At 40.7% G+C, this 121,509-nt stretch overlaps 1 protein-coding gene across 6 annotated transcripts; it reads right to left on the reverse strand.

The window, feature by feature from the left end:
• Nucleotides 1-2,109: 2,109 nt before the first annotated feature.
• afdna (afadin, adherens junction formation factor a) lies at nucleotides 2,110-108,094 on the reverse strand. 6 transcript variants are annotated; one of them, XM_083934171.1, is made up of 37 exons: nucleotides 107,833-108,094; nucleotides 74,413-74,608; nucleotides 74,184-74,293; nucleotides 73,790-73,947; nucleotides 73,439-73,599; nucleotides 71,019-71,176; nucleotides 69,334-69,418; nucleotides 68,866-69,015; nucleotides 64,844-64,938; nucleotides 64,481-64,731; nucleotides 61,662-61,731; nucleotides 60,091-60,161; nucleotides 59,849-59,916; nucleotides 57,597-57,802; nucleotides 53,693-53,713; nucleotides 50,107-50,252; nucleotides 49,180-49,274; nucleotides 48,664-48,929; nucleotides 47,783-47,926; nucleotides 47,469-47,667; nucleotides 46,247-46,353; nucleotides 40,837-40,917; nucleotides 25,486-25,551; nucleotides 25,312-25,385; nucleotides 23,451-23,569; nucleotides 21,381-21,581; nucleotides 20,505-20,596; nucleotides 20,123-20,320; nucleotides 19,684-19,834; nucleotides 18,519-18,927; nucleotides 18,082-18,326; nucleotides 17,779-17,993; nucleotides 17,515-17,694; nucleotides 13,138-13,266; nucleotides 9,708-10,254; nucleotides 4,925-5,009; nucleotides 2,110-4,055 (listed from the first exon to the last, which is right to left on the reverse strand). In XM_083934171.1, the coding sequence occupies exons 1-37, from the start codon at nucleotides 107,932-107,934 to the stop codon at nucleotides 3,902-3,904; spliced, it is 5,805 nt and encodes a 1,934-aa protein (XP_083790297.1). In that variant the 5' UTR covers nucleotides 107,935-108,094; the 3' UTR covers nucleotides 2,110-3,901. The 6 variants fall into 6 exon arrangements, with proteins under 6 accessions (XP_083790297.1, XP_083790296.1, XP_083790300.1 ...); XM_083934170.1 differs by having other exon boundaries at nucleotides 73,790-73,944; nucleotides 74,184-74,296; XM_083934174.1 differs by having other exon boundaries at nucleotides 10,155-10,254; nucleotides 74,184-74,296.
• Between the last annotated feature and the right edge of the window lie 13,415 nt (nucleotides 108,095-121,509).

Genomic DNA, 121,509 nt, shown 5'->3' on the forward strand with positions numbered 1-121,509 from the left:
GAAGCAAAGAAGAACTTGAAGGCACATAGGGTACTTTCCAGTTATTTTAAAATTTGTATTCTACAGAATATTACCATGGAAGGTGATTAAACAAGAACATAGTCACATTCATTCATTCATTTTCAACTGCTTGTCCCTGTCGGGGTCGCTGGGGGCCGGAGCCGATCCCAGCTGACATCGGGCGTGAGGCGGGGTACACCCTGGACAGGACGCCAGTCTATCACAGGGCACATAGAGACGGAGACAGACAACCATTCACACCTACAGGCAATTTAGAGTCATCAATGAACCTAAAAATAATGTAATTAAACTAAACATGTAAATTCGGTGGGCTACACTAAAAAGAAGTGTTCAAATAATTTTACTCACCAACTCACACGGGCCACAGTAGCAGGTTCAGTGTCTTGCCAATGTTGGGATTTAACACTCAAACCGTACAGTCACTTTTCAGGGAGCTCTTGCGTGTGAGTGTGTCAGAGAGGTTATATGTGAGTGCTGGACACAGTTTTTTGCAACATTTCATCTGATCGACACTGATTCACAGCAACCACTGTAATGAGTAGACATGTCGACAAATATGATTTAATTAAATACATATAAAACGCACTAATCTCTCTGTTCTGCTGGCATTAGTTGTGTTTGCAATCAATAAAAAGATGATGTCAGAAGTGGGATTCGAACCCACGCCTCCAGGGGAGACTGCGACCTGAACGCAGCGCCTTAGACCGCTCGGCCATCCTGACTTATTTTGACAAGGATGAATTTATCATTATAATTCCACTTTAGAGTACAGTACAGGGGGTGACGATTTACTTCATGAAAAATGAAAATCTTATGTAATTGTGGTGTGACATGAAATTTTACAATGGTAGATAATAATCAAATTGTTAAATATCTAGCGATCGCATTCGTTTGGGCTGAAAATCTTATCTCATTGTGGTGAACAAATAGGTGCACAGACTCTTGAAATAATTTGACTTACGTTCTTTGGGTAATTAGCAGAAAAAAAGAGCAGCCGTCCTTTGGAAACACAAGGTTGTGAATTCGATCCCCGGCTATGACTCTATCGTAGCCATGTGCATTTTGGCCGTCATTCACGTACAACACGGACTAAACAGGGATACATATAAAATAAAATGTTCTTAAAACTGAATCAGTCTATTGAAACGCTTTTATTGTGACGCAGCAAAATCAGGAAATGTTGGGTTTTCATCAGCAGTGACTTAAACACGACTCTGCTAGGGCTGAACGCGAACATGAAATAAATAAAACAGATATATTAAGAGTTCAAACGGGAAAAACTAAACTTCAAACTACGGAGAGTCAGTTTGACGCTACAAGAGCACTGAGAGCTGAACGGACTTAAAAACAGCAGAGACGACGACGTAGAGGAGGACGTAGGAGCGCGTTGACGTCACGTTACCGTTGCTCTACCGGTCCGCGTGTCCAGGCGGCTGAATTCAAGTTCAGTCCTTTTTTCTGTCCATGGTTAGACGAACGTTGACGTTACGACTTTGAAACATTATGTAACGTATTTAAAAATCACATCTTGCTGTTTACTTCCCGGTCAAGAGGTCTTTGTTTAAAATAAATAAATAAATACAAATATTGACATGTTAACATTACCAAAGACTTTGCCAAGAAAGTACAATAAATTGTCACAAAAGACACTAAATTAACTTTAAATAAAAGTTGACAGCAAACCAAGGGAACAGTTACAAATAATGTACAATGTAAACCTTTAAAACAAAGTAAACAGTTAACAAAAAACTGTTACTTTTACTTCAAGAGACAAAATTGCTCTATAAAAGTACTTAATTACAATTTAAAGTACTGCATTCAAGATATTATAAAAGTATTGGCTACAAAACCCGCAGTCTCAAAATGAGTCTCTAAAAATGGTCCGTATTGGTGTTTGATTATTGATGCATTTACATGTTAAGTGCTACTTTGTTGCAGTCACTTAAGTATTCGGTATATAAAAGTTTAATCTGAAAAGTTAACCAACAGAAGTATGGTTGCAGTGGTGTTACGTATAATAAAGTAGAAATATAACTAACATGTAAAGAAATCAGCTATCAGATGAGAAAGGACCACACTTTCAGCCTGCACTTTTGAAAAATCTGTATTTATTAATGATTTACAAAAGGCTAAACATGAAACCATTTAAATGATTCAGTTCATTTTGAAACCTAAAAGAAGGAGTAGTTGTTGTTGTTGTTGTAGTTGTTGTGGGGCAGAGGAGACGGTGTAGTCTGTAGTGTTTTTTATAGGTCAGTTGTTATAACAGCATCTTATCTCATCATTAGTGGAGGCTCCTGGAGAGAAGAATTAAATAAACCCACACACACAGAACTGCAGAACAGAGATACCTTTGAAACACAACTATTGTTTTTAATCTTTTTCCTTTAAAACTTGGGGGAGACAATGGGAGTTTGTAGTGCATTCAGCAGTGTTGGTGAAAGTGATTATGGTAACTGTGTGTGTGTGTGTGTATATGTATATACGTATATATATATATATATATATATATATATATATATATATATACATATACACACACAACAAAGACAACGTCTGGATCTCCCCGAAATACAGCTGGTGTAAAAACAGAACACTTTTCTGTCTCTATTGCAGAAAAACACAGATTATTACCACAGTACGAGAGGTCCAAAATGTAAATCCAATCCTCAGAACAGTTTGCAGATACATAGTTAATATTAAAAACACGTTTTTGTGCAAGTATGTTGTTTGTTTACCACAAAGTTTTGAAATAAATATCTGTAAAGCAAACACAGACTTAGAAGAGTAAGAGTGTGACATTAAATCACGTCGTGAGTGAAAGAAATCCTTTTTTCCGGCTTGAATTTTCTGGTACAATCAAATCAAATTAATCTCACACAACGCTGCAAAATAAAAGAATAATATTAGATTTAAAATAACCTCAGATTGGGGCCAAACATTTAAAAATTGAACTCCACCGACAGTGAGGAGCAACAGGGAGACCGTCCAGTTGTATCAGTACTTCCTGTTGGGTCTTCGGTCACCAAAAATGCTGTGTAATCACATTAGTGTTGCAGTTTTTTAGTAGCCTGGCAGGTTTCTACAGTAGTAAAAGAGTGAGACAGTTGTGGACCCAAATATTTACAGTAATGTTGTGCACTTAAAGATCCTTTCTCCGGACTGTACGGCCCTCCTCTGGAGAACCTTTCAGAGTTTATCTCATACAAAAAAAAATTCCCATGCTTTCTTGCTACGGAATGAAATAACAGTGTTTCCACTCACTGAGAATTGGTTATTTTTAAAAAAAAAAAACAAGGAAATAAAAGATTGGTCTGGAGCTCAACCGCGGGCATTTCTGCTGGCAATTTAAAAGTGTGAAAACAACATGATGCCAAAAAAAAGAGCATTCAAATAAACACCGTAAAATTGTTCATATTTCAGCAAGCTATTTAAAAAAAACAAAACTAAAATGAGAATAAACCTTTCTCTAACCCCCTCGCCCCGTGAACCATTTTATAAACAAAAATATATCCCCCTTTGTCGAGTGATTCTCAAATGCTCACTAGATACAATTAAAACTTTTTTACAGTGCTTTATCATTATATATCTTTGACGGACCTTAACGAAGGGAGGAAGAATTTTAAGCAAGAAATGTCTCTCCTATTGCAACGGTATCGCTACGTCAAAAAAAGTGAATTGTCCAGTTATTCAATGATTCAAATAAAAAATAAAGGGGACGGGGGACAACACAAAACAGGAGGAGACGGTCAGCGGTGGGGAAGCGAGCGCCGGCTCCGCTCCACACCTGGTTTTGGTCCCAGGAGCACCTTAACGTTGCCGTGGTGGTGACTGTAAAGGTGGCGCTGGGAGGTTAAAAAAAAGGGGTCGGGGGGGTCTACTACTTGGTGTTGAGCTCGTTCTCCAGCTCCATGAGTTTGCGTGAAGCCTTGACCTTGTTGGAAACCTCCTTCCCCTGAGAGAAGAGACGCTGGCGCTCCTTGAAGGTCAGACTCTCAGGATTGCCGCCGGGGATCGAGTTTTCCTGCTCCTGACTGCAACACACACACAAAGCAGGTTGTAGGCTCGTTACATCGTTGTTATCATCTCCGCCATGCGTCAGGCGTTAAGTATCTGGGCTACGACTCGTTAATGTAATTAACTGAAATAAAACGCAGCGAGTAAAAAGCCAATACTGTCTGTCTCTAGTCTGTTTCTTAGCTCGTCACGTGCCGAAAAATGTGGCAAATTCTTATCAGACAAACCAGCACACAGCTAATTAATATGCACGTCAATGACGTCATCCTCACTAGAGGAAGGAGGAAAAATATGATTTATTTTATTTACATTTTAGTTTCCAGTGAGATATTATTATTAAGTTTATAAAGTGACTTTGCTGTTGTAAACTACATTTAGTTATATTCTTTTACAATAAATATAATTTTAGTCCTTATTATAATATAAATATAATTTTAGCTACGACTTAGAATGTTTTCTTTAAGAATAAAAAAATATAAATAAAAATAAATGTATATATTCAAATTTATATATGTGCTTATTTTTTTAGTCATGTGAATAAAATAATTATTTTATTATGTATACATTTTTATTTATGTACATGAGTGAATATAGATATATATTTACATATATATTTTTTAAATTATTTTATTCTTTATATTAAAAATAAAAAATACTTTTCTTAGTCATGAGATGACTAAGTACTAAGAGTATCGATACCAAACCAAACACATAAGGAGCTTCAATAAGGATATGAAGCATTTCTGATGAAACCATCCCTACACATTCTTGGTCCCAGCTCAGATAAAAACAAACTGCTATGAAAGCTAGAGGCCCGTTACCATGGCAGCATTTCAAAGCAGAAATTACAAAGTTCCTTATCACAGTAACACATTACTTCTCTCACCTCTTCGCCCATTTGTCTCGCGGGTCGTTGTAGACTTCTCCCAATCCTACAACTCCTGCTGAGTTTCCAGTGTACGAGTTAAATCCTGTCCGGGGTTCAGGAGTCACACAGCAGACAGACAGACAGACAGAAGGACAGACAGAGCAGTGAGACAACAGTCAGCATCGTTCACGTTGCAATTTAAATCAGAAAACATCTGATACAGAAGCTGCTGGCTGACAGCTGTCAAAGTCTCTGTTACTCGTCTCCCCATACTCCGATACTTCAGTGGGAATTACGGGCGTTTGTGCGTTTTAATCAGAGAAAAATGACATGTTTTCCCATAATACAAATAATCGAGACCCTGGTGGCCAGTAACCAGCAGCTTCTCTAGTCGACATCATTTCATTTCCCACAGACCAGCCTGAGCAGGAGGAAGGAAGAGAGGGGAAGGGGTTCTGGAGAAGCGTTAAGGCAGAAACAGTCTCATTAAAAGTAGAGCAGCGAGCCGAGAAAAGAGAAAGAGAGCGTTAAAAAGCTGTTAAAGGGCCATTCCAAAGCAACGAAAATGGTCTGTGGAAGTGTCTGTGGGGTCCAAGGCCGAGGTCACCGTCAAACATGTCCGACCGCCAATGATCCGGAGCCCCGTTTGTCCAGAATCATCTACGTTTTTTGTCATTTAGCTCCAATATTGAGCCGTTACAGTAGGACTGACAGAATATTTGGATTACATTTGTAACATATGACATCCTGGGCTCGTTTAAAGCCCTGTGGATCTAACACGAGGAGGGTGACGCCGACCTTTGACCCCGAGGGAGACGTTAATCTGTTGGCTCATGTGTCCCTGTGTCTTTTTCCAAAAGCCCCTGGCGACGTCCGGCATAAAGCGAGACGCAGACAGGAGCGGCAGGTTCCTTTATACACAAATACTGCAGCAGGAAAGAAAAATGTACTCCTGCTGATTCAAGCTTATGTCAGTCTGGTGATAGTCTACGTTTCTCTTATTCTCAATAAATCCCATGAAAAGACCAGAACCTACAATGAAACAATCCTATAAATGATAATAACAGGCTGTAACAAGAAAGCTCGACACTGTGTTTCGAGATGGACACACTTTGGTTTCCTTGAGCATTTACAGAAAAACACATTCACTATTGTTTATGGAAGAAAGTATTTTAGGGGCCAATGTGCGTCACCTGATCCTGCAGTACCGAGTGTGGCCACTAGACCTAAAGCTACTAAGCTACCAGCTGTTGAAGGAAACACTAAACCTTTTTTTTTTAATCAAAGCATACATTTGTGAGCTGCTTTTACAGATTTACATCCTCACATTGAACCAATGCGACTGGGACTGCGTGCTACAGGACAGGATGAGGAAGTCGGACTGCACTGAGGGAGGAACTGACCATAGACTGTATCAAATATGGACGACCACATCCTTAATTATGCAGAACTTTAAGCCTTTAAATCATTTCAACGGGGGATTTATATAAAAATGCACCCGCATTTTTTGTAGCGGAATGTAAACATGATTATTTCTGTTGTAAAGTTGGACATTTCAACATGGAGGTCTATAGAGCCTTTGTTGCTTGATCTGACAACATTTTGGGTTTTGGTATTTCCATGGGATTTGTTGAGAGAATAAAACCCTGCAGACTCTGTTCAGGGCACAGTCTCTATTGTTGTGCTGATTATTAACAACAGTGGGCTGAACCCGGCCACCTGACTGCGGGTAGCGACTTTAGACATAAAACATCCCAACTCTACTCGGTTGTATTTTGAAAAAAAACACACCTAGAGCGTCCAAATGCATGTTTGGTGTTCTGGATGAAATGGAGGTTCAGATGCAGACACAGTGACAGGGTGTGAACCCAGATGGGATCATCCAGCTGGCAGCTCCAAAGCACTTTTCTTTTACTTTTATAGCGCAAAAAAACAGAGAGGTCTGAAGTGTAGTTTGGGACAGGGATCAAACCGGGTCCTGCTTCAGCCCCCAAAACCACATAAACACAAACTGGCAGAGAACAAAGTAACCACGGAGAAACAAACCCTCGTTCAAGGCCAGTAACATTCCTCTGTGGAGCCAAAGGAGATGGAAAATTATACTTCTGGCAATACGAGTGAAAAAAATCTCCAGATTCACAAAATAAGTCATCCGCTGGCTTTTTTCAAGGGTTCTCAAAAGGTTGTGAATGTTTTTCTATGACTCTGGGTGGGTTAGCCTGGAGAACAGTGGAGTCTAAAAAAACCTTTTTGTTTTTCTCTACCAACAGAGTTTTGGTTAAAACACCCGTCTCTGGGAAATGAGCTGAATTTGTTCTTCCTTTGTAGCGTTCTCCAGTTCGTGCACCTTCTGCCGTCAGTATTGTTTGTTCTTGTGGTTTTTATTCTGATCGCAGAAATATTTCCGAGAAGAGGCCGTTTTTCGTTAAAGTCAAAGCTTTTGGAGCTGCCAGCTTATCAAATCACACTCATATATTAATACTTTTTTGCAGATTCATATGTCAAGGGAAGCCAGAGACTCAGGTGCCGTTGGGTCACCTGAACCTGCTGCAATGCCCTGTGGGAGTTGTAGTCAGGTTTAGTAAAAGCTGCAGCGTTAGACAGCAGAGACACAGACTGAAAGGCGAAATGAAGGACAAGCTGGATCAGCTGACGGAGCCAAACAGGCAGACAACAAAAGCACAGAAGAGGGGTCAAATTGTTGGAGGAGGGATGATTAAGGCACAGGCCAGAGACAGGCAAAGTGGGGACTAAAAAGACATAAACAAAGACAGCAGCCTGGTGTAAGCTACGTACAGGCAGTAAAAAGCAATAGACACCAAGCCGGTTACTGGGGGTGAGCTGCTGCAGCCAGAGTGCAGTGTTGTGTGTTTATGATGTGTGTGTGTGTGTGTGTTGGGTGTGATGGAAGTGAGACATGCAGATTTATAATGGTGAGGGAGGTGGGAGTAGGGGAGTGGTTGGGGGAGTGGGTGGGGTAGGTAGTGGGACATTAGTGGGGATGTTTTCTTCTGATTTGAGTGAAAATGCAACACAAAGTTTTCCATGATGTGTTTTTAGTTCAGTTCAATAAGCAGCAGGAGGTGGAGGACGTTTTATTTTGAAGGTGCAGGCAGCCGTTTCCTGCTCGAGATGACACTGCTGCATCCGTAGCTCCGTTTGTCTGTGGATGTACGAACAGCTTCACGAAGCTCTGCTCAGAGTGAACGACCGCGGGTTCAACTCCGACCTGCAGCCCTCTGCTGCATGTCTCCCCCTCTCTCTCACCCCATTTCCTGTCTGTCCTATATAATAAAAGGCTTGTAAAACTGCAAAAAAAACCCAATTTTTTTTACTTCCTTTAATTATTTACACTACCCCTAAGAGCAATGTCATGGCCTCTTGGCAATATCTTGCAACCTCTTGTATCTGTCTACCAGTTGTGACAAGTGCAACCAAGAGACTTTTTTTTTCTCGTCTGATTAATTTGAAGACGTATAATGATTCAATCATTAAATAGTGAAGATAAGAGGAATAGCCTCATTTTCTTCTGTTAACCATCAACTCCTTAGATTGATCTTGGGACCCTTTGTTGGCGTCATTCTGCCAGGTTGATAGTTCGACTGAAATCAAACTTGAATCGAAAACGTATGTTTTGGCACATACCTTAAAAAAAAAAAAAGACGGCTGAAATTTTTTTTAAAAAAGGTTTAGCAGAGACAGTGTGTCTGAGGGAAAATCCTCAGAGCAAAAGGTTCAGACGGTGGCCAGCTGACTGCAGCGTGACCCCTCTGCTGTTAGATATCGCGTTCCACCGTTTAAAGAGAAGCAATGACACAGACCTTGACATAACATTTGACGAGGATAAACCAAGAAAATCAGCTGCTTCATATTTTATCTATGTGAAGAAAGACTGCTCGATAAATAGCTTTCTTTTGGAGGGAATTGTCGCCTGAGGACAACCTTTCAAATCTAGATTTGAAGCAGCCACTAGGGGGCGCTGTGGTTTGAGCAGACATGAACATTTAAACCTTTAAAAAAAACATCCACAGACAAAGAAGAGGCCTTTTACCCAACACACTGCTGCTGCTGCTGCGTGCATTTATGCATGTTTATGAAATGAGAGCTGGTTATTTGTTTTTAATCGAGTGATTGATGGGTTGTGTGAAGCCAATGGTTGTGTCTCCTTCCCTTTAAAGCCAACACCGCTAAGCAGAGCCACGGGGCCGGAAGAAAGGGGGCAGGCCGGTGCCGCGCACTGACGGCTGACCGCGCCCACCCCCCCTCCCAGGTCCCAAAGCAGCAACAAACCAGACACAAAGGAGGAGGCGGCGAGCGACAACACCAACAGTACTATGATTGGCTCTGATGGGTCTCAAATCTGCAGCAAAAAGTGGTGGCGTGATTATCGATTGCTTTTTCTGTTCACTAGTGCTGATCGAGGGAGAGGGGGAGTTTGATTGGAGGAAGATGTGGAGGGGAATAAAATTACCGTGGGGTGGGTGGGGACAGGAGGAAATAAAAAATACAAATACAATCTGATTCGGTGGAAGAGAGGGAGGGAAATTTCCACATATAAAAACATAAAGTGATGGACGGGGACTGATTGACGACAATAAAATTTGGACAAACATGTAAAAGGAGGAAAAAGTAGATGCTGGAAAACACCTTTATAACTGAAAGTCAAAAATAAAGACAAAAGTAGCACTAAACTATGAAGGAGTGGGTAGAAAATGAAGAGATGAGTGAATGAGAGGGAGGTACGGGAGCTGTGGAGGGCGCTGTGGCGAGCCTGACTCCTCTCTCCGCTCTCTGGGTCTACCTTTAAAGCCTCCCGGGGGGATGGAGCTGGGTTTGGCAGGAAGGGGGGGACCTGTACTGTTGGAGTTGTTGACTGGCGGCTGGAACGAGGCAGACAGGAAGATCCCGTCGGAAAGAGGGCGGGGTTTGCGCGCAGTGGGCGGCGGCTGAGGCCTGCTGTGATTTGGCGAGGCGGAGGCCGGGAGGTCGCCATACGACTTCCTGGTCGCCGACAGCTTCACCTGACCTGATTGAAAGCCGCCGCCGCCACTCCCTGCTCTGGTGGCTTCCTCCTCGTCTTCCTCATCGCCCGCGTAGGAGACAAACTTGGCGGTGTAGAGCGTGTCGGGGGAGGCGACCTGGGTTTTGAGGTAGGAGGTGTTTCTCTGTGGGGGGGGCGGGGGGGTGTTAGTTGGGTTGTGGGGGGCGGGGGGTTGGTATTCCCGGGGCAGCGGGGGCCGATACAGACCGGCCGGCTCGTCAGGCGTCAGCAGCTTTCTCTCGGCCTCCTCGTGCTGCCGGCGCCGCTCAGCCTCCAGGCGAGTGTAGTACTCCTCCTCCTGTCTCCTCTAAGGGAGGGACAACCTGTTAGTAAGCTCCACTCTCATTGGCTCTCACCTCAGCAATGGACACTCACTGGCTAATCAGCTACAGAGATATAAAACTAGACAGAAAGCTCCACTACCAACCTCCACCACCAAACCACACATGTCTGGGCAACACTACACCTGTCTGGGTAAAACCACACCTGTCTGGGCCAAACTCCACCTGTCTGGGCCAAACTCCACCTGTCTGGGCAAAACTCCTCCTGTCTGGGCAAAACTCCTCCTGTCTGGGCAAAACTCCACCAGTCTGGGTAAGACCACACCAGTCTGGGTAAGACCACACCAGTCTGGGTAAGACCACACCAGTCTGGGCCAAACTCCACTGCGGATCTGACAAAACTGAACATAACTGAAGATCAGGGGCCTCATTTATAAAGTCCATCGTAATGGAGATGACTTCCCTTGCTTTATTTCGATGTGTCTTCCAGTAATAACTGCATATTTATCTGTAGATTATTTATTCAGACAAACTTTTAATTAAATTAATCATTTATACATATATATATATATAAAAAAAGGTGCATTCCCTTAACCTGGAAATCAGAACTGGCAACTCGCCACACGTGAGGTTGACCACGAGTTGAATAACCGTTGTATTTAACAGGTCAGCAATGGCGGCCTATCACTTGACCCTGCTCTTGTCTAAACACACCGGGGACGACGGAGGACTTAAGGCCAAGACTTTATCGTTCCATCTCTGACAAAGTCTAACATGAATAAGTATGAGCAAGTATACAGTCACTCAATCAGACCAAAAAAACCTCTGAAAAAAAAACTACTCTGACTGGTTTAATCTGACCTGATGCTGGAACAAGAACCTGTTCTAACTGGTCCACACTACCTATAAACTGTAATCCTGCTTCTTGGACCACCCAGTCCACCACCATCTCCCCTCTCCCTCAACCCTGCAGGAGTGAATGCATGTGTGCACAAACTATGTGTCCATACGTGTAACCTCAGTTTACACTATATGGTTTGTGGGTAGGTGTTTTTAATTCAAGCCCACCCTGTCTGTCTGTCTGTCTCTCTCTCTCTCTCTCTCTCTCTCTCTCTCTCCACCGAGCTGAGCTCTCTACACTTCAGGGAAAAATGTCTGCACACGAATCTACGCTGCAGGAATGTGTTTAGATTTCTGTTTTGGTTTTGGAGCTCGACCAGCTGCTCCGGGTCACATGTGCCTAGTGTCGACGCTGCTTCTGATGTCAGATTATGTTTGGTCCGTTTAATGTAGTCGAGAAGAAAGAAAACAAAATCACGGAGGAACCAGCCCAGTTGGAATCTGAAGAAACTGGGAGGGATTAGTGGGTGTGTGGGTTTGAATGAGTGGGTTTCTGAGTATGTACAGTATGGATGGCTGAGGGCGGGAATGAAGCACATGGGTGGGTAAAGATTTCTGTGTGTGTGTATGTGTGTGTGTGTGTGTGTGTGTGTGTGTGTGAACTGAATATAAAACATATGGTTTCTTTGGGGGAGAAGTGGGAGGGTGGGCGGCATTCCCTAAACATAATTTCTGAAGCGATGCTGGATGGAAATGGTAACAAAAAAAAAATTAAATAAACTTACAAAATTAAAAACCACTTCCCCCCAAAAAACAACTGAAATAACTAAACTTCCTGACACACACCGACAACAACGACAACACGATGGGAGTCCCATGCTCGAGGTGGGTGGGAGCACATAACATGACACAGCAACACGTCACATCAGGGTGGGGAGGGGAGGGTGCACAAGATGAGGACATGCAACTGGACATTTTTTTCCCTTTTTTTTTTTTTAACAATAAAACAAACAGATTAACTGTCAAAAACAACATTTTTTCACAACTACTTTTTTAACCTCAAAAAGTCAGGAAAAAAGTCCTAATAGAGATACACAAAGGAGCAATATTAACATTTAAAACATGTTTTTGAGGTTTCTCAACAACCAGTGGTGTGATCAGTGGTGTAACAGTTCACAGGACAAATGCACCAGGATAATGGCATCATGGTGAAGTCAGTGGACACAATGATAAAAAAAAAAAACACTTTTTGATCGCACACAGAAGACAGAGATGAGCAGGTGGACACCAGATCAGACGACTGGTCATTTGAAACCTCCAAAGCACAAAATAAAGTCATTTCTACTCCCTAACACACATTATAGGAACACGTAGCCTTGTCAAATTCGCTGAGGACCCTTTGAGACACATTTACTTTAAGATGGATTCAATTATTCTGCACTCAATAAGAAGCGACGACAAAGCAAAATTTTCAATCCGTCTTGCGTAAATTAAGCTCCGGAGCGTAGGTTAATGTGTGCAAAATGAATCGCCAAACAAAAGTACATTTAACCAGTTTAAAATGAAACGTATAACGCCAGGTGTGCACCAAGTGAAAACTTTCTGAAGTCACTGTCCATCCTGTGGTCGGGCCGATAAGAGCAAGTAAACGTCATTTACCTCTGACATAATAAAGGTGAGGTTGTAATTTAGGATTTTATACAAATGTGCACTTTGTTTTCATTACAATTCCTCAGTATATTTAAACCTAAGTGGGAAAGTTGTGGGCTAATAAACAGATTCTCCCAGATTTAATCCTTTAAATGCATTTTCCTGCTTATTTTAACGTCGCACAGTTATCTAAACTGTTATCTAAAAGTGTTCAACTGCCTGACAAAAAGGAAACAAACGAAGAGAGACTATTATAAAGATAGTGACGGATATAAAGACTCTGTGACAGATTTCTGACCTGACCTGTCGTATGATATTGATCATCTCACCTACAGTATCATAACAAAACCATCCTGAACATCCTACAGTCTTTAACGGTCATTAACTCCTCACTATGGTTCACAGACAGACCGACCGACCTTCTCCCCGGCCTCTCGTTTGGCCTCCTCCCTCCACCTCCTCTCCTCCTCCTGCTTTGCTCGCTCCTCGGCTTCCCGCTTACGAATCTCCTCCAGTTGCTGCTTGCGCCGTCGCTCTTCGTCCTGCAACTGAACACACGCAAACAAACACACACACACACACACACACACACACACACACACACACACACACACACAGAACAACATGCCAAAAGACACGCATGCAAACAAGAAAACAATTAGTACAACATGAATCATGTATCATATAAATATTCGCACATCTAATGGGTCTGTTTAACTGTGTGGACACTAATGTACACCGACATGTTGTGTGTGTGTGTGTGTGTGTGTGTGTGTGTGTGTGTGTGTGTGTGTGTGTGTGTGTGTGTAATGTGAGGAATGGATTTGTCTGACAGGACTGCTCCAGAGGGGAGGTGCCGTATGCACTGCAAACACACACACACGCGCACACACACACACGCACGCAGCTCAACATGCAAACACCAACAACAACATGCAACAAAAACAGAGCAGAAACAAAAGACAGCCCCTCTTTCAGCTACTTGAGGTGTGTTTGATTTTGTTTACATTTAAATATTAACGCTGAGCAGATGCGGAAGAATAAATCAAGCGTACCTGAAGTAGCTGTAAGTCTTAGAGAGCTGCTGCAGAAATGTTGTGAGAACCATCCCAACACAAGCCCAGTGGGATACGCTGACACACAAATCAAACAGACCCTTTCTCTGGGCTGGATGGTGTTAAAGCGTCAGTTCAACCAAACTTAAAAACACATTTTGACACTTATCTATTTAGGATATATCATATATTTTTATAATATAGTACACTGGTGGTGTTGTTGTGTGTATTATTCCATGCTTAGATGTTGTTTGAATATTTGAATGGATTATATAATCTCATAATAAATTATGTATATCGTAATGTTTTGTTTTTATTCTTTTTTATTTATTTTTGACATGTAATTTTTTTTTATTATTTTCTATTCATTTCTGACTAGTATTTGGTATTGTATATTTATATTGTTTTATTTAGACTTAGTTTTTTATGAATATTTTCATTTTATTTAAATGTTTCCCCTTTTTGCTCGTTATTTTTTGTTTTAGTTCATTTTACTTCATTATCAAGTCATTTTATATTAATTATCATTATAATATTCCCAATTATTTTCATTATTATTCTTTTTTCATCATTATTATTATTATTATATAAAATATATAACTATTTTTCTTAATTGTTTTATAAAAAAGAAAACTAAGAAGGAAGCACCCAAAGGAGGTCAAGAGATTTAATATCAAGAGAACTATTATTCCTTCCTTTGTTTTGCTCAAACGGAGAACACAAGAACTAAGTGAGAAAATCAATGTTTTCGTTTTGGTTGAACAGACCCTTTAAAGAAAGAACGTAAAGAGGCTCAGCTGGTCACAGACAGACGGACAGACAGACAGATGGATGGACACCACAACATCATCACGGCCCTACACAGGCAGCGCCGGGGGCTCTCAGGACCATCATGCACTGACCTCCACCTGGACGCCCCGCTGTGATGCATTCAGCCATGCAGGCGCCACCTCCATATGCACTCAAAACCTCACTGCTGACAAGAACCACAACAGCCTCCGCTCTGCTACTCTAGAAGCCTGTCAAGCTTTGGGTTTATGATTTTGGAAGCACCCCCCACCACCACCCCCACCCCCAGCAGTTGTTTTGAGTGGACAAAGAGATGGACAGCTTCCCCCGCAGCCAGACAACATCAAGTGTCCCAGGACGGCCTTCTCCATGACCGACTGCTCTTTAGCTAATCATGGCACACGCCCTGCCTCCAACCCCTCCCCCCAATGACACAACGACAGTAAGTCCAGATGGGTGGGGAGAGACAGAAAGGAAACACGGGCAGGTGGGCAGCCCAGACAGAAAACAGGAAGTGATGTAAGGGGCAGGGGGAGAGGATACGCGTCATTAACAGGAAGAACATACCAAGTCTAGAACAGAGATAGCTGGGACAGCATTCTGCTGCTGAAGAAGAAGAAGACAATAAGAGTGTGAGAGAGGGGGCAGATAGGGAGGGAGGGAGGAAAAGGAAAATACCGAAATACTGAAAAAGGAAGGCGTGGAGGAGATATATCTAAAGTTAGAAGAGGAACTGAGGAGTAATAGAAATTAAAGAAGGGAAGGAAGGACATACAGTAAAGTGAAAACGTTGTTCCTGCACTAGTGGCTATTACAGAGCTCCTAAATCCACCACCATCCAAATCCACTTAACCAGTTTTTAAAATATAACTCATTACTTATTTTAATTGTTTTGGGTTAATTATATTTTAACTTTTGGATTATATACATAAACGTAAAAAAGTCATTTTAATACAAAAATTGTAACTTGGAGAAAATCACAGCTACATTACAAGATGTTCATACTTTTTCGATTTAATAGCCAATTTAAACGCCATTTTTTAAGCGGTGGAATAATCTTCACACGAGTCTGCATCCGAGAATTTAAAAAAAAAATGGTTATAAATTACTATGTAGCATATTACATTTTTAAACCTTTTTAGGACCAAGAAGAGAGCACATTGACAAAGGTCCTCCGCTGCCTGCTATTTATAGGATTATTGTGTGCACGCTTTATCATGTGGTGGATGTGTGTTTGTGTGAGAACCACAGTGGAAATAAGCTTTTTGGATTCATAAAATCAATTAATCAGACTTTTTTTTTTCATTATGTCAAGTTGGCAGCTTATTTTTATCCACAACGTCCCTATTTACTTTCTTTCTACAATATTATTTCAAAATTTAGTGTCATTCTGACTATGTGTACGTTTTCGCGCCTTACTGATAATCTTTATTGTTCATATTTTGCCTTTGTTGTACTTGTTTGTGCTACAAATGCTATAGATATCATATATCTGTATATAGATATATCTTCTCTTTTCATAATGATGGACCCTTTTTTTAACCCTCACTTCTATCAGTTTATAGGGACTTGATGAAACACAAATTTATTCAGAAAAAAGGCCACCTAAGCACAATATAAACTAAAGTTATTCAAGTTTGTATGAATCCAAGCACGTGAAACAACAAGGCCTCTGATATTTAAGCCCTCTGCAACAGAGCTGTGATTTGGGGCTAAATACTAAAAATGAACTTGACCTTCTCATCAGATCCGTCATTTTCATGTTTCATTTTCACGGCAAACTGTAAATCAAACGATATAAAATCACGCACTCAGCTGCAGCCTCGCAGTCTCGACCCTTTCCAGCCGTACAGACCGGCCCACATTCACCACAGAGAGACTCAGAAAATAATAATAATGCTACACAAGAATTAACCTCTCAGGAATCTCAGGAAGCAGAGGGAATTTACCTGAATCTATTTTTTGGACATTTGACAATAGGCTACCGTGAAGATACCCGTGAAAACCACAGCATCATCAGCATATGTAGAGAGATGCTCTGGCTTCAGCTCCTTCACATCAGTGTTAGTGTAATACAGTATAAATAAAGATGGGATGTAATTATACCTTTGGAATATCTATTAACAATCATATAATCAGGTCAACAAAAATCCATTAAGGATCTTGTTGAAATGGGACGGTCATGGTTCTTTCTTGCACGCTGCATTTGCATTATATGGGAAAGATGAAAAAGAAAAGTTAACTTTAAACTAGTTATGACACAAGTTGGTGTGTCTTTTTCACAGCAGATGTTTGCTATAAATCATGATGTCTTCACCCGAAAGTACGTGTTGCTTCACAGTTATATCCATATGATGTGAATGCAGCATTAACAACACCCTCGCCTGCCTGCCTGCACCCTCCCACCCCTTCCCACCCCTCCAGCCAATCAGATTTAAGCAGCTCAGCATGGCAAAGCGATGACAGAAGCATGTTGCAGATGCACATTGCAGGACATTCATAGTGGGAGCCACAGAGGAATCCATTTCCACCTCCTAGCGTTTGAAAGACGGCTCTGTTTCCCCCTCAAACACCCTGTTTTCCTGTGACTCGCCCTTCCTTGTGTGCTGAACTACAGATTTGTTTCTGAACTGTGAGTTGATGGACATTTTATAACGTGAAGTCAGAATTTCTACCAAAACAGCCTTTGCACATAATACGATTTTCTGTGCTTCTCCTTTTTTTTAAGATCTACTACTTCCTCCAGGAGTTCCTGTAAAGTTTACCCTTCTTCTTCTTCTTCTTTTATCCTCATCTCTCCTCGTCTTTCCTTTATTTTAAGTTGCTTCATACTCTGTCTTCTCTCTCTTTCTTTCTTTCTTTCTTTCAACCTTGCCAACTACTGTCTTCCAGTCTTTCTATCCTTTCTCATCCCGCCATCACCACCACCAACACCCCCACCCTGGGTCTCACCCTGGCTCTCTTCTCGGCCTCTAGCCTCTGCATGATCATCATGGTGTCCACATCCTCGTCATCCTCCTCCTCCTCGTCCTCGTCACTGTGCTTGGACTCCTGCAGTCGCTTCTGGAACTGCCACTCCAGCATCAGCTTCCTCAAGCGGTCGCTTTCCTCCGCCGTTCGCTCCGGCTTCGACTGGAACACAAAAGTACTCTCAGAAACTGGATATGGCTGCACGAGTAAATCCATCGCTAAGTGTTTGCCTAAATTGTGTCCTACCTGGAGCTCCTGGATCTCTTTGTCCAGCAGGTCGACGATGTGAAGCTGCTGCTGTTTCTCAGCTTTTTCACGGGCGTCCCGTTTCCAGGGGTCTGGAGACAGACTGTCGCTGGACGTCAGCTCCTCCTTACTGATGGTGATGTACTGCAGGTCTCGCCTCTCGATGGTCCGCGGCTGTTGCTGCGGTAACAGGTCCCTGATTACCGTGTCCATTCCTACAAGCACATTTTATTTATTATTTAAATATGTTTGCATGTAAAAACACAACACGTTAAATGTAAGAATGCGATTTAAGCGTGTTACCGGGGTTGGAGACACTGGCAGGGGGAGGAACAGCTGATCGAGGCAGGCTGGACAACTTCTCCGGTCTAGATGGGGGAGGTTGGGGCTGAGGGGGGAGGTAGGGCTGGGGCGGGGCCACAGAGGGCAGAGGGGGCTGGTGGTGAGGAGGAGGCATGGATCCTCCGTTGTTGTGAGGTTGGACGGGCATGACGGGGTTGGCCCGGATCTGACCCAGCTTCCTCTCTTGCTCTCTCCTCTTCCTCTCCCTGGAAATCGCCATTATTTTTAGCACTCATTTTTTTCAATACCATCAATTTTAGCGAGTGGAAAACCTTTATATCTTTGTTGTGCCTGTTTAGCCATCTTTCTTTCACTTTTTTTGTTCTTTTGTTAAAATCCTAGGGTTAAATTAAACGTTCCTTTTTCAACCTAGTAATAAAAAATGAAAGAAACCTCACCTCTCTTCCTCCAGCCGAGCTTTCTCCTTCTCATACCAGCGTTGCTGCTCCTCGCGTTTCTTGCGGTCCGCAGCCTGCTGGGCTGTTACGGGCGTGACGGCAGCGGGAGGCGGTGGGAGCGGGAGCTCAGGCTGGGGTTCATAGGGGTCGTAGGCGTCGGGGTAAGTGGCCGGTGGTGGGGGCGGAGGAGGGGGCAGATCAGAGCGGGAAGGCGTCTGGGCCGAATGTGGCGGCGCAGCATGAGGGGCGTTGGGCGTCTTCCATCGACCTGGCCCGGTCTTCTGGTTCTGGGTCTTGTTAGAGGAGGAGGAGGAGGCTGAGAAGTTGAGATGCTCCTGGCTGGACGTGGATGACTCCAAAGAAGAGGACACCTGCGGCTGTTGGGTCCAGTGGTCAGGACCTCCGACACCTGCAGACACACAAACACAGTCAGCGGTCAGAGAGAATGTCGAAGGTCAATTCTTCCAACATCTCTGTTCGTCGGGTCTGTTGCCTTATTTGTGACCTAAGCACTCATATCATCAACGTATCATATCATTAAAATGATTGTGATCCCGTCTAAAATAGTTAAAACACAACGTTTCCACAGATTGCGGCTCCTCTGCATCACTGTGTCTTAACATGCATTCGAGAAAAGACGGAGAGAGAACTTTGGATTCAAACGCTAGTTTGGTCTCAGGTATACATTTGACATTCTGTGCAGATAGAAGATTTATGTGGGATAACAAAAATGTACTGTGGTCACAAATGGGGCTGGGGTCCATGATGAAGGGAGACAGCAGGTTGAAAGTAATATTTTTAGCACTCAAAGTTTCCATGTAGCGTTTTAATTAGAGAGATGAGAGAGAAAAAATAGTCAAGAGATAAAAGCTTTACGTAGTCTGACTTGTGTTCGTCAATCTGAAAGGTCATCTGATCGAACAAAATGAATTACAAGTGACCCACATTTTGTCATTTTCATTCGTCATTCTTAGTAAAAAAATATTGTGATCAGTTTTTTTGTTATATAATTGTGAACATTAATATAAAATGTAATTACATTTATTGGGAACATTTGGATGCTGAAAACCCACTAAACTGTTATATAATCCGGCAGCTGATACATCATCAGGTGCTACAGTCCTCTTTTTGTCATCCGAGGTCTCTGTTTTCATTTTCTTCTCACCTCCTGGTGGACCTCTCTGGTAGTCCAGATCTCTGTGTTGGTAGTCCAGGTCCCGGTGCTGGTACTCCTGCTGGTAGTGCTGCTGCATCCGTTCATCTGGCCTCAGAGCTCCTGGTGGAGGGTACAACTCCTCCTGAGAGTGGTTAATCCGCTGGGAAGAGATGAAAAAACGAAAGTAAGAGACGAGAAAAGGGAGGCAGGAAATGAGATGAAAGAAAAGGCGGTGGGATTCAACCATTCCCTGACCTTCAAGACCATTTTGTTAGGTTTTTCTGTTCATTACATGTGATTTCCACAACTTTGCAGGGGGAAAACGAAACAAACAACAAACATCTACTGACGTACACAACATATGAAGCAAAAAAGTTGAAAAATAAAGTTTAATGAAGCTATTTTAGGTATTTTTTGATAATAGAGTTGGTGTCTGAAGCTGCTCTACCTGCATGCTGTTGTTGTGGATGTTCTCCACCACAGGGAGGCGTTCTCTGTCCTCCATGCCCTGCCAGTGCTGCGAGGGCCCCTGCCCAGGGCCAACCACCCGATCCTGACTCTTTGAGGCCGGGATGGTGAAGTACTCCCTGGGGTAGGTCTGGGTGGGGATGGGGTACGCCTCTGGACGCGGAGGGGAGGGCTCATCCTGAAAAAAACAGCGTGGAAAGAAAATATTTTAGACGCCTTCCCAATACTAAACAGACAACACAGTGTCAGGAAAATTATTTCCACATCTCTGGTCTAGATACTCTGTGTCCTTCAGTCTCATCCAGTCTGGTGGCACATTCCACATAAAGACGCCACCAGGCTTCAATCCTGCCGTTACTTACGTCTGCACACAGGTTGCCGGTGGAGACGGAGGTGATCTTGGTGCCAGGTCCTCCGGGGTACACGGCTTTTCCTGCAGGACTCTGACCCTGATCTGGTGACGGGGCAGGAGAGAAGGTCGTTTTACAAATACATAATGCAACTGAGAAATAAATTAGGGGTTCAAGGGAGTCCACAACGAATCCCAAACGATCCAAAATGATTACTGAACGTGGTTTCTGGGGTTGTTTTTTTAAGGATTTTGCAGACACAGTGTTGTTGCCCAAAAAGTATCGTGGCACTGTGTTTTCATATCAGGGTGGAGTACTTAAAGAATAACACTAGTGTTTAGTTTTTTTTGTTTTCATTACTGCCCATGCCAAGTCTAAACCCACTGACTTTTGTTTTTTTTTACCACAGAAACTTTCCATTTATCTATTTATTTATTCAGTCAAGGTCTACTGAAGCTTTTATGTTAATTTGCTGCTTAAACGAGGTGGACATGTTAGGGATGTGTGGTACAATTTTGCATTAAACAGATGAACTTACAACACTGTAGTTAAATATAAAACTGAAACATAGATCATTTTCTCAAACACTCATTTGAATTCATCATTTAAATTGGGACGAATGGACGTATAAAAAGGGGACATACCGGTCTTCTGCTCATTTTCAGGTTCATACTTGTATTTTGGGTTTCATGTTTACTTGCTTTAATTTTCAAAAACATACATCATAAGCTGGAAAAACTTTAACAGGTAACTTGACTAATAAAAGATGGATTTAAAGCTATTTCATGCTCAGGCTCAGTGCGCTTTATGTGGTGAAAAACATTTGTTTTGACTAAAGATACAAGCAGAAGAAATATTTAAAAAATCCAGTAAGAATGTGGTGCTTACTGGCTACGTTGGGGCTGGAGCGGTGGTCAGCTCGGTTCTTGAGAAGCCGATCTTCGCTGCTCATCTTCTTTGGTTCGGGGTAAGAATCCCACCCGGCCTGCGGACTCTCTGGAGAGCCGTTCTGCACAGAGTTGTTGTACAGCTCGAAGCCTTCGCTCTTTGGTCGCAGTTTCCCGTTCTTGTCACGCCCTCTGTCTGACGCTGGAAAGAAGACAGAGAAAATGAATGGTTGACGTCCCATCCTTTGAATTTGATGTTTGTTGAGCACATTTATTGCATTTGGGATAAAAGAACCGTTTTAGATGCTTTTCTTTCTTTTATTGAATTAATTTGACAACTTAAGATTCAGATTTGTGCAGCACAGCATTAAGGGTTGTGAATTTCTTGTGATGTTCTGAAAGTGTATGCATTAAAGTGCCCCCTTATAGTTGACAAATGACCCACCTCCGTAGTATTAAGGAAGTGCTTTTTCATGGGCCATTACATTCACCTATATCTGTTTCAAAATGGTTATTTAAGTTGCTGCAAACGTTCCTTTCCCGTCTCTGTATCTACGTTTGCTTGCTGAGTCTGTGGGAATCTACACTTTGGTGAAATTAATGTTGGGTAACTGGACAAATCAAAGAATGACCAGCGTCCTTCACAGCTTGGTGGTTCAATTTCACTGTCTGCTGGAAAACAAACTGTGGTCAAGGGAATTTGGGAGGAGAAAACCCCCGTTAAGCGTCATCCTGGACCACTGGCCGGCCAGAAGACTTCCTTAATGAATCTCAGGTCACATTCCAGCAGACAAAGAGCAGCACACAGCCAGACAGCCCACTGAACTCTACTCCATGTGTGTGTGAGTGGTGCAGGCACACATGCAGCTTGTCTCAGACACACACACACACACACACACACACGCACACACACACACACACGCGCACACACACACACACACACACACACACACACACACACACACACACACACACACACACACACACACACACACACACACACACACACACACACACACACACACACACACACACACACACACACACACACACACACACACACACACACACACACACACACACACACACACACACACACACACACACACACACACACACACACACACACACACACACACACACACACACACACACACACACATATATCTGGCTGTGGCCACAAACACTCATTATATTCGTCAGTCTGCAAGCTGTTTTTTTTTTTACTGCGCTGCAGAGAAGACAACAAGGCCACACTGTCTGGCCAAGTCTGCTTCTCTTCTTTCATCCACAACACCAAATTACTGCCATTAACTAATGCTGGAACTGACAATAGTCCTTTATTACAACTGTCAAACAAGAGAAATCTGCAGGTTTTAGGAGTCAATCTGAAGACTGTGATCTTTTTAAATGGCTTTTAATTTAAGGCTTTTATATTATTCTTGATTGATTGAAAACAGCTGAAACCCATTTTGTTTTTCCACTGTTTAAAAGTGGACCTCCAGCTTCATTATCGATGAATTACTTGGTATTTCTGGATGAATTGGTTGATTTTTAGGGCTACAAAAAAATCCAGAAACAGAAAATGTGCATCACAATTATTCATAGCACAAGCTTACGTATTTAAATCAACCCTTTTGTCCACCAACAACCCAAAACCAAATATATTCCATTTATCTGATATAAAAAAAGAAAGTAAATCAGCTAATCCTCACAGTAGATTGACATTTTTGCTTGAAAAACGATCACTCGATCATCAAAATCGGTGTTTGGGATTTTCTATCGATCAGATATTCGATTCATTAAAGTGTTCTGCAAATTATCATTGAGTCACAAAAAAGATACAAAGTTCTTCAAAAACATGAGGAAAAAGACAAATTAATAACAAAAAAGCAGATTTTGGTTGTTGGTTCCTGTAATGTAATGTTTAAGACTAGAGGGAACTTGTACAATAAGAAACATTTTGTGAGAAGTAAGTTTGAAGTATAAAATAAATTGTAAAATGAGCAGATACTTAAATAAACTCTTTTACAAGCCCCTGTAACAATTTTGCATGTGTCTGTGAACTCACCTCTTGGCATCATGGGACTGGGCTGGTTGAGGAGCGTAGCCAGGCCGTGGTAAATGGCTCCCTGTTTGGCGACCTCCAGAGTCACAACTGAGCCCGTCCTCGTCATCAACTCTGCTGCCCTGAACACAGAGAGAGAGGGAGGGAGGGAGAGAGAGAGAGAGAGAGAGAGAGAATATGAAATTTGCAACACAACTTCAAGAGATCTGACACACAGTTCTCTTCTACGCCTCAATATTTAAATTTCCAAATTTAAGATGAACTCAGATCTTGTACTTAAAGCAACGGTCCTAATAAGAGTATGGCACTTAAAATGTAAAAGAAATCCACCAGGTTTTGAAACTCAAAAATATTCAATTCTCATATATTTCTGATTAAAGTCTAACCAATCATTTTATTTGGTTATTTTGAGTCATTCGTTGCTCCGTTTCACTTGCGCTGCTCATGCTGCGTTCCAGTGCAATGGGAAGTCTGAAGTTTTGGACCTCCAACTAGGCAAAGTGCACTGGAATGCCTGTTAGAGTGGAACTTCCTACTAGTGAATTCAGGGTAGGTCGATCTCCCCCGCGTGCGCCAAATGGTAGGCTAGGTCCCCTACATTGGAAATAGCCGGTTCCAGCAAACAGCGGTATTTTTACGATTGACTGATTAAAGCCTTCAAATTACTTGTTATTTCATCCGACAAACAGTCCATAACCCAAATATATCACATTTATAATAATATAAAACGAAAGGCCCAGAAAAATGCTTCAATGCACATTTTTTCCAGAGGATTATATTTATCATTGCCAGAGACTCAATTTACTCTAATTTGGCTACAATCCTGCTAACACACACACGTTATTTTCTGTTACAGCCCCATGTGCACAGGACTTTAACCACAGCCTATAAATAGTCGAAGGGCAGATCACACACACACTGTTCCGTAATGAGCCATGTTTGTTTGATTGGCTGAAACTCTGATGCCGAGAATTCTTTCTGGAAATATCTCACATTTATTAGGCTGCAAATCATCTTAACCTGTTGGGAGTCACCTGTCAGAGAGGAGAGGAGATGACTGCAGGATGATACCGGGACTAAAACATTCATCAGATGAGTGCTGAGTTGACCTGACATGAACTGATCAAATAAACCCCTCCCACCTGCGACCTGCACGCTAAAAAGCAATCACGCAAATGATTTGAAAATCCAGTTTGACACGCAGAAAGCAACAACGCTGAGCATCAAGTCTGTACATGCAGAGAGAGAGAGAGAGAGAGAGAGAGAGAGAGAGAGAGAGAGAGAGAGAGAGAGAGAGAGAGAGAGAGAGAGAGAGAGAGAGAGGAGAGAGAGAGAGAGAGAGAGAGAGAGAGAGAGAGAGAGAGAGAGAGAGAGAGAGAGAGAGAGAGAGAGAGAGAGAGAGAGACAGAGACAGAGACAGAGACAGAGACAGAGAGAGAGAGACAGAGACAGAGAGAGAGAGAGAGAGAGAGACAGAGACAGAGACAGAGACAGAAAGAACTGGATTCACTTCTGTTTCCAAAACATGCACACCCTTTTTTTTCTGCTTGTGTTACAGAAATGTTGGAAAAGTCTGCACAAAGTGGAATGTTTTAATGCAAGAACCTCAGCATGTTCTCCGAGGTCTCCCGCCCAAGACGTGGTTATCAGACGTCACGGCAACATATTTGACTTTTCATATGTTTTTTAAGATTTGTCATCAGACCGTGAATACGTCAATGCTGTGCGGTAGATGGTTGAGCTTATAAAGAGGAAAACACCACATGCACCCACTTCTCCTCCCTGGTGTTTTTTTATATCTTCAGCTGGGATTTTCAGCATAAAAGCACAAAAATATCAGCACTAACTGGACCGCTGTCTTTACCTCTCTTGTGATAAGCCGACCAGACTGCGTCCGTCCACGCTCAACAACTGGTCACCTGCAGCCAGACGACCGTCCTGCATAAACACACACAAACACCACAGAATGAGTCACTGTGTGTGTTTTTGTCTCATATTCTGTGGTGGTTACAGTTTTTTTTCTGTGTGAAACACTAACCACATCTGCTGCTCCTCCTTTGACAACAGACTTGATGTAGATGCCCAGCTTCTCCTGACCAGCACCCTGCAGAGAGAGAGAAGAAAAAAGACACAGAGGGATTTATCTACTGGATGTGAACTAATGAAGCAACTCTCATTCATTCAACCTTTATTCACTCTCGAATTATTGAGGGCTTTCCTCTCATTTTCTTCATTTTCAAAAGACCCACTAATGACAGCACTTGTATTTGCTGCTTCGTTGAGAAATACGATCCAAGTGTCTGTGGAGACTTTCCCGTGCTAAAATCAAACGTGCCGCACAGTTAGTGACGCTTTATTTACGTTTTACAGTGTGGAGCATGTGAAGGCATCCCAGCGCATTGCTGCAGGCGAGAACTGCCGATCTACTGATGTCATACAGTCGACACTGTTCAGTCTCCAAAGAAAGTCCCAGAGACTCACCTGCAGTTACATCCTACTGCCAAAGAGGCCGCTAGAAACAACTCATCTCAATTCTTACAGATTATGACTTTAAAGGCTTTATAAATACATAGAAACCAATGCCTGTCACATTATACTGATGGAGATAAAAAAGAGATCTTGATAACACATATAAGAGAAAATAAAAACAAGAGTGAGCATTAGGACGCTTTCATGCTGACAGTTGAGCTGTGGGTTTCACCTGAGATCAGGTCGAAAGATAAATGTGCCGATGAAGTCATGAAAGTGGCATTCTTGTATTGTTAGCAAGAAAGCATGAAAAAAACAATTAAAAAGCCCACACACACTCCGTGTAGTGACGAAATCTGGAGCACTAGGAACGGAAATGAAGGCAATCGTTTCTGCATATACGACATTCAACGGTTAAAAAAAAAAAAAGACACTTTGTTTCCAGCATGCTTAATAAAGTTTTGGACCACAGGGATACGCTTGATTCAACTGGACAGGAATTTAAAGAACGGACTTGCACTTATCGACTCTCTCAAGACATAAATACAGAAACAAAAGTAACATTCAGCAGCTCTGACTGAATAATCTGGACGAGGAGGGAGTCGAGCACCACCAGGACATTTTTTACACAACTATTCAAGAGTGCTGACAGTGAACAGAACAGGGCTGGAGTGGAAAACTATGGTTTCCTGAATACAGAGCCTCTTTTATCTGAGATAACAAGTTCAGCAACATGTCAAACTGAAACATTTCAGACATTTATTACAGAGCCTCCGAAGCCGTCAAACACATCTTTCCCTGCTTATATTCTAGTCAGTCTTCTTTGCTGTGTTATAGCAAAATTTGCTGCTGAAACAATCAAATCTGTTTATTATATGTCATAATAGTTTATTCAAAACAAAATCTTATTTACCAGGAAACAACAGAGCAACAAGGAACGGAAATAGATATAAAAAGAAGCAGTAACACACACAAATGTCTGAAGTGGGTAGGTGGTTTACAGTGAGGCAGAGCTCTGGCATGTTATCAGATGTATCAAACGCTTTCTTTACCATCTTGACATGTTTATCCTCAGAGTTTGTGCAACAGCAGGAGCAGAAAACCAGACAAATATTTCTCAAGTCTTTCTACACAAGAAACACTCCTCTGTGCTAAATATGAAAAAATATTGTTTCACTTTGAACCAGGCGTGTGGCTCAAGTCGTTTGGTCCAAGTGTGAAGCAAGATTCAAGTCATTCTTCCAGGTTACGTGAAGTCAACTTGATCCAAGTCACACAAACTTGATCGCATTTGTTTCATAATTCTCAATCATTGTAGACTGGCGTCCTGTCCAGGGTGGACCCTGCCTCACGCCTGATGTCAGCTGGGATCGGCTCCAGCCCCCTGCGACCCCGACAGGGACAAGCGGTTGAAGATGAATGAATGAATAAATGTAACCTGAGGACTGGGTATGGTTTCAAGACGCAACAAGTTAAAACTTGCAACTACTTGCAATGTGCAGGTTTTTCAACGTTCTGAAACCTGCCAGTTCACAGCAGTGAGGCGAGACTGTGCATCATCTCCATGGCAACAACTCTCTGTAGTTCCGTTCTAGCCTCCAACTTTTCAGGCATTTTTGTTGTAGCTGGATATTATTTGTAGGTAGTGAGATACTCGCTACATCTGCATTTCTAGTCGTGACAAAACACACAAAACAACGTTTTATTTCCCCAATTCTCTCTCTGCGTCTCCGTCCATAACAGCCATTTCAACCTGACAGTTTGTAAATGACTTGACCAGCCGTCTTTGCTAAGCCTTTACTGGCTGTTGAAACAGGTGACCAGTGTTACGTTCTAAAACCAGCTGCTGGTGATTTGACAAGCAGAGTGGCGGGCGACAACATCAGCCGGTTTGAGTCCAGACTTGACGGGTCAGTTCACGCCGCTGCAACTTTTACCTGCAACGTTCTAAAACTGTCTCGTCGCAAATCTTTGGTCTGAACTGGGCTTCAGTCTCAAGTCTTTATCTTCTGTCAAATCCAGTTGCAAATCATCAGAACAGTGACTTGAGTCGACCCATGTCCAAGTCATCAAGTCCACATCTCTGCTTTGAAAACTTCAACCACAATATTTAATTAATCTCAACTCTCTTCTTTTGCTGTTGGGAAATCAACAAAGAGCACAGAAAAGCCAGAACCTGACAGGAAACAGAAAACTGACACACACCACCTCAACATTAAGACTCACAGCACGTCTATAAACTCTCTCATAAAACTGTAGAGTGGATTAAAAGACTCCTAATTGCTGCCATTTATCAGACCTGGCAACGTGGCACAGTGTGGTGTGTGTGTGTGTGTGTGTGTGTGTGTGTGTGTGTGTGTGTGTGTGTGTGTGTGTGTGTGTGTGTGTGTGTGTGTGTGTGTGTGTGTGTGTGTGTGTGTGTGTGTGCAGCCACAGCTTGCAGAGGTTACACTCAGGTTAATAGACTGTTTGCAGGTCTTGTGTATTTACTGTTTCATCAACTTTAACGCAGAAGATAAACTGCAGCACTCATTTAAATTGAATTTTAAAGACTTTTTTAACACCACATTTAATTACATGTACAGTAAATACATTGTTTTCCACCAGCAGGGACATAAAGGCCTATAATTATTATATTTTTATTTAGGTACATGAATTTCCTTTCCAACTGTATAGAACAATAACTCATAGTCATTTATAAAGTAATGGTTCATCAAGTAACGCCACATGGGCCCAGATAAGCAGCAGACGGATTAACTCATTACATAATAATTTAAAAAAAAAACGCTAAAAATGCAGTTTCTTATTATGAGTTAATGAGCTTCACAGCGACAACAACAATAATCTGTCATTCAAGATGTTCTGTAATTGTTTGTTTTTGATGAAACCGTAATTTACTCTTCTTTCGTTGCTGCACATGCCCGAGTTCTGCTTCTGTTGGTCTGGGATTTACTTTAACTGTGTCCCTTAAATCATGATTATTGATTATTTTGTTTTTAAACCTGTTTCTTGATTGATTTTAGGCTGATTTTAGGATGCCAACTTCACACCTGGCCAGCTATGAAAACTAGCCTCCTGGCTAATTCTGGCATATTTACAAAAACGTTTATTAATATTCATGCTAACTGAGAAATAAACTGAATAAAAAAAACATAATAAACATAACAATTAACATAATTACACCAGTATTAATAATAAAAAACATAATAAAAATGCATAATTCTAATAAGAAATATTTAACAGCTCTGTAAATTTTAATGTTAATACTTAAGACTTGCAAATACTCTGAGGTTACAACATAACATTTCTTTTTCTTTAAATAAAATGGAAATTTCATGAAGATCAATATGGAAAATCATGTGAACAGCTTTTAAATGGACCTTGTGGTGATTTTAGAGAAAGATGGACGTGAAAAATCCAATTTCTAGCTCAAAGGCCAAAAACTTTTTTTACCTTACAATTTCCTTGTTTTTAAAATACATCCATTACTCTGTACCGAAGAAACTTATTTCTCACTTTTCTCTCTAATTTTTAATAATCATGCACACTGCAAAGTACCGGCCCATTGCATGAGAACTTTGTTTTCTGCTTTCCTGCAGCAGGAAACAACTTCATCAAAAAATCTGTGTTCAAAAAGGTTCAAACTGATCAGTTGGTTCTAAAATAACAATGAGCTTTGTGTTTCCTTCATCTACATCAAACAAATGCATTCCTGAGCTTTCACATTCTGCCACATATTTCTAACAAATGTGTTTAGAGTGTGGACTTCAAGAAACATTTCTTACATCACCTGCATTGAATGTGTTTTCTCTTTATTAACTATGTGAAGTGAGTGAATATGGATACATTTTTCTCGCCCGCCATCATCCACAGATCTGTGTCCCAGTTTCAACAGAGACTTTTCAAACTATTTGACCCGCAATGTTTTCAACTCTGTGTGCAATAATGAGTCTGGATCTATGCAGGCACGAACTTCCTGTTGAGTGACAAAGATGAGAGAAGACCAGTGAATCATTCTGACTGCTTTATGTCTGTTGTACATTACAGAAGACATTAAAAGAGCCTCTTGTTTCGGATGGAGCCACATATTCATGCACTTATCCAGAAAGGGGGGACTGGGGCGCCAAATCAGGCTCCAGAGACCCTTGTGGGAATTCCCCAGAATCCCCTGAGGCTGTTCAGAGGGGCGTTCAGCGAGTTAAAGGGGTCCAGAGGAGCCACAGCTTCTAGTTATCCTGTGCATCAGTGCGACACTGAATTTTAAAAACATCATATGAGCATGTGTGCTAAAACCACTATTTCCTCGCTCAGGTCGTCCTTCATAGTCTGTCACTGCTCAACTTGATTTTCTGTCCGCCTTCTTATCGAGTATTTCAGCGAATCACGTGTCGCATTTCGGTCACTTGTCTTAAAAAACGACAAAAGCATCCAAAAACACGCAGTCTTTGCATCAGGTTGGAAAAAGGTAGAAGCACATGCACGTTGCATCTGACTTTAATGGGTAAAAAAAAAGGTTCTGGTCTTGTGGAGGATTTTGCAAATGGACGCTGTTGAAACGTGAATTCAGTGCAGGTCTTAACTGCTTCACCAGCTTTTGGCGTCAAACTGCATTATTCTTTGCTGCCTCCAGGTGTGATGCCACAAGCAGTTAGTCTCGTGGTAGATATCCTCTGTAGACATGTGCTGTGTCTCAATTCAAGTGGATCTGTACTTAGACTTGCTTTTTGAAGTGCATAAATATGTTCCTACTGACAATTACGACAAAATGTAATGCAGATACGAGTACCTGGATGCTGCATTTCTTGTAAGTGCATAACAGCTGTGTGCTATCTGAGACAACCCTGCACTGACAGAAGTATCCGAATTGAGAAAGTTGAAGCGAATGAAGGCAAAGTATGACAAGCGAGTGAATAATACCAGTAAGACTATCAGCCAATCACTGCCGCGGATCTGGAATATTGCTCATTATGTTAAAGCCCAAACAGCCTGTTTTGTATAAAAACGAGCAGGATCCTCAACGGTAATCAAACCAATGTGTCACAAAAGTAGGAAAGGAGTCTATAGATGTGTAATTGAGCTATACGGTGGAGTGTGCATGTCCATTTGTTTCTGGGGATCACCCTGAAAGCAGCTAAAATGTACATGCAAACACAGAAGGGAACATGTATGCATGTATGTGTAGACGCATGGGCGTGTTGAAACGTGTGCACGCAGGTTCGTTGCAGTAATGAAGCTACGGTTGAGGGAAACCAGATGTGTTGTCACAAACATCACCAACATAAATTTCTCAGGCCTCTCAGTACCACTTTGAGACACTATGAAACATCTGTGAGACTAAATGTCTCCTGTGAACGTGTCTACAGATACACTTTACATGTAGAAAATAACTGGCATACCAGAAGGGAGAGCTTTACTGTTGATTTACTGTGTTTTAATGGACAGCTCTGGTTCTTTAAAGTGTCCTGACACAACAAATCAAGTGCACCTAGCAGCTGCCAGGTCTGCATTTAAGGGAAGGAATGACCTGAAGGAGCAAATCCTTGATGAAAACTATGACTTTTAATAACAGATTCAGACGTTGCATGTCAGGAAACACATACTGTCAGACTTTTAAGCTTTCAGATCAAATCCTCACATGGTGAAGTGGTTGCCCTTGAATTATATTTAGATATAACTTTGGTGTGGACATACAGTGGGTACGGAAAGTATTCAGACCCCCTTAAATTTTTTACTCTTTGTTAAATTGCAGCCATGTGCTAAAATCATTTAAGTTCATTTTTTTCCTCATTAATGTACACACAGCACCCCATATTGACAGAAAAACACAGAATTGTAGACATTTTTACAGATTTATTAAAAAAGAAAAACTGAAATATCCCATGGACATAAGTATTCAGACCCTTTGCTCAGTATTGAGTGGAAGCACCCTTTTGAGCTAATACAGCCGTGAGTCTTCTTGGGAATGATGCAACTAGTTTTTCACACCTGGATTTGGGGATCCTCTGCCATTCCTCCTTGCAGATCCTCTCCAGTTCTGTCAGGTTGGATGGTGAACGTTGGTGGACAGCCATTTTGAGGTCTCTCCAGAGATGCTCAATTGGGTTCAAGTCAGGGCTCTGGCTGGGCCATTCAAGAACAGTCACAGAGTTGTTTTCGAAGCCACTCCTTCGTCATTTTAGCTGTGTGCTTAGGGTCATTGTCTTGTTGGAAGGTGAACCGTCGGCCCAGTCTGAGGTCCATAGCACTCTGGAAAAGGTTTTCGTCCAGGATATCTCTGTACTTGGCCGCATTCATCTTTCCTTCAATTGCAACCAGTCGTCCTGTCCCTGCAGCTGCAAAACACCCCCACAGCATGATGCTCCCACCACCACACTTGACTGTAGGGATGGTGTTGGGCAGGTGATGAGCGGTGCCTGGTTTTCTCCACACATACCGCTTAGAATTAAGGCCAAAAAGTTCTATCTTTGTCTCATCAGACCAGAGAATCTTATTTATCATAGTCTGGGAGTCCTTCATGTGTTTTTTGGCAAATTCTATGCGGGCTTTCATGTGTCTTACTCTGAGGAGAGGCTTCCGTCGGGCCACTCTGCCATAAAGCCCTGACTGGTGGAGGGCTGCAGTGATGGTTGACTTTCTTGAACTTTCTCCCATCTCCTCACTGCATCTCTGGAGTTCAGCCACTGTGATCTTTGGGTTCTTCTTTACCTCTCTCACCAAGGCTCTTCTCCCCCGATTGCTCAGTTTGGTTGGACGGCCAGCTCTTGGAAGAGTTCTTGTCATCCCATACGTCTTCCATTTAAGGATTATGGAGGCCACTGTGCTCTTGGGAACTTTAAGTGCAGCAGAAATTTTTTTGTATCCATGGCCAGATCTGTGCCTTGCCAAAATTCTGTCTCTGAGCTCTTCAGGCAGTTCCTTCGACCTCATGATTCTCATCTGCTCTGACATGCACTGTGAGCTGTAAGGTCTTATATAGACAGGTGTGTGGCTTCCTTAATCAAGTCCAATCATTAGAATTAAACACAGCTGGACTCCAATGAAGGTGTAGAACCATCTCATGGATGATCAGAAGAAATGGACAGTACCTGAGGTAAATATACAAGTGTCACAGCAAAGGGTCTGAATACTTATGTCCATGTGATATTTCAGTTTTTCTTTTTTAATAAATCTCTAAAAATGTCTACAATTCTGTGTTTTTCTGTCAATATGGGGTGCTGTGTGTACATTAATGAGGAAAAAAATGAACTTAAATGATTTTAGCACATGGCTGCAATTTAACAAAGAGTAAAAAATTTAAGGGGGTCTGAATACTTTCCGTACCCACTGTAATTCTATCAATTTCCTGAGGTAAGCCTTACTGGGCTGTACACTAAAAATCCCCCTCTGAGCTCAAGCCTGGAACTAAAGTGTTGTTCTCTCTCACTTCAACAAAGCTCACCGACCAAGTCGAATATCAGAAAGCTCTTCTTTTGCCCGAGTGGAAAAGGTTGTACCGAGAAAAAAAAACTCTGGCTCTGAATAATGGTATTCCTTCTTTGTTGATGTTTTTCAGTTCAGGGAGATAACTAATTTAACAGGACAAATTATTACAGTGACCCTGATATCGGGCCAGTTAAAATATGAATATAAGGGTCCTTTAAAGATGTACTCCATAAGATTTTAATCTAGTAAATTGTCTGTTAAGTTCCTATCTATCAAAGAGTGAGTTAAAACATTGGTGACTGATCATATGACCTACTAATGGAAAGCAACTCTTGCCTTTTTTGCTGAGTATTTCAATATGTGTGTCTGTGGCGACATTCCCTCCCCAGATGTAAATAGACCAACCGCTGTCGACAGCGTCACTTACACGGCGGCCTGCAAGTGGAGCACGTCACTAACGGTTATGCTGCGTTCATTTTTAATCAGAAATCTGGAATTTCCAACTTCTGAGTGTGTGTGTGTGTGTGTGTGTGTGTGTGTGTGTGTGTGTGTGTGTGTGTGTGTGTGTGTGTGTGTGTGTGTGTGTGTATTGAGGGGGGAACATATACGGACTGGAAGTTAAGAGGTAAATGTGTTTCAATAAAGTTTACAAAAGAGAGAGAAAAAAAAGTCAACACATAGTGAACGTGAACGTGACAAGTTTGAGGCTCTGAAAGCACGGGCTCGCCTGCAGTTACATCGTACTGCCAAAGAGGCCGCTAGAAACAACGTATCTCAAATCTTATGTAGTAGAAATTTAAAAGTTAATGTAAAGAAGATTTTATCGGTGCAACCACCAGTTATTCTCACTGCTGAATGTTCTTTATTTTCTAGATTAAATGATTAATTTGGTCTGTAAAATGTCAGAAAATTATGAAAAACTTCCATCACAGAGCCCGAGATGACATCTTCATATGTCTGTTCCATCCAACAGACCAAAGATATTCGCTGTGAGATGATAAAACGCAGACAAAGCCCATTTTTGATGAAGTGATTGACTTTACAGAGTAACTGACTTGACAGAGTGACTGTAGTCTCTATGTAAAGTCCCTGAGACACAGTAAATGTGCTGTGTGTGGACAGCAGAGTCAGAGTGATACAACATTTTTTACCCTGCGGCTGACTCAAGCTGAGAACCCGACCTCTGCAGCAGACCCACAAACAGAAACAAGTAACGACCACTAATGCAGACTGCACACACAACAAGAGTTAAATCATGTCAACCTGTTCCCTTGAGGTTATAAACCACTCATCTATAAAGAGAAACCAGAGGTATTCAAAAGCCTTGCAGGCCCGCACAGGTATTTTCTGTCTTTTTAAGGGATTAAACCTCTTCACAGGGCTCTTTGGAGACGTCTCCTTGATTCTTCTTTTTTAATTTTGTAGCACCTGTTTGGACAGGAGAGCTTTTAAAACACCTTAGGATTCTTTGGTAAATGCAATTTCCTGACTTCAGCAGATTTGCAGTGTAAAGCCGCACCCAACTTTAACCCGAGAAGATGTCTGATCAGCTAAATATAACTGACAACACACCTGTGTGGAGGGGCGGAGGCTTTCATGGCGTCCTTTTTCTGACAGCAACAAAGTGAAAAGAGCTGGGTTGAAGAAGAAAGGAAGACGAGGGAAAATATTCACTTGTTTATTTTACAACATCTGGTTATATATTGGTCGATATGGCTTCTTGATTTGTTTATTCAGCTGAAATTTAAGTCATTTTCTCGACCAGTCACAGATGCATTAGCATTATTTATTATTTATTTATTTTTCATATGTTTGAAATAAAGCATTCATTCATTCATTTAATTATGTTGCATTAAAAAGAAAACATAGCCGCTTTGTAAAGTGCATTTTCTGAAGGCTCCGTCAAATGTGTGCAGAAATAGAAAGAGGTTGATTTAACCTAGGGAAATGAAGTCTCTGCATCAAACTAACAGAGAACCACCGAAGTTTAAATTCAGGAAATGAAAGGGTCAAATAAAGATGCGCGCTGAGTGATTACAACGCAGCCACCTTTACAGTTCCACCACTAGAAGCTAGCAGGTCAGTTGATTAATCGGTCTAACACTAAAAAATGTCTCACTCAGCATCTGTATCACAATTCTCCAGAAGACAAAACAAAATCGACATGATTTATATCAAGATAAGCTTGGTTGATGTATCTTTAAACTGCCAAATATTGATATCAGTAACAGCCTCAAAAGTCCACTTGTGTTTGAACTCTGTGTGGGAAAACATTGGTTGAGGTTGAGGGAACGTTTCATCGTGTCCTCTGATAACCTCAGAAGCCCTTCAGACGGCAGAGCTGACCAGCAGAGATGAGCTCAAAAATAGAAACAAACAAACACGACGTGGAAGCTGATGCGTTAAGAGAAGAATAAGTGCAGCTTGTGAGAATGTGCATTATTATTATTATTGTATTATAATTACATTTTGCAAGTAATTAGCAGTTTAGTAGTTTTTCCATACAATCCTGCCACATTATGATTCTACCGAAATTTTCTCTTTCACACACCTTGTAAACACCTCTTGTGCGAAGCTTTACAGGAAAGCGAGTGCAAGAGCGCGTGTGTGTGTGTGTGTGTGTGTGTGTGTGTGTGTGTGTGTGTGTGGTACATCCTCCCATTGTTTCAGCCCTCACAGGGGGTAACCCTCTCATAGTATTGTTCCACTTCTAGTACAATTCGATCCGCTAACAACAAACACACACAACTAACACTTCAAACACACGATGGAAACAAACAGAACAATGTTTCCAAGTCATTCATGTCTCTGATTCCCATCTAGCTTTAACGATTGCATAAATCAAGCAAAACTCCATTCAGAGTTTCAGCTATTTCAGACTGTGGTGTCCATCTATAAATGTACACAAAAGGCAACAGAATGACTTCAGACAAGTATTCCAAGTACCACTCTGTCAGATACATCAGTGAGATAATGTGCCAATAACCACTGCAGAATTAAACTACAAGATTGTTGAGTGGAGTTTGGTGTAAGATTCCCTCTTGCAGGGAAACATTGGCGTGTCTCTGAGAAACATGGTTGCAACATTCTGCGAATTGAGTTGTTCTAAATCTGTACAGAGGGAATGTTCTGTTCTTTACTTCTACAGATAAATGAGTAAACACACCAATACAGAATGAGGAGGAAAGTTTTCTCAACTCACCACTTTCCTTTCGAAAAGCTGGGAATGCAAAACACACACGGGTTTGACTCATTTAGTATTTTTAAGGATACAAATGCGTTTTAACTCACAGCAAACTCCTGCACTCATTTGTTCCACAGAGGAAGAGAAAAGGGGCTTCAACATGAATATAATGCATGAAGTCGGAGTGATTGTCACGTTTAAAATTAAGCAATGGATCACTTGCTGCAACACCTGCATGAGAAACTAGACTGAGGTAAAACTGCTTTTTTTTAAACTGAAGAACTCGACAAACCAACCTGAGATTTTGGTTCTAACTTATGAAATCAGTAGTCAGAAGTTGCCTAAAATTTTTATTGCTATCAAAACAGGCAAGCCCAGAATAAGGAGACTAATAATAAAATACTATTTAAGCATATTTCTGTGTCTCATGAGACATAGACAAGTGTCTCATTAGATTAACCTCACATCAATGGCTCAATACAATCACTGCATTAACTTCTTAAAATATCAAGTATCTCACTGAGCACATTGCGGTTGCAATGTGTGTGCTTTTACCATCTATGTCTCATGTGTGTACTTAAGTTTAAACATTAGCAGAAAGTCCCTGAAAGCAAACAAGTGACAGACCAGAAGGCCATCACACACGTCGGTCTGCTGCTATAATTCACGTGTGTTCAATATTCAAGCAGCTCCTGGAAACTTCCCTGTGCAGCCTCGAACCAGAGCTCTGAATAAAGTCTGTGTATTAAAAGAACGAACAGAAGAAGAATCACAAAATGAAGAAGAAGACAAAAGTGTCAAGAAAATGTACAATAAAGCCGTGTTACCTGGTCTCTCTTGCCCACCACAGAAAACCACATGTTGCAGCCACTCGCCAGCGCTGTCCAGACCAGTTCACACTGGGACGTCCAGACCGGGACTTGCACTCACACAAATTCACACACACACACACACTTCCTTTTAACCAGGAGAGCACTTCAACCTGCTTCAACGTGCACCGACAAGTCCAAAACCTTTCAATTACACCGGCTGGGAGTAATCCATTCAGCCAAACGTCTACGTTTAAAATCACTATTTACAGCTGAGAATGAGTAAAGCGAATTCCTACGTGTGTGGCAAAAAGTAGTGCAGGTTATTTAAAAAAAAAGTTTAGTAAAAAAAATTTTTTGAAGAAGAAAACACTATAAAAACGTGGTGGAAATTTAAAAAGCTCCAGTCTATGTGTTTTTTTTCAAAAAAAAGAAAGAAAAGATGCAGTAAATTCCTGAAATGTTCCCCAAGCACATAAAAATTCCTAATTGTGGCGTGTTCATGAAGAGACCAGTGAATCCAGGCGGTGATCCAAGAAGGTAAAGTGTCGGCTGGGACGCCGGCTGGTCAGAGTGAGGTGGAGCGCTGCTGCAGCTCCACCAGGCAAATAACACACACACACGCGTTATATAACAGGACAGAGCTCAGCCCAGTTTACCGAGAATTCAAGCAGCTGTTTGACAAAATTCTCTCTACCTGCCTTTCCCATCCAATACACACACACTTCACCCCCCCATACGCCCACACAGCTTTTAAAATAAACAGAAGGTTTCCTCAGTACATCCCTACATACACACACACACAACACACACAGGAAAGCTCTCCCCTTTAGCGGGAAACACTACTCTAAAGAAAGAGAGAGAGACCTTATGGTTCACACAGGATACATACTTTCAGTCTGCCTCATGCACTTTATCTATTTAATTGTTTAAAAAACATTTTTCAGTAGTTTTTCTTGAAAATAGAGGACAGAAGTCATATCATTTACAGTAGATCCAGCACCAGTTGTGACACATTTAACCTGTTCGTGGCTTCTGAAAACATAGAGCTGACGCAGAACGCTGCAAGTTCGTAACGCAGATTGATTAACACAGGATCAAAAATAAAAAGGTCATGTTCTGCCTCGTGTCTTGATAAACCGGCTTTGAAGTGTGTGAAACATGCAGTTTATCCTGCCAACAAGTCAAGCTAAATATGCAGCTAGGTTCACATAGGCGACCTGATATTTGGTCATTTTCATTGGTTTCCAGTGTTTCCACTGGGAACCCTGAGGACGCAACAAAAGATCTCACCTATTATTAGTAGCATAGCAACCAAACTTAACACCCGAATTATGTGGTGAAGCCAAAGACAAATTTCCACATTGTGGACAATAAAGGAAATAATTATCCTTCATTGATAAAGATCAGGAAAAAAGCAGAAAAGACAGGATTTACATTTACTTGATGAGACTCTACAGAGAGGGATCCCCATCTGAGGCTTTAACACAGGATTACGTCACCACCTGACTTGTAAGTGCACCCCCCCCCCCCCCCCCCCACCCACAGGAAGTTTGGTAGTCTAAGTGGACGTCCAACTGTGCAGCATTTTTATTTGACATTTTAAATTTAAATCCAAGCAATATGGGACGTTGTGGACCTTTGTGACTCCACAACAGAACGCTAAACTGCTCCAAAATAAGTGACAATCCACAAATGAAACAAACCTCACACCAGGTGGTTTACATCAGCAAGTGGATCTTTAATGAATGTTACGGAAGGCCGAGGTTAATGATGACTAATTCATCTTTCATGAAGCTGTCAAACTGTTAAATACTCAGCTGATGAGAGATGATCAAATTGAAGGGTGATGATGGGGACGTTTGGAGGATGAAAACTGGATTTATTCGTTGTTTCATGTCAGTTTGAGTCGTGGGTTTCAGCATTTGTTTAACATGCTTTTATGAGAGGTTTAAAGTTTTATGGACCCAATGTCCGAGTAAGTGTGTGTGTTTCACCTGGCTGCAACACGAATGCCAGCTTTGTGGGAATAAATTTAAGAGTAGAGGGGAAACGATTAAAGAACTGTTTTGGTAAATGATTAATCGTTTGTGACTTTTTCATTTTAAAAAAAATATTCGCTGGTTCCAGCTTCTCAGTTGTGAGGATGTACTGTCGTTCTTTGACTTCTGTGACAACAATCTAAATATTTGTTGGTTTTAGCCCGTCAGTCTGACAAATGAAACAACTAAGGGAGGTAACCCTGGGGGTGTTTTTTTTTCACTTTTAAAGAAAACGATTAATTAAGAAAATAATTGGATTTATCTAGAAATAAAATAATCATTAGTTGCAGCTTTGATAAAAGCTGAACCGACTTTAGATATGAGCTACCTGTTAGCTCTTACTTGGCAATATTACATACATCAAACTTTTAGCTTGTTCGCTAATCCTGAATTATAATAAACATCAATTTGACTTTAAATGCCTGGAAAACCGTATTTTTTATAGAACCTTAATAGTCTAGATTTTTTTAATATCCTGTTCATTACATCTATAACAACTTGGGACATTAGCTGCATGTTATTCCTCTGTCCTACTCATGTTAACTCTGTATTTTTACTATTGACATAAGAAAATGACCAGGTTGCTGTCGACGGTCTACAGCAATATTATTTCTATCCAGTAGATGTCACCACTGTGCACATCTGTCATCTTTATAGACAATAATAATAATTTCTTATTATCATTCTTTTTTTCTTTCTTTCTTTCTTTCAAAATGTTGTTACTCTTCATTTTAACTGAACCTTCTTGAGTGAAACCTCTTAATCTAATCTCCTGTCCATGTTAATCCAATCTAATATCGCCTTTTAACTCAGCACAAAAACAGCTGGATATGTTTGCCAAGTTTGCAGCTAACGAGGGTGGATATGCATGAATCTCATTTTTCCTGATACAATAGCTGCCCTGTTGGTGAATCTGTGCACTTCCGTTTAATATGGGTGGTGTTTTGTATAATTTCCACAGGTTTGGTCAATACATAAAAAAGGTGCATGGGCAAATAAACAACATGGACAGACCGTGACACCCTCCAAACCCACAGCAACATAAATACACAGCGTTTTTATTTTCCAGAGTTTTCTTTGCAAAGTCACTGTTTAGTCTCTGAACTGCAGTCAGACTCAACAATGAAAGAAATCTATTTAAAAAAAAAACAAAAAAAAAGCAGCTTTTTCTGTAAGCACAGTGTCACTCAGCCTCACACACACACACACAAACTCAAAACCAACGCACTCCACCTCAACAGCCAAGATAAAAAAGTACCCAAGTTATTTTTAGATTTTCTGTCAAATTCGTGCCAATCCTCCAAACTTCTGCTTCAGAAACTGTTTGAAAAATATATGATTTCTGCCTTGAAAGGGAAGTTTTCTCTGCCTGCTCAAATAAAAAGTTTCTTGAAAAGCTCAGATCCCTTTGGATTTCACACACTTACACACACACACTCTTACTTCCAGGTGGAATTTCCTACCTTGGCAGCCACGATGCTGAGGCCCATGCCGTTGTGCTTCTTCAGGGTTACCGTGACAACCTCCGGGTCTTTCCTCATTGGCTAAAAAAAAAGAGAGATGGACAGGAAGAAACAAACTGTGAGTGAAAGGCTGAAACCTCTCAGATGTGTCTTTAAAAAAGACTTGTTGGGAAAATTCAGCGATTGGGTTTTGGTGTTGTGTTCCCTCAGTCTGACTCTGAGAACCAGACTGTGGAGTAAAAAAGAGGGAGGGATGAGAAAAAGGGAGGGAAGGAATGAAGGAGGGATAAAAAAAAGGGGAAAGGGGAAGACCACAGAGGAACCTGTGGTTGCTGGAATCAAGTCAAGAATGAAAACCACATCATGGCTACGCACACACAGTTTGTGTGTGTATATATATGTGTGTGTGTGTGTGTGTGTGTGTGTGTGTGTGTGTGTGTGTGTATATACAGTATATATACACACACACGCACGCATGCACGCACGCATGCACACACACACACACACACACACACACACGGGCTCATTTAAGCAGGGCTGGGTGGGGAGAAAGAGCGAAACAAAGAAAGAGAGAGAGAGAGCTACCGAGGTTTCATGAAACAATATTCTGAAAAAGGAGACTCCAAAATAAATAGACTTATACAGAAGCATGTCTGCATTGCAGTGTGTATTTTTAAATGTGTGTGTGTTTGTGGACAGTGTGTGTGGGGACAGCACTCTTGCATAAATGTGGAGGGAGTTGATTAGGAACACCCAGACCCAAACAACAACAACAACAACCACATAACAACTACTGCTACAAAAACACTACATCTACACTGAGAGGCAAAACAGAGTGCAATTAAAACAGGACCGCAATGGTAGCACAGTTACACTATAATGACATCTCAGCTGTGACAACCAGAGTACAAACTGTATATGTAGCATAATGTAAATAGTGACATTTCCATGTATTTCTGATTATGAAGCAGGTCAAAGTGCTATATAAATACTGTGAATTTTAAACTTTAAACATACAAAAAAACAATACTGGATACCTCTTCTAATATCATGGCAAAAAGGAAAAAGGCACACAAAACATGCATTAACAACTAAGCTTTATTGTTTATCGTTTGTTTACATAACTCACGTGAAAGACAAAGGATTTAACAGTTCTGTTGTTTCTCCATCATCTCCGCCTCCGGCAGCGTTCATGGAAAAGTGTAGCTGCAGGCTAATGGTAAGCTAGTGTTAGCGGGTAAGCTATTCTATGTCGTCTGTGGGTTTTTTTTTTTCCGTAGCTTCCGTCCTTACAATAGTGATCTAATGTATACTTAACGGGAATTGTATCGTTTTAAGCACGTTATCCAGAAAGTATCTGAAAACCATACTTAGCAACCTTATGTGAAAGTATCAAAACAATCAATCCGCAGAGAAATGCTCACAGCCCGTGTTCAGAAACGGTGCCTTTAAATGAGCCGTCAGGACTTCCAGTAAAGTTGTGATGTCACAATACTACTACGACACTATACTGTATAAAGGAGGAGTGCAGCTACAGTGCCGTTACAGTCATTGCCTGGATGCAGTGACGGTGCAGAAACGCAGAGAGGGCAGATGTGGAAGTCCCAAGAAATGCTGGCCAATCAGAGCAGACTGGGCTTTCTCAGGAGGGGCTCTGTGAAATTCTTACATAAGTCTGCTGGTAGATATCTGATATGAGCATATGAACATCAAAGGGGTTATTGCTGTCTGTATATATTATTCTCGTAGTCAATGCTGGTCTTTGGGGGCGAAATTCACAGTCCTCTCTCTGTGCAAATGTGACTTGTATGGTTCAGCTGCAGAAAATGCAGACATGAAGCTGAGTTGAAAAAATCAAGAGAATATTTTCCAAAGTTACAGTCCTTTAGTGGCATTTTTTGTAACTATCCCTTTGCTGCTTCTCACAATAATGGAAATGCATTCAAAAAAATATACAATTACAGCAAACCATAACTCTTTCAAAGTACATATGGGCATGTCAGTATCGTTTTAAAAATGTGAACCTAACCTTCTTTAAAAGCTTTCGAAAGGCTGACTTATGTAAGGCTTTTACTGTAAAGCAGGTACAGCTTTATACCTTCAGCAACAACTTCCTAAACTAAAAGTAGGTCTACATAAACAACTTTTTCTCTATCAATCTAGAAATGCTTTTCAGAAATGGTCTCAACAGCAGATCATTCTAAAATCTGCCATGTTCTCACTGAAGTCTGGGCGAGTTTGACTAAACCATTTACACCAGCAGGAAAGCAGTTGACTTCTATCTGCATTTGTTGTTTTCTCTGCTCATGTTTTAAGCAGTTAATAATCCAGTTATACTTTTTTCGAAACTAGCATATTCCTGCACAATCACAGTTTAGCTTGAAGGCGAACTTGCCTTCTGGATCAAAGCATCTGTTGAAGGTCATTTCAATAAATAATAATGTCCAATGTTCTTAATGTCCTGCATCTAAATTATGTAAACACACTACATCATATCCACCACATAAGCCCCGCCCCCTCCAGTCTGCCTGAACACACACACCATTAATCAAAGAGTGTGTGTGTTTGTGAGAGACGCCTGCATTATGTCGAGACTACAGTCAAGTAATAGTAGAGCAGGGATAAACAGCCCAATTACAGAGGAAGTGGCTTTGTGTGTGTGTGTGTGTGTGTGTGTGTGTGTGTGTGTGTGTGTGTGTGTGTGTGTGTGTGTGTGTGTGTGTGTGTGTGTGTGTGTGTGTGTGTGTGTGTGTGTGTGTGTGTGTGTGTGTGTGTGTGTGTGCGTGCGTGCGTGTGTGTGTATATAAAAAGAGCTCCATCATTTACTAACTAACTGCCGCAGTGTGACTGGTGTTGATTAAACTGTGTGTGTCTCTGTGAAGATTGTTATGAAAAGTAAATTGCCGCTTCTGAAGTCGCTGTAATCACTGCCTTCCAACTGGGAGACCACACACACACACCCCCACACACACACACCCCTGAGAGTCGAATCAAAGCAGCTTCCAGGTTTAAACTCTTCTATAAATAGTCAAACTATGTCAGCTGTGCCGTCATGTTGTCTGCAGCTCTGTTTCTGTTCAGGAATTTTACCTTTTTTAGTCTGAACAAATTCACCTGGAAGCTGATCCTGCTGGGTTTTTCATTTAGTCAAGAGCCGACTACTGGAACTCCCATTCAATCCCCCTTAAAACCCAGTAAATCCAGTATAATTTACACCTAATTATCCAGTACTGTGAAAAAGACGAGCTTTAACCAGAAAAGGGACTGAAGCGAACTTATATAATGTGGATACATACCATCAGCTTATGTAATCTACTTATGTAATCTACTTCTTAAAGACAGTATCATCCATCTTTAATCTCCTAATAGCATGCCTCATATTATTAATGATATTTCTTAGCATTAATTGTTGATTGTATATGCCAACAAGTAGTTGGTTAACATACGGACGGAGCCTTCTGTCTGTACTCTGCGTACATTTGGTCCATATTTCTGCACGTATCCTGTAAGCTTGCGGATACAGACCGATAGGGACCAAACCTTGCAATACCACCGGAAATCGTGGGGGCACTGTACACAATAAAGCACCATGAATAGCATACACAACGCGAGAAAGTGAATGGTGACCACAAGTTGGTTGCTCAGCCTCACTGACCGCCGCACTGTGCAAGTTCTCATGCTTAGTGTGAGGAGCCAACCGGTGAAGCAAGTTACCAAACGCCCCGACGAACATCCTGAAATACTTTCTCTGAAATAATTTCTCTCATCTGTAAAAACCAATGACTGGAATTCTCCATCCACAATCTGGGAGGTATTTAGTGTCCCACAGACCACTGCCGTCTACAACGCTGCCTGTCATTTTGCCGCCGTGTTTGTTGTTGTCGAACTTTATTGGAGTAGCTTTTGAATCTGAGCGACACCCTCAAGGATGTGTTGCTCAGCGTCCACTCGAACGTAAAGGACGCATGGAACTATGAGGGCAGTGACGATAAGAACATTGATAACATGCGTCTCTGTTTACTCACGAAATTGGAGCAGAACTGAGCATTACATTGACAAACGGACTCGGCAGTGAAAGGCACCAATGTGCTGACAGATTGTGTGTTTTTGTGTTTTTAGCTTAGTCAGAGAAGAGAATAGTCTGTTAAAAAAAGATCCATGGAAGTGTTTTGCCCTCATTGTTCTGTGTATATCTGGCTGGAAGTGATGTGGTGTGTTTTATATGGAAGTAAGTAAGACTGCTTATGACCACTTGTCAGCAACCGGTCATAAGATAACTTAAGAGCAACTTTGGCCTTGTGTGCGTTGCACACCTATCATAATTTAGTTATGACAGGTGTCCTGGCATTAGCTGCTGGAGTTTTTCACCACTGTTTTTGGAATAAAGAATTATCAGCAGAAAAAATTCCATTGAAAAAGTGTATAAAACTTTCAAGTTTCAAGTATAAAATGCAAGCTAGCACTTTAAAGTTAAGCAATTTATGCACTTTATTAAGGACAGTCAGCAACAAAATTTTGAACTTTACCGGCCGTTCTGCATTAATAACCAGAGTCTGTATGTGCAATTGCCACTTTATATTATATGTTATTTTTTGTTACTGTGAGCTCTGTCATTGTCAAGTTTTGCTGTTGGTATGTTATGCCTTATTTTCCTCTATCTTCTTCTGTTATATTTGTACTTGTTTTGAAGTCTTTCCCTTTCTCCTTCTAACTGCCAATGGGACAAGGGATGCAAATTAGCCACCTGGCTACAATCCCTCACAAATTTCAATGTAAATGTTCATTAATATGTTCTGTCCCTTTTTTAAGAAGTAAACAAATAAATACAATTACAAATAAAAGGGGAACCAGCTTTAAAAGAAGTGACTTGTGAATTTATACCATTTGTGAAGAGAGTTTTAAGTGGATTTGGAAAAGTAACTCAAAAGCTCCAGAACAGCTACTAAATGGACCCTGTGGTGAGACTGTTTTCTCAAACCACAGCTAATAAAGGATAGGATGAAAACCATGTGAACCCAAGTAAGGTTGCAATGGTTTTTCCATGTGTAGACTTCCAAGCATCCATCCCAAAACAGCCGACGGTGAATAGAAATTCCTCTTTGTTCCTCGGCTTGAAACAGAATTTTGTGGTCAAACGGTTGTGAGAGACACACGCCGATCAAAGAAGTCATCTAAGTGCAGCATGGAGACAAGAGCAGCGTCCTGAAGTGACTCTGCAGACACTGTTAGTGGCTGTCTGAGCTGCAGGACACTCTAATCTACACAGTTTCACTGAGTCAGCGTTACTAAATCTGCTCAAAAGTCCTTTACCTGGGCTGCCCCACTGCCTTGAGACACACCGGAACGCACACGCACGCATACACACAGGTTTAGAGAGTCAGTGTGTGTCCGTGTGTTAATAATGTCCTACCATCTCAGAACTGTCAGCAGCAGAGAAGTGGCTGTCACAGTCGGCTCCTTCAAAGTGGACGGTCCAGGTACCAGGCGAGCGGGGTTGAGGGACCAACCTACAGAAACCTGGTGAAAGAAACACGCGTTTTACATTTTCACTCAGTCGTTCACCCACACAAACATAAACTATAGGACAAAAATGATGTCAAAACACTGTTCAAGATCATTCTTTTCTGCAAATTTGGAAACAAACACATGAAAAAAGTCCAGGTTACACAAAAGCTTCAATCATGAAATCTGATTGATTCTGTGATCTTTTGTTTATTATATTTGTTCGTCAATTTTGAGTGAATTGTTGATTGTTTATCATCTAAATAATTAATTACTGATAATTATTGATTTATGCCGGTGGTTGAAGATAGGACGGCGTGTGAAAGCAGCTGCAGATGTACATCAGCTGTGCTCTTTCAAGGAACTGTGTTTTGCCCAGGTATGCAGTCGTGGTGTTTTAGACCGCAACAGATCATTGGTTTAACTGTCTGTTAAACCAAGGAATAAACAACCTTGTAAGCAAAGGAAAAGTTGTGATTATTGAGCGCGTCTAGCAGGAGATATCCGGGAAACCTTAAGGAAAAGTATTGCACTTTCAATACATTTAAAACCATTTTGTTACAGATCCAATCAAGACATGTGAAAATACTTCACAATGAGTAATTTGAGGTGTTTTTTTCAAATCAAATCACCAAACTAAAAATATTTAAAAGTTTATCTGCCTCTCCTCCCTTGTAGTGTCAAACAGCACAGTCACACAACAATAAGCAAAAATATTTAAGTATTGAAGTCACGACTAATAACACAATTATTCATCTACTTTGGAAACATCATGCAACTCATTTAACTAATTAAAACTGGTCTTTTTAGAAGTGTATTTTCTTGAAGTTTAAATATAATTCAACTGAAAAACTATTTTTTCCCTCAAAATGAGATGAATAATATATATATATATACACACCGTATATGTATGTATACATACACATTTGAATAATAATAATAATAAGAAGAAGAAGTATGTCGTAGTCCACTGCCAAACGATCAACTGTAAGATGCTGTACACTCTTGCACATAAGGCAGGGTGCAATAATTATTTGATAACTAAATTGCATTTCTATGTTTAAAAAAAAAACTGTAAAAAAGTGTATTGAATTTCTTTCTATTATTAAGCACTGATCCAGTGACTTTACCTCTCTGCAGCAGCGGCTCCAGGAAGTCCTGCAGGCCGTTGGGGAGGCTGCGCACCACATCGCAGGAGTAGCCGTCCTCAGGCAGGAGGAAGGGCAGCTGGAGGTCCGGGTCCTCCTCCAGCTGAACCTCTCTTCCGTCGCTCCTCGCCAGCTCATCTGCTGTGTTTTCTGCCACCGCCACCACGTGGTCTATCAGCTCCTGTAGAGAAACCGCACACAGATCAGACAAACCGGAAAAGAGTCACATGGTTAACATTACGGAAAGCTGACTTTATCCAGCAGAAAAACTACTGTTTCGTGTGTTTTTGTCTTACAGGTGGGATGTAAGGCTCGTCTGGAGCACAGTGGTAGTTGGTCATGAGGGCGTGGAGCTGCAGGGAGTTGAGCTTAAAGCAGGTGTTGTGGATGTTCTGCACATCCTGCATGGAGTATTTGTCCATGGTCAGCAGGGTGGTGGCCTGGAGGACACACAAAAGAAAAAAAGAAATCATATTTTACCCTTTTTCATGATACACACTGCTTGTGCATGCTACAAATACACCTTTGAAATCTTATATACCAACTTGAAAACTGGCTCCTCAATGTTCTCTTGCAGATTCAGTTTGATTAAATGCTCTTATTGTTAGAAATAGACTCCTTCATGATCACATTATTATCTGCCAAAGTTCCAATGAGAGATTTCCGTGTGTACTTTGTTGTTCTCACTGGTTTGAAAAGGCGAGGCTGAGTCACACTGCTTCCACGCATCACTTGAAATTTAACAATATAATAATCAGAACCTGATGACAGCTGTTGGGCTTGTTTGATTATTTTGCCAGGGAGACGCCCATGTCACTCAAATCTTATCAAACAAAACTCACTCAGCCCTGACGAAGCTGGTGATCTGAGATTTTAGAGTGTTTAACTCCTATACTTTAATATTTTATACGTATTTTCTAACTTAGACATCAACTGTTGATTATGTCACAAATATTGAATGTTATTTAAAAAAAAAGAGTGCATATAATTTCCAATTTTCAGGTGCTTTTAAATGTGATGGTGTACATGTTTCTGTCAAACAAACCCCTCTGTTTCTGTGTGGACACTTGTTTGAGGTTTACAAAAGAGTTTACTGCCAATGACTAAAATAAAATCCACATCCCTGTCAGTCTCAGCATCTGCACACACTTCCCTCATGGGGGAAGTATCCTCCTACCTGTACAATTCGACTGAGGTGGCAGTCGGCAGCAAGCTCCAGACCCTGTTTCTCCGCCCAGGCCTCGATGTGACTGAGCTGCTGCCGGAGGATGGCGCCCCAGTAGTGACAGCACAGCCCCGACTCCGTGTCTGTCACCAACTTGTTGAAGAGCCACATGTTGATGAAGTGGAAGAGCTGCGAGAAGAGCTGGATGGTAAGGGCGGCGTTGACGCGACACCGCCGCAGCAGCGACATCGCCCCCGTCAGGGTGTGCAGGACGTCCTCTGCAAAGAGAAGGAGACATCGAATACACGGTCAAGCAGATTGCTTCACAATAAATTTGAGTCAAAGAGAAATATGAGGAAACAAACAACTCTGTCTTGTTCAAGTGTCTTGATGCCTGCTTTATCGCCATTTCACAAGACAGACTTTTCTCAAATCTCAACGGATTTTCTTTGTGAAATATTTGATAGTTTTATCTCTTTAGACCCCTAAAACCACTGCATGCACGTGAGGTGTGTTTGTGTTTATTACCGATCTTGGGTCTTTGTGGATTATGTTCCTCAGGGTCGTCCAGGAAGGCAGGCATGTAGTTATTCAGATCTGCCTGGAGACAGTGGACCAGGTATCTGCAACAACACGTTACAGCTCTTTAAAAACAAACTGACTTCACCATCAAACCATAGAGCTCATATCCAATTGTCTGTCCTTCAGGGAAGTTATAACAAATGATCATCAGGAGGCACGTGCACATCCATCAATTCTTTACAGGTGCAGGGTAACAATCTGCACAAAAAGATGGAAAAAAACACCTGGACGACGCTTTATTGTCCCCAGTAGTACTTTCTCCTTGATTTAATTGTAAGCTCATAAGCCTAAATCTGCAAGAATAGCACACAACCTAAGAAAATATGTGTGTGTTTGCTGTAACTAAACTAAAGGATTGTAACAGGTTACGCTTTTCTGTCTCAAAAGATCATAAGATATAATTATTACCAAATCATAGAATAGTAACATGATCATATGAAAAAGGAAATATTTACATCATATTACACTTGTTATATGCGTGTATGTGTTTTCCTGTATTCGTGACATCATATGTGCATCGTTCATATGTGTGTTTTATGCAATATTGATGTAACTAGTGTGCGTAGTGCCCCCTTATGTATAATATCCATTTTCCAGATTCAGATGTTTACACAGGTCATTTCACATGCTCATCTTTACCTAATAGTCAAAATGTTGTCCATGTAGAATGAAGGAAGAACACGGAACAAGAGAGCTATGTGTATTTTTTTTCATTTCTTGTGAAGAACATTTAAAACTTATTCCAGCGGACGTAAAGTTACCTCACATCCCCTGACCTCCACAGAAAAATGACCAAATTCCCACATATCTAAAACTTCCATATTAATCCAGATTCCCCCTCGCCCACACAACCGTGCACACACACAGACTGACTTGAAAGCCATCTGGACCAGATGGGCGAGGATGTCCTGGGCGTCCAGCGTGACGCGATTCAGGTCTCGGTCCTGCTTGATGAAGTTGAGCAGCTCCGAGGCGTTGGCCATCCAGAAAGCCAGCGCTCCTGCGATGTTCTTCTGCTTCTGTAACGGAACAACCACAACCACAAAGACAAAGAAAAACATACAGAGGATGTTGTTAGAGCGGGAGGAAGACGGAGAGACTGGAGAGTTAAAAAAGAAGGTTGAGTTTGAGTGGCAGCCAGAAGGAGCAGTTTGTTACTTTCAGGGATAGACTCATGCCCCGCCCACCCCTCCCTCTAAGCCGACCCGCTGCTGAGAGAAAGAGTGGTCATCGCTGTCACCTAGAAGCTCAATGAACATTTGAATGTGAGCTCTAAAAGATGTTCCTTTATGACTTCAAGAGAGACAATAGTGACCACTCCTTTATTCCTTGCAGACACCAACTCCAGTCACCAGGTCACCACACACGAGCCTCCTCCAGATGGCTGTGCTGATTTCTTTTTTACTCAGTATTTTACTTTACAGTATTTTAGAACGTAGACTTACACTGTGGACTACGTGTATTCACGCTGTGAGCAAAAGGATCGACAAGTGATATCAGAATAACAAACAGTGAGATTTAGGGTCATATTTAAGCACGTTCTTCCTGTCTATATTAAGCTCCAACGTCATTTTATTTTAATATACTTCTGATATTTTTTAAATCATATTAACTATTTCACATTCTTGTCAAGAGTTTGATGAGAAGTTTGATATAATTCTCAGACAATTGCAAGTAACATTATATGTAATTTGTTGACTCTGTAGAAAAAGTGTAAAGATGACCGTTTGTGGTTTTATGTTGGGCTTAAGGGCGAAACGTTTTCTTGGTCGGGAGCAGTGACTTTTCTGGATTAGAAAAACTAAATAAAACGTGTTAGTAAAAGATTTCAAGCAGCTTAAGCAGCTTTGAACAGAGCCAGGCTCAGCTTGTGCTAAACTAAACTAACCAGTTTAACTTATTTAACTTACAAGGGGGCATAGGAACCGAAGGGTCGCCGGTTCAAGTCCCCACACGAACCAAGAATGGAGTGTGGGCTGTAGGCTGAAGGCTAGAGAGGTGCCATTTCACCTCCTGGGCACTGCTGAAGTGCTCTGGCTGCTTCCTCATGGGGCAGCCCCCTCGCTCGACATCTCTCAACTAATGCATGACTGTGCATGTGTGTATTTTGGGGGGAAAATAATTTCCTCTTGCAGGACTGATAAAGGATTGCTTGCTTGCTTCCCAGCTACATATTTATCCTACAGATGTGAAACAGGGTATCGATCATCTCATCAAGCTCTAACCAAGAAAGCGAATACGTTTATTTCCCAAGTAAGTTTTCTTTAAGCTCATAAAAATACAACACTTCAAGGGGAAATATAAAAGTACTTAAAGACAAGTGTTGTTCTTTTGTAACTGTAAAAAGATCCATCAACCTCGTAGCTTCTTGCAGACTAAACAAAGATAATATCAGTGAATAAACAGTTATCTCAAATAACACTGAGTGGACGATATCAGATGTTTAATAACGCTCCACATGTGAGTCTACCGTCTAAAGGACTAAAGGTTTTCTGGGAGGACAGAGCTCAGTGTGTGAGGAGCTGATTGGTTAATATCCCCGCCACTCAGAGAGGGAGGAATGTGCGAAGCTCGCTCGCCTGCACTCATCTATCCCCGCCTTGAAAAAAAAAAAAACAACCATAACACAAAAGAAAAACACAAAACCCTTCATTCAGAACAGCCAGAGAATGAGGGATGGAGCCAAGTGCATCCAAAACATTTAGGAAACACTTAAAAACACAGACGCATGATGGCAGAACATGTTAAATGACCTTCCAGACAGACAAATGAAGCAGAGGAGGTGGAAGAGGTCGGAGGGAGGGACGCGACCCGTCTCTCATCCACACTGTTGAGTAGGAGAAGCAACACATGATGTCACACAACATGGATGCCAGAATTAAAGATGGAGCAATGATGGGGAAGAGTGGTTGCTTTGGTTTTGCTGTTTGTTTGGTTTGGGTTTTTTTTAGTACCAGGCAGGTCCAGGAAGCTGAATGGAATTAGTCGGGTTGATGTTGCTGTTGTTGCTTAGTTTTCCAGCTGTGGGAGGACGCATTATTATGGCTTTCTTTTCACATTTCTGTTAGAATGGAGAAAAAGAAGCAGCAGCAACAATGAAGGGCTTCAAAAAAAGTAGACAGAAGAGGGCAATAAAGAGAGGAGAGAGATTCAGAGAAGTGAGCCAAGAGGTTGATGAGGTTGGGCGACAGGATTTTACATTTGAAATCTTTAACAGAGAATGTTTTTGCCTACAAATAGTGACAGATTAACTAACTATTACAACTATTGTCTTGTGACCAGAAAGAGATTTTGGGAAAAGTGTTTAAAAACTGATTCAAAAGGATGTTCTTGGATTTTTAACTCTCCAGGACTCAATATTTAATACACAAGGAAGAAAACAACTTAAAACATATCAATTTCAATACTGTTTTTCCCTTAACAGATTCCCAAACGTGCATACCGGCTGATACAGAGTACCGATCCAGTGTGTTTAAATATATATATATATATATATATTATTATTATTTATTGTGTTATTATGGATGGGATATGATTACTATCATTGTTGATGATTACTTTCATTATTCCTGTATGTGTTTGTAAAACATGAACAAACATGTACAGAGAATAAAGGCCACAGAACTGTGTTTTATTATCTAGTTTAACAGTCGGTCAAAACTGAAATAGAACATAAATAAACGACTTTAAAGTAGATTTCTTTCCAATACTGATCGATATTGGAAGAACTCTACTTCAGTATCAGTGTTGAAGATTCATCTTCTGCCAATCAACTAATTAATGAATTAATTGATAACTAAAGTATTACGGATTCACGTAATTTTTTATTTCTTAAGGTGTGTGACCCTTTGAACTCTTTCCACCGGCACAAAGAACAGGGTTCCTACACCTTTTCCATGGTCACATTCAAGCACTTTTCAAGCTGTTTCAAGGTCCATTTTAAAGCTTTTTATTTATTCAGAAATGTACTAAAAAGTATTCTCGTATTTCCGACTATTTATTTATTCTGTGAACTGCATTGTAGTAATAAAATACATGAGTTGCTAATTAACATGCAATAGTACGTACATTAATACAGCTATTTATGCTAACCCAGTACAACACAACCTGCACTTCTTCACTTTTCTTATTTTATTGTTTGTTTGTTTTTTTGCTTGTTTTCTTATAGATGAATTGCGGTGTGATGTCTTAAACATCAACCTGGAAAAGGGACTAAAGATGGAAATATAATGTTTATTAATATGCACTGTCCCCGTTTTAAATAAATAAATCTGAATCTGAAGTAGGCATGACATTCTTTAAGTTAGATTAAGTTATATCAAGATTAAGATATTGAGACGTTTTTACAAACTTGAGATGCTTTATCCATGTCGCCCACGCTGAGAGAGAGAAAGAAAAAGTGATGGAGGTAGACGAGTCTGTAGCAGCCGTAGCATGTTGTGCTATTGTGCTATCCTACCTGATCCCCTTCAGGAATCTCCTGGATGGAAGAAGGAGGAGGAGGAAGAGGAGGAAGAGGAGGAGGACATGTTCACAGGACAAAGAGAAAACACGTCAACAGCTACAGTATGGACACACACACACACAACACACTTTGACACACACATGGTCATGGTTTACAATGTGAAGACATCTTGAATCGGTTTAAGATCATAACTGAAGGAGGTCGTCTGAGAACCACATCTGGTCAAGAAAACATCACAGGGCGTCTGCCGAATGGACTTTGTTCTGTTTTAGAGATCTTGAAGGAAGTTTAGCATCAAAACAGGAAAGAAAAAAGTCCTAATTAACTTAAATAGAACTATTTTATTAACATTTTTTAAGTATTTTGGCTACATTTCACAGGTTTCGTCTTAGAGTTTTCAGTGATCTGTACTAACTGCATATAAAAACTCATAAATGAGTGTAAAATAAAATAAATGAATAAATAGGTGTATAACTGAGACGGGTAGGGTAATGATGATTTACCAGCTCTCAAATCATCTAAGTTGATAATAATAAGCACATTTTTTCAGAAAATCTGACATTTTGAGTTTATATTTTGTAACAAAGTTTTAAACAAAATGAGAAAACTAGCCAATGATTTTCTTTTGTTATGTATTGGATTCAAACAGGAGTTTACAAAAATAGTCTTTACCGTGTGGTTGTTTCATCAAATTACTTATTTATTGAATTACGAGAGAGCATGCTGTGTTGTGAAATGAAAAGATCTAATGTAATTCCAAGATAGAAGATTTTTAAGGGTGTCCTTAAAATAAGCGTAAAAAGAAGATGAATCCTTGAATGAACTAAAGTCATTAACATTTGAACAGTATAGATTTGGAGACAGCTGTATAATTACCACAAAATGTGACCAATAACAAAAATACAGTCATGCCATTACACACTTAAAAATCTGTTGGACTGCTTTAAAGCGCAAAACAGGAATTTTATGGAGGAAAGAGTAGCCTGACCCTTAAAGTTTTTAAGGAACTGGCGAGAGTAACACCCTCTTTGTGGAAAGAAGCTGAAGAGTTTATGGGAAATGTGGTCTCAGTATGAAGAGGAACACTATCAGATCATGTAGAGCTTGTTCTCACTTAATGATAATCACATACGGATGTTTTTAAAAAAGAAAAAACCCGCTGCACGTAATCCATTTAGGAAAACGTTAATAAAGTAATGCAGTTAAGGATATTTAGGGATGCAAAGCGTTGAAAAAGCACAAGTCTATTTGCAGCATCTCACACAGTAAAACTTGTCATTCCACTATTCAGATCCAGTTCTCAACACGTCAGAGATGCAAAACAAAAACACACAGTTTTACAGCCGACTAAAAACCTTTCTGAAATAGGTATTCCACTGGAGCTAAGAACATTTTCCCAGAAACTCTTTAAAAATAAAATCCTGCTGCACACAGACTGAAATAGATTAAGTCTTACAGTCCAGTTGGTGCGTGTTTTCTTTCATAACTTAACTGAATACCAGCAGCAAGAACAGCTGCCAGCTTAACGCATAAAAGTGAATGGCAAAATAAAAGTCTATATGCCATTAGAGTTGAGCCTTAAACGTAAGGTGTGTGTGTGTGTGTGTGTGTGTGTGTGTGTGTGTGTGTGTGTGTGTGTGTGTGTGTGTGTGTGTGTGTGTGTGTGTGTGTGTGTGTGTGTGTGTGTGTGTGTGTGTGTGTGTTCCATAATCCTCCAAACTACCCTGGCACTGTGTTTCATTGTCAGGGCTCAACGCTACAACTGCTGTTAAAAGTTACGGCCAGGTTGGAAACCAGCAGTCAGCTTACGGTTGCCAAAACTGAAAATGCGGTTGCCACTTTTAGTCCCCTTATATTTTAACGGGATTAGTTTAATGTGACATGGGGAGAATGTCGGTAAAAAATACGGCAATTTTCCCTTTCTGTAAAACAGTCCAGAAAAAATCCCTCTAAAACGAATCCTGTCTGAATATGATCCCCTGTAAAACATATGTATATATTCCGTCATATCTCTTCCATTTTTTTTTTAGCATGGAGGCACTTGAAGAAGCATTTTTATCACTTTTTTTAGATAATCGATGCTGTCCTTTAGTTTTGTGTTTAGTTAGTTTTGTGACATTAGGGAGCAACATAGCACGCACATGGAGACAGGGAGGGGAGTAACCCCTCCCACCTCTGGTAGATTACAGGGGTTTCTTAATCCTGTGCGAATTGGCCATGTATAATACAGACGTCCTGAGGTAAATCTATTTAACCCCACGTCCCCACGTTAAACTAAACCCGTCCAAATAAGATACTATTTTATACATCAGCCTATTAATCTAAATATGACATGAAGGACTCAAACATCTGCAAACTTCCTTTTTGTTTTTCCTTCAGGTTCATCTGGTTCTCTGTCAGACGATTACATTAGCACATTTGTTTGGGACGTTGACGTTGTTAGTCAAACAATTTAAATTGCTTCACTATGCAGGAGGAAAAGAACACACCGAAGCACGTGCAGCGATGTCACATGCAGTTGTCTGATGCTTGTCAGACACAGAGTATTAAAAACTGCCAAGTGCTGAAAGTTGGTAAGAGACGCTTGGTCACATTCTTAGTGTTGTTTCCATTGGTAGAATTTAAATTAGTACTTTTCCTCAGGTACTTCAATGATTCCATTTTATGGAACGTTACTGCACCAAAGTTTTTGTAGCCACTATTTAGTTTTTCCCTCCACTACATTTGTGTGTCAGCTTTAGTTACTTTATAGATTTAGATTATTAATACAAAATAAAAAAACAACAAATAAATTATGACATATTGTTATAGACTAGGCTATAAAGTAATTCAAACCAGCAGCTGCCACATTAAACTGATGAATACAATAATTATAATCCAGTTATGTAGAAAAAAAAACGGTATGTTTTTTTTATGTCAATACTTACGATGTACTACAAGTTTTTTTCACACTGTGGTATTGCTACTTTTATTTAAAGCAATTCTTACCATTCGAGCACTCAGCGCTTCCCTCCAAAGTCCCACCCTCTTCCCCCTGCCTGACGCAAAGAGGTTTTTCTTACCAAAAGGGTACAAAAATAACTCTTTGCGCCGACTTTATCAGTAAAAGTGCACTCTTCTCCCCTGACACGTGCGTTCAGAGAGAAATGCTGCGTTCAGGTGCAATTTGAAATCCGAATACTAGCGAATTCAGGGGAGATCGACCTACCCTCAATTCGCTAGTAGGAGGTTCCACTTGGGCAGGTATTCCAGTGCACTTTGCCTAGATGGAGGTCTGAAGCAGCATGAGCAGCCAAAGTGAAACAGATTGAAGATGACTGGCAGGAAGCTTGAAAAATAATTTTATTCGAACCGAATATTCTTTGACAGGTTTTTCTGGTTTTATGTTGTTCTAAAATGTTTATGTATGTGCTATGCTGCATTTTATTACATCTAATAGTTTTTGTTTTTGTTTATTTTCTGTTCTCTATGCTCTTTAATGACAGTTTTCATTCTTTGAATTAATGTTTTGTGTCATGTGCCTTGTTGCTGAAACTTGCTATAGAAATAAACGTGTCTCACCATCGTCATTTTAGCACTGGTATCAACATTTAGTGCCATGCTGGCTGAAGTTTTGCAAACACTATGTTGCATCATAGCAGGCTTCACACCAAAAGCATTTAACACTGACAGGTAAACAAACAACATATGAAAGCACAGACTGGTACAACTGTGGAGAGAAAGCTGCAAGAAACATACATATACAAACGCACCTTACAACTACATGTCGTAGTTTGTGAGAAAACCGTAAATGGGGGGAATTAAGCATCCAAAAAGAGTATGAAAAACGTATAAAACAGAATCATGAAGGAGAGGAATACACACACAAAAAAATATTTGAAAAAAAAGTGTTACTGACCTGGATGACTCCCTCCATCATGCTCACCATCTTGTTAACGATGGCGATGACCTTGTGCGTCCTCTCAGACGGCGACATGTCGGGCCGGTAAGAAGGCGATAGGACGTAGCGGCAGGCCATGTACAGGACGTACGTGGGAGAGAGTTTGAAGTGGACCGTGGAGCTGTTGGTGTAGTTGATGATGGCTGACAGGAAGGTGTCTTCAGCTGGATGGACACACACACACACACACACACCAATGAAATCAGATAATCTGGCCACTTGTACATATATTGAGAATGTGACGGGTTAGTAGGGGTGTGTGTGTGTGTGTGTGTGTGTGTGTGTGTGTGTGTGTGTGTGTGAGTCTGCAGTAAGGTAAGGCTGACACTGCTGCCTCCATTACTACTGTGCTGTTGACTGCCAATATTACTCCTGCACTCACAAGTGTGTATATTAATGAAGTTTTCATGCATAGTCCTGCAGCTAAATTAATTCATGTTGAAGGCTTTTCACAGTGTAGCATTGCGCAATAATATTAGATGATATAAACAGGAGATTAAAATTAGAGAAGTTAGTAATACTTTCTACATGGCAGGGTGGATGCAAATGTTTAAGTGAAACCTCTTTCAGCAACATGCAATCCATTCACTGCAACTGTCTCCCCATCAGCTGCAATTTTCATACAAGACAATGTCCCCTGTCACACTGCAAAACAGGTGAAGCTGTTCGTTGATGTTAAGAATATTGAAACAATGAAATGGCCAGCCCAGAGTCCAGATCTAAACCCCATAGAGAATCTCTGGAAAATCCTGAGCAACAAAGTTATGTCTTAGAAACCCACAACAGTTACTGAGACTGAGTCAGAAGGGACCAAGATCAAACCAGAGCAGTGTGAGAAACTAGTGATGTCCTGTGGGTGCAGATGTACTGAAGTCATTCAAAGCTGTGGCCTCTACACTTCCTGTTCATTTTTTAATCCTAGAGAAGAAAACATTTTTGAAGTCTTCTCTTCTGACACAGTGGTTACTGTTCTCATATTTGGATCACTATTTCTTTTTCAAAAAATAATGTTTTTGTTGAAGTGCCTTGGTTATTTTAAAGAACATGCTAGTACAGCAGTGGTTTAGCCACAGCGGATATTCTATCAAATTCTGAACAATAAAAAATAAGAGTATTTCAGAATTTAAAAAAAGTATTAATCTCTAATTTTGATCTCCAGTGCATATATAAAATGACTGACAGACAGTTGAATACATCATTTGAGATGGTGGGTGACGCTGGCTGGAACAGAGCTGGTACAGACAGTTTGTTTGAGTCACAGTGGTGATTGGTTAGTGACAGAACTTGGCTCCACATGTGTCACAGACAAAACCACTCTGACTGTGGTGTCACTTTATTTCACTTTAGCTTTAAGTATCTGACGCCATAACCGGTTGCAGCTGCACCGCCACAACAAGAGGAGTTACACGGTAAAGATCCAGATCCATGTGCGTCATTGTCCCAAGTGCATTATGGTTTCTCCCAGTGCATTGTGGGTATGAGACTCTCCACCACTCTATGACCGGTCAAAACCATCCTAAAACAGATGATCTCACACTTTGCCAAATATACACTCAGTGCGCGCGCACACACACACATATACATACTGAGGCCCAGAGCCCAATGAAAAGTCAATAAACAGGAGTGTTAGAAAGAGAAAGCAAACAGATAGAAGACCTGCAGACTGAGAAACCTCCCTGATGGGAAACATCAGGTTTTAATAAACTAGAATTATGGGGCTTTTTAAGACATTTTAATGCTAACTGGAAGTCATTTAAGACCGTTTTAGGAAGCGAAATCAACACTTTCTTCATCTAATAAAACAAACAATAAAAAGGAGTCATCAGAAAATCACGGTTTGTTACACTTAAATATTAACCTTGTATGAGTTGCACACACAAAATGCAAAATATTATGAAGAGTCTGATAAAAATCGATCATTGGTCTGTTTATTAACGTAATTAATGCCTCAAAAAGAATAATGTCTTTCTGAAGTCATCAGTCATCTATCAGCACTGATGTCAGCAGGGTGGCCAACATTTACCATATTCTTACATTTACTGTATATTTACTATGAGATATGTATTGTAATCCGCTGGTGATCAGTCAGCAGAATCAGTCCAATGCATTGTTAAGAGAGGTCAATAGTTTCCAGCTATTGACTGCTTTACTAACGCAGTGAGGGGAAAGAAGAGAGAGGCAGAAGAAGAAGAGACACACTAAATACTCACAGTTGTCTCTGAACTCGATGCCGGCCGGCAGAGTCAACTCCGTTCTGTCTGCTGAAATGTCCTGGGACCTGATAAGACGGAATAACAACCATGAGAAGGGAAGATAACACTAAATACAGAGAGAAGAAGGGGATAAAGATGGAGGACGAAGAGGAGGACAGGAAGAAGAGGGTGTGTGTGTGTGTGTGTGTGTGTGTGTGTGTGTGTGTGTGTGTGTGTGTGTGTGTGTGTGTGTGTCTGACCTGCTGTCCTGCTGCTCTCCTCTGATCATGGGTTTAACCATTCCTCTCTCCATCTCCAGCTTCCCTGAGCTCTGCACACACAGAACAAAGTGTCAAGCAGCTTCAAACACATTTTATTTCACTATCTTTTTAATTTACTAATGACGATCCCAACGTGAGAATGTGCAGCCGTGAAGATAATGACTCGTGTTATTATGAGGCTCCACTCTCAGAACTAAAGCCAAGCAGCTAACGCAACATGCAACAGATGCTGTTTTGACAGTTTTCTGGTTCTCTGATGAAGCAAATGTCTCAGTCACATGTATAAAATAGTTTGTAACAAACACAGAAATGCTGCTAATAAATATTCACTGTCATCAAATTATTTAGTTTCATATAAAATATAACATAATGTAGAAATTGATGCTTAGGGTGATGGAGGAAATGGTGTCATATGGCTGTTTATTTTATTTTTATTTATTCTCTATTTAAAATGGTCAGCAACTGAAACTGAACAAGCAATAATTGGCTTGTTTATTTGTATGTATTGAAATATTAAGCAGTTGATGATGTTAAACTTACAGTATTAGTTATTCAATTTATTTTAATGTATTCTTCATTTAAATGGTCAGCAGTTACTTGATACTGAACGTGCAGTACTATTTAGCTATTTTTTATTTCGTTTAATGTGTGCACACATATGACTGCATAACATCCAAATAATAAAACAAATAAGGTCAAGAAGCCATAGGCTCATACAAGGGACCTTCCCTCAACTTAAGAGGAAAAGCAAACGATGTCAAAAAAAGGAAAATAAGCTGACATAATTTAAAGTACTACAAGAAATATGACAAATAACAAACACAAAACCAACAGAAAACTAAATATAAGCTATTCATTTTCATATTTCTATTTATTTAAATAATAAGCAGTTAACTGATACTCAACATGAAGTTTAGTCACTTATTTTGCTATTTATTTTATCTTTATTTATTCTTTATTCTATATTCATGCTCATCTAGAATTGGTTGACAATGTAATAAACTGTAAATAAAATGTTAAATAATGTGACATATTCTTTAGGAAAGTTATTTGTTTAGGGAAGAAGCCTTCTGGGCAATTTTGCTGAGTTATAGCAGTCCACGTTGATTTTATTTCAGCTAAAAAAATGTACTTTATCGGTCAACATCACTAAAGAGTGAATTAAGTCTTAGTAAGTATATAAGGTCCGAACTGGCACCAAAACAGATCCGGCAGGTCCGGTGCATCCCAACAATACGTCTCTTAAAACTACCTTGTGGCAAGTAAGAAAATGTTTGTTACACCTGTGAGCAGACTGTTCCAGTGCCGAACAGCTAAAATGCAAATGCTCTCTGTGTGTGTGTGTGTGTGTGTGTGTGTGTGTGTGTGTGTGTGTGTGTGTGTGTGTGTGTGTGTGTGTGTGTGTGTGTGTGTGTGTGTGTGTGTGTGTGTGTCTGTGTCTGTGTGTGTCTGTGTGTGTGTGTCTGTGTGTGTGTGTGTGTCTGTGTGTGTGTGTGTGTCTGTGTGTGTGTGTGTGTGTGTCTGTGTGTGTGTGTCTGTGTGTGTGTCACCTTGCTGGTAGGCAGAGCAGCTCCACTGTGGACGTCTCCGTGGAGGTCAAAGGTGGTTTCTGGCACGCTACTGCAGCAGAGACAGACATGCAGCGATTTAGTTAAGGAAATGTGCTCTCCACCAGCTGACTTTTCATTACTGACAACGACAAGAGCTCAGACTTAAAACACGCACACGCACAAGCACACACACAAACTCTTCGTCGGGGAGGAGAGGGCTGGATCAGAGATGCAGCACATGAATAACTCACTAATACAAGCAGACAGAAAAGTTTGCTTCATGCATATGCGCGTACACTTACATAACAGTCTAATTAGATGTAGAGAAGCTACACCAGCCTTTCCGGCTGAGTCCTGACTGAGCGCTGCTCGCAGCGAGTGTGTGCTGTTTGACTGACAGTAATTGAGTGTGACAGCTAGTCTGGTTTAAAAAGACGGGCTTCTGCTTTTCACGCCCCACATAACAGGAGGGCATCGATGTCAAATAAACAGCGCAGCGCTAAAACACAAACACACAAAGGCATTCGTGTCGTTGTCGTGTGCACCATCACCGCCAGCAGCCAAAGAAGGTTAAACCATTAACAGCAGGACTGCGCTTATGGATGAATGAAACATATCACCAGAATGGATTTATTTGCAAGTTTTTAACCTTTTCCATCTATTAAAACACCCCAGTTGTTTGGTCTATATGATGTCAGAAAAAAGTGAAGAATGTGGATCAGTGTTTCCCAAAGCCCAAGATGACGTCCGCAAATGTCTTGTTTTGTTCACAAAGCAAAGATATTCAGTTTTTATGACTCAAACGATGAAAAGAATGTCAAAATAGTTGGCTATTAGTTGAATAGTTGTCAAGTAGAAAGTAGTATGTTGCAGTCTGGTAAGGTTATAGTTTAGTTGATTTAGAATACAGTGGTTTAATATTTAACTTTAAAACTTCCAGGATAAGGGGTGAGTTAGCAACACATCATCAACATAATCATGGTGGAGGATTGAGTGTCTTGGTGCGCTCTCCCTTCTTTCATGCTCTTCTCTCCCTGACTGATGTGAAATACTTGTTGAGAGGCAGGAGATTAAAGTTCTGAACCCTACAAGATCATCTGTTCAACTGCCAGCACCTGCTGCCAAACAGCCTCCCATCTTTAAAAAAACCAAACAGTTGCGGTGCCAAAACTGCGGCCCTAATCGTTCATGAACATCGTTGATGCGTCTCCGGCTCAAATGAACGAGGTATCCTTGTGAGTTTTGTACAGCAGAAGGTTGGAAAGCAGCCCAGACGGCCACAGGAGGATCCACATCCACCACATCAGGCTCCTGTTTCAGTCTGAGGTTACACCGAGCTGCACCAAATGCCAGCTGGTGTTAATGTGAGACTTTTACGGGGGAATATACAGTTTCTCCAATTTAACCGAGTCAGAAAAACTCATCAATGTCTCAATTCAGGGATCTCTACGACAGTAATAAGAAGCTCCACTCTGAGGTTGCTGGCCTCTTTAAAGACAGATTGCTGCTCTAATTAAATTACAGTTTGACATTATTGGCAAATTCTCATCTATGTTAAGTAGCAATAATTTATTTTTTTGCCATTTGAGGGCAGCGCAACAAGCTGTGAACACATCACAGACTGAGAACATCTTCCTATTTACACATACAGCAGACATGTTAGCAATATTAGCATTCATTTATTGTATAGTTGTGTTTCTGTCTACTTGATGCATGTAATTCCGATATTTGCTCATTTCCTGTTTAGCTAAAAAGTAACAAAACACACAGGAAAAGGACCCTGCAGGTCACTCGACCTCCTGATTACTTCCTCTGTGATTAAAGGCGCTGATCAAAGTCACCTGATTGGGTCTTTGTCATGCAAACCTGCACAAGAGACTCTCAACCCTCTGAGATGTGAGAGCCCCGTTACAAACCACATCTAGAATTTCTGTTTAACTCCATGATTCAATCTGTAGGTTTAAAAAATACCTCAAAATGTGTCACTTTGTGTCTATCCAACAAGTGTTCAAGTCAAACCCGCTGCTGAACACACAAACAACTAAACTATAATGCAGATGTTGATGTTGGATTAACATTTTTCTAAAAAAATGCCCAGGATAAAATGTACCTATAATTTAAGTTTTTATTGATTATTCCTTTTGGACATCCCAACTTTAAGTTCAGTTGTTGAAAACACATCCAAAAGTTCTGTAGAATACCTCAAAAATATAAAAAAAATGTAATACTTAAAAAGCTCACAAGACAAGAGAAACCATAACATGTTATTCTAGTCTTGGTCTTGAACTAAATCATGCAGAAACCGACAAACGAAGAAATGAGTTACAGCGTCCGTTACTTACACACCTCTTCTCTTTCTCCCAGTGTCAGTCCTCCATTGAATCATTCAATCAAAATTAATAAACTCTTTTTTTCCTTCACTCATCCCTAACCAGCTCTCACACACACTCCCTTTCTCCTCTTATCTGGTGTGCTTCCTCTTTCTTTCTCCTGTTAGTGTGTGTGAAACGACAGCGAGCAGGCGGACACACCCAACACCATGTTGATCAGATTAGAGGGCCCTAGACCTCCGCTCTTCCTCTCCTCTCATTCGCCCCGTCCTTTCAACCCCAAGACTTCCCTCCTCCCTCGCTCTGCCTGCCAACTTAAAAACCTCATCCTCTCCTCCCTTCATTTACAAAAACACCCCCTTCTTTCTTTTTTTGTGCACAAACTTGAGTAGGGAGTATGAGAAGGAGATAAAGAGGAAGAAGAAAGCGAAAAAGAGAAAAGTGTGCAGCAGTGTCAGCGAGTTAGAGGTGAAGACCTCCTTCACTCACCCAGACTTGTGTCGGCTCCTCATCATGGCGGCCGGTTCTCTCTTCCCTCCCTGGTCGAACATCGGGTCCACAAACTTAAACACGTGGGCAGAACCAAACTGGAGGGTGGAGCCCGAGCGCAGCACCGTCGTTTCTGTGATTCGCTGTCCGTCGACAAAGGTATCGGCGTCCGGGCCGTGCGGTGTCACCGTCACCATGCCTTCGCTGTGCATTAGGTTGCAGTGGTGGGGCAGAATCCCCTGACCAAGCAGCTGGAGACGAACAACGGCAGATGGATGACTATTTATCTCCTCTGACCCAAAAAGCGAGGGAAAATTTGGATTTTCAGCTCGACTTTTTCCGACAGCTGTGTAACGTAGTTACCTGGATGGCCCCGTCGTCTGTGCAGTCCGAGCCGACCTCAGTGATGCTGTGCTGAAGCCGGTACAGCTTTGGTTTGTCCCGTGAGTCAGACCCGTCTAGACACACGCGCACACACACACAAACACTGACATTTAGCACCGGGCAGGACAGAACTCACATCACAAGAAGTACTGTACTACACACGTTCAACTTCACACACTCCTATTGACTGTTCATATAACCCATCGATCATTTCAGTAGGAAAGAGTCGATTCAGACGGGAAATACGCCATCAATGTGGCAAAAACAAATAATGTGGGAGGCTGCTGGGGATGCAAAGCAATTATTATTAGTAAACAGGAGTTTAGTAAAAAGCAAAGCGGAGTATTAGTTCGCCAAAGAAAAAAGGGGAAAAACATTGGCTGCTCTGGGGAAAAAAATGAATGGGTATCAGAAAAACCTCAGAACCACCTTCTAAAAATAATAAAGAAAAAAGCTAATATAAGAAGGCTACCCGAACAGCTTGGCCTTTCACGGTCACATCATGAGGTTTAAGAGGAAACTGTTTGTTATGTCACGAGATCGCGTATCTATGAGAGAATCAAGCTCAGGAATTATAAGCTCCATGCTAACACTTTAATATAATAACAGTATTGCTTGATTTTTTTAGTTTCCTACATCACACCTTGTGACTTAGAAATGCTCTTTACAGCCTAGTTATTGTGAAGCAAAGAATAAATAGGTCCTAAATCTCACTCAATTCCTATTAAGTTATAAAATGCTTCCAAAAACTAATATTTTGCAGATATTTTTTCCTAGTTATGATTTATTTGTGTTACATGTATGTATCTAAGGAAATACTCTGCTTCAATGCATATTTGTTGGCATTAAGCCTGGCCACAAAAAAATGTCTTACTTCATGCACAAGTTGCTTGCAGCACATAAAGAAAGGCATGCAACTGTATAAAAATAAATTTTACAGCATATAACCCCAATGATCTGTTTTGGCTCCAACAATAGAATATAAAATGACATAAGTCAAAAAAATGTATATTTTTTTTTAAAAACAAGACTAATTTGATCCAACATATCGCTTTATTTAAATCAAGGTAAATAATTTTTTTAAGGGTGATGACGTCATATAAAATTAACGACAGACGTTCAAGGTTCAATTCGAAAACAACAATAGTAGCTTTGAATATATATATATATATATATATATATATATATATATAAATGACATTTGGTAGAGCCCAAGAGTATTGAGTCAAAAATGTCCAGCGGTTCCTTTAAAGGCCCTTAATTAAGAAATTGAAGTCTTAAATCTAAACTGCTAAAATCTGTACCTACAAGTACAGACACAGGCTACATTTAGCGGGAGGGGATTGTGTTTGATTGTTTTCGGCTAAATGGGGGGACTGGAGGAGGGGGAGGGGGTTCACTGCAACCCCTCTCAACAATCCCGTCAGCCATTGCAACAAACACAGAGGAGGTGTGGTGGAGTTTCTTTTACCTTCGTGGTGCCGATAGGCGTAGTAGGCATAGTGATTCCCTCGCCCTAGGCAAACAGGCAGGCAGGTGCGGAGGTAGAAGGACACATGCACAAGGCCCCACGCACGCACACATACACACACGCACACGCACACACCATGCCATAAGAAGGTGGGAAAGAAAAACAGACATAGCAGAGGGTGAAAATGCAGCAGGAGGAAAAATGCAGCATTACCTTGTTAACCCATTAATGCGTAGATACACAAACACACATAATATTTATGGGGCCTTTCACTGTCTACATTTATGATATAATGCAAATAGATCTGCAACAATAAATCCAATAATCGATTAGTATCAACTACTAAATTAATCCCCAATTATTTTTGATCAGTTTGATCGGTTTGAGGGAAAGGAAAAAAAGTCAAAATTCTCAGATTCCAGCTTCTTAAATGTAAATATTTTCTGGTTTCTTTCCTCCTCTATGACAGTAAACTGAATATCTTTGAGTTGAGGACAAAACAAGATATTTGAGGATGTCTTCTTGAGCTTTGGGAAACACTTATCCACAAAAAAAAAAAAATCATTAGTTGCAGCCCTAAATGCAACACTGTTTTACCAGACATTGTGTCCTAATCCTAAATATACATTGAGGGAATAATTTGCCTCAAACTTGCTTATATGACAAACAAAGAAACATCTGCTCATCAGATAAACCATCACCGGACTGAGCTGCAGGTATCCAAAGCTGCAATCATTCCTTTCATCTAAAGCCTTATACTCACTTATCTCACTAAATTGGTTATCAAGGATACAAGAAAATACACTAACACGCACACACACACACACACATACACAGTCGCAGGTATTAAGGAGAGCCACCAAATCAATATTCCATCTTTTCCATAGACAGTGACCCATCAACCTGACAGTGGATGAAGTAGATGTGTTAGTATTTTCTTGGATCGGACCCACTGGCTTCCCCAAAAACCATCTCAGTCCTGAGGTGGTTTTTAGGAGTCACCCATCAGGCTGGATATGTTAATGGCATGAGGCATAGTGACAAGACAAGGAGGAAACTAAAGAGAGAGGGATCAGTAGCAAGAAACAAGCTGTTAGGGCCGGTCACATTTAGCAAGACTCAGGTGAGGTGTTCTTCTATAGTACTTCTATAGGTTTGAGTGTTTTTCACAAGGAGTTTGAGGTGTAGCAACTTACCTTTTGAGGTTGTCCAAGTCCATCAACCTGTCCAGTCTACTTCTAATACATGCAATTAACAATTTAAACCTGATGTTTGGGTTCAGGTGCTCTTTATATCCTCATCATATCATGCATTATATATTAACCTAGAAATGTAAAGTAAATCAACATCATGAGGTGGGTTTTTTTTTAAGTTTTGACAGTCTGGTTTCAGCAGCTGACACAGAGTGGGTCACTACATTTACACTTGCAAGATTTCTTGCAGATATTTTTCTGTACACTTGCACAGAACTTGTTCAGTTGGATCTATACTTCTGTGCCTCAAGCTAAAAATCTACATATAACCTGACATCTTCTTTCTTACTTTAAACTTGAAGGACTGTCAATATTTCCCTTACAATTAGAGATGTCATAATATGAGTTTCTGATCGTCGTCAGTTTTCAACGTTATTAATGAGGGACTTTATTATTGGACACTATGGAAGGAAAAAGGCACAAGCATTCTAGTGGTCCTGCAAATAAAATATGTCAGCTTACTTTAAATTGAAATTAAAGGGTTTCACACAACCTCATAGAACTGGAGTTACATCCAGGTAACTACAACATATCCCTGTAAGATTCAAAAAGTAAACAGGAACATGTTGTGAACTACTCCAGCCCATATTATTGGAACATATTGTGTAAGTGTTGGTCCCTTTGCAGTCACTTTTCAAAGGCACGTTTTGCAAACTAAATATCTATCTTCTATAACAACTCCCTGCTCATTTTGTAAATTTCCAAAATGCTCCATGCTGAAGATTTATGGCACTTTTTTGGCAGATATATGAATGAAGTGTCAGATCCCTAAACTTCTCTTTGCGACGCTTCAAATGATTGGCCCGATGAAATCCAAGAATCAGACACCGCAGACGGTTATGAAACTGTGACGTTATGTAACCACAATTATGGCAAAACAGGTTAATCCCAACATCCCTACTTAATTATTTGATGTTCACTGATACCTGCCTGAAGGGAAAATAGGTGGCATATACTTCTACAGCCAGTCCACAGGTAAATGCAGCGATTCTAGACCTCCTAAGGTGTTTTTTTTTTAAATATATATATATAGTGAGGATATCCTGTGCTGGTATGAACAGAAACCACAGAACAGCTGGAATCCATCATATCTCCACATGAGATTCAATCACATTAGCAGGGAGTAACCCTGAATGTTGTTTCCTGCAGCTATACTGCCGCCTGATGGCCACTACCTGTCATGACAGCAGTGCTCATCAGAGACTTGTACTGCTGTAACAATTCCAACTGACGGCTACTAGAGACGGACATTATGTTGTTGCGTGTTATGGTTCTACCTGGGCTCAGCTCCACCAGGTAAGGCAGTTTCTCAGGTGGCAAGGAGCTGCTGCTGCCCTCCTTCCCTCGCAGGCCCTTGTCGTCCACTTTCCTCCCCTTCCTCCCTTGGTAGTCGGGTGGTCTCTTCTTCAGCTGGAACACTAGCGCTCCTGACACAAAACAAAACAAATTCATTAGCATGTCATATTGAAAAGTCACCAAAACAACTGAAGAGGTGAAGAGCTTCTATTGGAGTTGTAATGACTGTGAGGAAGCAAGAGGGGGCGGTAGAGACCAAGAAAAGAGGAGAACAGAGGCTGATTGAAGCACACTGTAATTAATTATTGTGCGTGTGCGTGTGCGTGTGTGTGTGTGTGTGTGTGTGTGTGTGTGTGTGTGTGTGTGTGTGTGTGTGTGTGTGTGTGTTTTACCTCTGTGTGTGTGTTTTACCTCTGTGTGTGTGTTTTACCTCTGTGTGTGTGTTTTACCTCTGTCAGCAGGCCAGTCCCTGAAGATCTGCAGTGGACACTCTGCATCGTCAAGAATCGCCTCTTTTCCAGACTTATCGTCTTGCTGCAAAGAAAACAAGACATGAAACAAAATTAGCATCTAAAATATACCAAGTTGTGGGCTACTTTTCATGTCAGTAAAGCTTCATTTATATAGTACCATAACAATGTGCTTCACACATGAATGGGAGGAATATAAATTAATAAAGAAATAAAAAAGAAAACAGCACAATGAGAGAAACTAAAACAAAACACAAGAAAGGATGGAGAATAATAAAGATGCTTGCCTATAAAAGGGTTTTTATAAGCAGCTTGAAACAGTACAAAAATACAGCAAATATATATGTATGTAAATTTAGTTTGCGGACATACTTTAAGATCCCAGGAGACTTTCATTTGCTGTCCCTCGGATAGGAAAAGATTATTGATATTCCTAAATTAGACTGTTAAATATTACTCACGCCTGGAAGCTCTTGTGTCTACAGAATGTGTCGAGGCGATTATATGATATTTAGATAAAGATTCTTAGTTGAAGATTAATTTTATGTGTCCCGATTTGCCTTCATTTCATTAACCACATTAGATTGTCTGAAATAAACAGTGTATACTGGATTTCATTGCCATGAGATGACTCTTAATGAAAAACACTAGATTTTAAGTTGAAGAACAAAGACCACTGATGTTCAACATTAGATTTACTAATGACATTATGTTATCGTCAGGCTGCATAAATATCTTTACAGAGCTGACTGATGTCTACGGTCTTCCTACATCTCTTCATCCAGTTCTGTTAACACACACGCTACTAGTGCTCATTTCTCATGCTCACTAACCTAATGGACTTTCCCTGCGCTTTAGTCTCATCAGCAAATTGCTACTGAATATCAACAGTGTGTGTGTGTGTGTGTGTGTGTGTGCGTGCGTGCGTAGTCTCTGGAGGGTCTTCCACTGTATTGGCTGTGAGAGCAGCAGTGATTTCGTATGATTGGCCGTAGCTAGAGTCCATCTGAGAGGACAGATATGGGAGAGGCTGTGGGGATGGCAGCCAAGTTCACTGACGTACGCACGTACACACACACACACGCACGCACGCACAGCATCTGCTGCTATAGCACTCAGTCTGAAAGCAATTGAATTGCATTCCTCCCAAAGGTTTTTAGTGCCAAGTAGCATTCTGTTTCGACCCACACACAAATGTTGCATGACAAATAGGGTGTTGCAATCCAACATGAGGATGTTCAATGTGATTCGACATCTATTTTATGGTATCCAATGAAGCTGGATGGGGCTTCCAAGTAGGTCTGGCCAATATGGCCAAAATCTTCTTTATTTATATAGGTCATTTCTAGCTTGATAAAAGTATATACTGTATATTAAGTGTTGTTCTGCCGCTGGTTTTTAGACATCGCGATAGAAACAATAGAGAAAATTTTTATTACGATAGACACATTACTCAAAAGTAAAAGCTAAGACTACTTTAACTTGACTTGACTTACTTATCCAATATGATGTTTTTAGTATTTACCTTCTATCTAAGAGGATTGTGTGTGTTTAATGGAGGAATAGGAGGCTGTAGGAGCTGTGTTTACATGTGTGCTGTGTTTTGCATGAAATTAGACAACGAGTATATGGTGAAGGAGTTGTAGTAAGGTAAGTGTTGTTACCCGGGCAATGCAGTACTCTCTGGGGTTCTCCTTCTCCAGCCCGTACTTCTCCAATGCCTCCACCACTGCAAAGTCAGCCGTGTCTCTTGTGGAGAGCAGGATAGTTTTATACGGGATGTTGGGCTTCAGACTGTCCGCGTATATCCGCAAAGTGCCTCCTGCAAGGAAGTTAAACACATATACTTTGTTATTCACAAACCCTGCCAACAAATAAGAGGCCAGGCTCTATAAAACCATGACCCAAAAAACATCAAAAGGTTGAGCCATTCCTCCCAACACTTTTAGTACTTTACAAGCAGAAAAGAGTATTACAGATATGGAGGATATCACTACAGACGTTCCTGTTCTTACTTTTCAGCATCTGCTGATGCTAGTTAGAAACCAGCGAGCTGTGGGGCTGTAAAACTGTGGATAAACACGTTTTAATTTCCTATAAAGTCCCTCTTTAAGTTGTTATTCAAAAGCTTTTATTGTGAAGCAGCAATAGCAGGAAAATGCTCGGTTTTCATCGGCACTAACTATCCACCATGGTCCGAACAGTATATGACCTCCTTAGCACTCGCGCCATCCATGCCAATCAAAATAATGGTAATGATCAGGGCTTCAGATGACGGGAAGCATACTCTGAAATAGAGCTCAACATTTTTCTGTACAGGGATACTGAATGTAATATACAACCCGTAAATAAATGACAGGAAATTTGAAGTGCTAAATTAAATTTCCCTTCAAAAAGGTAGAGACTGAATGTCATGGTCATAAAATATAATAATGTACCAAGCTTTCATCTGGAGGCACACAGAGCTGTGTGACCGGCATGTGTCAACTAGAAATGATCACCTTCATAAAACCCACAAGGGTGTCTTCAGCAACGCAAACAGGGGTTTTCAGAAGCATTACATAAAATGAGCTTGTTTAAAATAGCACTTTCTGCTGGGAGAACGTCATCGTCTAACCACAAGCCATCCTGTCCCACCGAGTGTGGACATGTGGTTACAGCTGTTTTTAGAGTCGGTTCATCCGTCTGTCTGGCACAGTGATTAGGTAATGCTTGAGTCAGACACACAACGAAACAGAAAGTGTGTTTGTTTCATTCATTCAACATGTACAGTACGTCAGCTTTTTGTGTGTAAACACAACAAAAACATTAGGCCTTCTGTGGAGCAGCTGATGTAAACTGAATGATCAAGACAGACGGTGAAAATACCGGTTACATTTTAACAAATAAAAAAATGTGAATATCTAATTTCCAAATGCATTCAGACCCTTCACTCACTACTTTGTATGAGCACTACTGGTGGTGATTACAGCGGCAGAACACCTCCACCAGCTGTCTCCTTGCTGATTTCTCGAGCTCTGTCACACCGGATAAGGAGAGGCAATGAACTGTAACGTCCAGGTCGCTCTGCAGATTTTCTCTGGGCTTCACATCAGGTTTTTTCCCTCAGCCACACAAAGACATTCAGACTTGTTCCGACGCCAGTCCAACGCTGAATCTTTTGCATGATGTCACTTGCATTCACTCACAGGTTTTTAGACTTGGCTGCTCCATTTATTGTTCCCTCAATCCTGATTAGTTCGTCATGCTCCTACTGGTGTGAGGCATGCATACAGTATATATTCCACCAGTGCGGTGCTACAAAATAAGAAGGGCCACTTGTACTTTTAGGCACCAACCAAACTGACTCCACAGTATTGACTATTGAAAAACACCTTGTCATTCAAAACCAAATTTCATTACCTAAGGAGCTAATCTTGTCAGAGTCAGTAAGTCAGTAAGCATGCTTGCACGAATCTCATCCACGCTTTTCCACCATCTTTCTGAAGCTACTTTTCAATAACATAGCTAGATAGAAAGATGACATATCTATTCTTAAATCCTGTCTACAAATGCGGGACATAAAGTGTCGAAGTGAGCACAAATCTGTTTGAACGACAAACAAATCGCAGATGTGGGCGGCGATTCTGTGCGAGGTCTGGAACCGAAGAGTTAATTCTTTTTCCTCATCTAACAAAATCATTTTACTCCTATTTGTCTCTGTTGAAGTGCTCTTGAGGACATGAAGTACTGCAGAGATGTTTGTCCTTAGAACAAGTTCTCCAGTCTCTGCGGAGATTTTCTTACAAAGAAATCATCAAACTCTTCATTACTTCCTAGACTAAAGCCTGTCTTGCCAAGGTGCTGAATCTGGGCAGGCAGCCAGCTGTAGGAAAAATCTCAGGGGTTTAAAACTTTCTCTTGATTCATAATAATGAATCCCATTAAGCTCCTGGGAAAGTTTCTTCACACTTCACTGGATTGTTTTTTTTTCCTTTAACAACCGCTGTGAGCCGTGTACGACTGACTGCTCAGAGAAGGAGTCTGGATGCACTAGTAAACAAGGTGTGTTTGAATTAGAAGCTCCACAAAGAGTAAACGTTACCTGAGTCGGGCCTCCCGTCGCTGCTCATGAACTCCTGCATGCGTTTCTCCAGTTTCTGCTGGCGTCTCCTCTTCATCACCACCTCTGGATTGGAGATTGTCCTGGTGAAGCTGGTCTCCGGCATGTCTTTGTAGACCTCTGCCGCCAGACGATTGTTTTCTCTGAACGCGGGAGAGGAATGACGGGGAAGACAAAAAAGACAGATGGAGGAACAGAGAGGTAAAAGTTTCGTTCCTCTTTTGGAGACTTCAGTGCTTTTGTTGGTGTTATTACAACAACATAATCTCTGAGGACTGAGAGGATGTAAAGGCAGGACAGTAAGATGGATGACTGTGAGTTTGTGTGTCTTACCCGTCCTCCCGGGCGAGCGCCTGCTCGTCACCGTCAGGGATCCGGGCGAATTCCTTCTCCCTCTTTTTCTCCTTTTTCTTCTCCTTCTTGGACAAAGTCCTCTTGAAGTTTTGGATCACTCCGTCCTTCTCTTTGTCCGGCCCATTACTCTGACTCTTCTGGTAGAGAGGGGGAAGAAGCGTTAGTGAGGAGCTCTGGGAGAAGCTTGCTCCAGTTTGTAAATAAGTCGTGACCCTCATTTAATAGAAGGCTTTTTTGACAGACCACAAATCAAAATAATTCAATCGTGTGAATATTAACAGTCAATGTAGTTGTTAAAACTGGATATGTTAAAAAATGTCAACTGGTTAAGAGTCAAACAGGTTAACAGACAAAAACGGAGAGAGCAGCCGACCTTGGGAAGGATGTCATTCTCGTTTTTCAGGACGAAGCGTCCTTCTCTGTCGTCTTTGTTCCAGTTCAGCTGAACAACAAGAGGCTTCTCATCCAGGTCCAGCTGACGCTCTTCTAACACACACACAAAGACGCTCCAGTTCATCGGAGAGTCAACTACTATATCCAATTATTACTATTCCTAACATTGAAACATTAAATTGTTAAGCTCCTCAGTGTATGGGACTCACCACCACTGACATGGACCTCATACAGGGAGTATTTTGGCGAGGAGAGCATCCTCATGTCTGGTCTGAACTTCTCAGCTAACGTCTCGATGACGTCCTGCGTTGTCGCTGTGCTGGACACTCTGATGCACTTGGTGGCAAAGTTACCGGCAACCCGGTCCTGGAAGTAGAACCGCATCACGCCATGGAACTCCAAGTCCTGTTAAGAAGACAGAGAGAGTCAAATAAATAAACACATGGTATATAAAGAAGCAAACAAATTATGTCTAATTTTTCATTAATGTCCTTTTTTATTTTTTAGGTACTTTTATAGCACATTCGTTTTTTTTGATCAGGTCATTTATTTATTTCATAACTGTCATGGGAGGAGACAAACACCATTGGGCGGGAGCCAGGAAGTGGAGTGTGTCAGTAGGTTGTGTGACGACAGGCAAAGGAGGTCGTTTGGTCATTCGCTGCCCGGGCTGTCAGATCACATACAACAACTTTTGTGCACTGCGACTGAACACTATTTCTTAAAAAGTTTCATGGATAGAATTGTGTAGTCAGTATGCACTTAAAATGCATTAGTTCTATATACTTGGGTTTTGATGCATCCTATTTTCATTATGATTAAAACCAAATCACAGATCTTTCCAGTAAATCTCCTCACATCCTGGCCTGTAAGATAAAGTGTTACCATTTATTGTGTTTTAGCTTTCTTATCTAATGAATCTCATCCCTTGGTGCTGCTCTCTCAAACACACACACACACACACACATGCATGCAAGCACGCACGCAGCGGGATGAAATAGACACCCGAGGCAATCTACACTCAGCGTATGTAAAAGCAAATTTATTGCCTACATATTGACATTTCCCTCTGCACATATGGAACAAGAATGTCTTAAACACACACCCAGTCCTGATATAATCGTATGTAACACAATGCTGACACAGCAAGTGTGTGTGTGTGCATTCGTTAAGGTAAAGCCGTGAAACGGGCCTCATATTTCATTGTAACTGACATTAAAACGGTCATAGAAAAGCCTTAGATCTCCGAGGGAGCTTGTAGACATTAAAAAGCTAGTGTGTGCTCAAAATTAATAGAGGACATAATCTCACTCAATCTCACTCTCAGCAAAAAAATCTTAAGGACAGACACGGTCCTGTACCACCCCAGAGATGTCAAACTGGATATTAAACTATGACGGTAGTATGGAAGCAACCGCATACAACATAACTGCAACACAGTATCACAATATAGCTTATAAATGTGCCTGCATCTCTCTGAAATAACCTAAGATTTAAAAGGTCACCTATTGTAAAAAGTAAAAATTGAATGTCTTTTTTTATTGTAAAGCTGTCAAGGTATATAAATACAGTGACCGAAGGTTGTTCAATGTGTGGATACCTAATACCATACAATGAGGTTCAAAATTATACGATATCCACATTTGATAGTAAGGAAAGTATCAAAGCTATATACAAAAGCAGATCTATACTCAGGTTTTGACTCAAAGGATGTAGAGATGAAACAACAGGGAAGAAATCAACTGTGTTAATATGTGTTAAGTGACTTTTTCTGCACCAAAATGGTCTCTTTTTCCTGTGGTATTGAAAGAGGTACCACGCATCTTTAAATACTAGTATCAGTGTAAAATTCTGGTATTGAGACAACACTCAATCCACAGAGAAATGCACACAGCCTGTTTTCAGAAACTGTGCCTTCAAATGAGCTCTCAGGACTTCCTGTAATATCGTGATGTCACAACTATACAATATATATACAGTATATAGGTAGAGAGTGATGTTACAGTGCTGTTACAGTCATTCAACGGCTGCAATGATGGTGCAGAAACGGTGAGAGCTCAGGTAAGGAAGACCCAGAAATGCTGACCAATCAGAGCACACCAGGCATTTTCAGGAGAGGCTCTTAATAAGACAGGCACTAAATCGGAGCGTTTCAGAGAGAGGGTGAATACAGGTATATTTAGACAGACAGGATGAGAAGAATAATGTGTTTTTATTTCAACATTAAAGCATGTAAACAGAATCTCCAAAATCAAGTGTGAAGCTAAACAATGGCATAATATGTCGCCCTTTAAAGTAGCATACATAGCATTGTATTGATTGTGTTCATGACTTTCTACCTTTATTGCATAAAATGTATCCAGGATGTTTGAAGAGGTTGGCCTTTTTCATGGCCTTCAAAAGCAGCTGGGGAAAAACCCTGGCTGTGGTTCTTCTGCAAAGTAGATATCTATCCTGTCAGGGTGCCAACAAAGCAATTTCTAGTTTGAAGTTTAAAGTGGAGACATTGCCAGCGTTTCAGCAGGGTAGACAACTGGCCAAACGACTTTTAAGGTGACTGATCGAATGAGTGTGTGTGAGCGGGGTGATTTAAGGGAAAGGTTTAAAGTAGATTTAACTAGATTAATCCTACACAGTTAATGTCTGTTTGTGGCCTCCCTCTCACGTCCATTCACACAGTTAGGATGGTTAAGAGGATGGGACTGATCTTAAATGTGGATAGAGAAAGTAAGAAAAAACAGTTAGAGACTGCTGCTTTACTCTCTCTCTCTACCTCTCTCTCACCCACTACCTCTCCCCTTTCTCTCCAACGTTTGGAAGACACAAAGTGAGGCAGAAGTAGTGGAAACACCGCGCATAGTTTCGATAGGCAAGGGTGGAGCCAGGAATGTGTGTGTGTGTGTTGCGATTTACTGCTGGAATGTGGGTCATTGAGGGTTGCCGGTTGTCAAGCTTGTGTAACTGTTGGTAACTGTTACTGTGGAGACACACTAGTCCACTTGGGTTCAAACAAAGCCCGGCAGCAGTGGATAATTAACACACTGGCCAGTGAAACAACAGCAGCCTGTTTGGCCACTGGGAATGGACAACCACATGTAGTTCAAGTCCAGTGCACCCACACACCTCCATATTCATGGCAGCAGTCCAGTCTTGCATGCACATATTCCTGAAACTCCACACCTCTACAATGAGGTCCAGTCCAACACTCTTATCGCTACAGAAACTGGTCCAGTGCAGCTTTCTGCCATAGTTTAATGCTCAACTTCCATGGTCCAGTCCTACATTATTGTCCAGTTCAAACAAATACAAACAAATTAACTGGAGTCCAAACAGTCACATTACCCCATACCTCCAAAGAAATGGTACACTCCTACAACCCTCTAATCTCCAGACCACTGTCCAGTCCTGTACCTCTTTACTTAAAGCCACTGTAGACTTCTAAATACATTATTTAGGATTGTATGTACATATAGTAAGAATCTAAAAAGTATTAATTAGTTTAAATTTATATTCAACATACTACTACTACATTTCTAGACCAAGGTCGTGATGGTAAACCCGCATACATCCACCATACCTTCAGATGTACAAACCAATCCATGCTTTTACAGAGATAATCTTCAGTAATACATGTTAAATGTTAAATTGACATCCATTTCACTACAGTAAAAAAAAAGGCTGTCAATTAACCAGTGTTTCTTGTAACTCTATTTATTCTATTTCTCTTTGTCAAAGTACTGCCTCCTTCCTGAAGATGTACATTAGACTTGCAAACGCCATCATTTATTTATCTGTGTGTCCTTTTGCTAACATAATAATATGCATGGGTGAACCAAGAGAAGTGTTGTTAGATTTTGTACTCTCTAGAGGTAGTAGGCTATGAATAGTTTATAAATTAACTGCAACAACCTCTAGCATGAGGACTCTGCATTGCATATTTGGATGCATGCCAGATAAACAAAACATCCAAAACTGTTTCTTGCCAAGTAGGTTTTGCACACACAAGGAATTCTATTTTGTGCATAATAAACACAAAATACAAAAACAAGAAACTGAATATGAAAAAATAGAAGTATACATAAATGCATCTGTTTTTAAAGCATGTCTTTTTAAAGTGTACAGAGAAAGTAAAAGTTAAAAATGAATAACAAATGTGAAGGGTGTGACTCATCTTTAATGTGTAACATGTGTAACAACTTACTGATGGGGCTATCACAAGTTATTTTTTCTTAAATCTTAAGCTTAGCTTCATTTCTCAAACTAAAAACAAAAAAGATACGAGGAAAGGAACAAAGGACAAAATCCTTTTAAAAGGACACAACAAGCCTGACCTCAGACACCACATTTAGCTTGTTGGTTTAAAGTGTGTCAGCTAAAAAACGCTCAAAATTGCAAAAATGTTCAAAAAAAAATGTGAAGGGGGCAAAAACAAGAACAAACTGTTCAGTTTATCCTTTCTGCAGCTTTCATTCTAATAATCCCTAACAGCTTTTTTTATTTCGCAAACTAGCACACAGGGGGTTGAGAGGAAATGCTAATGCAGCAGTGTGTCATCACACACACAACGGCAGCGTGGATAAGACCTGCTACGCGCTGTCTGTCAAACACACACACACGCATATTTCCAGTCAAGTCGAAGCACAGCGGTATCAACTGAGGTTTAGGGAAGTCTTTGATGTTGGACTACTTCGGTCACTGCGGGAATGTGTTTATATGTCGGCTCAACATGTAGTGTATGTACACACTTACGCCTTTAACTCCCAGGTTAATTAACTGATGTGTAATTACTCTGTGTACATCAGACCTTTATGGTACTGTAGCATGTGTGTGTCCTAATCCTCCGTCCTCGCTGTGCCAGCATTAGAGAAGGAATTCACACACACAGAGAGAGAGAGAGAGAGAGAGAGAGAGAGAGAGAGAGAGAGAGGAGAGAGAGAGAGAGAGAGAGAGAGAGAGAGAGAGAGAGAGAGAGAGAGAGAGAGAGAGAGAGAGAGAGAGAGAGAGAGAGAGAGAGAGAGAGAGAGAGAGAGAGAGAGAGAGAGAGAGAGAGAGAGAGAGAGAGAGAGAGAGAGAGAGAGAGAGAGAGAGAGAGAGAGAGACTCAAAGATATGCGATACCTGTGACTAAACTTGTGAGACAAGACTATTTATGACACACACATACAAAGTAGGGGCACACTGTAGATAGCCGTTATCACGTTAGATAAGACCTGATGGAGACCAGGGAGGGGGAAAGTGAGCGTTCAAGCCGTAGAGTGACACTCTGTGTATGTTAGCGGTAAAACGATTATCCGTTTACTGATATTAGTTGGCCAGTATTGATGTCTCGGCTGATGCAAGTTTCAGTGTTTACTGTTTGACAACAACAAAATAGAAATGCATTAAATCCAGGACAGGGAGTAAATCAACAGGGCCGATATATACATTACATATATGCCGAAGAGTAACAAGTAATTACGACACAGAAGAGGTGGTTTGAGTCTCCATTACTGTACATAGTCTGTCCATCTGAGAGCATCAGTCACAATGCTTTAAAATACAAATTTAATAATTACATTGGTTATTTTAACATAGCTGTAAGCAGAGATACGTATTCATTGATGTATTTGCCATCACTTTTCCTGTGGGCACTCATAAGTGGACTCTGCTGCAGATAATAATGACAAAAAAGTTGTTATAATGTTAATATAGAGTCATAATTGCTGACAATCACATTAAAATGTTCATTATAGTGTTTAACAATTTCTTAGATGTTTACATACTGTTTAATCGTTAAAGTTTAATAGGAGGATGTGGTGTTTTTGTTTATGTTCATATCACACATAACAGAAAAGATGCTCACTCTTTGCGAGATGAATTTAAAAATCTTATCTCATTTAAAAACATAACAGTTGTGTGTTAAATTCTATGTAACTGGTATTGGAAATCCCATATCGGTTCATCCTTTCATGGTCTCAAGAAAGCACGCTGCGTGAGAGAGATAACCCTGACTTCCAAATCCATCCATCCTGCCACTCTGACTAACACCTCAGGGTCAAAGGTCACCAGGAGAAAAGGTTGAAGGTCACGTCTGTGTTCGTATGAGAAAGTGAGTGAACTCCACTCTCTGGCTGTAAAAACCAGATCCCACCTGGTGACTGTCTCTCTCTCTCTGGTGTGTGTGTGTGTGTGTGTGTGTGTGTGTGTGTGTGTGTGTGTGTGTGTGTGTGTGTGTGTGTGTGTGTGTGTGTGTGTGTGTGTGTGTGTGTGTGTGTGTGTGTGTGTGTGTGTGTGTGTGTGTTTCAACGGAGTAACTTCACACCTCTAAACAGGGGAATTTTAAGTGTGTAAATTGACACAGGAACTGGAAATGCTATTCACCTGGCTTTAAGAAACTGACACATAAATCACTTTGATGGTCATGTGCACTACTGTTACACTACTGGAATTATTTCAGCTTTCTTACTTCTTATTGGCAGATAAATACATGCTGTCAACAGGAAACTCTACATTTGTCTTTACAAGAAAACTTGAAATTAAACATGAACATAGGTGATTTACTTTTCTCAACTGTCAAGAGATATCTCCGCTTTTATTAGGTTGTCTTATTTTTATCTGTCAGGTATTTAATAACTGAATACGGCAGAATTAGAAAAACAGACACTACTGTCTCGGTATTTTATCCATGAATAGTTTCTCAATTGAGTTAAAATATCAGCATGATATAGAGTTACATACACTGCGGAAGTTGAAGTGAGCACTCAGTAACAGACAAACACCTTTATGAACCCAGGAATCTATAGCCGCGTTTCCACCAAGCCGCCACGTTCTGTTCAGTTAGTTACACATTAGAATGGTTATTTTTACTTTTCCATTGTCAAAAGCTGTGAATGGTACCTACAGAACCGTTTCAATTCATCATGTTTTTTATGTTGCCCCTCTGTCCAGGTTCCTAGCACACACTTATCCAACACTAACAGATGTCTGAAACGGACGTCTTGTCGTGAAAACATCAAGATTTGTCACAGTTTTGAGGCGGTGTGAGGGTCGCGCACAGTCAACAGAAAAGATTTCAAAAATTAGGCGAGTAAAAAAAATCTAAACACAAGCTCTAAACTTCCCGGGAGTTTGTTTAACAGTTGTTTGTTTCCTGCAACAAGCTCCAGCAAAGTCGCTCTGTCCCTCGGTCTCTCTTCGCCTCTGCCTTCAAGTGCGGTAAGAGGTGTCGAAATTATAACAATGATTAGACGAAAACCAATAATTGTGAAAAATAAAGTCCACTTGTGCTACATTAGGGGTTAAAGAACACACAACTCTGCGGTGATTTGTCAGAGCGGCTGGAGGCAATGTGAATGCAGCCGTATGCGGTTAATGCAGCTCCTACCATCCAACAACCCCCGCTACATTTTAAAAGTACAGTATGGGCGCACTCACACCATTCGTACAGTGCATAAGCACCCTTCACCGCTAAAGTCTAGTTCCTTTGACCAGTGTGAGTGCAACTGTACTGCGTCCAGGCATGACACACTGGAAGGCCACGGCCTGGTTGAGAGAGGTGGGCTTTAGTAAAGCCCAGATGCATGTGTACGAGCACGAGCGCAAGCATCAACAGCGGTTCTGATGTCTACAAATGTTCCCGCGACAAACATTTAAAAAGATGCGGAGGAGAGTTTACTGCAGATTTGGTCCGACGAAATGTTCCAAAACAGTCGGACAAAACTAAATCTCTGGGGGTGATGGCATATCAGCAAGAAGCAATCACACCACTGCCTGGATCATTTCAAGTAATGTGACTACAAGCGGGCCTGGGCCGCGGGTGAAGAGGGGGGGGGGGGGGGCAATCACCCTAAAGCACGGGGCTCGGTACAAATGGACAGTGTGAGTGCGCCCTTACATCTAGTGTTTAGGTACATGTCTGGACGAGTGACGTACGGCTCTACAGTTACCATACCCGAAATGTAAAACTCAAATTTTGTCAACAATATAAAAGACCGCTGCAAGCTGCTTGTTTGCAAAAAGGGAAGTTATTTCTTTAAACATCAGATGTGCACACAAGACAAAAAAAATGTATCTGCCTGAGGAGCAGTAAGCTGAAAACATGTTATCTACCTACCAGCATGTTGTGTTACACGCTTTTTTAATGTTCATCTTTCGCTCTGTGTGCACTTTCGCTGATGCATCCTCACCTGAAGCTAAAGGAATGTGTTCACTTTTTGCAAGCGGAGGAGTTTCCGATTGTGTTGTTTGTCCAAGTTGGTATTTATGACTGTTCCCACGGCGATTACAAAAATGCAGAGGTATACATTACTAGTACTGAATACCTTCCAAGAAGACAATGACACACATTCGCGTTCTGAAATATCTCTTTTTGAACCACAAATATTTCAAAAAGTGCTGTTGTTTACAAACTGTTGTGCTTGTATCCCACTTGACCAACCGTGCACTTCATCACACAGTTATCACTTCACAGTTATCGCTCACCATCTCCACATTCTCCATCATGTCTCACTCACTCCTTTATCACTCTCCCACATCTTCTTTGCACTCTCTCATGTCTTAAGAGTAAAAGCAGCGAGCCTCCAAAGCTGTTTTAAACCCATGCTACACACACACAGCTTGGGTATATATTTGTGTGTGAGAGTGGGGGAGTCGCTGGATAGGTTATCAGGTGTTCAGGAAACTAACCAGAGCTCCATTTCCGAGCATGTTAACCACTTTTGGCCCTGGTATGACGCTTCTGTGCTGAGACTGAGCATAGCTGCATGTCTGAGTGAATTCTGGTACAAAGGTAAGATAATATTACCAAAAAACAACTGGGCTGTATAATTCAATAGGCCTGTTTACTGCCGTTCAATACTGTGATAAATCAAAAGACATGAGGCTAATGGTCTCATCTAAATGCAAACCTAAACAAGATCATTTATAGCAATTATATAAACTTTCTCAATCAAGTACCGACATAAAAATATAATGTGATGTTATAAAATAAACATCTTAATGCATAATTCTGATGTGGCTTTAAATACATGTGCTTTATGTGCAGAGCCTGCATAATCTATGCCTGCTGTGCACATGATAAAATCGAATTGGAGTGCTTTCCTAGGGTTACAGATGTTACAGTACTGCAGAGACGAAAAATATAGTTATTAAAATGTTCCTTAAACCCAGTATTATGTAGCCTTGCTCTGACAAACATGTCATGTAAATAATACGCTTCTTATGGGCTTTTTTGCATTTCTTGGACAGTTGTCGGTATAGAGATTGACAGGAAATAAAGGGATAGAGAGACATGCAAGATCCCCAGCTGGAATCAAACCCAAGATGTTAAGCACTCTGCCTCTAGGACGTCCCAAAAAACATTTACTTTAAACTCTATGGCAACATGGTGGTTACACCTTGAAGCCTTCAACACTTTTTGAATAAAAGATAGGCAAGTCTTTCACTGTAGATCACCACAGCTGAGCTTAGAAACACTAGCGTTTGGTTTCTTCATTACATATCTGCAACAGCAAACAGGGTCAGTTTCTGCAGACTTCAAGGTCATATTTTAGGGGGGATAATGGTCACTGGGATGTGATGGAAATGCAATATGAAAACAATTAAAAGGTAGTAAAAGGTTTCCTATTAAAACAGTTGATGACCACTGGCTCACTCTCTTTTGAATCTAGTTTTAGGAAGCTTTTTCTCTTTTCAGCAGGAAATCAGACATACAATGTATCACTATGTCTAAATGATGCTTTTCAGTCCGACAGCTTAAGGCTCATATATGCTCAATGTAAGATACAGATTAGGATGGAGACTTCTGTCCGTACTCCGCGTTCATTTTGTCCGTATTTCTGCACGTTTTCAGCCTGTGATACAGACATAATGGAGCAGTAACAACATAAATCCTGTGGGCAGACAAAGACATTTTAAAAATGGCTGAATGAAAAAGCAATGCAACTTATAGATATAGAAACATTTCCTACATCTGTGATGTATTTAATGGACTCAAAGACATTGACAGACAGTCTACAACAATGCCTCCACATTTGCCTTTTAGAGCAGAGGTGGGGAACCCTGCTCTTGGAGGGCCACTGTCCTGCATGTTTGTTGTTAGAAACTTTTGACGCAGAGCTAAAAACTGGTTAATGTATTGCTACATCTCTGTTACATAAAGGAGGTATGAAAGGATATGAGAGGCAAGTTTATACCGTTAAGACCATAAATGAGCTTTAAGCTGCTGTTTTGCTTGATACCAAAATCAGAGCTCTACTTTCCTACTTAAGTGTAAATAACCATGTGTTTTCTTTCTGTTCACCAACATTGATCGTGATTCCCTCTCACACTGATACTGCAGTCCTTTATTTGATTTAAGACAAATCCTGGAAAACCAAAAAAAAGGTTAAACCCTCGTTTCCATGGAGACACTAAATTCATCTTTTCAGTGCCCCAAAAAAATTCAAGTATTCAAAGAGAAGGGAGGCGAGGGGCTTTCTGAATGATGGCTGTTTGAGAATGAGAATAGATTCCAGCTGCTGTGCGTCATCTTAGTCTCCTCCACACACACACACACACACACAGACGAACATGAGCCTAATAAAATGAACTGAGTTCCTGAGTCAATATTGTTGCTGCCCCACCTGCAGTAACATGGGGGGATTCCTCCCTAAGCCTGTGTCTAAGGTCAGCTGGACCGAGGTTTTAACTCAGATGTGGGGAGGGGAAACTCATCCCACATCAGATCCCAGCAGAGGCATTTCAAAGACATCAGACACACGGACACGCAGAGAAAGAGAAGAGGAGGAGAAGAGGAGAAGGGTGAAGACAAAGAACCCATCACACGAAGCAGAATTACTTTACCTCCTGCTTTAAATAGCCAAAGGATGCAAAGATTACAGCACATTATCCACAGTCTCAAATATCTCGGTGGTACTTGTGGGTGCAGATGTATCATCACAAGTCCACCAACTCCCTTACTTTGTGCTTTAGATTTTATGAGGGTTGATGACAAGTAAAACAAAAGGTTTAAATTGAGTTAGGTTAAAATATTGTCTTATTATTTAAGGATATTAATGACACATACAAATGTTTAGTTAATAAAGTGGGATGCAGTTTGTAGTAACTCTGCTCTGCTTTTATCTGAGAACAAGCACGCTGTGCAACACAATCCATTACAGTGTGAAGTTATGAGGCTTCAAGGCATTTTATGGTAATGTTAACCTTGAAAAGACAGTGAATTTTTAACAAGGCTGTTTTCAGATATTTCCAAGGGCCATCAACTTTGCTTTAAACATCAGTACAGCTTCACCAGTCTAAACCCATTAAAAGGGATATATCTTGCCAAATAAACTCTGGATTATCCACAGGGATGCTGAGATCCAACGTGCCGGGAAAATATAAAAGCTGATAATTTATAAATTGGATGTGACCGATCCACAATAAATACAGTTTCTTTGTTAATGTCATTCAGTAACAGCAGACCTCCGACTCAGTTTTCAGTGCCACAACAATCAGACCTCTTGTTACCGCACAGAAATGATACCAAATCACTTTGAGGCAGTGAGGTATGCAGATTTTAAATATGTTAAAAACAGAGCACTGATGTCAAAATGGTACCTGGTATGAGCAAATACCCTGAGCTGAGGTACTGGAATAACCTAGCCAAAATAATGGGCCAATATGGGCCTATCACAGACATATTACTGGTATATACTGGTTTTGACGTATAGGTTTTCTGATATAACATATATGCAGAAAACGAAGATTTTCTGCAATCTTTATTTTCTCAATGTCCATTTAGAATTGGTTGACAATGTACTATAATGTATAATAATCTTAAATATTCATTAATAAAGTTATTTGTTTAGGAAAGAGAACCTTTGCAGGTCATATCGGTGCAAAATCTTGCAAAATCCACATAAAAGTAAAATTTATGAGCTTGCATGAAAAGAATCCTCTATCAGTCGGGCAATAAACACTGGTAGACAAAACTGGTGAATTCCTAATTATTAAACATAATTTGAAATAGTTATTTAATGACAAAAAAATGAAGCCTGGACATCTGGAAGCATTGGACATTATTGCATTACACTATATTGTGTTTGGAGGATAAACATAATTCAGTAGTTTCAAAAACCGGAAACATGACTTGTAGGCTATAAGATGTGAGATATGTTCTTCCAATCAAATGTTTTCATGTCATGAATCACAAAACCTGACCCGTATGAGAGCACGGACCAGCACTGTTTGATCAGTTAATGTCAGGGGAGCAGATGAAGGAAACCTTGAGTTGATTTATTGCTGACCTTTGCTGACTGTCTGGGGAGACGCATACAGTTCAAATAAAACCTGCAATCACACTATAGCCCCTCCCAGTCTACACAGACCCAAGAAAGAAGTCAAATATCGAAATAAAACAGCAAAAGCAGGCCTGTCTTATAATTACATCTTAAAGTTAGTACAGAATCTGGTGACAGTACCAATCTGGAATGAGGGTTGGTTCACTGGATTTCCTGCAGAACAAAAACAACCTGAACCACCAGAGAAAACAAAAGGGGAGGCAGCGGAGGCCTGTTGTGAATGAATGAAAAGACTAAATGCACACATTTCCTCTGTGGCTGCAAAGAAAAGCCTCTTTGTTTCAGGTGAGTTTCTGCTTTGGTATCGAGCCATCCAGCCTCCAACCCCCGCTTCACCCTATCATCCCGACAGAGTAGGGCATTGTGGGAAGGTATGGTATAAATCGCCTGGACCGTGTGGTGACGTCTGACCACAAATCAGACCCGCTCGCAGCCTCAACGCCTCCATAAGCAACCAGCAAGGATCAAGGCTGGCAGGTAAGGAAATCACTGTGAGCTAACTGCCTGCCACATAGTCATCTCTCACGCGCGCGCGCGCGCGCACGCACGCGCGCACGCACGCACGCGCACACACACACACACACACACACACACACACACACACACACACACACACACACACACACACACACACACACACACACACACACACACACACACACACACACACACACACACACACACACACACACACACACACACACACACACACACACACACACACACACACACACACACACACACACACACACACACACACACACACACACACACACACACACACACACACACACACACACACACACACACACACACACACACACACACACACACACACACACACACACACACACACACACACACACACACACACACACACACACACACACACACACACACACACACACACACACACACACACACACACACACACACACAATATAGTACTGATAATAATTCATCACCTATAAAAGTGACCTTTCTGAAATAATGCTTTTCAAATGTCTTGTCCAACCAAAGTTAATCACTTTACACTTAATTAGCAGAGAAAAGCAGTAAATCCTTACTTGCTGTTTGGCAGTTTTGCTTCATAACTGGCTTGAAACATTTTGACGATTCATTTTGACTGATCGTTTTAAATCTACATCAAAACCCACATAATTCAAACTACTGAGAGACTAATCTCGATAAACAGTTTCTGCATATGAATGTAGAAATCTGAAGCCAACAGGACACGATTTGGGGAGCGAAGTGGTCTGGGCATGCTCTGGTTGCATGCAGGTAAACAGTCCATGGAGAGCAAACAAGGCAGAACGCATTGGCTGTCCATGAAATCAACAGAAACCATCCGCTATCGTCTGACAAAGATTTAGCTATTCATTCGCTTGCTGTTGTTATTTTTATATATAACAAGCAAATCAGAAGCCAAGCCAAGCATATGTTTATGGAGACACCGTCTCTCAACTCTACTTCATTCTCGCAGATTAAGTTGCTTCACAATGAACGGCACTCGGAAGAGGAAGTCTTGGCCCAGATATCCGCTACATCAGAGAGCCTGAAATATTAGCTGTTGCCCCCAGAGGCTAAATTAGATTAACCTGACTCTCGCCAGATGAATTTCGTTCCTCCTTGCTTCCCTCATCCATCTGGGATCGCTCGATTGGGAAGTGATTTCAGGAGGCTGGGCCTTAATCAAAAAATCCTTGCATATGATTGGATAAACCACTTGTCCGTCATCATCTTTATTGACATGCTACTTCAATCACTCACATCGAAAACAACCCGTGACGCTGATAAGTGACGCAGGAAAAAGCCAAACAGAACAGCTGACATCGTTTCCACCAACAAAAGCCTTCAGAACCGTTCTCTGGTGTTCTTTTAATAAATAAATATTCTCTAGATTGGACGACACGGATGAAATAGCAGCATCAAAGTTGACGTCTGCGTCCTCGATGCAAGTCGCCACAGTCATTTCTCCGCTACGTCATATTTATAAAACCCCGCCCGGCGGTCCTGATTGGCCTGACCATTTTTTGCGCCCCCTGAAATCACTTTCCAATGGAGCTTATCCAGATGGTTGAGTGGAGCTAGGCGGAGTCAAGACAGAAGCGAGGCGGAACAAAAGTCATCTAGCGAGAGTCAGGTTAAAATAAGTTAGCAGACGTGTCAAAAGAGGTATCGACTATGGTTTTTTTTTAAATACTAGTATCACGTTGAAGTTTAAAATTCTCCTATCGTAGCAACCTTAATCCAGACTCCTATCACGACTGAGAAACAATATATTGCCCAGACATCTTACTAAAATGTAGGAAGAAAAGAAATCAGAAATTAGAAGACAAGGATTTCAGAGTCCTGCCAGATTTATTCTGCAGCTGTGACTATATACGTAGATCAATATATAAGATTTCACATTACTTATATTACCTTTTGCCATTAAATTGGTCAAATCTGGTGAAGGCTGAACATTCCTAAAGACAACCCAAAAATATCAGCATAGGTATTTGTGTCAAGCGTGCCAAAGTCATATTGGTTTAGCTGTGGTGGAAATGTTCAAGGCGAGGTTCAGAAACTAACTGGATAATGAGAGGAAGCATTCACTTCTGCTCCATTTACTGATATTTTCGCTCTCATTCTCCGTAACTACAAAAGAAGAAAGAGGGAGAGAGAATAGAGACATCAGAAAAAAGCCAAAAAGGTCACACATGCTTCTGGGCGTGTTTGTGTGCATCTGTGCGTGTGTGTATGTACAAGAGAGATCAATAACAGTCTGCGGCGGTTTACAGGGGGGCTGGTTAAACACGGCACCTTGTGATCAGGGCTATGGAGTTACACACAACACGTGCGTAAAAACACACACACACAGACGTGAGCACAACTTTGACCTTAGAGAGCGTTTTTCAAGGTCCCAACGTGCAGAGAATGGAGAAGCACTCTTAGGAAGGCAGTGAACACATGCACGGACACAGAAACACACACAGACACACTCGGGATGAGGTGTTGAATTATGCAGGTCCGCCCACATCTCTTTCTCTTTCGCTCTCTCAGCCTTGGAGTGACTTTGGTGCAAACAAAAGGAAGTAGTGACAAACTGAGACTGACCAACAGTCAAACAGATATCTGCACATCCAGTCTCTTTAGATTACCTACTGTGTATCCAAGGCCTCAACAGTAATTAACTGCAGTGTAATGTAGCCTTTGAAGCCCTTTTCACACAGGACTGGTATTATCTGGGGTCCTTTTAATAACCACAAAGGTCATGTGCGTGCTGACTCCTGTGTGAATCTGCCATGTCGGTAATCTGCAGTGTAAAAATTAAACTGCAAATTAGCCCAAATTCAGAGGTCATCTGATAGTATTAGTCCCATGTGAATGTGCGTCTCAGTAAAACGGGTCCTCCTTTTATTTTTTAAAGGATTTTTCTGTTGTACTTTAAGCTGCAGGGAAACTTGTTAATAAGAGCTTTGATGGCATACTGGGAACAAACTCTGGAAAATCATTAAGCTGCTCAGCATGGAGACCAATTTTGAGAATAAGTAAAGTGGGATGAAGCACAGATATTATTGTTGACACAATCTCCCAACCCAAGGTCGTCTTACTCATTTGTTTCGGAGCTTTCCTCCATATCTCCTGGTCTTCATCAGCACACAAAGTTTGCTCAGCTGTCAATAAAATTCAAATGTTTACATTGATACTTTTGTCAGAAGCAAACTCAAGTTCACATCTCATTGATATATGCTGATTTTAAGAGAGAAAACGACAAAGATGGAAAGATCTGGGCTGCAATTAACTAACAATTAGCCTTTAATCTGCCAACTATTATTTGGATTACACTTTTGATCAATACAATAGAAAATACAAAAAAACAAACAATATATCTTCAAAATGGTTGTTTTGTAGGGCTGCACCATTATTTAAACTATTATTTTATAAATTGTTTAGTCTATAAAATGCCAGAAAATAAGAGGTCAATACCTATCCCAGATTATCAAAGTCTAATGTGATGTCTTTAAATGTTGTGCTTTTTCAGCCCAAAACCGATTGATTATGATTTAAAACTGAGGAAAGCAGGAAATCTCCATATTTGAGATACCATGTTGCATGACAAGAGCTGGAACCAGTGAATTTTTGGAATTTTTTGTTTGAATTTATCATCTTAATAGTTGACTTATTTTCTTACTATTCATTCTTTAAGTGCAACCAAGACTGAGGTACAGCTGGTGCTTGTCCACTTCCACACCCGTGAATAGTAGCCGCCATGGAACCCAACACCGGCTAGCTACTGGACGCTGCTATGGCAACCACTTCACAGCTGGGTGTCATGTTGCCATGGCGCTGGTAGACAGACCATGCCCAGTTCTCAGGTGTCAGGTGGACAGACAGGAAAGGGAGGGAGCAAAATATGCTGCTGTAGCAAAACTGATCCGAGTAACCTAATTCTAATATCGGAGAGACGCTAGAATTTCAGTCCTGTACATAAATACTGATAAATCTGACTTTAAACATTTCAAACTGCATCTCTGCGATAGATGCAAGGTAAGCTTGGCAAAATGCAAAGTCACTCCTTCTCCTCCACATCCTCCTGACTGCCCTTCCTCCTCCTCCTCCAGGCCGACCTGAATCTCACAGCTCTGATGATTAAATTGGATATGAACGAGAATCTCAAAGGCTCAACCGTGACTGGCTCTGTTATCACACCCTCTACATATATTTATGTGATGGGTTTCAAACCATTTCCTCTAAGCCGTAATGCAGAGATCTCCTTATATGCCCCATTTGGAGGTCATAATTAAATGGCTTTTTCTATAGAGAAAATATAGAGTATGACAACAGCCCAGACACACTAGACAGGCATCAAAGAACGAATGAAAGCTCAAAGTTGCGTCACCTCACATCGTCTGCATCTCGCCTCAAAAGTTGCACTTGAACACACTTAAGAATACAGGCAATGGCCAAGTAGCACTTCAGTTCCTACCTACATGTCACTAGACGTAAACTACTGCATCTTTAGACAGATATGGGTGTTTACGGGGTTTGAAAATGTATCTGATCTGATTCAAGGACTTGCAACTGGCTGAACTTCTACAACACATCAAAAAGACCATTTATTGGCCTTCAGACCTGTCATCATAATGTGTAGGGCAGATTTCTAACTGGCATCAGAAAGGCCTTGCAATGTCTTGATGAAAGTTGCAGATATGCTGAAACTGATGCAACTGATGCCGCAAGTATTCAAATTAGCAGATGACATCATCTGGCCTTCACCAGAAACCCAATTCAAAGCAGGAGAAGCCCTGGTCTGGGCTTAATTTTGCCACGTGTGCAGGATTTACTGCACCAGGACATTTCAGCAGTCCGGCAGAAAAGTTTCAAATGCTTTCCGTTGGTCGGTTAAATAAATTGCCAGGAATCAACAGTGTTATGTGTTGAACTCTGCCACTTGCAGCACTGACGGATCGTGCAGTGCATTTGCATCGGGCTCTGCCTCCCTAGACAAACAACCAGGAACAACAGCTATACTAAGACATACTAACACACACACTCAGGCCACATATAATAACATGCAGATAGAGCTGCATATTAACGCAAAACACATCCCGAGAAATTATTTGGTTCTCTTTCTCTTGCCTGAGAGAGATCTACGGCCGAACCCTGAACTCCCAGGTACACACAAATACAGCAACATACAGTCTGGGCTTGCGTCAGTGATGTCAGCCCCGGTCACGCATCACCACTGTCCTCCTACTGCACTGCTGTGTGTTTGTGACTCTGTGTGTGTGTGTGTGTGACTCTGTGTGTGTGTGTGTGTGTGTGTGTGTGTGTGTGTGTGTGTGTGTGTGTGTGTGTGTGTGTGTGTGTGTGTGTGTGTGTGTGTGTGTGTGTGTGTGTGTGTGTGTGTGTGTGTGTGTGTGTGTGTGTGTGTGTGTGTGTGTGTGTGTGTGTGTGTGTGTGTGTGTGTGTGTGTCTGCCAAAGCCCTTCGTATGAAACTGGGTGGACAGCTAAGTTCAACAAATATGAGCGGGTGGAGCAGTGTGTGTAGGGAAGTCCCCAGCACACTGAGGTCACCCACACAATATTATTGTATTTTTCTGCTCAAATTCTCCACCAGGCCCCCTACCAGCAGCAGGCAGGGTGGGGCTGAACTGAGAAGAGGGCGAGGACGGGGTGCAGCTCCATTGGGGGGGCCTTCTAACAACCAGCATATGAGAGGAGTGAAGTCAGGAAAAACACACAGGCCTCTTTGATGGAGTTGGTATGTAACTTCAGGCTGCAGCGCCTGCTTGTGTTTTTGACAGTGTCTTAAAAATATGTTGAAGCCTATTTTGCTGCCAAACAGTAAATATAAAGTTAGATCGGCTCTTTGGCTTCTAAATGCTCCACTAAAGCAACTTTCACATATGAACCCCGGGCAATGTCAGGAGAATCATGTCTGAACATAGTCCGGATTTTCCCTTTCACACATGCAGCACGCAACAGGAGATTCTCCGTGTCAGATGCGTTTGAAAGAGACACGGTTGCTTGATGATTTTGGGGTCAGTTCTTACCGACAGAAGCTCCCGAATCTCCCCGTCTCTCCAGTTTGACTTGTTTTTTTGCTGCCGTCTTTGTGATAATCCCCCTTCTTCTTCACCTTGTTTTCTCCGACTGTTGGCCGCAGCATTATAGAAACATCAACGCGGCCATTTGCTATCCGTGAACACACCAGAGAATGAGCGCCACAGTGAATCACACTGAGATGAAATGGTCTTTGCACGGGAGTTGGGAAGGTAAACTCCCTGGTTTGACTGATTTGGACATTTGCATTCTCACATACAGCCCCGCTGGGTAATGTCTAGATAATTTCTGGTTTGCAGTACATGGGCTTAAGTTCACTAGGTACTTGGTGCTCCAATGTGTATGAGTCTAGCAGAGCTGCTGCAGTCAGGTGGAAGGCCATCAAGCCAAAAATGAGCTGAAAGACACTGATATTCCTCATCACTGCGTCGCCGCTTCCACATTATACAGAATCATTTAACTGTACATTTCTTTCCCTTTTGATACTTGACAGATTACATGTCCATCGCTCCATCACTTCTCAAGAGCTCAGAAAGAATTCATATATTATTTTTTTTATTTCATATGCGCAAATGTATTAAACCTGCTGGTGTGCACTCATTTTGCAAGCTCAAAAGTCCAAAAGTTGAGTCCATCTGCATCTGCTGTCACAAGTTTGTTGTGCTGATACTTTTTATAGACGAGCAATACCAAAACCAATAAACATTTCAACACAGACAGACAACGCCAAAAATGTTGTGGCCCCTGTCTTAAAAGTTGCAGAATGTCAGTTGTGTGCCATGTTGTTGTCATCATAGATAATGTGGGCAGTGTGTATGTATGTGTGAGTGGGTGCTTATTTGCGGAGGGCTTGTTATGCTGGTAATTTACGTTTAACCAATCAAAAAATATATCACACTGAGGCAGTTTCTCACATCACATGAGCAACACAATGAATCAATGGTTCATTAAAGTTCATTATTAAAGTTCCACCCTTTTGGTTTGTTTCTTAAAAGCTAAAACAACAGAGACACTGAGATCAGAGGATATGTTTCTGAACATACTAGAGCTGCAAAGATTCAACGATTCGTTGTCAACAATTAAATAAACAGACAACTATTTTGATAATCGATAAATCACCAAGGATCTTTTTAAGAAAAAAAATGATGATTTTTGATGATTGATCTGATTTCAGATTATTAAATGTGAATATTTCCTGGTTTCTTTCCTTTCCTTTACGACAGTAAACTGACCCTCTTTGAGTTGTGGCCAAAACAAGACATTTGAAGGTGTCATCTTGGACTTTGGGTGACACATTTCACCATTGTCTGACATTTTACAGAACAAACAACTAAACACTTAATCGGGAAAATGATCTACAGACTAGTCGGCAAAGAAAATAATCGTTAGTTGCAGCCCTACAACATGCCTTCAGATCATCTTTTTGGTGCTGCAATTGATTATTTTAATTAGAAATGACTTGTCGCTTCTCAATTGGTCGATTAATTGTTTGGTCCATAAAAGCCCAATGTGACAAATCTTCTTCATCTAGTATAACCAATTGTCCAACTGTTAGAGCAAACAAAAACAGAAAGTCATCACAACAGAGAAGTTAGACCAGTACAACTTTAGGCTTTACACTGTGAAATAAAATAATTGTGAAAGTGTTAGATTGTTTGTCTACTTTTACTACTACTGTTGTGTCCTCAGGCAAGAAAAGAAGCACTGGCTTTTTAATTTTAGTCAAATATGGGCGTATAAAAGTACTGTAGCTAGCAATTCAGAATGTTTATAAACAAAAACAGAAGCTTTATAAACTTCTAGAGTGAATCATGATGGATCAAAGCTTTTTAATAAACTCAACTGACAAAATAAGCAAATTAACCCAGAAATGAAAGGGTACTTTAAAGCTGTTTAATGGTTTACGGTTTTAATGTGGTTTTTTATTTACCAACCAAATCCAATATTTCGGTTGCAGCCCTGCTGTCACCTCCCTCTGACCGTGTGAACTGCCAACATGTGGTAAACAAAGGGTTTTCCTCCCAGTCGGGACACAGGCCGTCCCTCCTTGTTTTCCCTCCTTGTGGGCCACAACTTAAGACATTGATCTGCTGCAAAGCACCATGGGATCTGGTAACGAGCGGTGCTGAACACTCACAGTCATTGGTCCCTGATTGCTGTCTGATCCTGTGAGGTCAAAGGGGGGTTACCTCCCATGTGATTGGCCAGCAGGGAGGCGAGCGGACTCTGACTGACAGGTAGGAGAGCATATCAGCTGGCTGAGAGGGCAACGCAAACCAATGGAAGCCCCGGAGGAGAGGGGAATGAGGGGCAAGGCAGGGAGGAGGTGAGCCGGGCCTCAGAGGGGATTAACACGGTCTGACAGGCTGGCTGGGACAAGCGCGCACACACACACACACACAGCTTTTAGGGCGGGCTGCTCTGCTGAGCACACACAATACACTGCTTGTTTTAGAACAAGAGAAAAGAGAGAAAAGATAGATAAGAGAGAGGCCAAATCACAGAGAAGGAATGTGTGTTTGACAGAGGCAGAGGGAGCAAAGAGAGGGTGAGAATATGAACCACAGGTGCTTCCACGGAGAGAGAAACTCCCACTGTGGTCCTAATGCAAATGCCATGACTTTCCACGATTGTTTTTTTTTGTTTTTTTGAGGAGGAAACATCTGGACTCCACCCAAGTCTCACTGAAAGCCGTCTCCTGCAATAAATGTTTGGAAACTTGCTGAAAAAATTACATTTTGTAAAATTCCCCTTCACATTCCCCAGTTTCCACAGAGAGTCGATCCCCTGTTACCCGACCTTCCCTGTCTGGAGCTCCATTTGCATTCCAGGGATTCCAGGAGCAGCAGGATCCCTGAAACGATGACATATTACCCATTTGGATCCTCACACAGTGGCCATGCTGATGTGTTATTCTGGAGTGCTTAGGGAAGCTTCTTTAAAGGAGCGCTTTACATATATTGATCAGAGTTTGGCGGCCAATCTGGGAAAATTAACTGTCTCCAAAAGTAGAGCGGGGTTTCAGCAACATTGACCATGTTTAATTTAAGCATTAAATAACATGTCAATTCAAGTAAGAATTGATTATCTGATACATTTTGCGACCTAAACAGGTGTGTAAATAACGGTAGTAACTGCTATGACTTCTCATTGGAAATTCTGCACAATATTTTATAAGACTAAAGTTTCTTGAAGCCATAAACTCAGATAAATTCACAGGTTTTTCAAGAGTCTATACATTTGTGTTTTGGATATACTCCAGTTGCTGTTTTGCATTTGCTTCCAACTAAATCTTATGTTGTTGTTTTCTCTGATCTCTGTGTCTGAATGCAAAGCAACTGAGCAAAAGGAAGCTAATGTTGGGGCTTGATGGCACATGCTGAAAAATGAAAACTACCTGTAATTAGTTGTATACTTGCCTGCTACAGTTTATGATCTAGAACAGACCTCCTCACATTATGCCTGGAAGTAAAAGCAAACAATATTTTCACCTTGTTTTATGAATTGTATAAAATACATTGTTTCAACGAAGTTCACAGCGTTAGGGGGTGGGGGTGTGTGGGGCAATGACAAAAGAAATTAAAGGAATCATGGAATCATATTTTCATGCATTTCCAACGCACTGTAGCGGATTGCCTGAATGTTCTTTTTCTAGCGTGCCAGTCGGTGTTTAATCAGACAATTTAATGGTTAGGTTCATATTGAAAGGTCAATCCCCACATGGATAAATTACGTGTAAAAAGGCGTTAAAATCACCAGAAAGAAGGATCGCAATTAAAGAAGCAATTATCAAAACCACAATGCAAAGTCAGTTTAAATCAGTGTATTGCACTATGAGCTACACGCGGCATCAGAAAATGTCTTTTAAATAATTATCCAAAAGGTTCAAATAATGTTCCCCAACAGAAACAGTCCAAAGATAAATAAAAAATAATTTTATGGTTTCAAGCACAACAAAATAAAGAAAGGATTTCAGTTTGTTTAATTCTGTTTTAGTTGTTTTTTGTAGGAGTGAATCATCTCCTTAAACTAAATAATAATGGATCTCTGATAAGTTTCAGTTTCGTTTTCCCCCGCGTTAGGAGTGGAGCCTCTTCCCAAACAATCTAACAAACGATCTTTGAACAAGTGAATCTCCAACGCTGTCGAGTTTTCTGAGAACTGTAAACACGCAACCATGTAGAGACAGTATGTACATGCCTTTGTACAAATAAGAGCAATAACAGAAGGCTGTTTAGTTTGTTTACTCAGAGGACAAGGTAAAGAGCTGTTCTATAGGAAAGGGATCCTTAAATGACTTCTGTTGGGATCTGACTGTCATAAAGTGTGGTCTATACCTACTCTGTAAAGTGTCCTGAGATAAGTTTTGTTATGATTTGGCACTATAAATAAAATAAAATTGAGTTGAATTGAATTGATAACTTACATATTTATACACGTTGCATACAGTATACAGTGTGCTCATTATTGCACTTAGTCATCACATTAAATTAGATGTTGCGCGTAGATTGTGTATAAAAACCCAAAATGATGTCGTAAATTGCATATTACCTACATTTCAAGCAATTTATTTCCCTATGTAAAAACATATAACAGAGCGCTTAGGCCAAAGAACCATTCTGAACAGATTTGAATCAGTTTGAGTCAGTTCTATTTTGCCAACTTGTGCCAAATACAATGGACATTTAACAAACAGCTCCTTAATCTACCCGTTACCTCTACTGTCTGCGGTGAGGCTAGACTCCTCGCCATTTCCCTCAGCATACTACCTGGTTTCTATTTAATTCCTGACGCGTGCGTTTAAAGTGTCATGATAGACGGATCGTGACGTTGGTATAATTATTTATTTATTTACCTTCTAAACAAGACCTCCTCATGGCACTACAAAACCTAAATACTGTAAATGTGTTCTTGAAGCTAAACTGGTCAGAAAGAGGCTTGGAGGAAAGGATTCTCACTGCAGGTTTGGGCAGAATGGCGGCCTCTGTAAATTTTACAGCTTGTTCCACACGTTCTGTGAATAAGTGACGACAGACATGGGCGATAGTCATGACACCCGCGTGCTGTTAGGACACGATGTAACTCCTCCATTCTATTTACATTTTCAGCCATCACTTCCTGCTACTCTCTGAATCAAAAATGATGGGGCATGAGAAATCCTCGTCACTGCCTGTAGTTCACTATGATTGGTTGATCGGCGTGTCTTTAGGGCGTTTCATGAGGCGGTCTAGCCAATAGTGGAAGTTGGCTGAAAGAAAAAAAACCTGATGCGTCTGTGCAGAGCATAGAACAACAGTGGATAGAATGTGTCCTATAGACGATACTGCGATTTCTCTGCTTTGGCAGATCATCAACGCGTTCTGATCCTTCACGATCTAATATTGTCAGATTGCGCACCCATACTACAGATTCTATATTGCTATGCAGAATCTGCTCATAGAGATTATGAGTTTATTAACAGACGTTATTCCACATATTTCCAGTCTCCTTGATTTGACTACATTACATTTTTCATTAACAAGTCTTGAAACCATTTCATCCGTAACCCACACACAGCCTAAATCCCTCTACAGGAGGCTGAAGTGGACTTCCTAACATGCTGAAAATAAACAGTGTGGTGATAAATATCCTGGATGCCCGGTGTGACCCCATCCTTCTTTTTAACAGTTAGCAGCCAATCGACCGAGGCCAGCTGCATTAATAACAGCTAGTGCGGTGAGCGATGTGGCTGCTGCTGGACAAAGATTTGGATACTGAACTGGAGAATTCACATGAGCAGCAGAAATAATCAAGTGGATTATGATTTCTAAAAATGTGAATCTATTAATTACAAACAGCAACGCAACACTGGAGGATAAAGTGGACCACAGTACTAGTCAAGAATGAGATGACATTTGAAACAATAATTCAATCAATAATTTGAAATGACTCAGCAGTGGTTGGCTGATGGAAATGAGCCGCAAGGTTACTCATCCAATCATTTCAAGCCACCTACCTGTGTGTGAAATTAAGTGTGTACTCATACACGTATGTGTGTGTGTGTTAGAGACCAGCCATAACTCTGCTGGACAGGCTATAAAGACTTATGGCCGTGATCGTTTGCCCTGCTTCCTAATGAACTGCTGTGGAGCAATTACTTTCACACATGCACAACACGTACCTTTTGGCTGTGAAAAATGTAACATGCAACACATTTAAAGTTGCAACTGGTTGGGCTGATAGGCAGACACTTGTAGACATGGGACTATCAGACACATGAGGAGCTCTAATTATCTCAAGCAAACGAATACGAGTGTTGGAAGGCCAGAGCTTCAGCCATGATACTAAAGCTGCATAATGCAAAAAAGAGTCAGCGTATCGGGGTGTCTACAAGGTCAAAGTGTGAATACATCAAAAACTAAACAAGATTAACCACTTAAGTTAACAAAATAAACATCTGTCCTCTCCTGAAGAAAAGCACTTTCCACACAAGAGTTAAGAACAATAGATAAAACTGGAAAAAGGTCAAATCACTGCTAGTGATATGAGCTCAACACCTGCCACTGTGTGTGTTTGCATTTATCCAGAGAGCTGATAGGGCTCCAAGCTTTCCATTATCTACTCCACCTTAAAACATTTTCACAGTTATTTGTGCACCTTTCATACATTTATCAGTCCAGAGATTCTGTTCTTGGTTGTCTGCCTGTGAATAAACGTTACCAGAAAACCAGGAAAAATGTAAAAGAAAATTATGTTTGTAGGCAAATAAAGCCACAAATGATTTAAGATGTGTTTTAGCAAGATGTTGTAAAGGTTTAAAGGCATCAGTGTCTCCAAGATGCATAGTACATAGTCTTTACTCCTCCCAAGTGGAACTATGTCAGCAGAAAGTCACCCATGTGTTGATACTAGTTTATGACTGGCTGTTAGCTTAGTTGTGAATCTAGTGAAACTGTTATTAATGTAACCATCTAAAGAGAAGATGTTAATTCCTATGAAAGCTGCTCAGTGTCACATTGAGTCAAAAAAGTTCAACTTCCACGTCTAAAAAGATCCGGATGATCAGCCGTTCCTAACTGGGAGCACTAGAGACTTTAGCGCTGCGGCTGACTTGAATGGGTATTAAACAATTTAACTGCCCTGTTCTTCTAGATTTTCAAAATGTTATTGGACCAAATGGATCGAAATTCTGATAGTGAAATGAGTCATTTTATAAAGGGGGCCCAAAGGCATTACATGAAAGATGTTTTAATTCAATTGTTTGTCCACAGTCAAATTAGCTTCAAAGTCCACTAAGTATACATTAAAGCGTCTTAAAATCATATGTATGTAATTTGATCTGGATACAAGACAATAGAAATGACAACTGTAAATGGGGATCCTCTATGACCACATCTAAGAACTGCAACACATTTGTCACACGCCTGTCCACAACAGAATATGTGTGCGTCTGTGTGAGAGCGAGAGCGAGAGCGAGAGAGGGGCCTCTTATGGTGAGCTCCTGTAGTCGGTACTCATCACAGCCACAGCGTTGTCATGGTGACGCAGCCAGCTAGCTGCCACATGACATGCTGAGAGAGAGAGGCAGAGAGAGAGAGGGAGAGAGGGCATGGCCGATGAGCACACAGGGGGACAATGCAAACGGTGATAAATGCACAGAACGCTCAGCCACTGTGTGTGTGACCTCATGGTATTGTAGTTGTGGCTGATGCCAGCAATTCTGTTAACCAGGCCTCCACGGAGATGCTGCCAAACACGCCGCTACTATCACCAGCTGCTGCTGAAAACAGGTACACAGCAGGCCTACACTGACCTTTCAGTCAAAGTCACACACCAGGCCAGTCAACAGTGTTTTCCCCTCAGCACTGACAGTCTTATTTCTTAGCTGTACACGCTTTCTTTTCATTGGTCCAGTGCCACTTCACAAAAGAGCAGAATTCCCAGGGAAGAACAGAGCGCAATTCCCCTAATCTGCACATCATAAGGTCAATTACAGCAACTGGACAGCATAGTAGCAAAAAGTGAAATATGGAAATATGACAGTGGAGCACAAAACAAACAAGCTGAAAGAAAATTCCTAAATTGACAACAAAATATGGTGTTCTGTACTGCTGCAGATGAGGACATGATGGTTTAAAAACAATAGAAGTTGTTACCAGCTTGCAGATGCATTGTGAACGCCTTTTTCTGTAGCATTGCTGTTTATAGTAAAGGCTGTTTCAATGTGTGTGAATGCCATTGCACCCCAAGTGTGGACATGTGGACTATGGAACATTCGTAGCATGTTGAGTATGAGGGAGTCCCCACAAAGAGGAGCCTACAGGCTTGCATCAGCCTCACCTCTACAGACAGGCGTGTAAGAGAAAGCAATATGATGACATACTGTAAATTAGAGCTGAAACAAGTAATTATTTAACTGATTAGTTTACAGACAAATTTGATTTAAAGGATTAGATTTGGATGGATTTACTTGTAAATAAACCGAATATCTACAGAACAAGACATTCAAAGACGTCATCTTGAGCTCAAGGTAATGGTGATGCCATTCTTAACCATTTTATGATGTATGTAATAGACCAAAGTATTCAGTTAGTAGCGGTCTTTATATAAATGTGTCTGCAGTCAAAGATTTCCCTATACTGTTTCTGCTGAGGAATCTATCCCCTTGCACTTGTGGGATATGTTGCAAATGAATGCACAGTTTTGCTTTGGATCAATATTAGTTTTTTTCCTACTTTTGCAACAATTTGATGGTGTACCTCGATTTGTCAGGTATTTCATTTTCTGCTTTAGACAAAAACTGACATTGCCAGCTGGTTATTTTATTCAAATAGATTACCTCAATAGATTTACCTATATAATGATATTAATAATTCTCAATATGAATTCAATATGGTGGAACAAGATTTTATCCTTATCCAAATAACTATGATTTGGTGCCACCACTTCCATAAGGCAGGCAAGTGACAAAAAGCACATATGTGTTTATACTTTAAAAAACTTAAAATCAATCAATGCAACCATGATATTAATTATCCAAAAGCTGAACACAAATCAGGCACCTGGGAAGAGTCTTCCCCAAGGAGACAATACATTATAATTTAATTTAATTTAGCTGCTAGGACATACTCACAAAGATCAAAGATGATAATCTATTAATGTCAATAACCAAAAAATGTCATAAATATCTAGATACATTACAAGGGGTTGCGGTCTTGATATATTAACAATAACATCTGTGCCACAGGTGAAAAGTACTCTGTAATCTGGAAATAGCTGGCAAAATAAAAGCAAATCTGATCACGAATCACTCTGAAAACAACCCAGTCATTCTACCCAAACCACAGGAAACCCTCTATCTCCACACAACACACACTTCCTCTCGGCTTCCTGCATCCTGTGCGACAGGGGAAACGGAGGGTGTGGCCCGTTGATGTCACGGTGAGTCTGCTTACACGCTGCATTCACATCCCAAAGGAAAGAAAGTGGACACAAGCTTCCTGCTCGTAAAATACCTTTCACCTCAAATTCAGCCAGTCAGGATTATCAGAAAACTGTTCACCTATGTTTTTTATTTTGTGTCAAAGGTAACAGCCGTGTCTTTGGTCTGTGGTTCTGCAAATCACCATCAACAACTTAAGTGCAACTTCTAGCAAGACGTTTTCATATATGAACCTCAGACAATGTCATGAGAATCAGGTCCAGACATAGCCTGGAGTTTCCTTTTCAGACATGCAGCACATTCTGCGTGACAAATGCCTTCTCACTTATACTCCTTATGGTTTAGGCGAGGGGTGGCGCCTGTGTAGAGCATGCAGGACACGACGCAGATTACACCACAGTGACTGAGTTGGTTCATGATTTAGTCATAAACAACTGAGTCACGTGCTGTACCTTGAATTTGTCTGACAGAAGTGCCCGAATCTCATCGTCTCTCTGCCATCTTTGTGTAAATCACCCTTACTTCTTCGCCATCTGAGGTGTTTTCTCTCTGGTTAGATGATAGAAACGTCATCAAAACACCAACTCGCCGTGAATACGCAAATCAATGAGCGGGGCTATTCACACATGAGCTTGATCAGGGATTAAGCGGTCTTTGTGCGAGATAGCTGGGAGGATAAAATCTGTTTCATGCCCGTACCTACAGATTCAGACATTTGCATTATAGCATAGAGCCTGTCTGGTCAAGTCGAGATATTTTCAGGTTTGCAGTGGGGATATTAGTACTGTATGAAGACAAATAATTGCCTTCATTGCCCGCTGCTATCCTACTGCTACTACTATCCTTTTTCGGTTCAGTTGCAAAATAAATTAAAAAAACTACAATCTTTAATCGAAGCCTTTCCAGTACATGAATAGTCCATTAAACGCTTCTGCAATATGAAAAATCCCTCCACGCCTATTCAGCCTGTTGTGTGGCACAGTCATGTGCACAAAGGTTACATGAGCCGTCACTCTTACGTGACTCGTGTAATTGTGTCACACCATGTAGTTACAAGTAAAGCTGGCTTTCACTGTTATTGCTGTGTCATCTGCAGGTTTCTGGGTGACAAATTCAAGACATTTGAAGACTATGTTAGGGCTACTAGCTTTTACGATTCAACAAGCAGCAAAAATGTAACAAGGACAGAGAAAGCAGCATGTGTCTGTCTATGAAAAGTTGTGAATCTATAAATCACCAACAAAAGGTGATGTAAAATGTATCATGATGTTTCACATTTAACTACAAGAGGTTTGGGTCTGTTCTTGTGAGCTTACTTGATTAAAAGAAAGTATCTCTGTTTGTCTGTCGCTAACTGGAATTAGATCCGTTTAACAGAACATAATATTTGCTTTAATTTCCAGCTCTGCTACAACTTAAAAGCTCTATAAAGTCTATTTAAGGCATGTATTCTTTTCTTAAACTTAGATCTGATACTTTTCCTTTGTCTTATTAAACTCATCCAGACACCACACTATGGGATCATCTACGTCTGTAATCTACAGTAAGCAAAGTTAAATGTGTTATACATTTAACAGAAATGGAGTGGAGTCGTATTGAAGAAGGCCTTGTTTACAGGCAAGATCAAACGAGGACTAGACGGACCAAAAAGCTGCTGTTCCCGTTTTAAACCATAAACCTCCCTTGTGAAAAAAAAAAGTGAAAAAAAGTCCTTAGGTCAGCACTCAGGACTAGTGCAGGAGCTCTAAAACTGTCTTACCTGCATCACACAAATAAAAGGTACAGTTCAACAGATATGACTATTCCCTAAACTCAAACCATTTTCTGATGAAGAGATACAGATATGTTAACATAATTCAGCACTTGACTGAGGAAAATCACAAGTATGTGCAGGAAGTTCCCTGATCATTTAACTACAACTGCAAGCCAAGAAAAATGTCAACATATATGCTTCAGACCTGCCTGATTAACAATGTTACATGTAATTACCGGCTTAACCAGTACTACCTGCTAATTACAACCCGGTGTCAGGCACTTCCTTGGGCCCAGTTTTATCACAGTGCTCAGTGAGTCAACACTGAAAGTACTTTTGTACTGAAATGAATCATCTACTCTCTATCTTTTATCTTGCACTGTATACATGGTCTGCTTTTCCTGATCAATGTGCCAGTATGTGCTGTTAATGTTTTAGATATGTTCCCCCAACACTTTTGTTTACGGCTTGTTTAGGGCTCAGCTGCCAGTGTACCGGAGCTTTTAAATTGGAACTAACAAGCTCACATGTAGAAGCTGGGTGTCTAGAACTAGCTCTAAATTTATAAGTTATGTTTAGGACATTCTTGACTACATTTTTTTCCTTATGCAAAAGCTTTCCAAGCACACGAAGCTGCTGGATATCAGTTGTCAACTCTCAAACTCTTGTAGATGTGAAACCTTGTGTTTTGGAGAGGATTCTAGCAGATGCTGCAGACTGTACTCATAATCCTAAAAATAAAAACAGTGCTTCCCTTCTAACAGGACTAGGAGGCATACAGCAGTTATTCGGTGCCACCACATTGTGTATGGCAACGGTCTAAACTGGATGAAGGACTTAAACTGTGTTCACAAGGACAACTAATAACTAATTTATCCTGAACATAGTCCATCCCCACTACGCAACTAAAACCTATAGGGATTATAAATCATCAAATTTATTGTCTTTACACCTTCAAATTCACTTTTAACTGCCAGTGTGAACCTAGACAGCCTAAATACAAAAACAAAGTAAACACTCCCATAATCTATTCATCCAACTAAAAAAACTGTTGGTGTGATTGCATCCCAATACATCTTTTCACACCTGGTGTTTATTGAATTCCGCAACAAAAAGTCCCATGTCTCTGCCTAATGGTGAGTCCCCCACGTGACACACAAGTACCTGTTATGTTATAATGACCAACCATGAGTCCCACAGCAGGATTTATTCAGTTTGGGGTTGCAAGATTAAAAAGTTTGAGAACCTTTGCTCCAGACTAATCAGCCACCCATGGCTAATCTAATCACACGAATGATCTCACCGCTCTCCTGGGGCAGTTGGGTTTGAAATAAAAATTAAAACATATATGTGTGCGTGTGTGTGGTGAATCTTTAGTGTCAATCACAGATCCTCCTGTGAAATATTATTACAGTATATTTCATGCACAGCGACGATCGGGAGGAGCAGTCTAGACAGCGTGAAGGACACTTGTGCAGCTCTCGGGGGCTCGACCAGCTGACATATGGGTAGGGTGTGGCGTGGCAAAGGAAGGTCATGCATCTGCTTGCATTTAATCATGTTGCTACTGGACTCAACTCTGAGCTGTCTTCGGCAATGCTCCGTTTACAGTGTAGAGAATTAGAGCCTAAAGAGAACTTCTGGACTGCGTTAATCATTCCTCACAGAATGAAGGGCTTGAGTGTGTGCGGTACACAGCCCTGTGCAACGGCTGGCCAGCTTCAATCCTGATAAATTAATCGGCTCAAGAAAGAGGAGAGGGGGACCCTGTGGCCCCCCTGCACCCTTCTCCAAGGAGAGGTGGGGGGTGGGCTGCCCGCCTAAAAAAAAAAAAAAAGCACTGCAGCTGACGCAATCACAGTCAGCTATAAATTAAAACTACTTAGCCATGAGAAGCAGTTGAAGGATAGATGGTTATTGACTAACTCCTTTAACAAGAAACATCACCGAGCCCTTTGCTCTTCTCTGGTTGGTAGCAATAGCTGAAGCCTGCAGGGAGGAGTTTCTTATCCTGTCATGTTTGAGTAAACAACCTCAACCTTTAATTACAGCACTGCTCCTCAAGATGTTGCATATTACTGCTGGTCAAACAAACTCGCATTAAGCCAGTTAATGTAAAGGACAATGCAGGGCGACGTGACATGTGTGTCTGTGTGTTGCACTGGCAGGGGAGATTGTGTTATGGTTTGCAGGAAGCATACGTGCTTTGAGTACCTGGTGTAACGTGAAGCATTCACGCCCAGCTTGTTGCTAATACTTTAAGCTTTTATCTATTTGCCCTGCGTATCAAACAACCTCACCGTGTTGGGTTTGTCAGCCATTGCAGGCACTGCTGTAAGCCCGCTGCACAACCATGAATACACACAGCTAACAATGCCATAGCTGGGTGTATTGTGACTGTGGCTTCTCGTTTAAACAGCAATTATTATGTAAAATAAAATAACACTAATAAGGCTCGCCTTGTATGTTTCTTTAATTTAACACAATGGCAGGGTTCATGTTTGCTCTACAGGTAATGTGGTTGCTAACTAGCTAGCTAGCCCCCGATACGTGCCGTTCCCTCTTGTATTGGAGAGAACAGACCAAACTCCATTCAAAAATCTGGTCATTTCTGTGTTGCCTCTCTTATCGCACACGTACACAAAACCCAAGAACACACCTGAAGATATCCAATAAACCATGTGGTATCCACGACAAATTCGGCATATTGATTATGAAGAAACTGCTTCTGTAAACTGTCAATTTTGATTATTCCTACTAACGTTAGCTAACGTTACAAATACACAGTTGTGGGCGGTAGCTACTTAGTGTGAAACGTTTCAAAAATAAGGGATTTTACCTAAACATGCAAATCTGTAGACGAATGTTTAATTTGCTTGAATATTGCTTTAATGTGTAAGGTCTCGAGTTGTATATTGTGTGTTTATATGTGGGACACAATCACGGTATTTTCAATATCAATGAGTTTGGCACTCATTTTCCCGGCACGTACTAACCTGACGTTCGTTGAAATGTTATTAAAATAAGGGATTTAACCTTTTAAACACATGATCCCAATCTGAAGACGAATATTTCATTTGCCAATTTAGTAACAATGAAAGCTTAAATGTAAATGTTGTATAATGTGTATATATATATATATATGACATGCTAAATCCCTAGATTTTTCAATGGAGTTTGGTACGCATTCTCTCCAAGCACGTACTAGCTAACATTTTGTAAAATATTACTAAAAAAGATGGGATTTAACCTAAACAAAATGGCGCCGATCTGTAGACAACTATTTCATTTGCTCAAATATAAATTTGCTGTCAAAATGTCATGTTGTTTAATGTTTGTATATATGAACACACACTAAAATCGCCAGATTTGTCAACGGAGACTGGCACGCATTCTCTCCAGACACGTACGGGGGACTTCAACGCCGAGTCAACCACGCTGCCCACAACTGCTTGTCTTTCAACATTTCCAAGCCCAAGTGTCAGCCAGTGTGGTGGCTTTACGGTCTCCCATTCAACCCAGGAGAGAGAGGGGCCTGCGGGTCCGCGGCCTCCCCTGCTACCTTCGCCCGGTGGTCTCCTACCTCTGTGGGCCGGCTGATCTCGAACAGGTCGAGCCGGTTTGCGTTCCAGTGGTTGATGATGTCGGCCAGTTTCCTCCTCTCCTCCTCCCTGCTGCCCGACATGGTGGACTTTCTGGACCCGCTCCTTCCGTCTGAACTGTTGGATAGAACTTCCCCGTATAGTCCACAGGAGGAGAACCCGAAAGGCTCAGGTCTGCACGGTTTTATCGCCGGTACTTTTTGAGTGGTCCGTCTCTCTTCTGCTCCACCGACCGACCGACCTGCTGTCTGATCTGTTTCTGCTCTGCGCGTTCCCGGTGCGCCCCTGCGCGCTCCCGACACACTCGGGTTGCGTGTCCGTGCACGCGCAAATCTGTTAACTGTTTGAGTCCCAATAAAATGTGATTCATGACGCTGCTTTCCTGAACGCACTCTGGTATATGGGGTTAATAATAAGTACTTAGTGTAGTAAGCAGGATTACGTCAGTTTGTGTTAATTAAAGCCCCCCATTTTAAGCTTCTAACCGATTCATTTTACTGATTTAACCAGATTAATGTTCAATAAAACAATTGAATTCTATGAAAATTCTTAGAGAGATCCTACAGTCTTTTTGTTTATTAATTTGTTTCACTATTTGTTTGTACAATAAAAATACAATTATTATGAAAATATATGTTGTGCACATAATAAAACACACTTTAACATTTACTCAGATACATTTAAAATAAAATAACAATAACAAAAGAAAGAAAACAGAAAAAACAAATACAAAGACAAAACACTTATTTCCCATTCCAGTTGTCCATTAATAAACACTGTAATTGTAGCAATTGCAATAATAATAATACTAATAATAATAATAGAAGATTATTTTGTATTTTGTTTTACATTTTATTGACAAACAGAGCCTACATATAGCACACTTGTCCAAGTATTCAAAAAAAACTATTTACAATTTATTCTAATTTTTCAGTTGATTTTTATAGCTTCATATTAAAAGTGCCACATGGAGAAGAGTTATACATTTCATGGTGATTATCAGAGAAGTAATATATTCTTTTAATAATTTGCCTGTTCATATGATCAAATGGAATCATGGCACTGAGATCATTTTGCTGCATAAACATACATTTTAAAAGCTCTTTACAATGTTTTGTTTAACAATTTTCACACATAAAGTGGGAAAGGAGCATTCTTCGTGTTTTATGTCTGACAGTGACTTCATTCCTATCCAGCACGTGCTGAATGCCACATAGCAGTGTCACACACACACACACACACACACACACACACACACACACACACACACACACCAACACAAGCACACACACACACAATCCTAAAATGTATTTAATTTGAGAAAAATATGTGTCAATGGAAAAAGAGTGACCTTTTTTCAAACACAAGTCAACTCACATGAAGACATTTCAACAGTCGGTTGAAAAATCAACCATTAAAGTATCACTTTTCATGATAAAAATATTGATTTTATTGTATTTAACTTCTTGAACATATGTAAAATGTAATGTTCTCACCTAAGTGGCAGAATTGTTCTTGTTTCAAGTAAGATAAGGCCAAATCTGAAACAAAATTACAGTCATGACGTTTTAAGGGCTGCATATTTTTCCTAAACTCAGTACAAACACACAGAAACACACACTTCCTATCTAAATGTATGGGGTGGATGAGCTATTGTCTAACTGATAACACGCGTCACTGCAGGATTTCTTCCTTCCTGTGGACACACCATAACACAATCAGCAAATGCTGCTTTCCCGTGTGTCTGTGTGTGTGTGTGTGTGTGTGTGTGTGTGTGTGTGTGTGTGTGTGTGTGTGTGTGTGTGTGTGTGTGTGTGTGTGTGTGTGTGTGTGTGTGTGTGTGTGTGTGTAAATGAGTGCTCTATGCAAACACCATCTCTTTATTAACACACAACTGTCAGTGACTCTGAAAGGTCACCAAATATCAGGCAGATACATGTGAAATGTCAGGAATACACTGGTGGTGATGGCATCTACAGAAATAGCTGTGTGATACAGCGGTGTAGTTAGTCATGTTGTGCCTCCCACCTGCTCCCCCAGACGGGGTGAAGAACAGCAGCCCCGGCTTCTTAGAAACACATTAGTCACTGGGACTGAATCTGTGGGTGTTTCTGTGTGTGTGTGTGTGTGTGTGTGTGTGTGTGTGTGTGTGTAGCGGATGAGTGACACGCTGACATCATGTGTGAGTAATAAGGTTTTTATATCAGAGCAGCTGATCTAACAAATAAACTGAAATCAATTCTGATTCACGTTAAAATTCACCTCATATCAGAATTTATTTTCAAATTAAAACCGGAAAATGAAGTTGTTATGTAAGAAGTGGTGTTGGAAATCAACTACATGCATTTACTCGGCATGTTGGGTGAAGATCCCTCAAAAGCAACGGTTTAAATCTGCAGATTCGGTTTCAAAATACAGAAAAAGGAAGAAGAATTCGATGAAATAAACATGGCGAAAACTTCTCTGATACAACTACAAATTATTATTATAGCCTGTCAACTACAGCAGAGTATTAGGGCCACGGTTTGACAAACATATAATCTAAGATTTTGATAATTAAGTCATCACGGATGGATTACTGAATGGGCCTACCCGGCACAGGGGGGCATAAAGTCAGGGGCCCTGACTATAAAAAACACAGTAGATGTAAAATGACCACAGAGAGAAACAAAACAACAAAATAGAAACTTTAACTGCCTAAAAACAGACGCAAAACCACCACAAAAAGATGCAAAATTACGAAATAGAGTTGCAAAACCACCACAAAAAGATGCAAAATGTCTAAAAACAGATGCAAAACCACCACAAAAAGATGCAAAATCCCCACTAAAATGACTATCTTGTATTACCTTTTTATATTTTAAGTTGTCACCTTTCCTTTACATAACTAAAAACATTTACACCATTATTTGGTGCATAAAAATCCACCTGAATACAGGAAAATAAGTCTTTGACGTGTCCCCCTCCAGAGTTAAAAATCTGTGTACTTCCAAGAAAAGATCTGTATCTATATCCAAATAACCGCCAGATCAAAACAGTTACCCTTAAATATGATTTGGTATAGTTATGTAAAAGTATTTCTTTTTTAAATTGTTGTATTTGTACTTTTGTTTTTCTCTTCTGATGAGAATACGTCGAGAGTCGTTACTGAACTTGTTTGACATCAACAGCAGAAGTGAGAAACCACAACAGGAAACCAACTTTACCAGATAACCCTGCCACTTCCTGTAACACACACACACACACACACACACACACACACACACACACACACACACACACACACACACACACACACACACACACACACAGAGGTCAGAGTCAGTCGCTCTGATTGTTGATGAAGAAAAAGCACATGCACCAATATTCCTGCGTATGGATTTAGAGATTTTTATTTGCTGGTCATCACTTTCATGTTGTGATAAACAGCCACTGATATAATCCACTTTCGTCATCTGCTTCTTTGCATTTCACACACTCAAGCGATGAGAATCACATGCTGATTTAATGTCCTCACCTCGCCTGAATACTTATCAAGTATTTTGTCTCCGTCTCTGACTACAACAGCCCTCTCTTATCTATTAGTTTTTTAAATAAATGATGATAACATTTAGGAATGCAATGCAGCTCACTCCTTATCTTACTTACAGTAACTGTTTCTAAAGGCAAAATATTAAGAGCTATCAAGCAAACATTTGATAAAGAAGAAAGAAGCAGTTCAGCACTTAGTCAGTACAATATGTATGAGCCTTTAGTTTAAGCACAAGCAAATCTATGTGGGAACAAAACAATGCGATTTAAAAAGGAGGAAGTCGGCTGGGGAGTGAATTCATCAGAACGAGGAAGCAGCAAAGGTGAGCCAAAAGCAATTTGTAAGGCTGAAAATATGTAGAGGGAAAGGATTTATTTCAAAAGAACTCAATAACCCCAAACTGTAGTGAGGGGAAGACTATATTATCTCACAGGTAGGTTGAGTCTTCGTGAACCTTAAAGCACATTTTATGTTGTCTAACCATGCAGTTTGTTTTTAGCCACACCAGCTTTGTTCCAGACCAAAATAACTCATCAACTTTTGAATGCGTGGTCATTTAATCTTGTGCAAACATTCATGTTCCCCAAAGGATGAATCCAAATTATTTTATTAGTTTCTGGCTTTTCCTGTGGCGCCACCATAACGTTGACGTTTGGGATTTTGAGCCTTGTTATCATTTAAATGGGTGAGTTTTATAAAAATTCGACCCGTACAGTTGACATGCACAGAGAAATTAGCTAAAGAGACCGAACGTGTTTTTTCGTACCAGGCTGTATACATTAGCAGTTTATTTGTGCTGTAAAGTTGAGCGTTTTAACACGTTCTATTGGGATTGACTCAACTATCTGCATTGGCTTCATTTTTCAGCACCAGAGGTTGCTGCTTAGCCAACATAGTAAACATTATACCTGCTTTACATCAGCATTGTCATTGTGAGCATGTAAGCATGCTAATAATAGCATTTTGTTCAAAATACAGCCAGAGAAAAAATCTTTGCTGTAATGATGTCCAACAGAAGACTTGATTGTTTCAGGAGTTGTTCCGTTTGCTTTGAGATAGTAGTCAGTGAGGCTGTTAAGTCTGATGTAACAAAAAAAAAGGATTTGCAGGTCCAAACGCTCCGTCAAAATAAAAAGGACATTAACGGCCGAACCTGGGAACAATTAGGATCCCTTCTGTCTTCAGTGAGACACCTTTTCATCGATAGGAAAGCGGTACAATGACCATTACATTGTTTCTTTTTTACTCAGGTCTCTTCAAACAACGGGGAACATAGCATGAAATACGGGGGATCGGAAGTCGTATTTTGAAAGGGTGTTACGTCACGACTTAATAGATGGATAGGGATGGGAATCGAAGAGACCAAAAGTTCCAATTCAGAGTTGAGAAAGTTGAGGTAACAAATTGGAAACAAAACCACTTATTGTATTTATCAATACCGGCATGTTTTTTTCTGACAGTTTGCAAAACGCTGATGTGAAACTCCTTCAATATGAACGAGTCATGGAGGAGAGGAAGAAACAGTCCCAAGAGTGGCAACGAAAACACACCAAGCAGTGGCGAAGCTGCCGTGCAATGACTATGGAAACCTGCAGTGGCCAAACTCAAAGTTGTGGATAGTTTAACTTGTAGTTGCACCTCGCTGCTGCTTGGTGTGTTTTCAGCGTTTTTTTCTTTGAATAAGAAAACCTAAATGAACAGGAATGCTGTACAAATATCCTCGCATTGCAGCGACGCTGTATTCAGATTCGTAAATAATAGAACAGTTGCGTCGATGCTGAAAATGTGTAGGCGGACTGTTTTCCCCATTACTAGATTTTAATCTGCGTGTCTGCTGCTTCAATCTTTCACGCATTTCTTCAACAAGACTTCCCATTGAAATGTTATTTATGTCAACGAGCCGAGTAGAGTGGGACCCGACCTCTTGACTTTGTATTTCATCATGTGTTCATGAACAAGGAGTGCTGCTGCTCAGTCTCTGACCACTCCCCCGTAATTTATCATCATCTGTGTGTGCTGCTGTGTCGTTTTTAAGGGAGTGAAATTTACTGTTGTCACAGTGGACGGTCCCCTTTTTAATCATCAAATCTATACTCTGCAGTGGAACCACTATTAAAGATACTGTTTGGTCAAGAGAGACAGGTAATAAAAATGGATGGATCAAGGTGGAGAAGTAGCTATAAAAAGCTAAAGATAGGAATCTTAGAGGAGATGAAGGAAGGAATGTGAAGGATGTGTGTGTGTGTGTGTGTGTGTGTGACGTCAGCACCTGCCCTCACCAACTGTTAGATTAGACTCCTAGACTTTATCAGACCTTCCCTTTACGACTCACAAGCCTGAAATAAACTTCATCACACGGATTCTTAAGGGGATGTGAGGATATCTTCAAGCAAGGGAGGTTTAAGTAGCACCGGTGCTCATGAGTATAGACCACGCTTCTTAGAAAGATAAGAAAGGAAAACGTCAAACTTTATCATCCTAAGTACTCAGACAGTTACTGAAGATATAGAGAATAAAGGGATAGTTTGGATCTTTTAAAGTTTACAGGAGATGGCGGTCGGCACACCCCCAGTTTGGAGACGGGGGCAGCTGCTAAACGTATTTAAGCCACCTAAAAAAAATCAATCAGTTTAAGTGTACGCTATATTTAGAATATTTTCACAGCTTTAGCTTTCTGTCAGACAGCCCTGTTTGAGTTTACACGGGGGGAACGGAGCTCTATCTATGCTCTCTTTAAAGCCACCAGACTCCATTGACAAACACAGGACTTTTACCTTGCAGAACATGGCAGTTTAAGATATTTTCTTTTTTTTAGATGGCTTAAATACATTTAGCTGCTGCCCCCATCCACAGCAGGACATTAGCTTCTGCACCTGCTTCTCCAAACTGCTGACTGACATCTACTGTTGGTAACACACTGGCTATGGTTAACTTTCTCACACAACACCACTTCAAAAAAAATCCAAATTATCCCTTTAAGATAGTTACACAATAAGTTGCAATGTTCCTGTTCAATATGTACCATAAAACCATATTTCCGCATTGTACAGTATTTTATTGTATGTTTAATATAATGCAAGATGCTCAGGGCTGGAGAAGGTAAAAGATAAAATATTAGCATGACAGTATGTATATAAGTTCTCATCCCTCCACTTCGCAGAACAACTGCCCAAAAACTCTTATGTAAGAGTGTGTGATCTGCTCATATCTTACTGTAAGTAACAAAAGACGTTTGATCAGACAGGCAGCTAAAACAATTCCAACACTCTCTGCATAATTCTCTGCATGATTCAGTGTGTTATCTCTCAACACACCTTTCTTTTATTTCCCTGTTCTCTTTCTCACCATCTGTTGCTCATATTCCAAGAAAAACATGTATTTCTCCCACACGGTGCGACAGGAAACATCTGCTGTAGTGTGAAATGTGGACATACAGGATACAAAGCAGAGGTGGAGAGAGTATTGTAAGAACATTAAAGGTGTGAACAAACGACTGCACGCTCGTATAACAGAAATAACAAGAGTGCACAGTTGGTTTAAACTACATCCAGGTACAATCATTGATCTGTATACTGTGTTTTCCTCAGTCTTCTGTCGGTCTTCTGACTCAGTGGTGCCCCTTTGACATGAAAACAAATCGATAAATGAACAATGCTAACGTGCAACAACACAAACATGCAAACAAGCAGACAATCTTCTGCATGCTACCTGACCATGGATGGATTACTGAAAGGGCCTACCGGGCACAGGCCCAGGGGCCAATAAGGTCAGGGGCCCTGACTAAAATATTCCTGAAAAAAAAATAAACACAAAATGATCACATAGAGATGATAAATGAAGTACACAACACGACACGACACGACCAAAACTTATTACAAAGAGAGAAAAAATGACTATAGAGGATGCAAAACGACCCTGAAGAGATGCTGAATGACTGAAAATAGACACAAAATGACCACAAACACAAAAAAATGATGACATACACATGCAAATGTCTTAAAAAAGATGCAAAACCACCACAAAAGATGCGAAATGACTAAAACCAGATGCAAAACCACCACAACAGATGCAAAATGACTAAAACCAGATGCAAAACCACCACAAAAGATGCGAAATGACTAAAACCAGATGCAAAACCACCACAAAAGATGCGAAATGACTAAAACCAGATGCAAACCACCACAACAGATGCGAAATGACTAAAACCAGATGCAAAACCACCACAAAAGATGCGAAATGACTAAAACCAGATGCAAAACCACCACAATAGATGCAAAATGACTATAAATAGAAAAAACAGTCACAAAGACAAAACAATTAAAAACAAGTCCACAATGACCACAAAGAGACCCAAAATGACTACAAACTGACTTTAAGTGGACTCTTTGAATTTGGGTGTCTTGTTCCTACGTAGACAAAGTGGGGGGCCTCTTGACTGTGCCCAGGGGTCCATTGGCTCAGAATACGTCCATGAGCCTGAAATGCATATGTTTGCAAACATCCAGTGCAGACGAGAACACACACACACACACACACACACACACACACACACACACACACACACACACACACACACACACTTTGACACATTGACTCATTGACTCACTGTTTAACGTTTTGTCCTCTGACATCTGCTCATTTCCCGGCGACAAATATCCTGCGCTGCTAACTGTGACACTTTTATTCATCAGACAAGCCGGCCATTGTTGGTCTAACTGAGAAACTTAATCACATGTTGTTAAGACCAGATTAATTTTGCTGCGTTTATGGTTCTCATGAATTTCTATAAATAGAGCTCTTCCAGTTCACAAGCACAGTGGAGATCGATTTAATAGATCATTCAGCTGTTTCTTCTTCGTCATGCGTTTTTTTTTTCCCTGCTGTTTCTAATGTTTTTCAAGCATGTGCATTTTTTCCAGTATCATGCTCCTCTCAACTTGATCTTAATTTTCCCATTCTTGTCTCACACCAAACCAAAGAGTCTCACAGCCTGCCTGGGATTGTTCTCATTAGCGGCTTTTAGTCATTTTGGGGAAATTTTGTTTCTCTTTGTTGTCATTGTGCACTTGTTTTGAGTTGTTTTGTGTGTCTTCGTAATTGTTTTGCATCCTGAAATTGTTTTGCATCTATTTTTGGTCCTTTTATATCTTTTTGTGGTGGTTTTGCATCTATATTTAGACATTTTACATTTCTATGTGGTCGTTTTGTTTCTTTCTGTGCTCATTTTTCATCTACGCCATCATACATATTTGGCATCTATGTTTGTCTCTTCATGGTCATTTTGCATCCCTATAGTCATTTTTTTCTCTTTGTGGTCATTTTTGTGTATATATTTGGTCATTTAGCATCTCTTTGTGATAATTTTGCATGTCTATGCTGTCAATTGTTGTCTCCATGTGTTTTTTTTAAATTTTCAGTCATTTAGCATCTCTTCATGGTCATTTGCATCCTTATAGTCCCAGGTATCATGTTTTTGGTTCCTTTAGAGAGCTATGATGAGCCGTACAACGAAGAGAAAAGAACCGGAACAGAAAATACAAAGAAAAAGACTCAGATGAAACACTGCTGGACAGAGTTACCTTAAAAGGTGCAAACTACAAGATAAAATATGTTAAGGAAATAAGGATCGTGCCGGCTTTATGGGCAGATGTTTCTTATATAATGGTATGCAAACAGTACAAACACACACTGTACCTTTTCAGCCATTCATGTGTGTTATGCATGGATAGTAGAGCTGTACTGTCTGACGATGCGCTGCAGGGGCTTTGCAGCATCTGTTGATCCGTCCTGTTGACTGAACATCTATTCATGCCATGAAACTCAGCGGAAGTCACTCTCACCATTGAATTAAATTAAGTTGAGTCGAATTGAATTGATGTGAATTGAGTTGAGTTGAGTTAAACTGAACTGAATTAGTTGAATTTAATGGAATCGGAAGATAAGATGTTGTACATTTGAATTAATACAAACAGGATTTTGAAATTAATTGATTAATTGAAAGGAATTAGGGCTGGGCAATATATAATATTATAGCCATATGGTAAATGGACTTGTATTTATATAGCACCTTTCTAGTCTTCCGACAACTCAAGGCGCTTTCACACTACTTCACATTCACCCATTCACACAGACATTCACACTGATGGCAGTGGACATCTACATACCATCTAATCTTATCTGACCATTCACACCACATTCACACACCCATGCGCAGCACAGGGAACAATTTGGGGTTCAGTGTCTTGCCCAAGGACACTTCGACATGCGGACCAGAGGAGCCGGGGATCGAACCGCCAATCTCTCGAAGAGGACGACCCGCTCTACCTCTGAGCCACAGCCGCCCCATATCATGATATAAGACTAGATATAATCTTGTTGTCTTGTATTTTCCTGGTTTTAAAGTCTGAACTATAGTAAAGTAACTTAACTTTTTCAACTGTTCTATTATTTTCCTATTTATTTTTTTCCTTGTTATACTTTTTTTTTTTCCTTATTATCAGTTATTATATCCACAGTACTGACGATTGTTTATCAATAATTGTTTACGCAAGAAAAGTCAACCCAACAACAGGTATTTGATCAACGATATCTTGATATTTGATTTCTATATACGGTAGTTATATAGTTGATATTAGATTTATGTTCGCGGCTAAAAACAATAACTTCATCGTCCACATCAGTGAGGCATCTGAAGACCCATGAGATCCACCCAGGAACCATCTTTACCATGTTTGTTTTTCATAATCCCAGTACGTGCTCACCAGGTTATTCCAACCCAGTTATAATGTTAACATGCGTCAACCCGAAAAAAGCCCTGCAGCTGTTTTAAGAAACCACGTTTAGAAAAGAATTCTCCAACACAGCCCGCTGATGTCTTTTCCAGATGCTGTCAATGGCTGCTCTGCCCCAAACAAGATCTCCACAAACATCTGTGAAACTCAGCTCCTCTCTGTGGGTTTGTCACCTCCTCCCTTCGGCTTTTCTCTCTACTGTTCTGTGACTCCGCTCGATCTCCTCGTTTCGAGTTATGCCGCTGCTGCTTCGCATCAACGCAGGGAGTTCAACGCAATGATTGCAAATGGTCAAGAGCAGTGAAAGAAAACAAAGATGCTCCACTTTCACTCTTTGCTGATTGGTTGTTCAACAGCATGGAAGTTACTGGGTCTCTTTGTTACACTCGCTCCCTCATCCAGTTTAACACTGAATATAATAGAAAAGTAAGACATTTTCCAGTCCTAACTGTGACAGACATGAAGTAAAGAAGGTGTAAAGAAAGCACATTTGTTTTTTATCTCAAGATTACTGGGAGAAACAGAGGGATGCACAAAGGAAGGGATGGAATAAGAGGAAGAATATGAGGCTGAGTTATGGCTGTAAAAACAAAAAAAAAAGGAAAGAATTTCCAACCATTTAAATAATCAGAGAATGCATTTACTCTACTTGATATATCATTATAACAAAACTGTATTTTTACATTCTGGTGATGTAATCTGGTCAGCTGGACTTGTGCAACAAGGGCGCACTTTGCCAATTTTCCAGCTTATTTCCATATATTAGGCAAAGGGAGAAGATATGCTGATGACTTCCACAGTATCTGACAGTGCTCCCTTTATGGCCCTATGGCGTGATTAAATGATGTCAGTCAGTAGTCAGGTCTACTGTAAGTGTAGAGGGAATTATGTAAGTAGCATTTAGAAGCGTTATTTAAATAAAGTACTAATGGCACACTGTAAAAATACTCAGGTGCAAGTAAAAGTCCTGCAACAAAATGTAAAGTATGTGAGTTTAATCAAGAAAATATTATTTTTTGTATTATTAAAAGTAAAAGTGCAGAATGACCTTTACAACTGTTATACTATTATATATTATAAGATGATTAGTGCTCATGCTTGAATGTAAAAGCAGGATTGGACTGTTGTCGTTGGTTGAGCTGAAGCTATAAACTCATGATTATTTTCATTATGGATCATTCTGCTGATTATTTTCAAATCTTTGGTTTGTAAAAATTCAGAAAAGAGTGAGAAATGTCGTTGCAATTACCCAGAGCCCAGAGCGACACCTTCACAATGTTTGTTTTGTCCAACCGAAAGTAAAAAAAACTCAACATTATTACAAACACGTAAAAAATAATAAATAAAAAGCTGGAAGCATGAAATGTTTTTGCTTAAAAGTAACTTAATCAAGCGTCAAAGTAGTTGTTAATACATATTCTCAATCCATTAATTCCATTAATTGACTGATTGTTTAAGTTGTAGTTGTATAATCTGTTGGGTCATTTAATCTATAAGAAAACATCACATTTTATAAGCTCTCTGTATGTTTGAGTTTGAGTAACTAAAGCTGGAAATAACTGCAGTAAAGTGCAATAAATGCTTCTGAAATGTAGGGTAGATGTAAAAAATATATTAAGCACAAATTTATACTCAAACACAGTATTGGAGTAAATGTACTAAGTTACAGTCCACCATTGGTATATCTTTATATTTTATACTGTCAGGATAACAAAAGGAGGCAGAGAGTCGCAGATAATAAAGACTCCTCTTCACTTTGAGGATATGTCTTGACTTTTTGTACTCACAAGGGTTTTATTTGCAACCTCTTGACTGCGTCTGCCAGACAGATGGAAACACACCCAGCAGACCTCTGAGCCAGTTCTTGAGTTTTTCCCCAGAACAGCATTATTCCCTGACCAGCAGTCCTCGTCTGAACCAGGTGCAGCCCTCAAGCAGCCAGCAGCAGACCGCAGCAGCCCCTCCTCTGCTCCTCTGATGGTGTCCTGCCACGCTGAGGTCAAAATAGTGTTTCTCAATAAATCTTTGTGTTCTTCTTCACCATAAATATGTTTACAAATAATATATCTGTTAAATCAATAAATATACTAGGGATAGGAGAATAATTGCAAAAAAAAACTCACAATAAGTTAACCGTGATGAATTCCCATTATCTGGATAATCGTGAATCTCCTCACAGATGAATTGACCGGGGCATTAACTTCAGTTTGCAGACTGTAACCTTAAAGTGTAATTCCGGCACAAAATAATCCCATGGTCTCTTTTTTCGGCACTTATATCAAATAAGCCATTAAGATAGTTTAGCTCGGGGCAGTACGGTGAAGGCATTAAAACATCGTTTTTAACCACTAATATTGCTCAAAATAACAACAAACCTCTGCAGTAGCATGAGAAGAGTCCCTACACATAAAACAAAGCACCAATGAGCTCCTTCCTTTTAGATTGACTTTGGTAATCTACTTGCATGGACTTGACTACGAGAGGAGCTGATACAGGGGCCAGTAGGTAAGTCTTTAAAACACTCTTTTAATAAACTCCGGGTTCACTAACTATGTTTTTCTTGCTTCGGTTTATGTTTATGGACTCTTTTCATGCTACTGCAGAGGTTTGGTGTTATTTGGAGCAGTACTAGTGATTCAAAATTGCCTTCACCGTGCTGCTCCACGCTAATCAGTGTTAGCCAAGTCCGGCTGTTAGTGACTCTACAGGATTTCTCTGTTAATAGCTGTTACACAAAGAAAACTGTCTCGACGGCTTATTTGATGAATGTAAGTGCTAAAAGAGACCATTGGATGATTTCGCGCCAGAATAACACTTGAAAAACCAAGAAAACCTTTATGTTATTTTACAGAAAATCTCATCTTCTCATTCAATGTAGCTTATCAAATTCTGCCGGGATGATGTATTTTTGTAGTCCGATGTGGAATTAAGCATCCCCCTGGTTCCCTCCACAAAAACCAGATTACTGCAGAAAATAATCCCTACAGAAGTGTATTACAATACCTGTTTTGTACTGCAAGGTAATGTACACAAATGAACATTGTGTTTATGATTTCTGAAGCGTAAATGCAATCGACAGAAGTAAAAAGCTATAAACAAACAACACCACCAACTAGCTTCCAACTGATTTCTCTCGTACGGCGTGATGACGTTTGTAGTCTCCTGTGGCCACTTGTTGGAAATCGGCGGTTTAAATACATCAATGATTGGGACATTCACTGACATATTTGATCTTGTAGAACAAGATTAGATACACTTTACTGTCCTGAAGGAAATTTGTACAAAGTTTGATATTGCACTCCTGAGTAAACATAGATTTATAAGGCACATAAAGG

Source organism: Echiichthys vipera (assembly GCF_963691815.1).
Source record: "Echiichthys vipera genome assembly, chromosome: 19".
Lineage (NCBI taxonomy): Eukaryota > Metazoa > Chordata > Actinopteri > Perciformes > Trachinidae > Echiichthys > Echiichthys vipera.

Excerpts from the sequence above, each read along its gene's own strand:
- afdna (XM_083934169.1), bottom strand. The coding sequence starts at position 107,934 with ATGTCGGGCAGCAGGGAGGAGGAGAGGAGGAAACTGGCCGACATCATC. Across the intron at positions 46,354-47,468 it reads GGAGCCGCTGCTGCAGAGAG|GTTTCTGTAGGTTGGTCCCT; the intron begins GTAAAGTCACTG and ends TTCTTTCACCAG. Across the intron at positions 13,267-17,514 it reads AGGCCGAGAAGAGAGCCAGG|TTGCAGGACGAAGAGCGACG; the intron begins GTGAGACCCAGG and ends GCGTGTGTTCAG.